Source organism: Trichosurus vulpecula, chromosome 9, assembly GCF_011100635.1.
Source record: "Trichosurus vulpecula isolate mTriVul1 chromosome 9, mTriVul1.pri, whole genome shotgun sequence".
Classification (NCBI taxonomy): Eukaryota; Metazoa; Chordata; class Mammalia; order Diprotodontia; family Phalangeridae; genus Trichosurus; species Trichosurus vulpecula.
Genome location: NC_050581.1, coordinates 152,569,637 through 152,713,815, shown reverse-complemented (window position 1 = coordinate 152,713,815; position 144,179 = coordinate 152,569,637). Strand labels below are relative to the sequence as shown.

Sequence of the window (144,179 nt, the reverse complement as noted above, 5' to 3'; positions counted from 1 at the left end):
GCTCACAAGAACTGATTGTTAATTTTTTCAGTGTAAACATTTATACCTTGGATATCAGCAAACCTACAAATTATAGCTTGATTTGTTGTGTTGTTGATTTCTACATTTAAGAAAGTGATATAGAAACTGTTAATAATGCAAATTAAACTTTAAAATGTGCCCAGCATATATTTCCCTCCAAGAGGATCAGTTGTTAGGAATTTACCAGTACACTCTTGGATGGCCTCCTATCCTCCCACAATCCAAATTGTCCTCTGTTAGATGCATTCCAGCTAGTCTAAGTCTTTCCTAAGGTGTGATGCCCTCAGTAGATGTTACCATCAGAGCAGAGGATAATGGAATGACATTAGCTGCCTCCTTTTGTATGCTATGCCCCTCTTAATGCATTGGCCTTTGGGGGTTAGTATGCTACAAAGTTGACTCACATTGAACTTTTAGTTTATTTGAACCTCCAGATCTTTTTCACAGAAACTGCTGTGGAGCAATATGATTTTATATTCCTCCCAATTAAACTCTGTCTTTATGAATTCAGACATCATTCTAGCATGTCAGTGTTTTTCTGGATCCCAACTCTGTCATCCAACATGTTACCATTGGCTGATGTGGCATCCAGGCCTTTATTCAAGTCATTGACAAGAATGTTAGACAGCACAGGTCCAAGGACAGATACTTCAAACATTCAGACATAGAGACTTATTAATTTGACACTGACTCATCAAGACTCTTTAGGTCCATTCACTTAGCCAGTTCCAAATCCACTTTATCCGGTCTGTGTCTTTGTACTTTGTACAGAAAGATAACATACTTTGTCAAACGCTTAATCAAGGTGAACTGTGTCCTCAGCATTCTCTTCATCTACCATGATAGTTGTCTTGCCAAATAAAGAAATGAACTTGGCCTAGCATGACCTGTTCTTCATGGAGCTATGCTTGCTTTTATTGGTTGATCTTTCCCTTTCTAAGGGCCCACATGTCATCCCTTTAGTCCTAGACATTTACAGGAAAGGAAGTCAATCAAGCTTATCTGAAGCCTCTTCCTTTTTTATTTTTTGAAATGATAGCAACACTTGTCCTCTCCAGTCTCATGATACTTATCCTAGGTAGCTTTCAAAGATCAGCAGCTCGGCGATCATACTCACCAACTGGTTCTTTCAGAAACTGAAGCAGTCATTCTCTTGGGCCTGGTGATTTGTACTCATCAAAGGCCACTAAATACTGCCTGACTCTGAACCAACCCTCATTTATCTAGGGTTTTCACTCCCTGCTAACCAGTTTTTCCTATACTTGAGATCACTTTTGTTGGAAGAGAAAATGGAAGGAAAAAATAAAATTGAATGATTGGCTGTTCTTTCTGTTATCTGTTGGTATGATTCCAGTGACCTCAAGCAGAAGTCCTTTCCCTCACTTGATCTTCTTGTCCCCAACGGGGATTTTTGAAGAATTTTGCTTGCTGTCTTTGGTATTCAATCATTGGCCTCAGATCATTCTGGGTCCTAGTTCTCCTGACACTATTTCTACAGAACCATGTTCATTCTTGTGTTCTCATTTTCCATTACTTGCCCTTGCTTACATATTCTGTACAAATCTTTATATATATATATATATATATATATATATATATATATATATATATATATATATATATATATATATGTATATATATATATATGTATATATATATATATATATTTTGAAAGGGGAAGGCAGGGCAATTGGGGTTAAGTGACTTGCCCAAGGTCATACAGCTAGTAAGTGTGACAAGTGTATGAGGTCAGATTTGAACTCAGGTCCTCCTAACTCCAGGGATGGGGCTCTACTCACTGTGCCACCTAGCTGCCTCAAATCTTTTTAAAATATAAGCTGATTAATGAGTTCACTGTGCATTAATATCACTCTCTTACAGCATCTCCCCTCTCCTTTTCTTCCTCATAAGAAACACTTGTAGTTGCATTTTTGGAATTTCATTCTTGAGAGCTTCCTACCTCGTGTGCGCAGACTTCCCCTATAAAATATTATGTCACCAAATCTTTCCAAACCTTTTTTTGAACCTTTCAAAATCTTCTGTCCTCAAACCTAGGATGAATGTTAAACTATGCCAAGTTTTCTTCTCCTTGTCTATCATTGAGCTCCATGATGGAGTGGTACCTTGCTCCCAAAATTTCCATCCTTTATGCTTCAGCAACCTCTGTATACATTAGAGCCTGGTATAGAATAGTGGCTTTCCTTAATACTTTCTTCATATCTTGAAGGATGAAATTATTATTGAGGCAAGTCGTAATTTAATTGATACACTTCGCTATTGGCAGTAAGAGTTCCAGTCAGTCAACTGGTATTAATTATGCACCTACTATGTGTCTAGTCCAGCACAAAGGAAGGCAGAAACCATCTAAAGGAACTCTCAGTCTAATGGAGGAGACAGTGCAAACAGCTACATGCAGACTAGATATATGTTGGATAACCTGGGGGTAGTCTCAGAGGGAAGGCAAGTAAGATTAAGGAGAACTGGGAAAGGCTTCTTGAGGAAGATTGGATTTTAGCTGACACTTTAAGGAAGCCAGGAGGCAGGGAGAGAAATAAAGAAAGAGAGGGAGAGAGGAAGTGGAAGGAGGGGGGGAAGAGAGAGTTCCAGGCATGAGAGACAAACAGCGCAAATGCTTGGAGTTGGGAGATGACTGTTGTGTGTGAGCAGTGAGGAGCACTGGAATCCCCTGTTTCTCTAACTCTGCCTTCTATCCAGATGGCCTATGATATACTCTCTCAACATTTCCATTACTTTCTCCCTCTATTTGTCCTTGCCCACATATTCCCCCTCCCATTTTCCTGCTAGGTTCCTAAATTTCCTCACATGAACATTGTATATTTTCTTAATAACCAATGCTTCTCTACCCACATCCCTTTATCTATTCTCTTTCATTAGAATAAAGTGTTTCCTTCCCAAGTCATATCCCAAGCATGTGTCCCATTTCAAGCTTCAGTCATATCTTTGAGATCAAATTTACCTCCTTATCTTAGATCTATATTTCACCCTATTTACTACCTATGCTTTGTATGTTTGAATATGAATTTCAGAGGCTATGGGTTTTTTATTGCCAGCTGCCTTCCTGGTTATTGTATCCCATGCCTTATCTCCCTACCCAGCCATCATAAGTCCCTGAGCACATGATGCCTATTTCTTTTGTGTTCATTTTATTACTGATCTTAGATGGATGAGTATCCAGCATTGGAATAAAACAAGCTACAACCCTGTGAGCTCCGAAAGGTCAGAACCAATAGAAGTCCTCAGTACTCTGAGTGGGGAGCAGATATCTGTTAGCAGCAGTAATTGAGTCAAATAACAAATGAGGAGTAATTTGCCTGACCCAGCCCAGCAGGGGATTGACCCATCCTCAGAGACACCAAAGCGAACAAAGAGTTAACCCAGCTGAGCGAGGGAGCTGCTCATCTATCAACAGTGTCACATGCAGAAGCAACCTTGATCGGTACTCCATGGGGAGGAGAAAAGAAGTCTCCAGGCTTGCTCACAGGGTGGTTATGAGAAATGTAATTCATAAAACTTCAGGGTACTGTATAAATGTGAATTATTATTATGAGGTCCCAAGCCCCCTTAAGAGGTGGTTGTATGGTTTCGAGAATTACCTCGAATAGGGTTTCAAGTTTCACCTCCGCTGTTGTAATCTATGTAGTTCTTCCCAGGCATCTCCATCCCCAGAACTGTTCCAGCTTCTGGCTCCCCGGGTTTTAAAACACAAGGACCTTTAAAAGCATATACCCTTAGCCAGTGGGAAGTGGCTGTCACCTGAAGGAAGTTTATGCTTTCTGTCCACCAGAGCAAGGGGCTTATGTGATGATAGATCTGAAAGAGAAAGCAAAAGCCAAACCCTTCATTCTACAGATGAGAAAATGGAGGCCCATACAGCTTTGTAACAACCAAAATTCACAGAGGTAGACATGGAGCCAAGACTCAAACTCAGGTCCCCTGACTCCAGAGTCAGCACACTTTTCTCTATACTACAGCGACAACTACTACTTATCACTTTGCCTATATCCTCGCTACCTTCCCCATCCAGAAGAGGATCCTATCAGAGAATCACAAGATCATAGATTTTGAGCTGGCATGAACCTTTGTCAGTCATTTTTCAACCATGTCCAACTCTCTGTGACCCCATTTGTGGTTTTCTTAGCCAAGATACTGGAGTGGTTTGCCATTTTCTTCCCCAGGTCATTTTACAGATGAGGAAACTGAGGCAAAGAGGGTGAAGTGACTTGCCCAGGGTCACAGAGCTGGTGTCTGAGGTAGGTTTTGAACTCAGGTCTTCCTGACTCCAGGCCCAACACTCTATCCACTGTGCCACCTAGCTGCCCAGCCAAGGATATTAATGTCCATCTTGTCCACTCCTCTCTTTTAGAGATAAAGAAACTAAGGCCCAGAGAAGATAAAAGTGTACCTAAGGTCACACAGAGAATGACAGAGCTCAGATTCAAACCCAGCTCCTCTGAATCCAAAACCAGCTCTATCCGCTGTACCACCCTGCATCTTAACAAGAGTGTGTGTGTATACACAATATATACACACATGTGTACATGCGTGTGTTTACATATGTGTGCATACATATATTGTGGGTATATCCATGTTTTGCATCTGTGTGCATTCATATATGTGTTCATATATATTTCATCAGCACCATCATTGTAGACATTCCTTCTATCAAGGCTGATGCCATCTGATCCAAACTTTCTCATCCCATAATTGTTTGCATATCGTCTCTCCCATTGAACTATGAGTTCCTTGAGGAGCTGTAAGGGCAAGCAAAGGGGGGACTTTTTGCTGTTTTTTTCTTTTGGACTGCTTGCTTCTCAGCACTAAGGCAATCAAGTGCCTTTGATTGAGTCTTGTCTTTGTTTGTAAGAAAACCCACACTCTTTTGCTATGAGAGGTGTGAAGCTCTCAGGCCCAGAAAAAGGGCCTGAAAAGAGTATAAAAAAGGGTATATTTACTCTGAGGGTAGCTGTTAAGTTAGAACTCTCAGAACTGTGGAGGAGAGGTTTTGCTTTGGGGGCTCAATTGATCAGCCGTTGGAGCCCCCCAGCTTTGAAAAACTCAAGTGTTGGTTCTTCTCTCTCTGCTAACTATGTATGTAATATCTTGGACAGATGGCTAGAAGCCTGTCTGCTGATTTGTGTTATTTTGCTCTGTTTATATAATTTCTGCTTGTAATTTCTGTTTGTTTTCTCTGAAATTCAGGGTGCTAACTTCTTCCCCTGAACTAAGTTAATGATATATGTATGTTTAATTGAAGTAAGATTGTTAACCCCTTAAGGTTGCTTTCCTTAGAAAAACAGATCAAATAACTGTGCTAGCAGCCCTCCTATGTGCTGGTGTTATTGGTCTTACACAGACACAGTAGCAACAAGTAGCATTGTTGTTACAGGGGCAGGGACTGACTTTAACCTTTCCTTGTATTTCTACCACTTAGCACCATGCCTAGCACATAGTAGGCACTTAATGGATGCTTGTTAATTGGCTAACTGATTCTTGTCCGTGTCCTATGAATCCTCCCTGGATACACTAGAGACTTTCTGTAGGTTGGTTTTTTTCATATTTCTTGGGTATTAGCATAAAACTTGGGCATCAGTTCTCCTTTGCTCTTCCTAAAAGTATTACCCCACAGGATTTCCCATCACCAAAAAAGCCCCCAAATATGACAGATGCAATTCCTTCACAACAGCCAAAAACATCCATAGGAAGTTCAGAGATTACCTGGTAGAGATCTGCCCCCATTTTATAGATAAGAAAATCCAGGCTCAGACAGATGACCTGCCTGAAGTCATAGAGGTAGTAAGTAGCAGAACTAGCATGCAAACTTGGGCCATCTGATTCCAGATCTAACTATGGAAAGAAGACTTTTCAAATATAATGATAATAATAGCTAGTGTTATATTCAATTTAATTCAATAAACTTTTGTTAAGTACCTACTATGTGCCATAGTACCTACTATGCTAAGCACAAAAAGAGGCAAAAGATAGTCCCTGCCCTCAAGAAGCTTACAATCTAATGGAGAAGACAACATGCAAACAAGCAAGCTATATACAGGATAAAAAGAAAATAGTTGACAGAGGGAGGGCACTGGAATTCAGAGGGTTTGGGGAAGGCTCCTGTAGGAGGTGGGATTTTAGGTCAGTTTGCAAAGTGTTTTATCTATATTACCTCATTTGAGCTTCACAGTATCTCTGTGAGGTAGGTGCTATTATTATCCTCACTGTATGTGAATGTATATAAGTGTATGTATATATGTATTGGTAGGCGTGTGTTGCTGTGTGCATGCCAGCAGGTGTAATCTTGGGACATGACTCAGTGCCAAATTTCAGTTTTCCCTCCACAGCGTTGCAGGTGGCTGAGTCAAACCTTCCCTCCCTCTGGCCCCCCATGTCCTCGGCAAGGCAGGGCTAGGAAGAAAGGGAGGCCTAGAAGATGGTCCAGATGGGCCTTGAGATGCTCAATTTCCTGTCCCATGATTTAGCAGGTTTACTCACCCCTCATTTACTGACCATCTGTCGTCTGCGCCGGGAGCTTCCTAAGAACAGGATCTGTTCCTTTCACACCGGAGAGACCTGCTTCTCTCGGCAAAGGTTGCAGCCTTCAGACTGGACTAAAGGGTGCCCTCTTGCCTATACCCCCAAGAACCTGTGTCCTCTGGACTTTGCTCAGCCCCTGATCCCTGGCTACTTGTCCCCAAGTCAACTGACCCTCCAACCTCTCAGTCTATCCCCCAGACATTAATAAAAAGATGACTGGGTATAAAATGTGCAAACCCGAGAGAAAAGACTTTCAGGGAAACCCCCAGATTATCAAATTTGTAAGAACACTCTCCTTGGCAGCTTAGTAGTGCAGTGAATAGAGTGCCTGGCCTGGAGTCAGAAGACTCATCTTCCTAAGTTCGAATTTGGCCTCAGACACTTACTAGCAGTGTGACCCTAGGCAAGTTGCTTCACCCTCTTTGCCTCAGTTTCCTCATTTGTACAATGAGCCGGAGAAGGAAATGGCAAACCACTCCACTATCTTTGCCAAGAAAACCCTAAATGGGGTCACAAAGAGTTGGACGCAAGTGAACAACAACATCCAAGGATCACTCTCCGAACATTAATCTTTCCCCACTAGCAGACTCTAGAGTCTCAAGGGAGCATCCATAACAAATCAGTCCCTCCCAGAGAAATCTTTCCATGCAGAGAAGACTCACTAGCCCATGGAGCTAGAAGGGACCTTCAAACATAGAATGGGAGAGCTAACAGGGGGACTCAGAGGTCATCTAGTCCAACTCCTTATTTATCCAATGGAGAAACTGAGGCTCAGAAAGGCATGCAGAAACAAGAACACCAGATTTAGGCAGCTAGGTGGCACAATGGTTAGAGCGTTGACCTCGGAGTCAGGAAGACCTGAGTTCAAACACACCTCAGATATTTACTAGCTGTGTAACACTAGGCAAGTTACTTAACCACTCTATGCCTCAATTTTTTCATCTGTACTATGGGGAAAAGTATATCATCTACCTCCCAGGGTTGTAGTGAGGATAAAATGAAATAATGTTTATAATGTGCTTTTCAAAACTTAATTAAGATAATATATATTATTACATATTATATGACATATGACCCTATAAATAGCTATTATTAATATTATTATCATTTCTAGAAATTGGGGCATCTGCTTTCAAATCCCAGCCCTGTCACTTCCAATTACAAGACCTCAGCCAGGGCACTTAGCCTCTCTGGGCCTCAGTTTCCTTGGCTATAAAATGAGAGGATTAACTTTAAAGACCTCCAAGCTCTCTTCTAGCTCTGAAGCCTCTGCCTTTGTGGTCAATGGAGGACTTACCCAAGCTCACAAAACCCAGGGTCCTGACTCCCAGCCTATTGAGCTGAACATTCTGAAAGCCCATTAATTGAAAACCGATCAATAAGTGATTATTAAGCAATTGAACACCAGGAGGTTCAGCATAAAACATGACATAGAACACAAGACTGAAGGAGGAAGCAAAGGTTACACCCTTCTTACTAATCTTCCAACATCTCTGCTCTTCAAGCCCATCAAGACTTAGACCTGGAGGGGACCCAAGAGGCCAACTAGTCCAGCCTCTACTTGACCAAAAACCCCTTTTACCACAACCCTAACAAGTAATCATTCAGCTTCTTCTTAAATACCTCTAGTGGTGGGGAATTCACTACCTAGCTTTCTATTTTCGGACAGCTTTTACACTTAGAAAGGTCTTCCTTATAATGAGCTGAAACACAACTCTCTGTCATTTCTACCCGTCGATCCTAATTCTCTCTTCCAGGCACAGCAGGAAGGAATCTGACCTTAGTAATCACAGATCACAGATGGCTAGTATGGTACGAATAACGTCCACTAAGGCCTCAGCCATGTAGACTAGACTAGGCTTTCCATAAAAAGTTAACGATACTTTCCTCAAGGCTTAATCAGTCCCAAGGACTAAGGCTCAAGCTGTTGAATATCGCTTCGTGATCCCCTAAGTACAAAAGCCCAGCATGCAAAGAGTGAGAGGCTTCTCAGTCTCAACACATGCTCCAGGCAGGCATACCGCCTTTGCAACTGTGGAGACAGACATGACAGCTGTACCCAGCAGAATCAATACCACATCCTTTCCATATTAAGGTGAAGCAAAAGTTAAATGACCTGTAAGTAAGGGCATGTTTGCAAATGTTTAACAACCAGCTCTCTGGGGGAGAAATGTACACGATAGACTTTTACGTTTAATTTTCATCACTAACATCTTCCACCTCATTTTCTTAAGTCTAGACAATCAACAAAATAATAAGTCAAGCCCTGATTTGTTACCAAAGTATAAATATTCACATTGAAGATTTAGCAATCAAATCTCCGGAGCCAGGACAAGCTGTTCTAGCAATCCTCTGGATAAGAATAATAATAATAATTTCGATGATGATAAATAGCTAACTTTTATATAGCACTGACTATGTGCCAGGCACTGTGCTAAGTGCTTTCCAATTATGACCTTATTTGATCCTCACAACCACCCTGGGAGGTAGATACTATTATTATCCCATTTTACAGATGAGGACGCTGAGGCAAAATGCCTCGTCTGAGGTTAAATGGCTAATAAGTGTCTGATGCTGGATTAGAATTCAGGTCTTCCTGACTCCAGGCTTTACCCACTGAACCACCTACCTGTCTTATTTCTTTCCGACCATTAATATGAACCACAAGACCAGCCTGAGTCAGACCTGGTCAAGGGCAGCTAGAAGACAGCTCTTGAGAAAAAAAAAAATGGGGGTTTCGATGAGTGGCAATGGGATTAAGTTCCTGCCCTGTGGGAGCTGATATCTACCGAGGGGAAACAAAATGTACGAATAGACAAATATAAAATAAAAACGACAGAAATGCAAAGTAACAGAGAGAGGAAAGACCAGGTTGGTGAAAGAAATAGGGGACGGATTGAATGACCTGGTCGAAGATGTTTAAATTGCAGAAGAGAAAATATTGGGTGGGGGCAGCTAGGTGGCGCAGTGAATAGAGCACCGAACCTGGAGTCAGGAGGACCTGAATTCAAATTTGACCTCAGACACTTGACATTTACTAGCTGTATGACCTTGGGCAAGTCACTTAACCTCAATTGCTTTGTCTCCTCCCCTCCAAAAACAGAGAGAAAATATTGGGGGCAAAATCCCAATTTGTAGGTATTTGAAGGACTGGCCTGTCAAAGAGGGATTCAGCTTGTTCTGTTTGACTCCTGGGATCAGAAAAAAGGAATGATAAACAGATATTGTAGAAAGGCAAATCATTCATGCTCACATAAAAATTGCCCTAGATCTTGGATTTTTGACTTGACCCCCCCCCAAGGGGTCCATAGATAAGTGTTAAGGGGTCTGTGAATTTGAAAGGGGAAAATAATTATGTTTTTATTTTTGCTAACATATAACTGAAATTCGGCATTTCCTTTTATTATGAAAATTGCCAACACACCGTTATCCTGAGAAGGGGTCCATAGGCTTTACCAGACTGCTAAAAAAGATCTATGATACAAAAAGGGTTAAGAACTCCAGACCTGAATGAATTCCAAGATCTCTTCTATTTCTGTCTCTAATATCTCTCTCTAGTTCTGAAAACTCCTGAGTTTCAATGATTTCTCTCATCCAGGTCTCTTCATTTGAAGAAGCTGAGGCTCAGAGGGTTTAAATAATTTACCAAAGCTCGCCTAGTTAACCAGAACTGGAACTAGAAGCTGGGCTTTTGGACCCCAAGTCTTACGTTCTATTTACAATATTACCTAGTCCAACCCTTTTCCTCCATTTAACAAATGAGGAAACTGGAGCAAAGTGACTTGGACAAAGTCATGCATGGAAAGAAAATGCAGATCTTCTCATTTCTGTGCCCAGTCTCCTCTAACCACTTCTTCCCACGATGTGTATTCGGCCAATATTCCTATGGAAGCCATCAACTCCATTTCCAATACTGGAAACAAGGTTAAGTCCTGGTTGATGCTTTGCTTCCCTTCCTTTGTGGGGACAGCTACAGAAGTTCTTTTTATCAGGAGAGATTTCTACTTCTCTCTTCCCCTTGGGTCCTCCAATGGAGCTGTTTCCTTTATCAGCACTAACCAGAAACTCCTTCCAGATTGGCTCAAGCTTCCCCTGGCCCTTGATTGCCGATTGTTTCTCAAAGCAACATTTCGATATGGGGGTTGTTTCTTTCCCCTCCACCAAGCCTATTCTTGTCAACATCAATAAGTCTTTTTAAAATAAATTGCTGAACCCAAAATTTTTAAAAGACAGTATTGTGATTAGTTGCCATTCTAACAAGAATCAGAGCCAAATGAGCATATTTTGACACTTTCCACTTTTGATTTCCTTCTCTAGGGACATGAAAATAGCCCCTGCCCCTTTAATAACTGGAAAGCAGGCACTGAGGGGAAAGAGAGTAATCCAAAGGAGTCTCAGGTCAGAGCTCTTAGGTTCTACCCCAGCAGTGGTCAGCATCCTCTTCAGAGTGCCAGCCTTCTGACCCATTTCCTTTGGAATCATAGAAAATTAGAGCCAAAAGCGACTTTTAAAATCATCCAGAAGTGGGTAGGACTAGGGCAGGTATAAGAAGCAGCACAGTATGGTGGGAAAGAGCATGGAATTGGGAGCCAAAGAAACTGGATTCAAATCCCAGTCACTTCTGTGACCTTGGACAAGTAATTTGACCCCTCTTGGACACGGTTCCATTGAAGGGGCTTTAGAGATCATCTCATCAAACCTCTTCATTTTACAAATGAGGAAACTGAGGCTCATAGGTGCTATGATTTGCCCACATTCACATAGCTAGTAGAATATTGGAGCCGGGACTCAACCATCTTCCGAACTCCAAATCCGGTGGTCTGGATTTCCAAGACACCAAACTGCCTCTCCTGACATCATCAACTTAGTCATTAAGTTCAAGTCCAAACTTCAATCACTTAATAGCTATGTAGCCTTAAGAAAGCCACTTTCTTTCTTTTAGTTTTAGTCTCCTTATCTAGAAAGAAAGGATAATAACAACAGTATGGCTTAGTAAGCGTCTACTATGTACAAGGTAAGAGATAGTATAGCATAGTGGATAGAGAGCTCTCCTTAGAATGCAAGGCACCCCCAACCTATAACTATTGTTAAGTGTATCAGGGTTTAAGGCCTCTGTCCCTAGACTCACTAGCTGATCCACCGCAGTCTATTAATTATTATTTTAAATAAATTGGAGAAACCTCTTTTGCCAATATCTTTTGCTCATCTCTCTCTATATAAAACCAATCTCCAATCTCCTAGGCTTAAATAATCATCAAAGTTATTGGCTATATAAATTATTAATAGTATAACAAACAGTTTAACAAAAAATGTAAATAATTTTTGTCACTATATTAGCTGTGGAAAAGCTAACAGCCAGAGGTTCCTCTAACCATCACTGTTTCTGCTGATTTCTCTTCAATTCTGGAGGCACAAGTACCACCAGTCATCACTCTTAGGATAGCAGTCACAACTTCTCAGGAATTCTCCTAATAATGTTTCTGCACAAGACAGTAAGTTAAATTCCATCTTTCAGGAAAGAGATTATATTAATCCTTTCTCTGTGTACCCCAATTAGTCTCTTTCAGGCTATCAGAAGTTAACTCTACAGAACAGCTGCCATACTCTCTCTTCTCTCAAGAATGTTGAGGATTTCTTAACAGTATTCATAGAGCTATTAGAATGGGTGTCACAAATATCATATATGTATATCTCATATATTTCTCACAAATACATATATGTGTGTCGTACGTATTCGTGTATATATAATTAAAAGAAACTTCGAGAAGAATCATATCTTATCTAAGACAATTCCAAAAGACCCATGATGGAAAATGCTATCCATATCCAGAGAAAGAACTATGGAGTATGAATACAGATCAGAACATACTATTTTTTTTTCTTTTATTTGTTGTATTTTTGTATTTTCTTTCTCATGGTTTTTCCCTTTGGTTTGATTCTTCTTTACAACATGACTAATGTGGAAATATGTTTAATATGATCATACATGTATACCCTATATCAGATTGCATGCCATCTTGGGGAGGAGGAAGTGGAGAGAAGAGGAAAAATTTAGAACTCAAAATCTTATAAAAATGAATGTTGAAACCTAAAAATAAATTAATAATTTTAAAGAGAAGAAGAAGAGTCATATCTCATTGTGAAAAAAATTCTCAGGGAATGGGGAAGTGAGGGTGGGGCAGGATAGAGGAGACTCAAGATGAAAGAATCAAATTTTACCAGAAATATGGGGGTAGTGAAAAGGGTTGGGATAGATAGCTAATGCATTGGATGATAGTTAAGACTCTACTTGGCAGGCTAGAACATTGAGCTTAAACTAATAATACAGAATTTGATAGAGATAAATATAAATTCTTGCACTTGGGTTCAAAAAATCAATTTCTCAAGTACAAGTAAGGCTTATCCATAAAGCAATTCATCTGAAAAAATATGTAAGGGTTTTATTGGTTTGCAAGCTCAATGTGAATTAGCAGTGTATTACAATAGAGAAGAATGATAATATGATCTTAGTCAATATCGAAAGAACCATAGCATCCAGGACTGGAGAAGTAATAACTCCCTTGTCCTCTGCCCTCAAAGTCTCACCACATATCTTAACAAAGACGTAATTCATTAAGGAGCATTCATTAAGCCCCTACTATGCACCAGCCACAGTGCTAAGTTCTGGGTATATAAAAAAAAAAACAATCTCTTCTCTCAAGAAGATTAAAATCTAATGGGAGAGACAGATGTAAGAAACTATGTACAAACAAGATATAGACAAGATGAATTGAGGGTAGTCTGGGGAAAGCACTTAAGGATTAGGAAAGAATTCTTGTAGAGAGAAGGACTCTTGCTGATACTTGAAAGAAGCTAGGGAAGGCAGGAGGTAGAGATGAGGAGGGAGAGCATTCTAAGCAAGGGGGACATTGAGTGGAAATGACCGGAGTCATCAGATGAAGTGTCTTGTATAAGGAAAAGCATGAAGATCAAGTGTCATTGGCTTGCAAAGTATCATCTAGAGTTTAAAGGAACCTTAGACAAATTCTACTCCAACCCTTAGTTTACTTATGTCAGTATCAGAAGTAAGACTCAAACCCAGGTCCCCCAGACCCAAACGTATCCTTTCTTTATTGTACCACTCTGCATCTGGAGTATCGTGTTTAGTTCCTGGTGCTTCCTTTTAGGAAAGATGTTGAAAAGCTGGAAAGCATCCAGAGGAAGCCAACCATCATAGGGAAGGGCCTTGAGTCCTTTTCATATTAGAATTATTTGAAGGAACATAGGATGTTAAGCCCAGAGAAGAGAAGACTTAGGGTGGGCATAGGTATGGTCTTCAAGTATTTTAAGTGTTGTCCTATAAAAGAGGGATTAGACTTGTTCCATCTGTCCCCCAGAGAGCATTCCTAGGAAGAATGCATAGGAATTTCAAAGTGGCAAATTTAAGCTGACCTTAAGGAAAAACTTTGTAAAAATTGGAGCTGTCCAAAAGTGGAAGGGGAAGCCATGGAAAGTAGTGAGTTCTCCTTCACTTGAAATCTTCCCACAAAAGCTGAAGAGCTTTGGAAATATGTGGCAGCAGCAATGTTTATGTATATATTACATTAGATGGTTCCTGTCAACTCTGAGATTTTGTGAATTACAAAGCTGGGAGTCCTGAGACTTGGGTTTGGATCCTGACTTCAACATTTCCTAGCATGTAACCATAAGCAAATCACTTTCCTTCATCTGCAAAATGGGGTTATAATAGTATTCCCACAGTTTGCCTCTCATGGTTGTCAAGAAAAAAGCATTCTGAAAACCTCTGGCAGTTATTGCCATTATCACCAAGTGGAATCTGAGAAATTGATTGTGGGCCTTACCATCAGGGGCTCTGAGGTGGGAAGCCATTTCCCAGCCCATAATTGAGAGTGTGGCCCAGCAAACCTATGATTTAAAGCAATTTCATGACTTCCTTTTGCGTCTGAGTCTGAAGAAAGAGGTTTGAATCGGGCTGGTTGCCGGCTCAAACAGAGAAAGCAGCCACCTCATATTTAAGGCTCGGCAGGCACAGGACAGCCAAATCATGGGCAGGGAAATCTAGCAGCCAATGCAAAGCCAGGAGAGCTTATTAAGGAAACTGTCGGGTTGCATTCCATGTGGAACTAAATCGCAGGCCTGGTGTGGAGAACAAGCCAGCCATTAGCATCCAGCCCAGCTCCAAGATTGGACAGAGCCAAGCCCATTAGCACCTCACAGTTTTAGTATCACCCAGGGTGGTAACTGGGCCTGTTAGAAGTGCCCTTGCCTAGACAGTCTCCCTAGAATCTAGGTTATGATTTTTCTCCCTAGTACCATCTCCCTTGGAAGGGCAGGTTCCTCAGCTTTTTTTCTCCCAAGTTTGTCACTCATTTCAAGGGCCCCTAGTGAATCTCCTGGGGCCATAGGGTCATAAATCTAGAGCTGAAAGGGGATCTCACCTGCCTAATTTTACAGATTGGAGACAGAGATCTAAAGCATGCAGACAACAAGTCACCAAGCATTTATTTAAGTACCTACTGTGTGCCAGGGGGTAGAATGAAATGGCAAATCACTCCAGTAACCTTGCCAAGAAAACTTCATGATATAGGGTCACAAAGAATCAGTTGTACCCAATTGTGCCAGGGACCATGTGACTCACTGGGCACTGTGCCAAGTGCTGATTTGGAAGTGGAATTTGAACCCAGATCCTAAGGAAATGGGACTGGGTGCCTCAATGTCAGCCCCAACCAGGGCTTCCTTCATTTAACTATTTTGGTGACCTTTGACAAGTCACTTCAACTGTCTAGGTCTCAGTTTCATCAGATTTATAGTTGATGCTATAAAAGAACTTCTAGAACCCATTTTTTATGGTTGATGACAGAAGAGAATGTAGGTATCATCTCATTCAATGTCTTTGTTTATAGATGAGGAAACTGATACACATAGATTAAGAGCCTTGCCCAAGGTCACGAAGCTACTGTGTGGCACAACCAGAATTTGAACAGAGCCCTTCAGAATCCAAGTGCAATGCAGTTTCCACCACAGCATGCTGTCACATATGATTCTGCCCACCTATGATTCCTACCAGTTCCTAAGGGAAGGGCCATTTCTTCACACAGAGCCATATGGACAGATCGCAACTTCAGCAGAGTGGGCTGAAGATCTGCTGGGTGGTTGGTGTGGAAGGCTGGCTGATTGCTCAGCCTTAGCCTTCCATGCTACCTCCAGAGAGAGTGGGATTCTTTCTGGTAGTAACTGCCTTGGGAATGTGGGCTTCCTCCTTTGTATCTTGGTTGCTGCTCCTCATCAGAATTCATCATGACAGCCACCTACTCTGAGGGCAACAAAAACTCTTTGCCTATAGACACGTACCATTTTTGTTGTTCAGTCATGTCCAACTATTCATGACCCTTTTTGGGGTTTTCTTGGCAAAGATAGTGGAGTGGTTTTGCCATTTCCTTCTCCAACTCCTTTCACAGATGAGGAAACTCAGGCAAACAGGGTTTTGACTTGCCCAGGGTCACACAGCTTGTGTTTGAGGCCAGATTTGAATTCAGGTCCTCCTGACTCCAGGCCCAGCACTCTATCCACTATCTATCTAGCTGTCCAGATAGACAACGAAGCATAGGTATTAGCTCTCTCCTTGAAAGCTGAGCACAGGTATCCAGAGTAGATATAGAGACAAGCTTGACCCAGCTAAGGAGATAATTCATAGTGAGTGCCCACCATAGAGGTGCTTCTATCTGATCCCAAAGTATGGTTTGTACTTTGTCTAGAATCTTTTTGTTTGACTCGAGTCTGTTTTTAATTTCTAAGGCTGGCACGCTTTCCTATATACCACAATGCCTCTCATCAGCTCTCTAGTTAGTCTCATTGTGCCACTCCCTCCCCTCCAGCCAAGATCCATTTTTGAAAACTCTTTGAGCCAGGTTCTGAATCTGGGTCTAATTCCCTTTATCCCCATCTGCATACCCTATGGCAACTCACCTTTCCCCTATTTTCCTCAGTTTCTTCCCCTGCAAAATTCCCTTCAGTGAAGCATTTCAGCAACACATTTATAACTTAGTCAAAGGGCCTGAGGCCCTGAAGGGTTAAGTAACTTGTCCAGTGTCCCATATTGTAGCTTATTTGTGTCAGAAGACAGACTTGAATCCCTACACCAAAGCTTGCACTCTCTCTACTGTGCCAGACAATCTTTCTGCAAACCCAGAGGTCTCACGTCTCTGGGGGAGCCAAAGAGGCCTCTCTGGATGACCCACAAACAGTTAACTGCTGGAATCATTAACACTCGTCCACAGAAGATGGCCCAGATTCAAGCACATTCAGTGGGGTGCAATTCACCACAGCAAGACGCCTGTGATCTATGCCAGCAGGTCCCCCAGTGACTGTACAGCCCTTTTCCTGTCTCTGGCAGGACTCGGAATGAGAGAGAAAGGAAGGGTTTCATGAGTCTAGGAACTACTTACTTGTCTAGAATACTGCAGTAGAGGCTCATGATTTAGGTATGACTGCTCAGATTTCTCCACTCTGAGCTCCTGGGATCCTCTTGGGCCACATCTGAAAAATCAAGTGAACTCAGTCACTAACTAAACACTTATTGAACATACAGGCAAGTCAAGCACCAAGCATTTATTGAGCACCTACTATTTGACAAGGGTATATGAGGTTTTCGGGGAAGTACTGCTGCTGAACCCTTTCCAGGGCTGCTCATCCACCTTTGACATTCACCTTCACCTCTCTCCTGTGAAGTGAACTCTCACCTGTGGCTCTAAGAAGCTGTAGCATGCTAAGTGGCCATACCCCGGTGAACTATCTCAGACAGACTAAACCAGGTTGAGGGTAAACAACAGCCTCACGCTTGTTAGTGAGGTGGGGGATGTCTATCCCAAGCATGTGAAGACTTCCCCTGTGGGATAGGTGAATTAGAACAATTTGTTCCAATGGCCATGAAGGTGGCTGAAGCAGGTGCTGGTGGGGCACTTAGAGCTTGGTCAGACATCGAAGATGCCAAGGTCATCTACTGCATCCTGGGCCATCACCAGTCGTACCAACTTTTGTCTTTCCACTTCTATGACTTCTATGAATCAGGAAAAGAGAGTGAGGCTCCTGACTTTGCATAATTCTTCCTCAATTAATTCCAATTCACTGACAAGTCACTACAATACACCATGATGTCATTGGTCTTCTTCAAAAACAAAGGACACACAACAACCACACTATGTGCCAGGCACTGTGCTGAGCTCTAGTGATCCAGAAAAGGTTAAAGGAAAAACCAGTTTCTTCTCTCAAAAAGACCACAGTCTAATGGGACTTGAGAGTTGAGTGTGGTTGGCAGCAAAGGCTAGGAGTCTGGTTATTTCAGGTGAAAAGCCTAACTCCTATATGACCTAAAGCTTTATTTATTTGACACCAATTCAATTCAGTTCTTAAAAAGGCATTAAGTACTAACTATATGCAAGACACTGTGCTAGGTGTTGGGAATTCAAAGACCAAAAATGGCAGCCTCTGCCTTCAAGGACCTTCCATTTCAAGTAGGAGGATACAACATGTGAAAATGTAGGTAAGCCTTTGATTTCATGGGTATAAGGAATTCATCTCCACCAATACAGATCAACTCATCTGCAATTTTTAAGCTTAGAAGGTTGACTTAGGATACTGAGAGGTTAGGGGAACTGGCTGGTCATACCAGCAGTATCAAAGGCAAGATCTGAACCCAGGTCTCCCTGATTCAAAGACTGGACCCTCTAGGCACTAAAATAAGTTTCCTCTGATTGATAAAGAATCGTTGGCTTCATTGATGGTCAGCTCATTTGTTGCCAATGTTAACAAGTTTTTTCTGATCCCCATGCATAGGGAGGCTTTCTATCTTCTCTTCAAATAATCATAAACAGTACATATAACAAATATAATAGCATGTAAACAAAGAATATAGAAATGTATAAAGCATAGACATACATGTATATATATATACATATATGAATTTAAAGAAAATGTAAACAGTATGTGTGCAACATACCTATTATTCCTCATACATGACACTTAGTCCCCAGGTCTTTGCACTAGCTGTCCTTCAAAAAGGTTAAATTGTTTGCAATCCTATATGAAAAGATGATGTCTGTAGCCCATAAGAACTTTAACATCAGGAATTAGAAGGAGTCTGCATAAACAGAGGGCAGGGCTATGAGTCTTACTATGTTGAGATGATCCCAAAAAAATAATAAAGGGGTAGTGCAGGCTTTGTTTGAACCTCACTCTCATTGGAATTGGTTCAAAGAAGGAAGCCTGTACATACACATTCAGTTGGGTATAGAAATCTATTTTATCTAATAGGAAATTAAGAAGGGAAGAGGACAAAGAAAAAGGTGGGGCAGGTGACAAAAGGGAGGGTGGATCAAGGGAGGCAGTGGTCAGAAGCAAAGTAGACTTTTGTGGAGGGACAGGATATAAAGAGAAAGAAGATAAACAAAAGAAAATGAGATAGAGGGAAATACACAGTCAGCAATCATAATTGTGAATGTGAATGGGATGACCTCACCCATGAAATGGAAGTGGACAGCTGAATGGATTCAAAACCAGAATCCAACAATATGTTGTTTACAAGAAACAAGCTTGAAAGAAAGACACACAGAGTTAGAACAAGGGATTACAGCAGACTCTATTATGCTTAGGCTCAAGCTAAAAAAAAAAAAAGGTAAGAGTAATAATCATGACCCAGACAAAGCAAAAGCAAAAATAGACCTAATTAAAAGAAATAATTATAGAAACCACATTTTACTAAAAGGTACATAGAAAATGAAGTAGTATCAAAAAAATTTTACAGGAAGTTTCTCTGATAAAAACTTCATTTCTTAAATATATAGGGAACCAAATCAAATTTATAAAAACAAAAGTCATTCCTCAGTTGATAAATGGTCAAAAGATATGAACAGACAGTTTTCAGAAGAAATCAAAGCTATCTATAGTCATGTGAAAAATGTTCTAAATTGTTATTGATTAGAGAAATGCAAATTAAAACAATTCTGAGGTACCACTTCACATCTATCACATTAGCTAACATGACAGAAAAGAAAAATTACAAATTCTGGAGGGGATGTGGAAAAATAGGTCCATTAATGCGCTCTTGACAGAGTTGTAAAGTAGTCTAACCATTCTGGAGAACAATTCGAAACTATATCCAAAGGGCCATAAAACTATGCATACCCTTTGACCCAGCAATACCTCTACTAACTCTATACCCCAAAGAGATCAAAGAAAAAAGGAAAAGGACCATATGTACAAAAATATTTATAGCAGCTCTCTTTTTGTGGTGGCAAAGAATTGGAAACTGAGGGAATGCCCATCAATCAGAGAATAGCTGGACAAATTGTGGCATATGATTGTGGTAGAACACTACTGTGCTATAAGAAATGACAAACAGGATGGTTTCAGAAAAACCTGGGAAGACTTGCATGAACTGATCAAAGTAAAGTGAGCTGAACCAGATGATTGTACACAGTAACAGCAATATTGTAATAATGATTGACTCTGAAAGATGTAACCACTCTGATCAATCCAATAATTCATGATTATTCCAAAAGATTCATGTTGTAAAATGCAATCCACCTCCAAAGAAAGAACTGAGGAACTCTGAGTGCAAACTGAAATATAACTTTTTCATTTTATTTTTCTTGCTTTTTTGGCAGCATGGTTAATATAGAAATATGTTTTGCATGATTTCTCATGTATAATTGATATCATAGTGCTTGCCTTCTTAAGGTGGGGTAGGGAGGAGGCTAGAAGGATGGAAAGATTTTGGAATTCAATTTTTTAAAAAGGATGTTAAAAATAAATAAATTATGCATTTTTTTAAAAGAAGAGTCAGAGAATCTCAGAGTTGCAAGGGACCTTGGCTATTCCAGACCATATCTAAAGCATGAATTCCCTCTACAATATCCTTCACAAAGAGTCATCTGGCTTCAGAGTTCATGCTCCCATGCCAAGAAGTCTCCTCTAAATGGTGAGTACCTCCAGTTTGTGATAGTAGATTCAGAGGTACAAGAGACCTTAAAAGATAATCTAGTCCAATCCCCTGATTTTACAGATAGGGAAGCCTGAGGTCTAGAGAGATCAAGTTACTTTCCAGGGTGACACAGATAGTCTGTTCCAGAGCTAGGATTTGAACTCAAGCTCTCTGACTTTGAATCCAGTACTCTTTCCACTATACAATGATACTTCCTTCTTCTAGGACATGGCTTCTGGTCCCCTTTACCACCCTAGATGCCTTCTGCTGGACACTTTCCACATTGTCAATGTCTTTTCTAAAAGGAGCTCTTCATTATCATGGAATTATTGCCTGACACAATAATGTGTGGAGCCCAGTAGAGCACCATAGTAATCAATTATTGTCCCCTGAAATATGTGCTACAGATAGTCACCAAAAAGAGAGCTCCATTTGGATGTCCAGTAGGCATCTTGACTTCAACATTACAAGACAGAATTAATTATCTTTCCCTCTAAATCCTCCTCCCTTATGAATCCCAGTTACCATCAAGGGTACCACCATCATCCCAGTCATCCAGTCTCACAACCTCGGTGTCATCCTCGACACCTTACTCACACTCATCCATATCCATTCCACTGCCAAATCTTGTCATTTCTACCTTTGCAAACTACTTCTGGGCATTTTCACCGGCTGCCCATTCCCCCACCCCCATGCCTGGAACTCTCTGCCTCTTCATTTCTACTTCCTGGCTTCCCTGGCTTCCTTCAGATCTCAGCCAAAGTCCCACCTCCTACCAAGAAGTCTTTCCCCAAACTCCTCAAAGCTAGTGCCTTGTCTCTGTTGATTATCTCTTTATCTTGTATGTATCTTATTTGTACATAGTTGTTTACATGTCATCTTCCCCACTGGACTGTGAGCTCCTTCACCACAGGAATTGTCTTTTGCTTTTCTTTGTATCCCCAGTATTTAGCACAGTGCCTGGCACAAAGTAGGTGTCTAATAAATGCTTATTGACTGACTAACTAATATTGCTCATATATAACCATCTCTCTCCATACAACCACAACCATGGTTTAGACTTTCAGCACCCCTCACCCTATTGCAATAGCCTCAGGTGTCTTCCCATTCCAATCCATCTTCCTTTAAGCTGATGGTGATTGTTCTGAAGTATAGCTCAGGCTATCTCACCTCCCTGCTCAGTGTCTCCCTATTGCTCCCAAGATCAGATATAAAGATCTGGCTCATTTATACCTTTCCAGTCTTGATACACCCTACTCCTTCCCCATCCAGGAACTCTGTTATACAACTACACAAGCCTCCTTGCAGTCCCTCTGCCATGACACTCTATAACCTGTTTATAGCCTTTGCAGAGTGCTCTGCTCCACCACCTCCACTTCAGTTTCTTTAGTTTCCTTGAAAACTCAGCTCAAATCCCATCTTCTACTGGAGACTTTCCCCAGTTCCCCAACTGCCTTATGCCTTTGTATTTCAGATTACTTTCATCTACATTTTATATATGTTACATGTTGGCTCCCCCATCGCTTTACATGGCCCTTGCACCTTGAGATCAAGGATTTTTGTATTTGTGTCCCCAGTGCTTAGCACAATGGCTGGCACACAGTAAGCACTTAATAAGTGCTTTTTTTCATTCATTCACTCTTGAATCCCATGGGAAGAGAAAGAAAGAGACAGAGAGTTCATGAAAAGAATTGGACAGACTTGATGATTAATTCAACATGGGAAATGAAAGAGAGAATACTGATTCTGGTGTTTTGAACCTGGGAATCTGAAAGAATATGTGTTCACCATTGGAAAAATAAATGGGAAAACTGGAAAAGGGAACAAGTTTGAAGATTATTTCAACTCTGGTTTTAGATATGAAGCCACTAGTTGGCACAGTGGATGGAGCACTTATCCTAGAATCATGAAGAATTGAGCTCAAATCCAACCTCAGACCAAGCTGTAACTTTGGCTGAGTCACCTAAATTTCTGCCTCAGTTTTACCATCCATAGAATGGAGATAACAATAGCACTGCCCTTCTAGCGTCATTGTGAGGTTCAAATGAGATCATATTTGTAAAGTGTTTAGCACAAAGCCTAGCACATAGTAGGCCTTAAGTAACTGGTAGCTTTGTTTGGACTTGCATTGGGATTGACATCTATTCAGAAAATTTCTGAATTTCTGAAAAGAAGGAACTGGCATTCTTGTGGGAAGTTAGAACTGGAAACATAGACTTGAGAGTTGACGACATTAGGCAGAGATCATAGTAGAATCCCCAGATGCGCAAGCTCTCCATGGGTGTAAATAGAGAGAAGGAAGAGCAGAAGGCTGAGGATTAAGGAACACCCAGTGAGAAGGTAAAGGCAGAAGATAAAAAGAGAGCAAGGAAGAGAACTCAGAAAGGTAGTTATTTTAATTTAATTCAATTCAACAAGCATTTGTGAAATGCTTTCTTATCTTCAGAAGCATACAGTAGGCACTGAGGCTAGAAAAAGAAAAATAACTCAATCTCTATTTTTAAGGAGCTTTGCATCCTCTGGGAGCAGGAGGATCCAGCAGGTACACAGGTAAGTATGAAACAAAGTAGAGGAGGGTGGAAAGGAGGGATTCAGACAAAGTGCTTTAAAGAAATGCATGCAAGGAGATAGCATTGACATCTGGGATCAGGATTGACTTTCCAAAGGAAGGACCATCTAAGCTAAGCTGAACCTTGAAGGTAGATCAAGGATCTGAAAAACCAGATAAAGAGGAAGTGCATCTCAGGCAGCATGAATGGCTTGAATAAATGTACAGAAGTGGGAAATGAGAGGTCAAGTTCAAGGAACAGCTAGTGGTGAAGTCTGTCTAGAACATAGAGGGCATGAAGGAAAGCAATGTGAAAGACTGGAGTCAGATGGTGGAGGACTTTAAATGCCAAGTAGAGGAATTTGAATTTTATCCTAGAGACAAGAGGGAGTCTTTGATTGTTTTTGAGTGAGGAAGTGACATAGTCAAATCTGTACTTGAGGAAGACTATTTGGCAGTTGTAGAGGGAGAGGGAATAGATTGGAGAAGGGAAATACCAGAGTCACGGACTTCAATTAGGATTCTATTGCAATATTCTAGGAAACTTTCAGTGGGAAAAGAGAGGAGATAGATAAACAAGATCTCATGGAGGGAAAAACCAAGAAGACTTGACAACTGAATAGACACCAGAATGATGAAGAGAAGGAAAAGTCACTGACTCCCAAATTTGAACTTGGGTTACTAGGAGGATGGTGGTATGCTCAACAGAGAGAAGTTTGGAGGAGGCTGGGGGAGGGGTGGGGAAGGTTGAAAATGATGAGCTCCATTTTGAAAATATTGAATTTAAGATATGGGTGGAATGTCCAGTAGAAAGTGAGAGATGTCATAAGGGGTGTCATAAGGGTGTCATAAGGCTCAAATGAAATAATGGATGTAAAAGTGCTTCACAAAAACCTAAAGCACTATATAAATGCCATTTATCATCATCATCATCATCATCATCATCATCAGCCTACAGTCTCCAAGCCTCCAATCTGGTGATGATTTCATTTCCTGAGCCTTCTGCTGTACTTCTATGGAGCTTAAGCAATATTTATAGATCAACACAGGTTAATGTTTAACAACCAAGCTCTCCCCCAAAAATGTATACACCCAATTTTGTTTACTAGTACTTTACTAAGTAAATTAAGACCTGAATTGTAGTGATAGCTAATTTCCAAGGTATAAATCCTCGCACTGAAAATTTAACAATTGCTTCTCACAAACCAGTTGGAACTGTCTCCAGCACAGCCCTGGAGATATAGATACTTCAGTTCAGGAGAGAGAGATTATGAGTGAATATCATCATAGGAGTCAACTACAGGTGATAATTGAATCCATGGAAGCTTTGAGACTAACAAGGGAAAGAAGAGAGAGAGAGAAGAGAAGACTCAGGGCAGAGCTTTGGAAGAAAGGCGGGGTGCTAATGAACCAGCAAAGCAGACTGAGAAGAAGCAGTCAGAGACATAGGAAGAGAGCCAGGGAAAAAGTGTCATACAGACCCAGGTAGGAGAGAATATCCAAGAGGAGTTCAGTTGAATAGAAAATATTAAAAGGGGGTGGAATAATATTAAATGATAAGATAAATTCATATGAGGAAATCCAGAAAGTGGGTATGACAGAGAACATTTGGGTAAAGATCTTTCTGGATGAGCCACCATTAACATCTACGGAAATTCCTTTCCATCCTTCCTCCCTAAACAATCATTAAAGCAAATAGCAGATCTGGAGGACAGAAAAGCACTGCTTCCTATCACAATGGATTGAAGGGGTTTTACCACACTGTGAGCCAGCATGAACCAGCATTAACATCTACAAAAACTGTAGCAGCCCTATCCTCCCTTCTTCATGCTGCCAAGAAGGCCCAGAATGACCTGGCCTAGAATGAAGCCATCTAGGTTTGGCCTAGGTCAGGAAGTAAAGGGAGCAGAGAGTATCCAGGAGGTGGAGGAGGGGATTGACAGTGTCAGAAACTGCAGAAAGGTCAAGAGAGAAAGGATTTAGAAAAGGTCACTGGATTTAGCAATTAAGAAATCACTGGTAACCTTTGAGAGAGTGGTATCTGTAGAATGGTGGGGTTGGAAGCATGATTGCAAGAGGCCAGAGAATGAATGAGCTGCTGAGAAAGTGGAGGCAATGATGTGATGAGGGGGGAGACAGAGACAATGAGCAATAATTTGAGGGAATAAATGTGGAGGAGATCTGAGTGTGTTTGTAGGCAGCCAGGAAAGAACCAGAAGACAGGAATCATTTGAAGATGAGGTGGAAAGGGTGATCAATATGGCAATAACCTAGAGGAGACAGAAAAGCATAAAATCCAGGCTACAAGTATAGGGGTTAGTCTTGACAAAGACAGGCAAGCCATAGGGTGGTGAAGATATAGAGACATTATATTGTAGTAACTGATTACAGAAAGTCCTCACTAAATGCTTGGTACCTGACTGACTGAATGGTTAAGGGAGATAGGAGAATGTGCCATGGTTGACCTTGATTTTTTTTCAGTAAAGAAGAAGATTAGGTACTTTACTAAATGACAGGAATGGGACTAGCATTGGGTTTATAAGAAAAAAGATTTGACAGAATCCCTGTGAGGTGTTTGATAAAGAATCGATCAGATTTGGCCAAAGCTTTTGCCACACTGCAGTGAAGGTCTAGTGGTATTTAGTGAACATGGATTTATAACGAACATGGCACAATTAAGTGATTTCCTCCAGCAGTGTTTAGCATCATGGGGGTAGGAGTGGAGAAGGTAGATGGAGCTAAAAGGCCCAACATGACACTGAAAAGTTGCAAGACAGGAATGGCAGGGCAAAAGAGCAAGGTACATGAATGTAAAGTACAGTTGAATTGGTTAATAATGCCATCAAGACTATGAAAGGGAGGGAAATGAGACCAGACCAAGATTGATGGACCAGAACCTCAAGAACTTAAAGTCATAGGAATGATGAAGAACAAGTTCCAGAAGACTGAGACAGAAAGACAGAGAGAGAGAGAGAGAGAGAGAGGAGAGAGAGAGAGAGAGAGAGAGAGAGAGAGAGAAGGAAGTGCTGTAGGTTGGAATTAAAGAAGGGAATTTCAGGGTTCAAGATTACATGACCCCTCCCATGTGTTGCTGAGATAGAGTAGAGGTGCTGGTCACAGAAGAGAAGAACATCAGAGAACTGGGAGGCCAGAATGTTTGAAGGGTCATCAGTGTCAATAACTAACTGGGCAAAGGTGAGGGCTTGTGTTGGGAGGAGAAGACTGTGAGACAGGTACAAAACAAGAAGAGTAAGAGGGAGGTGGAGGCTGGTAGGTGACAGTAACAATAGTCTAAGCAGAATTTCTAGATGGATGGAATGAACCAGAATGAAGGAGAAATTGCTGAGAGATGGCAGCAAAGAGATTCTAGAAGTGGAATAGTCTAGTTGTCCACTAGGCCATGGAAAGCCAGCTTCTCCTACTGGCATGAGAGAAATACCCAAGTGATTGGCAATGGATAAGGTCTTCTGGAGAAAGTCAGATTTTTTGTGAACACTGGATGGAAACAGTGTGAAAGAGATTAAAGATGAAGGAGACTTTCTTCATTATAAAGAAGAAGAACCAGAAGTCATAGTAGAAGGGGAGAGCATAAGAGAATAGGGACTGAGAAGGTAGGGGCTGTTCTAAATAGGAATGAGGGCTTGGGTAGCAGTCACAAGGAGAAAGAGGGTTTTTTTTTTTTGGTTTTTGCTTTGTTTGCCATAAAAGATAGTGAGTCTGAATCATAGCAGTTAGAAGAATAGTACCTAGGAATTTGCTAGGTGAGAGGAAATAATTATCAGAATATTGGAGTTAGGGGTAGGAGGAGGGATCAAGGGAAATGGTGGCTTCTAACACTGTGCAGTGTAGAGGAGAGGCAATTGATAATGCTAATGCAGAAGCCAACATGTCATTCTCCCGCTCTAGAAGCTTCAATGGTTCTCAATTGCCTCTAAGCTAAAATACAAACTCTTCTGCTGAGAATTTAAAGCCTTTCACTGTCTGGCTCTAGCCTTCCTTTCCAAGGTAATAATACATATCACCCGTCACAAGTCAATATAAGTATTTGTTAGAAGAGTTTTGTTTTTCTTTGGGGGGAGGGATGCTTGTTCCCTGAAAAACTGTAATCAATAATAGCTATCATTTATATAGCTCTTATTATGTCCAAGAGCTTGATAAATATCATCTCATTTGATCCTCACAACAACCTTGAAAGGTAGGTGTTATTATCGTCCCTATATTTTGGTTGAGGAAACTGAGACAGATAGCAGTTGACTTGACTTGGCCGAGGTCGTACAGCTGGTAAGTGTCTGAGGATGGATTTAAACTCAGTTCTTCTTGACTCCAGGACCAATGTTATATCCACTGCACCACCTAGCTGCCAATTAAAAAATAAAGTTAAAATGATCTAGATGATGGTACCCTATATATGATGTACTGTCTCCCTCTTCCTCTCCCTTGGCACAGGCTCTCTCCTATACCTGGAATATTCTCTATCCTCACCTCTGCCTCTTGCAAGGCCTAATCCCCATCAAGGTTCAGCTCAAGTGGCACCTTTGAAATGAGTCTTTTCCTGATTGCCCTCCCTAGTTATTTTCTATTCATTTCGTATTGCCTTGTATTTGCTTATCTGTGTACCTACTCTATCTACGAGCCCCTCCCCCCTCCACAGGATGTAAGCTCCTACAAGGTAGGGATTATTCGTATCCCCAGAGCCTAAGATAGTGCCTGGCACACAGTAAGCCCCGAATAAGTGTTTGTTGTTTACTTGTATGGTATTGAGCATGTTTGCTATCTGAAGCTTCATACCTAACTCATGGTAGGAAGTGTTTGGACCAAACGATCTCCAAGATCCCTTTGAGCTCATATGGGAGACTGTTGAATCTGGCGATTAAAAAGTTATTGGGATCCTTTAGTCAAACCCAGGAATAGTCGAGGGAGATGGATGCTTGGGGGGAGGAGGAGAGGGAGTGGAAAGAGACTCAAAATGGGATGCAAAAAAATTAATACTTTTTTATAAATGTGCATATTTTATTGCCAGAAAAAAGCCTGTTTTCCGCAGTTCCTCTGTGTTTATTTTGTGATAAGCCACATGTGTTGTAGCACAAGCTCAAAGCATCTTATGGACAGATACAAACATAGTCAGGAGGCCAAGTTTTCCAACCTTGCTTAATCCTTCAGAAGAACACTTGGAGGGGGAGTGGTGGAATTAGGGCAATAAGGGGTGAGAAGGCGGTCAAAAAATGAGAGAGGTGGGTTATTCTTCCAAGGGTCTAGAGCTACTAAAAAGCTGGTGGAACTGGGCAATAGAATGTGGTGAAGGTGAGATACAAATTCGCCTTGGGTAGATTAAGCACTCAAGGGCTCCGGGGGCGGAAGTCTCACAAAGCATTCCCTTCTGCTGACTCGTCAATATTTACAACGGAATTTGTAATGCAAAATGGCTTTTTGGGGTGTTGGGGAAAGTGTCCAGCTTGCCCATTACATTGACCCTATTCCGTTAAATTACTATCTCTCTGCCTTGGTCCTGTCCATGTTTGGTTCAGGATGATGGGAAGCCTGGGAGAACAATCTTCAGTCCGTACAATTTGCAGGCTAGAAAGGATCAGAGGGTTATTTCGTTCAGCTGTTTGCCTCTAGGCAATGCTGCTTCTAAAACATTCCACAAGAGTACGAATTAACTCTCTGTTTTGCTTTTGTTTTTTGTTTTTAAATAAATAAATCTCTGGCTCGGAGAGTAGTCTTTAGAGGGGATGGGAATCTGAGACCTTGAATGGAACCATTGGGGCTCCTGGAACAAGAGGAGCCCCGCAGCCTGAGACATTTGCCTCACACAAATACATATGCATGCACTACTTCCTCTTAGTCCGGGCACTTTATTATTCCCACCTCTGGAGACAAGACGGAAAGGCTTCCTCTCCGGGTCCCGAACGTCCCCCCTCTCCCAATTCCGATACAAGTTAGTTTATGTCTCCCTTCATTTCCCTCATCACTACTACCTCTCCCTTTCACCCCGAAGGCAATTTTCCTCCAGGTATTTTTTGCTAACCAAATGTAAAGCCCCTGCCACCAGCTTCGAGGAAATAAAGACCTCAGGTATTTGGACAGCTCCAGGCGAGATCCCTGGGCAACGCGAAGATAAGGGAGGTCAAAGATTTGAGTAAGGGGAAGAGGAGAGGGAATAAGGAAGAGAAAAACACAGAAGCGGGAAGGAAGAGGAGGGGAAAAGGAAAGATAGAAGAGATGGCGGGAGGGAAGTGAAAAGGAAGAAGAAGGAGAGCGGTAGAGGAGAGAGGCAAAGAAAAGTGGAAAGGGGAATATCGGATAGAAAATAGAAGGATAGTAGAGACGGAGAAGAGAGAGAAAAAAATGAAGGTGTAAGAGAAAGAGGGAAAGGGAAAGGGAACGGGGGAAACAGGGAAGAAGCGAGAGAGAAAAGGATGGGGAGAAATGAAAAAGGAAGAGAGAAGGAAATGATAGCAGAAGAGAGAAAGGGAGAAAGGAAAAGGGATGAAGAAAGAGAAGTGGGGGCAAAGAAGAAATGGGAAGAGGGGAAGAAGTAGAAAAGCAGCGAAGAAAGAGAAAAGAAAGATGGGAGAAGAATTGAGGGGAGAGCGGTTGGAGAGCGCGAGGAGAGAGAGGGGAGAAGGAAGAGAGAGAGAGAAGCCGAGGGAGAAAAAAGAAAGGAGAGGAGGGAGGAAGAAGAGAGTAGAAAAGGAAGAAAAACGGGAGGAAGGAAAGGAGGGAGGCCGAGAGGGAGAGAGGAAGGGAGCTCTCTGTACTGAGGAACACTGGGCTGGAGGCGAGGGGAGGAGAGAAGGGAGGAAAGGGGCGGGCCGGCTCAAGCCCAGCCCCGCCCCCGGTTGCCCACTCTGGGCCGTGAGCGGCGGCTCCAGCGCCCCTCCTCCTGCGAGCTGTGGGGCTTGGGAGGGAGAGCGAGCAGTGGAGCGAACGAGTAAGGAGCGAGGAGCGGAGCGGGAGCGAATGATCAGAACGGTGTTGCTTGGCTCTGGGCAGCGCGGCGCAGCTTGAGCGGAGCGGACAGAGCGGAGCCTTAACCAGCCCATGCACCTCCTCCAGCCGTCCCAGGAGAGCAGTCCCGGCCCGGCCCGGCCCGGCCAGGCCCCGTCCCGGCCCCGACCCTGGTCCTGGCCGCAGGTAGGGAGGCTGGCTGGTTCGGGGTTCTATGCTCCAGGAGGGGCGCCGGGGAACGAAGGGGTGACTGCCCGGGACCCAGTTCTGTCCCGCGGGGAAAGAGTCTGGGCAGCCTCCCTCTGGAGCTGAACCTTGCGCTTTCTTATCCCAAAGAACTGGGTGGGGGGGGGAAGAGAAAAGGTGGGGGGGTCCCCTCCAAGGTGGGGTGGAGAGAACTGCAAGAATTGGGGGGGTAGGAAAGAGGAGAAAGCACAGCCTCGAGGGGCTTAGGGAGAATGCGCTGGGAGGTTGGACCTGGGAAGGTCTGCCCCGCTGCCCGTTTTCCCCCACCAACCTTCTAAACTGAACAGGGGTCCTCCCTAGAGAATTTGGGAAGAATGTCGCGCAAGCCCCCGAGCAATTGGAAATGAGAGACGGGAGGTCTTCGAGGCTTTTGATTCCATTTCCCACCCTACCGAGGGTTTGGGGACTAACTGCCCCCCTTCCCAACCCAAGTCTCAACTCTATGCTGGAGCTGAGCTCTCTACGACCTCCTCCAATGCCTTCCCTTCGAAGCCTGCCCTACCCCCATCCCCGTGATCTGTCCCTTCCCTTTCAGCGCCCCCCCCCCCCACCTCTTCCCAGTTATTCTTCCAGAGACTAGTAGCCTCGAGGGTGTCTGGAATCTAAGACCCGAGACACCTCTGAACCCCTGATCGGGATGGCTAAGCAAAAGAAACCCAGTTTTCTCTCTGGGCTCCTTGCAAAGGGAGCTTCGAGGATCTTTCCGATGGGTTAGCTTTGTGATATAGATGTTCTGGAGTACAGCTGTTGTATTACCTGTGGGCTGCTGTTGGATTATCTCGGTGTGTGACAGCTGCGTACGACTTGTGTTACAGGAGTAATCCTAAGGTGTTTCAAATGAGTTCTAGGTTTGGGTCAAGAGAGGAGATGTACAAAGTCCAAAAGCATATTTTCTTCTGGAACCTTTTTCTTGTATGACCGCTGCCTCCGCCGCCACCACCTCCCGCTCCCCCACCTCTTGGTTTTTGCACCCCTGTCAAGCCCAAAGGAGAATTCTAAGGACTGAGATTCGGTCTGGCGACATTTTTATTAGAAATGAAAACTGTTTTTTTCCTCCCCTACAAAGTCCTGCCGCACAAGGAGACCAACCTTTTGCCAGTCTTTTCCTCTGGTTAAGCTTCCAAACCAGAAAGCTCCGAGTCTTTTGTCTTGAAGAATTTCAGAGCAGCAAAGCTTCTTAAATGAATGTCTGAACCTCCGGTTCTTGTTCTGAATCTCCCTCTTGGCCTGTCACTGCTTTCACGAAATGAAGGGGGGAAGGGGGAGGGGGGAGAAAGAAGAGGGCCAATGTACATACTAATTATGTATTGAGAATATTTTCTTTTGATGTGAACTTTTTCAAAAATAAATGTTCAAGCAATTTTTGACGGAGAACCCCCACCCCCAAGGCCGCAGAGGGGAAGGGGGGACCTCAGACCCACAAAAGAGATCAGCCATGAATTTTAGGCAAATCATCCCTTGGGGAGTCTACGAAGAACAAAAACAATTTTCTTTATTCTGGGCAATGTAAGGGGAGGTGGGGGTGGGGGGGACCCTCAGGCCATGGGAGCCAAGAAAATGGTCAATAACCATCCCATTTTTGCCTAAGCAGATGTGAATCTGACCATCCTGCATTATCCGGGTTTGGGGCAGTTAGATGACCTTGACCATAGAAGTTGAAGATTGAGACATGTGTATTGACATTTCTAGTATGAAGCAAGCAAAATGGTTGAGGCTACGGTCGTGCAGAAACCCTGAGAGGAAAACAAAGGGAGCTTTTGAGCCAAGAGCTGAATTCATGGTGGGTGCGAGGACAAACAGCAGGTCCAGGAGCAGTGGTGCGGACAAAGAATAGAGAGGAGCTTGTTTCCAAGAGGAACATTAGCTCAGGCTGGGGCTTCGCAGGTGAATTGAAATAAGATCCTCATAAGCGGCCCCAAGGAGTGGGGGAGAGAATAGAACTTCTCCCCACCCCAGAGGAGTAGATACTCCAATTTTGAGAGCTTTGCCTGCTCCCTGCTGGACAGATGGTTAGCAAGAGGCAAGGACTTCCCCAAATCTGGAGAAAATGCTGTTTTCCAAGCACCAGGGAGTGCTTGCTAGCTTCTAATGGTGGAAATGAAAAAAAACTTAGGCTACAAAGGGAAGCAGGATCGAACAATAAATGTATCAAGGTAATGGGCACAGCAATTCCCCTGGGGATCCTCCAACTCTACCTCCGTGAAACATACCAGGCAATGCCAGGCACACAGTGGGTGCTCAGCCAGCGTCTGACGATAAGATTATAAGATTGCAGTTCTCATTGGTATAACAAAACTCAATTCGCCAAACATCTCCTCAAAATGAGTCTAAATTCAGATTGCTATTAACAACTACCTTTGATGGCATCCTATTTCACCAGTTCCACGGTGTAAGACTAAGGGAATGTGCTTTCAGAGGGTTTTGTTTGGAGTAGAAAGAGCACTGGAGCAGGAGCTGGGGACCTGGTCTGCTACTCACTAGCTGTGTGACCTTGAACAAGTCACCATCCATCTCTGAGCCATCCCTATAATAAGGAACTTGAACCAGATGATCTCCAAGGTCCCTTCTAGCCCTGAAATCCTTTCTTGTGCGTAAAAGCAACACTCGTGGTTGCTGTTTATGAAGGTCTCATAAGTGTCTCAAGCTCAACATAAAATCTAGTCTAGAACAAAGGTCAGCCTATTTATTTGGCATTGCATAAAGAAGGATTCTTCTTAGTCCTTTAGCTGCAGGATACACATCCTGAGCCAGTCAGAATTAGGAAGTGTCTTTTTCAGTTTCCTTCTTGCTTGTAAATGGATTATGAGCTGAATGTCGAATCCTTTGGAACTCCAGCTGCCTTTTTGGTTCTATTCAGCACAACCAACAAACCCATATCCATTATTATTTCCATAAGTTAAGATAGCTAAAAATAGCCCAGCCGAAGATAAAATGGGATCACCTTTCAGGAACAGAGAAAAATGAAATCAACAAGTCGATAACCACAAGCATTTACTAAACACCTACCATATGCAAGGAGCTGTGCTAAGCACTGGGGTTACAAAGCAGGGCAAAAAAAAAAAAAAAAACAAACAAAAACCCCAGTCCTTGCACTCAAGGAGCTTGGTCTAATGGGTGGGATTCCTATTCGAGAATAGCCAAAGACAAAGTGGGATCACCTTCCTTTCCATTCATCCTTTAATGATCATATTGCTGACCATATCTGCTGACCCCAGAGAGGACAGGTGGCTGAAATTCAAAACTGGCCTTGACTCAGTGACTGTCCACCTGTTCTGTGGTCCTTCAAGATGGTAAATGAACTCTTATGCCTCAGTGAAGGGGAAGCAGTGACATAACCACTATGGACATCCATTCATCAGATGCAGCCTTGGTGCTGAGTTGAATCAATGCCGCTTTACTCTCCTATACAACCCAAACTAAGAGAGAAATGTTCTATCAACAGACCTCTCTATGTCTGGTTGTATGGTGCCCAAACTTCCCTCCTGGTTCAATCATGTAGGATGTCCCAAACCTTTCTCTGCCCGTAGTACAGTGTAGAGAAACACATTTCCTTTAGTGATGAAAGAGCCCAGCATTGACTCTGAGTGGAATGAACAGCGGTTTCCCTTTTTGCTAGCTTGAATGGCTTGTTAATCACAACCCATGGCAGTGCCTCTTCAACTGCTTCCATGGATTTGGCTCCTACTCCCTAGTCCTTTGCCTGCATTTCCCTTTCTCCAGAGGTGATTGGAATGAATTGGTGCATTATAGGGGGAAAAAGCTGTAAGTGCTAAGTGCCAAAATGGAGCAAAAAAAAAAGAGGGCTTCCTAGAGCCTGTAGCCAAAGTAGCTTTCAGACAGACCCCACACCATTTTCAACCTCTTTCTTACTGCCTCCCTGGGAAACCAATAGAGGCGCAGGGTGGCTATTGGGGTCACTACCATGTGGTCCAGAAGATGGCTGCATTGACATGAGCCAGGGCTATGTGAGAATGGTATGGGGGTGGCAACAGCAGCCGTCCAGCTATCTGGAGGATGAGCCATTTTGTGGATGAATTAATTGAGAGGAGGGAAGTTGAGAATGACAGGTGTGTTTCAAAGGAGAACTATTATGATAAATGGAGTGTAGCTTGGCATTCTATAACTGATTGTCAAGTCACAGGGCAAGTTTGTATATCATAGGACAGCCCCCATTCTCACAATATATGATAAACCCATATAATCAAGAACGGCTACATGGTGTAGTGGGGAAAAACTGGATTTGAAATCAGAAGACCTGGGTTCAAATACCAGCTGTGTAATTTACTACGCTTGAAACCAAAACCAAGTTATTTGACTCTTCTTTGTCTTCAATTTCATCACCTCTCAAAATAGGGGATTAGACTAGATAATCTCTAAATGTCCTTCTAGCTTTAGTTTCTATGATTCTTTGGTCCTCAGTTCTACCATCAGTGTTGATGATGAATGGCACAATATTGTTTAATACTGTATAATTAGTCTCAAAAAAGAACCATACAGTGGCTCCTTCAACTCATAGACTCCCAGAATTTGATGTGGACAGGACCTAAGAGGTCATTTGGTCCCCTTTCCCATATCCCCATCTTCCTGCCTGATGCATAACCCTTTTTATAGGTTCTCAGAGGTCCGTTTCCAAATTTTGTATACAACCTTTCCTCCAGCCACATAATCCAATCCAACCCAATGAGCAGTTATTAAGCACCTACTATATACAAGGCAGTGTGCTGGGCTCCAGGACTACAAAATCAAAAGGAAAAACAATCTCTGCCCTCAAGTAACTTAATCATACCTATCTCATTCTCATGGCTTATCAGGGAAACAGTATAGTATGGTGAAAAGAGTGTCAGGCGATGTAGGTTCAAATTCTGACCTACAATTATCATTTTTGTGGTACCGGAGGAATTCACTTGATTTTTCAGAGTTTCCATTTTCTCATTTGCACAATGTACTTCACAGCGTTATTGCAGCGAAATTGATTTATAAGCTTCAAAACATAAATGTGAGTCCTTGCTGTGTTTATCTATTCCAAAGAAGACGTCATCAGATATTGGAAGGTTGTACCCTTCCGTGATTTTCTAAATAGTATTGCTGTCTTTGAGAACCGATTTCCTATGGAAGCAATAGATGGTAGCAAATGGAGCGGTCAGTTTGGTTTTACTTGATCGGATATGACAACGAAATGGCATCCAATTCGATCTGAGCTGCCCACAGTGAACATTTGTCTATTTTTATATTTCTTGCAAATTGAAAATTACAAGGTGGTCAGAACTTGCCATGTGATTGGCTGTGGCATTCTCAAAGGGGGGTGGAATTGCATCTGAGTGGAACAGGCTGCCTTGGGGTTCCAGAGAGTCATCCATGCCAGGAAGGGACAAACCTATGTTTGCTATTATGACCTTGGGACGGACTATGTGCTTCTGTAGATATAGCTGTTGATGTGTTTTATTAATAATAGTTGGAACTATAGCTCACATAAGATCATGGAGCTAGAAGATACCTCAGAGACCATCTAATGGAACCGCTTTGTCTTGCCTATGAGGAAACAGATGCCTAGTGAGGGTAGATTACTTGCCTCAAGTCACACTCACACAGGTAGCAAGCATCAGGTCCTCTGACTAGAGGGGAGAGAAGGAGGAAATAAGTATGTATACAGTACCCACTGTGCTAAGCAGGTTTTGTTTTGTTTTTGCTGTTTTTAGAAATACTGCATTTGTTCCTTACAACATCCCTGGGAGGCAGGTGCTATTATTGTTATTAATTATTACCATTTTACAATTGAGGAAACTGAGGCAAGCAGTGGTTAAGTGACTTTTCCAGGGTCACACAGCTAGGCTAGTAAGTGTCTGAGGCTGGATTTGAACTCAGGTCTTCCTGACTCTACTCTGTCTACTGCACAACCTAGCTGCCCAACTTTCCACTGTACCACTAAGCTTTTAAGTTTACAAAGAATTCTACATATAACATCATAGATTTGAAGTTAGAGGAGTTTCAAGGACCATTTAATCCAATTCTCTCCTTTTACAGATAAGAAAACTGAATCTCAATAGGGTTAAGTGATTTGCCCAAGTTCATATAGCTAGTCTGAGGAGGGATTTGAATCCAGGCCTCCCCTGACTCCAAGTCCAGTGTTGTATTTACGATACCTCTCTACTTTCATCCTGAAAGAACAGCTCCTCTTGGTGTCAGGAGGAAGGAGGAAGCAGGATAAATTTGCATGGGTTTGGAAGCCAGTACTGGCCAGTACTAGATTTGAAGCCAGTACACCTGTCCCTGAATCCCAGATGTTGTTCATCAGCTTTGTGACCTTGGGAAAATCATACCACCTCTCTCAGCCTCACTTTTCTCATCTGCAAAATAAGGGAGTTGCTCCAAAAGACTCATGATGGAAAATGCTATCCACATCCAGAGAAAGAATTACGGAGTCTGAATGCAGATCGAAGCAAACTATTTGCTCTCTCTCTTTTTTTTGTTTATTTTGTTTCTTCTTTCTCATGGTTCATTCCATTGGTTATAATTATTCTTTGCAATATGACTAATGTGAAAATATGTTTAATGTGAAGGTATATACAGTACTTATATCGGAATGCGTGCCATCTTGGGCGGAGGGGAAGGGGAGAGGAGAGGAAGGGGGAGAAAATTTGGAACTCAAAAGCCTGTGGAACTGAATGTTGTAAACTAAAAATAAATTAATTAATTTAAAAGGAAAAAATAAGGGAGTTGGGAAAAGGTAATTGTTAAGATGCCTTCAGGCTCTAAATACTCTAGTCCTGTTATGATTTCCCAAACAGTGGAGCTCTGTGCATTGACCACAGGACTAGTGATGGAGAAAACAAAATGCTTTTTCATTAATTAGCTATGTGACCCTAGATAAGTCACTTGCTTTCTCTAGGTTTAATTGCTTCATTGATAAAATGAGGGCTATGGACTACTGGGGTTCATAGCATGGGGTCCATGAACTATTTTTTTTGGAAAATATTTTGATAACTATTTCCATAAAATTGGTTTTCTTTGCAATCCTATGTAGCTTATTTTATGCATTTAAAAACATTCTGAGAAGGCCTAGATTGATGTTTAAAAAAGATTGAGAACCCCTGGACTGATTAATCAAGGTGATCCCTTTTAGTTCTAATATTCTGAGAGTAGACGCCATCTCATTCTGCAAGTGCCCAAAGCCTTCACTCTATGTCCAGAAGGAACAGTTAATGAGAATCTCTTTGGGGCTGGAGAGGACTTGACACCTTCACAGACATTCAACTCTTTTGTCTGCAGCCCCACTCACTTATAAAGTCATTTTTAAGTCAAAATAGTGCTAGAATACTGAACAGAGGGAACATTTGGAAACTGGATTTCTTCCCTCAGTTCCTAAGTGTGCTAGCATGGAGACAGCTCCAGGGTCAGCCTCTACATCCACCCAGTAGTTTTACCCTGTTGGCAATCCACGGACCACAGCCTTGACCTTCCCCAGCCATCTCCACTGCTGAGGATCACTAGAAGGGGGAACAGAAGAGAAGGCATGAATGACTCCTCCCCGCCCCCTGGACAAAAGTCAAAGAAAGCATCCTCGGATAGTTGCATTCATTAAGGGCATGTCCTCTCCTGGCAGAAAAGGTGGCATTCAGTTTTGAGCCCTGGCAACCCATTTCTGGGCTTTCACATTCAAATCTGGAGCCAACAAGAAGGGAATTAATTGTCCACCACTTCTGAATAGCCTTCCCACGAAGATGAATCAACAACTCCGTAAGGGTTGAAAAATCAGCCTGATGCTGTAGAAAGAATTTAGAGGCAGTGGCCCTGGGTTCAAATTCTGGATTGGCCCAGACAGCCCATATTGCCTTGGGCAGGACTCTCTGGAGTCCTTTCACTTATAAATTGAGGGAATTGGACTAGATAACCTCTAAGTCTCTTCTAATTTTATATTTGTAGTCCTACCCAATTATTTCATGTGCTGCTGTTGTAATAACATTATAGCTATACTGTGCTTTAAGGATTTCAGAGAGTTTTACACGTTATCTCATTTGATCCTAACAACAATCCTGGGAGATAGGTGCTGTTATGATACCCATTTTATTGTCGAGGAAACTCAGACAGGCATACAGCTAAACCAATAACTGTATGAGGGAGGATGCGAGCTAAGATCTCCTTGGACAGCTAAATGGTGCAGTGGATTCAGTGCCAGGCCTGGAGTCAGAAAGACTTGAGTTCAAATCCAGGCTCAGTAACTAATTTGTAACCCTGGGCAAGTCACTTAATCCTGTTTACCTCAGTTTCCTCATTTGTAAAAATGAGATGGAGAAGGAAATGGCAAACCACTCCAGTATCTTCATCAGGAAAGGCCCAAATGGGGTCACAAAGAGTCAGACACTATTAAAATGACTGAACAACAACTGAAACTTCCTGACTCCAATTCCAACACTGGATGGTCATAAAATTGCAGTTTTTGCTGATCCAGGCCTATTGCCATCCCAATATTCCTTTATGAAATATGCCCTTTGGGGACCTTTGGTTAAACAAAGTTCTGTGACCTCTGCTTGTTGGAAATAACATCCCCAGGTCAAATCAAATCACTGAGTAATTCCTGGGGAGTTCTCCACTCTAGGCCCTTATTCAAGTGGGATCCAATGTTGGTGTTAGAGTTTCTACTTGAACATTGGACAGGTTTTCATGTTTGAGAGATCTGAGACCAGGAATCTCATGCTTTCCTTACCAACACTCCTTCAAGAAGGACCCATCCAGGGACTTCGGATCATAGAAGCAGGTAGGTGGCATAGAGCACTTAGACTTGGAGTCGAGAAGCTCTGACTTCAAATCTGACCTCAGACACTGGGTATGTGACTCTTAGCAGGTCACACCCTTCTTCTAGCCTCAGTTTCCTCATCTGCAAAATGGATATTATAACAATAGCACTCACCCCATAGGATCAAATGAGATGTTATGTAAAATGCTTTGCAAACCTAAAGTGCTATTTAAACGTTGGCTATTGTTACAGGATTATAGATCAATGAGCTAAGAGGGACCTTAGACGTCTCCTAGGCTAACCCCCAACATTTTTCAAATAAAATTTTAAAAAAACAAAATCCTGAAAGCTAGTGCTAAATAGTGACTTACCCAAAGTCATTTGCTTAAGGTCCTCTGACAACAAATATGGTGTCCTCCCCACTATAGAGACTTTTTTACTCAGGTCATTGTCAGGATTGAGTAGGGCAGGGCTGTGTAAGCCAGGGCAAATCCGACTGTGTATGATGCTCTGCCGATCCCAATGTGCTTGTCCAGGTGGAATGCAGTTAGCATGAATACTGAAGGCATTGAAATTGAAAACGAGTCACAACATTTAGCTTGAGGTGGGGTGCAGGTGAAAAGTCTTTGCTTGGGTTACCTAGAGAGATATTACAGACCCGTTGAATGTATCCGAATCTTTGGTTTTGTAGGAACCAGAAGGGAAGGGATTTAGAGTTAATTTACTCCCACCTAATCTTACAGATGAGGCCACTGAAGCCGAGAGAGGTTGAGTGATTTGTCCAAGGTCACACTGGTAGGAAGAGGCAGAATGCGGATCAGAACCCATGGCTTCTGACAACAAACCCAGCTTTCTTGCCACTGCTGCTTCCTATTCCAGGTCCAAGGAGCTTTCCACTTGACCAAATTACTTCCTCTTAGAACCGACAGCTGACACCTGGAAGAGTCTGAAAGAATGTGAATGTCAGCGGCTGTACTCACAGACAGATGCACATGGCCTGGCATTTGCCTGGCCATGTGTCTCCAGGTCAAACCATCACAAGCTAATTTATCCCCTCCCTTAAGGGAGTGGCACTTTCTATTAGGTCACATATAAGAGAGCAATTCCTCCCCCTAAACTGCCCAGACCTGAAGCCCTGAGCCCCCACCTTGGGTCCAGAAACTGGCAACTTCAGGTAATGGGAAAAACCTTACTACTTTTAGCATCTGAGTGCCTGGCTTTAGTTCCCAATGATCCTCCTTACTGCTTGGACTGCCTTGGGCAAGTCACTAAACCTGAGATTCATCTGTAAAATAACGGAGTTGGCCAAGATCTCTAAGGCTCCTGCGATTGTCATTGTCAATCTCACTGTCTATCATTTATTATCCTTTTTAGATCCACTTCATCTTAAACCTGGGGCTTTCTCTCCAAATCTCCCTTGGTGATGTGACTCAGTGGACCCCATGGGGGGGGGAGGATTGGAATTCAAGCCCATTGGTACAAATCACAATAGGTTGAATAAGATGTTCAAATCATAGCAAGAGGGTGCTGTTGGCTTCTGTTATTCTTGCTGAGTTTCTCTTAAAAGGACCAGAATAAAGATTGAACAGAAGCAGCTACCATCAGCCTAGTCAAATTCTTCCAGAAATGGTCAGTATACCCACATCACAGAATCCCACAGGGTTTGGGGCTGAGTGCTAGAGACAACCTTCCTTAACTTGGTATTTCTTTCCAATGATCCACACTAGTAGTTTGCATGAAGAACCTGTGAGTTAAGGGAAGAGAGGAGAGGGGGGTGGGACAGAGGGGGCAAAGTGGGGAAGACTTGGAGGTAGGTTTCTAACTTTATAAAGATCTGTAAAGGTACCATGGAAAGATATATTTAACAAGATACATTTATTATTTGTATTTTAACGTCATGTTTCTTAGGACCTATAGCTGGGATGGGCTCTTAAAAAACATCTAATCCAATCTCAAGTTTACAGAAAAGGAAGCCATAGAGGGTGTGTGACTTGTCCAACACTCCAAGTAAATGTCCACTAAACATATACATGAAATATGTCTAGACAGATATATTTAATTTTCAAGTTGCTTAGTACAGTGAAAAGAATTTTGGGCTAAGAGGGAGTTGGAAAGTCTAGTTTATAGCCCCAACTCAAAATTAACTACATAAATCTGAGTAAAGTGATCTCCCCCTATAGGCCTCAGTTTCCTTATTTGTTAAAAGGACTGACTGCTCCTTCTACAATCCTTTTCAGTCCCCATATTCTGTGATTCTCCAAAAGAGCAGAAGGAAATCAGCATGCATGGCTTCCTCCTCCATTTTCCCCTTTCTAATAGCTTCCCCCAAATTAATGACTTGAGTGGAAGATAATGGCCCTTTCTCTGAATGGCATTGAATGCCATTAATGATATGGTACAGATGTAGCAATGTTAATTATACCATGGATATTAAGTGAAAATCTCAACCCCAGAGGAGTTAAAAGGCACCACTGGAATTGTGAGTGGAGAGCTTAAAAGGCGATGCCATTGTCATAGGCAAATGAAGAATGCTCCGTGCTCAGACAGTGCATCCTTCGTCCAAAAGCACCTGCTGTCATTCAGACCCATTCTCTACTTAGGGAGGTGATATCAGATGGTGATTCCTTTGTGGGGAGAAAAGTACATGCCTCAGAACCACTGGATGAAAGAAGGAGGCTTGATGGGATCCTTCTTAGGAACTGAGCCTGCCTGATGAACTGTGTCTACATGGGCAGATAGGGGAAAGCAAGTCAGGCTGGGCTCCCTGAAAGTTTTTACAGGACAATGATTTGGAACCCAGCTCTTTCTAGGTTGTATGGATATGCTGCCAGATGAACCAATCAATCAGTCAACAAGTGTGCCAGGCACTGAGCATACAAAGACAAAAATCCCTGCTCTCACAGGGATCACATTTTTTCAAGGGACAATATGTATGTGTGTACATATGCCCTCCTTGGTTTCTGGTGGAAAAACAAAATTGAAAGAACATTTGCAACCAGTGAGAGAAGGAGGCTGTCAACATCTACATATGTATGTATGTGTGTATGTATATACACACATACAAACATACACACACACACACACACACACACACACACACACTACTAGCTCTAGTCAGGTCCCTTTTTCTCTCTGGGTCTCAGTATCTTTCTCTGTAAAATGAGGTTATTGAGCCAGATGGAGTGTCTTTAAGTTTCCTTCCAGTTCTAATATTCTTTTATTCTAACTTCCCTAACCCTCTAAATCTGTGTCCTCATCCGTGTAGTGAGAATTATAATAACCTGTGTAGCTGTCATTGAGATCTTAGACTTCTAGATCTGGAGCTGGAAGGGACCTCAGAGCCATCTAGTCTAACTCCTTCATTTTACAGACAAAGTAACTGAGGCTCGAGGGGGCCGAAATGGAAGGTTTGATGCTGGAAGCACCTGGAGGCAATGCAATATCTTTGTTAAATCAAATATCCCAGCTCAAGGAAGACCATTGGTTGGCTAAGATTGTCCATACCTCTCTGTTCATCAGATTACATTTCTCAGTTGTTCTCTCTGTCCCCTCCCATTCACCTCCCCCTGCTTGCTTCCCACTTAGCCCACTCTTAGCAGGTTTCTCTACCCTTGTCCTTCCTCCAGGACCATTAGCACCTGGCAGACTGAAGGGAAGAAGCCCAATGTGCCTGGAATAATAGAACTGGGGGAAGGATTCTGGTTGCCGTGACAACAGAACATGTGCCCTCAGAAGATAATGGGGGAGCCGGAGCCCGGAGCTTGATGCTCTGTGTGTGGAATGTTGATTCAGGCAGCTCTGATGAATTTGTTTGTGGGGGTTCATCCCTTCTCCCCGTGTTCTTCCCTTCTCCATAGGGAATGTGTTCATACTGACAGGAAAATGGCCATGCCTTACTTGGTTTCTGGTGGAAAGACAATATTGAAAGCATTTGCAAACAAGGGGAGAGGGAGGCTGTCAAGCATTCATTTCTCTGACCTACAGGTTGGATATTGGAAACTGTTGTATGTATATGCGCATGGGCATGAGGAAGCGTTGTTTGTTTGTTTTTTTTCAACCAACAAGCATTTATTCTTCCCTTATTCCTCCATCAAAAGAAAAATTCTTAAAGAAAAACAAAACCCTTGTAAAAAAAAATGTGGAGTCAAGCAAAACAAATTTTCTCATTGGCCCTGTCCAAGATGAATGTCTCATTCTGCACCTTGAGTCCATCGCCTCTCTGTCAGGAGGCGAGTAGTATGCCTAATCATAAGCTCCCTGGAATTATGGGCATGTCCATATCAACCCAATCGATCAGATTTCTTAAGTCTTTTACATTCTTTATCTTTACAATGTTGTTGTTATTCTATGAAATATTTTCCTGATTCTGCTTCACTTCACTTAGCATCAATTCATACAAGTCTTCTCAAGTTTGTCTAAAACCATCCTTTCCTCATTTCTTATAGCACAATAGTATTCCATTACATTTGTACACTATAGTTTGTACAGCCTTACCCTAACTTGTGGGCACTCCCTCAGTTTCCAGTTCTTTGCCACCACAAAAAGAGTGAAACAATTCTATTTGCAGCCCTCTGAGGCAGTTGGATGCAGTAGCCTCCAAGGTTCCTTCCAAATCTAAATCTATGATCTATTTCCATACTCAAAGAGCCCACTTAAGACTAGGGTCCCAGATGGCAGCAGGATAGAATCCAGGATGATGTAGAAAGTGGAGTCTGGGAGGAAAACAAGGCCCAAAATTCCTTCCTTACACATGGTAGATAACACAATAAATACCTATTTTCCAAACTACTTTGTATGAAGTACAAAGGTGACCCTGGGTTCCAAAAAGCTACATCAGCAAGGCACCAGACAACTGCTCCTACTAAGTTGGCATGTCTGAGAGTGTGTGGTCCATAGCAGGTGGTGGGTCATCTAGGGACTAGCAGACCAACACTGAAAAAGACAAATCCATCCCAGGAGGGGTGGGCATCAAAAGAGGAGGATTTTGGCCACACAAAGTCTCAAAGCCCACCTCCTAAGATGGCAGCAGATTCTTAACCTGGGGTCCATGGACTTACCTTTAAAATATTTTATAATATTATCTATATCCTATAAATTTTTTCTTATGCATGTAAAAACATTATTCTGAAAATGTTACCTACCATAGGCTTCACCAGTAAAGGTCCATATTTAAGACACAGTTAAGAACCCCTGGCCTAAGGTGTGGAGCATTTGCAATTTATTTCAGTGGCAGAAGTGCCCATATTGGTGAAACCATGGATTTATGGGATTATAAACAGAGCTAGAAAGAACCTCAGAGTGCTCTCTCTCTCTTTCTCTCTCTCTCCCCCTCTCTCTCTCTCTCCTTTCTCCTTCTCTCTTTCTCTCTCCCTTTCTGTCTCTTCTTCTCTCTCTTTTTCTCTCCCTTTTTCTCTCTCTCTCTCTTCTCTCTCTGCTCTTTCTTTCTCCTCTCTTTTTTTCTTTCTCACTCTCCCTTTCTCTCTCTCTCTCTCTGTCTCTCTCCTCCCATTTCTCTTCTGAAGGATCATCATTTCATAAAGTCATACATTGTTAGATCTGGGAGAGATCTTCAAGATAATCCATTCTCACTCCTTCATCTAGTTACAAATAACTAAACTAGACCCAGAGAAAAGAGGTGACTTATCCAAGACCAAAGGAATAAAAAGGAATTAAAAGTTAATAGAAATTGGGGATAGACTCACTGAATGAGAACTGGAAGAAACCTCTGAGATCATCAAGCCCAACCACTACCTAAAAAGAAATCCCCTATACAATGTCCCTAACCAGCAGTCATCAAGACTCCACTCCAAGACCCTGAAGTGATGGAGAATGCATTAATGAAGGGAAATAGCATGGCATATTGGATAGAGCTGTGGACCTGCAGTAAAAAGACTTGACTTCAAATCCCACCTCCATCACCTACTAGCTATGTAAACCAGGGCATGTCATTTAAACTCTCTGTGCTTTAGTTTCCTCACCTGTGGAATCAGAGGCTTGACCTCTAAGGTCCTTTCCAGTAACTCCACAATCTTATGAACTCCCACAGTCACCCAGTCCACTCAAAGATCTCTAGCTAGTCCTCAGCTGTCTGAGCCGAAGTCATACTTCTTTTTCTTTGTTAGCCTAACTCTCCATTCTAGAGGATGGTCCTTATGGGATCACTGCATAGATAGATTCACGAAATCCAATGACTTTGAGGAAGGTGGAAAGGCTGTGATTGAAATCAAGTAGCATGTCAAATTCAAGCAGGAACTTAAAGCCATGTAGTTGGAAACTGAGCCCCAGTTGGGGGAAATAGCTTGTCCAAGTTTGAGGTGAGCTCAAGGCAGAGAAGAGAATAGGTAAATTTCATAACTATGGATAAGGGAAGAATTTTTGACCAGACAAGAGATGGATACATAACAAAGCAGTATGAGGGAATGCCCCTAGCAGGGCACCTAGGTGGCACCATAGTGCACAGACTTGGAGTCAAAGCTTCTCTTCCTAAGTTCAGATCTGACCTCAGACACTTACTGGCTATGTGACCCTGAGCAAGTCACTTAACCCTCTTTGCTTCAGTTTCCTCATCTGTAAAATGAGCTATAGAAGAAAATGGCAAAACCAATCCAATATCTTTGTCAAGAAAACCCCAAATGGGCTCATGAAGAGTCAGACACAACTGAAATTACTGAACAATAATAACAAAATGAAGGAGTTAGACTGAATCAGTCAAACTCACAGAGAAAGAGGCCCACTAAATTATGTAGGAATCCCTCTGAGACACATGTTGACTTAGAAAACTACATGTTAACATTATCTATGTTCTAATGTATTTTTTTAGTTTGTTAATCATTTCCCAATTATATTTTAACCTGGATGGGTCAGTACCCCCCTTTGACACCTCTGCACTAGGTCACCCCTAAGGGTCCTTTCTAATCTATGACCCTATAATTCCATTAGTCATCTCTTACTGTGTGGCTGGCACATCTTTTTTAAAAAATCATTTCCCTGCAGATGTCCTTTACAGCATTTCTCTGCAGAAATCATTAGTTATGACATAGAGAAGCTGGAGCTGTAGAAAATTCAATATATGAAACTCTGAGCTTAAAATGTTATGGGGCCTCTTGTTCATATTAAAGGGGATTCTTGGGGCAGCTAGGTGGTGCAGTGAGTAGAGCACTGGCCCTGAAGTCAGGAGACACCTGAGTTCAAATTTGGCCTCAGACACTTGACACATTCACTAGCTGTGTGACCTTGGGTAAGTCACTTAACCCCAAATGCCCTGCCTTCCCCTGCTCCAAAAAAAAAGAAAAAAGAAAAGAAAAGGGGTTCTTCATGTTAGAAAAATATTTATAAGAGGGCTCTTTTAATAACCAGTGACCATACTGCATTTCAAATACCAATGATTTACAAAAAAAAATTGATTGGCAAAGAGTTTTTCAGGAGGATTTGTTGTCTTGGGAGATACACCTGAGTATCTGAGAGGGCTGCAGTCTGATTCTCCCTTGGCTGTGAAAAAAAGGGAATCTTTTTTTGCTGTTTTTTTTTTGTTTTGTAAAATGCTCTAAGGATCTGACAAAATGGTCTGAAGAAGTCAATTCTAATCTTGGCTCTGTGAGATAAGTCTGAGTTTCTCTGGATCTCTGTATTATCATCTGTAGCATGGGGATAATGCCTCACCTATCTCCCAGGAGATGAGGCTCAAGAGAAAGAATATATACAGGTCAAATTGTGTCTCACCATTTGGATCGGTCATTTTTTCTAATGGTTATTTAGTGGAGCAAATCCCCATGTAGTCTCTCCTCCAACACACACACACACACACACACACACGCATGTACCTGAATTTTTTTAAAAGGATTATGCCTTATTTTCCTCCTTAACCTTTTAAATACATTCTTATCATGATAAAATTCTTGTTGTTTTGATGCAGCTGCACAGCGGTTTCCTCACCTAAGAAAGTGAATTGAAGGGACAGTGGATGGACTCCCAAACCTTGTGTGCCTTGGTCTAATGATGGCTTCCCTTCTGGCTTACTGTGGTGAAAAGCAGGAATAGCTTTTCTGGGTTGCATCTGGAGCCAGGTCCATTTAGTTCTCTAGGCTTCAGTTAAAACTCACCTTTAAAACAAGAAGATTGAAGTAGATGGTCTTTATGGTCCCTTGTCTATCAAACCTACCTACCACACGAGGCTATAATTTGAAGGGACCTCAGAAGCCATGAAGCCCAACCACTCCATTTTACAGATAAAAAAAAACTGGGACCAGGGGGAGAGCAAGGGTTGGGGGGGGGGGTCAATGACTTACCCAGAACCACACAGTTTGTAAACAGTAGGGCTTAGATTTGAAATCGGGTCCTCTGATTCTAAATCTTTCTCCATTCTGAATTCTTTCCACCCTCCTCTCCCATAGGGTGCCTGGCTCCCCGTGTCAGCTCCCCCAGAAGGTGTAGATACCCACGGTGTCCGTGTCTGCATTTCACAGTTATTCTCAGTTGGCACCAGCAGTTGTGGTAACATATGCTCATCTGTAAGCTGAGGGTGGTGTTTTTCAGGAATTTCCTTTCACAAAGCACACCAGAGCCCTCACTGCTACTGAGAAACAAGTCATGTTTACTGTGAACGGGAGCAGAGCGTGGGTGAGAGTCTTCCTACAACTTAGATCCTGTCCAAAAAAGGTGAGATCACAGAGAGAGAAAATGTCAACAGTAGTAGTATGGGGAAGGGGTAAAGAGTGCCAGCCTCACTCAGGGGGCCTGGATTCGAATCCTGCCCTGGATACTTACTAGCTGTGTGATAACAGGCAAGTCACTGGGCCCCCATCCCTTCAGCTGTAAAATGAAGATACTAACATTTAGAATCCCCAAGCTACAAGGTTGCCGTGGGGAGTGGGCGTCAGTGATGCTGCTGTCATAATTCTCAATAATTCAAGGATGTTTTCTCATTCCTTGTACACAGCATTCCATCTCCTGTGTTTTGCACACATATACACAAATATGTAATATACATATGTTCTCCCCTTACAGAATATAAGCCACTTGAGGATAGGGACGGGTTTTTTGTTTTGTCTTTGTATCACCAGCATTTAGCATGGTTCTTGGCACACAGTAGGTGCCTAATAACTGCTTGTTGGTTGGTCTTTAAGTCAACTGGAAAATGACACATTGGACTTGAAAATGAGAAGACCTGGGTTCAAACACCTGTCAGCATGGGCAATTTTGCTTAACCTCTCAAAGCTCCGTTGTCCTCATCTATCACATGCAAAGAGTAGCTAACATAATTCCTTCATGGGGTTATTGTGGTGAGGCCCAAAAGTGACAATGTAGAAAGTCTATCAAAAGTCTGAGTGTAGTTTTAAGCTTTAGTGGTTTAAAATTTAAGATTTGGTTTAAGCTTTATATACAGGCTGTATATAAGGTAACACGCAAAATTTGAAGTGCTATGTAAATATAAGTTGTTATTATAAGACGTTATTGTTTTTATCATCATTCCTATCCACTCAGGACCAAATGACAATATGAGAGATGGAGGCTGGATATCACTTATAAGTCTTGGAGGCCAATAATGTGCCCAGGACTGTGTTGGGTGATCTAGGAGATACATGAGGAAGATTAGACACCATCTGTGCCCTTGGAGACCTTACGAGCTGCTCAGGGGGACCGGTCATACACACAAAACATCTTTGGGTGCTGATAAAATAGAGCAGGCCTTATACCCTACAGACAAGAGTAGGAAAAATAAGCTAGAAGAGGAAGAGAATCAGAATGTCACAGATGGAAAGGAAGCTCAGGACAGGGCCTTAGAAAAGAGAATGTCAGAGCAGAGAGTGGGGCTTAGAACAGGGAATGTCAGAGCTGGAAGGGGCCTTAGAATCTAGAAATCAGAGCTGGAGAGACCTTAGAACACAGAATATCAGAGCTGGAGGGAGCTTAGGACACAAAATGTCAGAAGTTGGAGGAGCCTTAGAACCTAAAAAGTCAGAGCTGGAAGGAGTCTTAGAACCTAGAATGTCAGAGCTGGGAGGGGCCTTAGAACCTTGAATATCTAATCACAGGATCATGGATTTAGAGTTGGAAGGGCCATCAGAGGTTGTCTAGTCCAATCTCCTCATTATGCGCAGTAGTAAATGGATCCATGGAGGGGATGTGACCTGCCCAAGGTCACACGGACAGTTCAGTGGCAGAGTGGGGATCTGAACCCAGGCCTTCTGACTTTGAATCCAAGGAAATAAGCTACGTGGGGTCACACCAACTAGTGAACAGCACAGATAAGATGAGGACCCAGATCTCCCCACCTCTAGACCAGGTTCTCATTGCAGTAGCACGGAGAAATTTATTCACAAGCACTGAGGCCATAGGAGGTCATAGCAGTGTCTGGAACAAGGGGAGGCTGGTTGGGAAAGAGTGGCTTCCTGGAAGGGGCAGCTCAAGATGAATCCTTTAGGAATGAGAGCCGTGTGGCTTGGGGCAGAGGAAACGCAATGCTAAGTATGCTAAAGTGTCATACAGGATTGTGGCCATTAGAACCAAAAGCCACAGAGTCACAGATCTAGAACCAAAAAGGACATTGGAAGCCAACTCTCACATTTTATGGATGAAGAAACTGAGACCTAGAGAAGTAGGGAGGTGAGATTTGAACCTGGGGCCTGTGACTTCAAATTCAGAATTCTTTCCACTATACTGCACTTCCATCCCAGAAGAAATTGAGAGATCATTTAAGCCAATCCCTTCATTTTACAAACTAAAAAAGAAAACCCCAGGGAGAGGAAGGGTTCTAGGATTTAGTCCTCAGATTACAAATCCAGCATCTTCCTCCGTATGCCATCACCTATCAACACATGCTTCATTTCCCATCTTCATTCCTGAGGAATAAAGCCAGTCTCAGTAAACATTAATAATTTTTGAGCTCATGGATGCCTTGTGAATTCTGAGCTTTCCACTTCTGGGAATGAAGGTCTTTCCTGTATTGAGGAGGGCACAGGTGCCAGAGTGGGGTAGGCTTTATCAGGCAGCTTATCCACAAACGCTGCCATGCTGGGTCAGGCAGCCAAGCACCGAGGCCCTGCTGGGGCATACATTATCCTGGGGTAATGGCTCCAATCTAGAGGCCAGCACCTGCTGAGCATGTTCCAATATAGCCTCTCACAGAAATTAGCCATTCTACCCCCCATCACACCTTGGATGGTCTAGTTTCCATCACTTTCCTTTCAGTCTATGGAACAAAGTTTCTTAACCTGGGCTCCATTAACTTGTTCGTTTCTTTTTCTGTTTATTTTTAGTATCTTGATCACTATTGCAATGGAATTATTTTCTTTTATAATCCTATGTATTTTAGGCATTTAAAAACATTCTTCTGAGAAGGGGTCCATAGGTTTTGTCAGACTGTCCATGACCCCCCAAAAATATTAGGAACCTCTGCCTTAGAGACAAGTCTTCCCCAGAGAGAGCAGGGTCTCAAAAATTCAGAAGGGGACTTAGCAATGATCTGATTCAAATCTCTCATTTTGTAGAGAAGGAAATTAAGACCCAGGGAAGGGAAGCAAGTCATCTAGGCCAAGGTCACACAACCAAGACCAATGGCACAATTAGGAATAGGACCCAGACCTCCTGAACTCCTGGTCCAATGATCTTTCCACTGTGACACAGAGAAACATCCATCTTGGAGACCAAGATAGGGGACTATGCAGAGACCCTGGTTTCAGAAGCTAGTTGGTGGAAGTAATAAGGGTAGCCTACCATCAATGCAGCAGACCTCCCTATAAACTCCTTTAATAGGTCTTTCTGCCTCCGGCCAAAACATGTCCTGTCTTCCTGATCAATAATACCATGGCCCCCTGGCAAAGAGCTGGAAACTGAGAGATGATGACCTTGGGGGAGCAGCAGTGATGTGACAGAACAAGCATCTGAATGTAGCAGGAAATGCAGTCAAGGACAAGTCGATGCTTCCTCTGGGAAAAAAACAGGGGCCTTACACTAGAGATGGAGACCAGGCTTCTACTGGGCCTGAAAGTCTCCTTCAAAGACTACTGCTATATGGGGCCTAGAGGGCTGGACCTGGGAGTGGGAAAATTGGATTCAAACCCCACCTCTGACATTTAGTAATTGGATGACTGTGGACCATCAATCAACAAGGATTTATTAAGCACCTACTATTTGCCAGACACTGCCCTAGGCACTAGAGAGATACAAAAGAAAAAAAAAACCCTGCTCCCACAGGTACGTATGTGAATGCGTACAAAATAAAGACAAGGTCATTGGGGGTGGGGAGTGAGACATTGGAAGGTGGGAAGCTCAGGGAAGGCTTCATGTAGAAGATGAGGATCATACAGAGTATTGAAGGAAACTGTGGGTTCTAAGTGATGGACATAAAGAAGTAGTGCCTTCCAGGCAGGGGGACCAACCAACCTTAAAGTCCTATGTTCATATGAGTTCTTCTTCTCCTTCTCCTTCTCTTCCTCTTCCTTCTCTTCCTCTCCCTCTTTCTCTCCTCCTCCTCCTCTTCCTCCTCCTCTTTCTTCTCCTCCTCCCCTTCCTCCTCCTCCTTTCCTTCTTTCTTTCATTTCACTGTTCATTAACTCCAGTAATCAGGGTTGGGGCAAGTAGGATCTGTCCAGTAGCCAGTAGCAAATGATGTGATTCTCATAGTACACACCTAACCTTCTTGGAGACCCAAAAATATGAGAATGGAAGCCAGAAAATACTAGAGAGAAGTCCCCATTTAAAGAGGAAACTGAGGAGTATGTTCTTAGAAACTGAGGTGCAGAGGAGTGAATAACTTTCCCAAGGTCACACAGCAAATTAGCTGCAGGATTCCAAACTAGGACCCAGACCAGTGCATTCTTTCCAGTGTTCCATGATATGTCCCTAATTAAATAATGAAGTGATTAATGAGTAGATTTTCTTGGGGGGAGGGTGTGGAGGGGGAGGATAAAGATGTGTGTATATTTGTTTAGTCATTCAGTCATGTCTAACTCTTTGTGACCCCATGGACCATACTGTCCATGAGGTTTTCTTGGCAAAGATACTGAAGTGGTTTGCCATTTCCTTCTCCAGTGGGTTAAGGTAAACGGAGGTCGCACAACCGGTAAATGTCTGAGGCTGATTTGAACTCAGGTCTTCCTGACTCCAGGTCCAGTGCTCTATCCACTGTACCACCTGGCTGCTTCTTGTTTAATAAAAATATTTTAAATCAAGCATGGACAAGAACCACCCAGGATGAGCAGGCACAGATGGCTTGTGACCTGCTTCCTAAATCAATGAGATCGAACTCCATTTAAGTCTTTGAAGAGGAAAATCAAATGGTATATACTACATGCAACAACATCTTGGGTGTGAGTCCTGGGTGTTGTTATAAACATGTTTCAACATGAGCACCAGGCTGTCCCTCTTTGCTGGTCATTAGTTGAGGCAAAAAAAGCCTGGGTGCCCCTTTGCCACCCCCTCTTGCTTTGCTTTCTGACTTGGGCTGGGTCTGAGCCAGGGTTCCCAGCCCCAGACAAAGGCAGAACTGAGCTGGAGCTTTTCTCCTGAATACGCAGCCCTGGTTGGTCTCCCGCCTCTGTCCGTGCCCACACTCTCTCCTGCCCTCGCTCACATCATTCCTCTGCCACACAGACAATGGGAGATTGTGAGAGGGACTGAGAGAAAATATAGACACACACAAACACGCACACAACTCAGGGCTTCTGTTAGATTGTGGAACACCCAAGAAGTATCCTACAGGGGCCTTTCTCCTCAAAACAACTCTCCCTTCTCCTCCCCTCTCCCTCATCACTGCCAAGGCTTGTAAGAGGTCCAGGCTTGGGAGGCAGGAGACCTGAGTTCCACTCCTGACTCTCTGACCTAATAGCTGCATGTTCTCATTAGCTCCCTCTGGGCTTCAGTTTTCCGTGTTATAAAAATGGAGTTGGACCCAACATTCTCTGTGGTCTTTTCCAGCCTTGTCATTCTATGAGTCTGTAATCTTCAATAGCTCCTATGCTAAAATCCCATACCAGCCTTACAAACGGACTTCAGACATCCTTAATTCCCATCTATCCCTTAAAATAGTTGCTGATCTCAATCCATTCACTTCACGTGTCCCTTCTCCACAAGTGGGCAAATCCTGTGACCTCTCTGGGCTTCAGTTTCTCAGCTTTAAAATGGAGATGAGTGGTAATCGAGCAGACCCAGGTTTGGATACGGGATCTGACTCTTAGCAGTTGTGTAGCCCCAGACCAACCGCTTTGATCCTTCGATCCTCAGTTTTCTCATCAGTAAAATGGGGATGACAAGTTATACAAGGGTCACAGCACTGTCTCTGGAGTCAGGGACCTTGGTTCAAATCTGGTGTCTGATACTTACAACCCCTGTGATTCCAGGCATTTAACCTCCCTAGGTCTTATTTTCCTCAAGGGTGATAAAACCAGGTGAAAACCTGTTTTGTTTGACTATGCATATTCATTACAAGGGTTCTGTTTTTCTTTTTTTATCTTGTGATGGAGTTGGTAATTAAAAAGTAAATGTTTGTTGATTGGGGGAAAAATGATTTGAATAAAATAAGGAGACTGGGCTAGATAATAATGAGCATTTAAAGTTTGCAAAGCACTGTAAACACATCTCTTTAGATCCTCACAACAGCCACGCGCACCCCAAGGTGCTATTATTAAACCCATTTTACTGATGAGGAAATTGAGGCTTAGAACAGGTAAGTACTCTTTGGGTAGGAAATAATGTCCCAAATGCCATGAGCCCCAACACGGTAGTAGTGGCACCATCAGGGAGGTTGCTAGTAAATGTTTAGCAATTGTTTCTCTGGGGGGGGGTGGGGTGAAATGTACCTACTTACACACACACACACACACACACACACTTTTAAGTTTAATCTTCATTATTAACATTTACTCCATCACTTTCTTAAGTCTAGAAAATCAACAAAACCCTCAAGTCCCGATTTGTGGCTTTTACAATTTCTGAGGTGTAAATGCTCACGCTGAAAATTTAACGATTGGCTTGGTTTAGTGAACTGGCTCCATCGTACTGGTTATGAGCATCAGTAGACGGAGAAAATGAATGCACAAAAGCTACTGTGGGTTCCAGTACCTCTTTCAAATGAAATTACACTTTTTTCATCACAACAGGCTCAATAAACACATAGTAGGTCCCTAATAAATGCCAACTGACCCTTGAAAAATATGACATAATAATTATTACATTATACTGTGTCATCTGTTATAAAACATATTGTTACATTAGAAGTTATTAAATGTAATATTCTATATTATTCTATAATATATAAATGGACATTTTAGCATGCAGAAGTGGGAGTTATTTGATGTATAAAAGGCATGGTTTCCTCTTAGTAGATTTACCTGTGGTTTCAAAGACCCCGTTCAAAAATCTTCTGGGCATTATAGATTTCACATCTGAAGAACGCAAGGGCCGTACTGGATTGGTGGCTCCCAACCTTTGGCCCCATTTTTCAAATGAGAAAACTAGAAGGCATAGAGAACTGGTTTGCCAAAGTCACACAGTGCAAAAAGAATAGCCAAGCAGTCCCCCTTCACTAGCAAGTTTCATGATTGGTGAAATTATTGGAGCCTCTAGGGAAAAAACCTATAAAACAAAACAAAAATATTAATGTTAATTCAGTCAATAAAGTAGATAAAGTGGAAGGAACAAACGTTTATTAAGTACCTCCTATGTTCCAGCTGCTGTTAAGCACCTACTACGTACCAGACAGGTATTGAGTACTTTAGAAACCCTTTGATCCTCACAACAACCCCGTGAGGTAGGTACTATTTTGATCTGCATTTTACAATTGAGGACACTGAGAAAGACAGAGGTTGCCCAGGGAAATCATCATCATCCTCCTCAACATTACCATCACCACCACCATCATCACCATCAACGTCATCGTCGTCATCATCATTTATAGAGCTCTTACTCAGGGCCAGGTGCTATGCTAAGCACTTCACAGTTATCATCTCATTTCATCCTTGCAAGAACCCTGGGAGGCAGGTGCTGTTCTTATTATTCCTATTTTACAGACGAGGAAGCTGAGGCAGACAGCATTTGAATGACTTGCCCAGAGTTATAAGCTAATAAATGTCTGAGACTGGATTTAAACCCAGGTCTCCTGCTCCCATGCCCAGTGCTCTATCCACTGTGCCACCTAGCTGCCTCTGTCAATAATAGATCCGTATTAAGTGCCTACTATGTTCAAGGCACTGTGCTAAATGCTGGGGATAGAAAAAGAAGCAAAAGAAAGTCCCTGCTCTCAAGGAGCTCGTGGTTTATCAGCATTTCCATTCTGTGTCCTAATCCCCCTAAGGAGAGCTGATTATGGCTTAAAGCATCATCCTTCCAAAAAAATGATTCTATTTGCATTTTAAAGGAATCTAGAAAACCAAAAATCCATTTTGCCCCCGAAGGAATGAATCTCTAATGTTAGACTTTCAGGCATCAGAACAGGCAGTAGAAGGGGTCCTGAGAAGGACCCCTTAAATCAGACCACTTTAAGTGTTGCCTAGAGTGGTATAGTAAGAAGGAGAATGAGTAGTAAGAACACTGGATCTGGAGTCAAAAGATCCGAGTTTGTCTTGTCTCTGTGTGGCTAAAGACAAGTCACTATTTAAGAACTATATGAAAGGAATATAAAATACACGAGTACTCTATGCCATATGGTACTTTCCAAAGTGCTTTACATGGAACCTTACTTAACCCTCACAACAACCCGGTGAAGAAGTATTGCAGGTATTATTGTCCCGATTTTATAAATAAAGATCACTGAGCCTTCAAGAGGTTAAATTATGTATTGCAAGATCATTACAGCTAAGGAAGTTTCACAGGCAGGATCTCAAGACAGGTCTCTGCTGACTGAAAGTCAGGACCTCCTTCCAATGTGCCACATTTCCTGTCTGTGCCTCTATGTACTCGTCTTCGAAATGGGTCTAATGATATTTGCTCTACCCGTCTGGAAGAAATCACTTCACAAAACTTGAAACACCATAGAAATGTGTTTTATCATTATATACGTATACCTAAAGTCAGCCCTGCCTCGGGCTCCCTCTCAGTCATGGGGGTAAGGGGGAAGACAAAATTAGACAGTTTCTTTCTGGTAGTCTTTGACCCCAACCCCTTCCTGCCAAGACCAGGGCTGGCTCTTTCCTGTCCCTTGCTGTGGCAGGCAAGAACACCTCAACCCAGCAGCGCCTGCCTTCAGGATGGGAAAAGCAGCTTGACTGGAGTTAGTCAGATGATTACGTCTCTAGTCCATGCACACAAACCATTTTCCCACACTTGGAACGCTCTTCTTATCTCAGCCTCTCAAAACTCTGTCTTCAAGGCTCAAAGGAGCATTACCACCTCTACAGAATTTTCACTAATGCCCTCAGGTGAGTGCCTTCTCCCTTTTCAGGTTCCCTTAGGTTGACTGAGGGAGCAGTGGCAACGGAAAGTCCACTGGACCTGGAGTCAGGAAGACCCAAGTTCAAATCCAACTGCAAGCACTTACTAGCTATGTGACCCTGAGCAAGTCACTTAACCTCCGTAGGTCTGTTTCCTTATCTCTAAAATGTGAATAACGGTAGCACCTAATTCCCAGGGTTGTTGTGAGGACCAAATGAGTTATTTGTGAACAGCTTAGTGTGCTGCCTGGCACATAGTAGGCACTTTAATGCTTTTTCCCTTCCCCCTTAGAGAGTTGCCTGGAGAATTGAGATGTCAAATGACTTGCCTAAGGTCACGTAGCCAGCATGTGTCAGAGGCAGGATGTGAATCCAGGTTTTCCTGACTCTGTTACCAGCTCTCTATCCAATAATCACAATAACAACAACGACGACGTTTATATAACACTTACTATGTGCTGGGACCTGTACTAAGTGCTTTACAATTATTATTTCATTAAGTCTTCACAAAAACCCTGAGAGGTAAGTGCTATCATTATCCCCATTTTACATGTGAGAAAACTGAGGCAAATGTGTTAAGTAACTTGCCCCAAGGTTGCACAGCTAGTAAATGTCAGAGACCGGACTCGAATCCAGGTCTTCCTGCCTCTGTTGCCAACTGTCTAGGATGTGTCTTTGGCACATCCCAAAGTGCCTCTTTTGAACATGTTGTCCAGTTGTTTTTTCAGTCGTATCCAATTCTTCATGACCCCAGTTGAAGTTTTCTTGGCAAAGACACTAGAGTGATTTGCCATCTCCTTCTCCAGCTTATTTTACAGATGAGGAAACTGAGGCAAAAGGGGTTAAGTGACTTGTCCAGGGTCACACAGCTAGTAAAATATCTGAGGCCAGATTTGAATAAAAAAAGATGAGTCTTCCCGACTTCAGGCTCAGCTGCACCACCTATTTTTCCACACAGTAGGCACCTAATAAATGTTTTCTGAACTGAGAATGGAGATTTCAAATCTTGAAGGTACTAAGAGGGTGGAAGAAAGGATAGTTCTAAAATGCTTTCACCAATCAAGTGTTTAACCCTTCCTCTGCCAACAGAATGTGGTTATCCATTGACCTTGGTCAAGGTCATTCATTCACCAATTGCTTATTCAACTCAACAAACATTTGTTAAGGGCCTAGTAGGTGTAAGATTCTCTGTTCGATTCTAGTACTACAGAAAGCAGTTGAGCACAGCCCTGACCGCAGGGAGCTTACAGTCTACCATGAGGCTATGGACTGGTACTCTTATGGAATCAGATGTGATCCGGGCAAAGGAAAGAATCCAGACAAACGAAATATAAAGGAAACATTACAAGTGAGAAATAACTTCTACCTGAGGGGATCAGGGAAGGCTGATGCATAGAAGAAGTTATGACCTAACCGGCCCATGTTGGAAGAAGACTTCAGCAGCAGGAAAATAGATTTAGGGCCAAAAGGGACCCGAGAGGTCGTCTGGTCATCCTGATTGGTAACATGGGATACTGTATTATTGCTTACATAGAGTAGAGAGAACTGTAGGTGCTGGAGTCGGGAAAACAGGTGAGGAAATCTTGCCTCAGATACTTATTAGCTGTGTGACCCTGAGCAAATCATTTCACCCCTCTGTGCCTCAGTTTCCTAATCTGTAAAATGAGGAGGTTGGACAAAATGGTCTGGAAAGTCTAGTCCAACTTTTTAAGTCATCATATCCTCCCAAGCTCGAAGCACAGGAAAAAGGGGGTGTTCCAGAGCCCTGCCTCTGAAAAGCAGCCAGCCTTAGAGTAGCAAAAGATTCTGTGAATTTTCATTTGTTTGGAAATGGAATTGCTGAATCCTATCTGTCCTCTGGAAATTTTTACAGTCCTGATGAAACACATTTGTTTTTGCAGTGCTTGTCAATCAGTGTCTCATCGTCATAATCTCCATTCCTTTGACGGAGGCAGGATCTTTAATGGGAGTCCTACCTTCGAGAGTATCACTCACATCCTTTCCACACTTCACCCTGTGTGATGCTTAGCTGTGTCTTTCTGAGTTCTCTGTAAAGGATTTGCCCCCCTCGAATCTTTAAACCCTTGGCAGTACCAGCATCTGAGGCTGGACTGAAGTCGTCCATCCTTCCCTCAAGTTATATTACCATCAACTGTCCAATCCTCTTTTCCAATTATATATCTTATCAATAGCATGGAGGTAGATGAATGGGTCTAGCGCTGGGCCTGGAGTCAGAAAGACCTGAGTTCAAATTTTGCTAACTGTTTGACCCTAAGCAAATCACTTAACTTCTGTTTGCCTTAGTTTCCTCAATGGTAAAATGGGGTAAGTAATAGCCCCTACTTCCCATCGTTGTTGCAAGGACTGAATGAAATGGTATTTATTAAGTGTTTAGCACCATAGTAGGTGCCTTTTAAATGCTTACTCCCCACCCCCATTTATTATATGGAAATCATCGCTGTTGACATACTTCAACCCACAAACCCCACCTTGTGTCTTTCCATTGCCTTATGGCAATTTGGGTTCTTCTGAGATCACAGCATTCCATGTTGCCTCCCCCGTTAGAATGTAAGCCTCTTGAGGGCAAAAACTGTCTTTGTTTTTGTGTTTGTAACTCCCAGAATTTAGTGCACTAAGTTCTAAGCACTTATTAAGTGATTAATAAATGCTTTTAAAATTTTTTTTCATTTATTCCGTATAATAAGAACTACAAAAATATTTAAAGTTTGCAAGACTCTTTATCTCATCTGATCCTTACAACAGCCCTGAGCAGGTGATCAAACTGAGGCAGAGAAGTTAAGTGATGTGCCCAGAGTCACATCATAGCTAGTAAATGTTTGAGGAAGGATTCAAACTCATGCCTTCCTGAGTCTAAACCCAAGCTCAGCACTATCCACTATGCTACCTTACCCCAGTGCCAGGCTCTCTATAAATACTTATTTTATTCCCTTCCCCCAACATTAACCTATTACTTCTAAGTACAAGCCAATGATACCACCCTCCATCTTACAGCAGGCGGTATGAAATGGAAAGAATTACTCTTGAATAGGAGTCACAAGCGCTGGGCTCACAGCCTGTCTCTGCCACTATCTGGCTTCAGTTCCTTATTCTGGACCCAAGTTTATAAAATTGGCTGATTCTGGATTAGTAGATATCTTAAGACCCTTTTAGCTCTGGTAGCCTATGATTCTAGTGCTTAGAAGTTAACATAGTACTTTCGTGATATATTATCTCACCACAACTTAGAGAGGTAGGCAAGACATAGATTATCACCCCCATTGGACAGGTGAGAAAATTGAAGCTTATGTTAAACCTGTGAGCCGAGGACCCCAGTGGCATTTGGATTCAAGAAGACCAGAGTTTGAATCTTGCCTCAAACAACAGATAGGCAAGTCACTTAACAACTCAGCCTCGGCTTCCTCACCTGTAAAATGGGGATAATACCATCATCAAATCCATATCCAGACCAAGCATTGCTATTCTGACCCATAGAGGCACAGGTCTCTGCCTTGAGGGCAGACATTCAACATTGTCTTTGCCTCCCCAACAACCAGCTCAGCTCCTTATACGTGATATGCATTTTATCCATGTTCCTATTGTTTGTTGTATTCAGCTCCAATAAATTATGTACAATCTATAGGATACTTTTATAGACCAAATAAAATACAACTTGATTATATATGTGAAGGATAATAATAATATATGTAGATGCTACTTCATAAGAAACAAATTCATTAAAAGTTTTCCGGAGTGCTCAGTAGTTTTCCACCTTTTCATCATCCTGTATTATCTTAATCAAGAAATTAAATATTGGGGTGGGGGAGGGGTCCTGTAAGTTTCCTCATAAATAAAAAGGCTAAGTGAGAAATCAGTGGTTTAAGGCATAAAAACGTGTGATTAAGATCTGGAAGCAAAAGGGAATAAGCATTTATATAACGCCTATTATTTACCAGACACTGTGGTAAGCACTTTACAAATGTTATTTTATTTGATCCTCACAAGAGCCCCAGATGTAGGTACTAATACTGTCCTAGTTTTATAGATGGGGAAACTGAGGCAGACAGAGATTAAGTGACTTCCACAGAATTACACAGCTAGAGTACATCTAAGGCTGGATTTGAAATCAGGTTCTCTTCTGACTCCAAGCCCAGCATTCTAGCCACTGGATCATCTAGCTGCCTCAGGGAAAGGGACCTTAAAGGTCATCTAGTCCTACCTTCTTATTTTTCAGGTGGAGACACCAAGGTCCTGAGAAGTTATCTTTCTTGTCCAAGGTCACACTGCTAAGATTCAAATCTCCACCTCCAAATACAAGTCTTCTATTCCCACTTCATCATCAGTGAAATAACTTCCTCAGGATCACATAGCTACTCCGTGGCAAAGGCAGGATTCTAAGCCAGGATTGAACTTGAACTCCAAGCCTATTTTTATTTTGCTGCCTCTGAAGAATAGACAAAGACATTTTCCTAATTGGTTTTGTCACCTTTGTACTTGAGGTGAACCACAGACTTACCAGGGGATGGCTTAGCCAGCCTATTATGGAACAATTAAAATGCTTACCCTGAGGAAGCAGAGTCAGAATTGGGTAATTAACAGCTTTCCCATCTTCCCCAGGGCATCATTCAGAATATGAAATGTATTACAAAGAGAAATCATCTCAAAGTTTACCCACTGTGCCAGAAGCCTTCAGGATTCTTGATCTCACTACAATATTTACAGACTCTTAGGTTTTAGTGCTAGAAGAGACCTTAATTGTCATGGAATCCAAATGCTTCTTTTTATACAAATGAGGAAACTAAAGGTCTGGAGAGAAATGATTTGCTCAAAGTCACACAAGTAGTATGTAACAGAACCAGGATTTGAAGCCTAGTGGCTAGGTAGCTCAGTAGGTGGAGCCCTGGGTCTAGAGTCACAAAGACCTGAATTCAAATTCATCCTTAAACTAGTTGTATGACCCTAGGTGAGTTTGCTTCTGTTTCCTTATCTGTAAAATAAAAGGGGTTCAGTCAAATGACCACTGGGGTTTCTGCCAGATCTAATATTTTAAGATTCTACATTTGCAGCTCAATATTAAGCTGTTAGACAGAGACTCTTCCAGTGAAAGAGATTTGAAGACTTTAGAGTCAGAGAATTCTTCAAAATACATCAGCCCCAATGTTCCTTCTTCCCACTAGCAACAAATCGAAGCAAGTGAAATAGAAGAGGCAGTTAAAGTTGTCATGAGGTTTGAAGTGGCCAGTGGTGTTAGTGAAGCAGAAATCAGAAAGAATGCTGAAGAGTGAGCAGATTCAAGGGATCCTAAGAAGGATATTAGAGCAGGTGCTCTTAGTGAAACAACTTGCCACTAGGCTGCTTCTTCCAACTCAGGATCCATTTTCTGGAAAGTCAGACTCATCACTCTCCCCAGAAAGTCCGACATTTGTGCATTCAGTTTCTGTTCATATAAAAAAGGCATCTAAACCAAGACATGAGAATAGTAATTCATGGAGTCTGAGAGTAGAGTTTAGGATGCTCTCCTTTATGTCATAAAGACATGTAGTTACAAAATTGTTTTTACATGTAATTGGGAAAACAATAATTAAAAAAAAAGACTTATATAGTCAGTTTTGGCCAAGTAGGCCTTGAGGAGAATTTAACTTAGAAGGAACAGAAGCTTAAAATTCTATGTAAATGATTTTAAAAAATCACAGAATTTCAGAGCTGATACTTGAACAAGAATTATACTGACAAGCGACTATCCAACCTTTGCTTAAATGAGGAATAGCTTCCTGAGGCAGCCTCTTCAGCTTTTTAACAGTTCTAATTGGTACAGGTTTTTTCTTAAACTGAACCTAAATTTAACTCTTTGAAACTTTCATCCAATTCAGTTCAATAAATATTTATTAAGCACTTATTATGTGCCAGGCACTGTGCCAAGTGCTGGGAATACAAATAAGAAAAAGAAAGACATAGCTTAACACAGTGCGTGGCACATGGTAAGTGCTATATTAATGTTAGCTATTATTATTATTATTATCATCATTATCATCATGATGATTCTGCCTTTTGGAGCTAAGCAAAAAAAGTCTCATTTCTCTTCCAGGGACACCTTCAGATTCCTATAAACAGATATCCCCAAGTCTTCTCTTCTCCAGCCTAAACAATCCCACTTTCTTAATCAAACTAACAAAAAAATCATTCTGTGATGTTTCTTAGAGCACCTCTCTGCAACATGATAGAAAAGGTATTAGAGTTGTAACTAGAAGACCTGAGTTCAGATTCCACCTGTGCCACTTACTACCTACCTAATTTTGACAAGTCACAACCTTTCTAAACCTGAGCTTTTTGTAGGTAAAATGAAGAACTGGTCTAGAGGACTCCAAAGGTCCCTTTCAGCTATAAAGCTGCTATGACCTTATGAAAATTAATAAATTCATAAATAATAAGTAATTCAAACATTCAGCTATGATCCTACAAAATATATTTTATTGTATTTTAATTACTTATGCTAACTGTCAGTTAGCCAAAACACTGCTAACCCTGCCAATCTAGTCTATTCTGTATTAACATTGGGTGTTTTCTTGTATCCCAAGTGTCACCTTTGCAGATACCTCCATTGTTGTTAATTATCAATTGAAGGCTGAGCTACTACAAGGGTGGATGTCCCCTACAAGGGATGTAGTATCATCACTAACCATAAACAATTTGGAAAGGACTCATTGATATGTATGAGTAATGCTTTACTCCTATTTTTAGCATGTTCTCGGGAATAAATGAAACTATTATTTTAGTAACACATACCAGGGGGCAAAATTTCTACCATCGCGTGCCAGGCATTTGTCTGACTGCTTAAAAACTTCAAGGAAATTTCTCCTGGGATGTGATAAAGGTGACCTACTTCCAATCTCATCTGTGCCTATGACCTTATTCTCTCAGATCTTCCATCCTCTGGTGAACTGGTAGTGATAAAGTTGTGTTTGTATCATGAAAAAGCCTTGGCAACCCACTGAAAGCCCAAGGAATTCTTTTACTCTGGAATCCTAGAGGATCCTTATTATCTATGTGACCTTAAACAAGTCATATTCTCACTTTGGGACTCAATTTCCTTATCTGTAAAGTAAGAAGATTGCACTAGACAAATGGTCAAAGGATGTAACCAATTTTCAAAAGAAGAAATTCAAGTAATCAACTGACAAACACAACAAAAGATGGAAGAACTGTAGGAAGACAGACATATTAGTATACTATCAATGGAGTTAATATTTAATCCAGCTATCATGTAAAACAATTTGGGATAATACAAGTAAAGTGACCAAACTGTATACATTCTTTGACCATTTGATTCTAGTGGTTATAAATGACTTAAGGAAGTCAACGGCAGAGGGAAAGGATTGGCTCTACTCAATACCTGCAGATCTGCCTGTTTTTGACTCCAAGGAACAAGATGCTCCCCTCAAGATATAAGCCCATCACTTCTAATCTCATCACCATATTGTTAACTCAAGCCTCGATACTATCCCCCCCCAAGCCTCCTCTCCCTTCTTATTGAAGAGCTGCAGGGTGGAGAACCAAGCCTTCCTATCACCTAACACCAACACCCGTGCAGAACTTGGACTTGCAGCTCACTTCACTTTATATCTGCAGTTCTGCCTGGTTTCATCTCCAAGAAACAAGATGCCTCTGCACAAGCTAACCCTTCACACCCAGCTTCCTTTTGTGTATTTTCTTCCCCTGTTAGATTGTAAGCTTCTTGAGGGCAAAGATTGTCTTTCTTTTATTTTTATCCCCAATGCTTAGCACAACGCTTGGTACATTTTTGTTGCTCTCAATCAATTCAGTCATGTCTGATTCTTCATGGCCTTATTTGGGGTTTTCTTGGCAAAGATAGTGGAGTGGGATGCCACTTCCTTCTCTAGCTCATTTTACAGATGAGGAAACTGAGGCAAACAGGGTTAAATGACTTGTGATCGATGTTTATTGAATATACCAAAATATTTAGAGCAACACTTTTTGTCAGAGGAAAAGAAATGGAAACAAAGTTATTGTCCATCAGTTACAACATGACCAAACAAACTGTAGTATATGAATGCAATGGAATACCATTGCATCATAAGAAATTATTAAAATGAAAGATTAGGAGAAACGAGAAGATTTGCATGAACTGATACAGAGTGAAGTAAGGAGAACCAGGAGAATAGTATACATAGTAACTGCAGTAACACAAGTGAAAACAACATTAAAAAGACAACTGAACTCAGATTAAGAAGAACAGATGATGAAATCTCCTCTGGGTAGAAAAGTATTGGGCTGTAGGAGTGAAATAGCTCATATGCTATCAAACATGATTCTTTTGTTGCCAAGTTTTTGCTTATCGGTTTTTCTGTTACAAAGTAGGTATTTATGTTGGGAAATGATTGTGGTGGAAAAGACAAGAGGCATTGGTAAAGCTTAAAATAAAGTGGTTGGATTAGATATGTGAGGTTTTTTCCAACTCTAAATCTTATGACCCAGATGAAGTCTCTTGGATCCTGTGGTTCTCACCCATCATAGGAATTATCCAAATGGGTTGGGTTGTTGAGGGGGTCTTTCCTTGCCATGACTGAGTCAGACATGTGGATCATCATAGAAGATATCATTCCGGGTCCTGAGACCAGACTAAAATATAGTAAAGGCTGAATATGAACAAGGTCATCTTTGAGGATGAGAACCAAGCAATGTAAAGGTAGTGCTTTCCAAACAGAAGCCCACCATGCCTGTCCAGCTCTCTTCAGCCTCTAGGAAAAGACTATGACATTAGGTAACTGGGGATTGTGGGACTATGTAGTAATGTACGCATGTGGGAGCAGGGAGGGGGCTGTGCACCTTGCAGATAGGGAGGTAAACCTCATGGTCAGTCACAGTGCTCCTGCTCCTGGATGATTTGGCAGTGCTGAGCTGGGGGGGGCGGCATCTTGGGGAGGGAAGCATCAGGCAGAGAGTTCATGGTGCTTTGGCTGGACTGGGCTGGGCCTGGATCCTGGATCTTTTCTGAGATGATTGCTTTGGGGTTCACAATTTGCTGTGAGGGTTCCATAAGTTTAGATGTTGAAAAAAAAATGTTGAGAAAAAAAAATTTGGAAAAAAAAGACATCTGTTGCCATTCAACAGCTCCCTATAAGGTCCTTGAGGAGTTGAAGGCTCCTCAGATAATTTGTCTTTTCTTCTGATAAAATTATGGAACGTCTTTCTCCCATCTCCACCCCTACTGACTTACATGCCCTCTGCCCAAAAGACAGTCAACACTGGCACATTGCATGTCTCCAACTCCCTGCGGGCCCGGCTCCATGCTGCACGGCACCACTGCCCCCTCATTGGGGAGGTCAGCTGGGCACATGTTCATCGCTGGCAAGGGCTGGCAGATCCCCACCCCACCCCGACCCTAGCACTGCTGCAGAGCTCCCCTGTCACTGGCATCCCACCTCTTCTTCTGCTCACAACTTGTCTCTCCTCCCTCTACAGTAATATTGGCAGTACATGTGGATGGAACCTCACCCAGGCCGACTGACAACACAAACATTACAGGTAACTGAAGAGGGGGCTCGATGAGGCAGTACGTGGGAGGCAGCGGGAAGACGATGCAGATTTTGAAGTCAGACAGCCTCGGTTCAAATCCCTGCTCCGCTTCTTGCTACTGCACCATGTTGGGCAGGCCACTTGACCTCTGCTTTCCTCGTCTATAAAACAAAGAACTTGAACGAGGTGATTTCCGAAGTCCCTCCCAGCTCTAAATATGTGCTATTTAGAAGCCATCTTGTCTGTCTTCTGTCTACAGGCAAAAAGATATCCCTATGTAAATAACAGTGGATATTTAGCTAGCATTTTAAGGTTTGCAAAAGGCTTCACAGACATCTTATTTAGAACTCTGGTTAGGTTCATGGGTTGTCTTCCCCAGCCTCCTAGCTGACACAAGCTTAGGATGCAGGGAAAAAGAAATCATAATATGATATAATATATCATAATGTAACATAATACCACATAATGTAACCTAATGTAATGTAATGTAACAATATAATATGATTAATATAAACCTGAGTCAAACACCTAAACAGTTTGTGACTGTTGCCTTAAATATCTATGCAGACACCTAGGTGGGTGGTATAGTGGACAGTGTGCTGGACTTGGACTCAGGAAGACTTGTGTTCAAATCATTCCATACACGTAAGAACTGTGCATCCACAGCAAGTTATGTGACTTCTCTCCGTCTCACTTTCCTCATCTGTAAAATTGGGATGGTAATAGCATCTGCCTCCCAGGGCTGTTGTGAATAGCAAGTGAGGTCAGTCAGGTCAAGAAGTATTTCCTGAGCACCTGCTGTCCAGGCACTAAGCGAAACACGAAGATGATATATGTAAGATAGCTTGCAAACCTTAAAGCGCTAAATAAATGCTAGCTGTTATTATTATGCCACCAGTACCCCTTCTTATGCGTTAAATCACAAAATATATGTATCATTTGGACTTAGAGTTGGGAGGCTTGGGTTCAAATTCTGGCCCATAGACTTCCTAGCTTATGACCATGAGCGAGCTCTTTAATATCTCAGTTTTCTGATCTATAAAATGGGAATAAGAGTCTTAGTATTACCTATCACACAGGGGCATGCTAATGTTTTGTAAAGCTTAGAGTGGTCTACCAGTGGGAGGTATCCTATATAAATAGACATACTGAATATCATAGAAAGAGAAGGAGCCAAATCTTCTTGAGCTAATCCATGGTCAACAAGTTATTTCTGTCTTGGGGCTGAAATCATCTCAAATTCTATACACCCCATGTGAGCTTTGAAGAACAATCATTTTTCTTCCATCCTCCAGTGGGGAAGAATTCAGGAAGGAAGAGATGTATAATGACAACTCCACTAAATCAGAAATTTGCATTTTCTAGGAGCTGAGGCCCATTTCCAGGATCCTTGTGTTCTGACCATTCCCATCATTCCCTCTCCTGCATTGATCCCAGCAAACTTTTGACTCCCTAGTTGGGTGATTGAGGGCTGCAAAGCTGCTGTCCACGTGGACTGGGGCTGATATCTCCCGTCCATCTGCCAGGGCCTCCCCATCCAAACCCAGAGACATGGCGACCAATGGGACCAAGATTGCAGATGGGCAGATTTCCACTGAGGTCAGTGAGGCCTCCATCACCAACGACAAGCCCAAGACGTTGGTGGTGAAAGTGCAGAAGAAGAAATCAACAGACCTTCCTGAACGGGACACCTGGAAAGGCCGATTTGACTTCCTCATGTCCTGTGTGGGCTATGCCATAGGACTGGGGAATGTTTGGCGCTTTCCTTATCTCTGTGGAAAGAATGGTGGTGGTATGTGATCATGATCTGTCTTAAACTCCTAGAGATGGGGGAGAAGAGGACACTAGACAGCTCAGCCATATTCCTCAAAGGTCCTAAAAGAGAAAGAAGGGGCAGTGGGGGAAGGAGGCAAGAAATTGGCAGACCTTTTGGAAGAAAGATCTGAGTTCTTGTCCCAGCTTGTCCACTGTGTGACTTTCAATAGAAATCTGTAAGAAATATCCCATTTCCTGCCTTATTCCTTTCATACCAGATAGATTAATGAAACAGCCGAATGAAATAGTGTAGTGGAAAGAATTCCAGTTTTGAAGGTAGATGATCTCAGTTTAAATCCCAGTTTTTCCACATATGACTTGCACAAGGGACTTTGTTCTCTGGACCTCAGTTCCCTCATCTCTAAAATGAAAAAAAATTAAACTAGAGTGGGGTGGGGGATGTTTTTAACCTGGTGTCTATGAACTTGATTTTTAAACATGTTCGTTTATAATTATACTTCAAAATAATCAATTTTCTTTGTAATCCTCTATATTTTATCTTATGTAAAGATATTATTCTGAAAAAGGGTGTATAGACTTCCTTTTACAGTCAAAGAGGTCTATCACACACACACACACACACACACACACAGAATTATAATGTATATAGAAGGTCATGAAACACCATTGTTTCATTTCTTAAACAGCTTTCACTATTCTTACTAAAATCCTAGTTTGGTTCCTGAGAGAGGATCCTAGCTAGGTTTTCAATGGCCATGTCAATGGGATATAAATTCCATAGATCTTACCAAAATATTAAGGCTTTGTGTGTGGACCCAGTGGTTGTAGTCCAAGAGCCAGCCTGGCCAAGTTCAGAGCAGCTCATGATAAGAAGGCTAGCCACAGAAGGGGGTGGGAGTTAAATTTTTGGCCCCAACAACTCACAAAGACCATCTGTTCAGAGAAGGACACATCCACAGGGAAGAAATCACAAAACCTTGAAAGACTGCAGGAAGTTTTCCCTCCCCACTAGTGTCCTCCTCCTCCCCTGCCCCAGGGTTTCCTTTGATTTTTCCACTTTACTACGAGGTTAATGGCTGTGTTCTGCCCAGTCAGTGGCCTTCCTAGAGCCTTGGTGCCTACTGTCTTTCTTCTCTGTTCCCTGCAGGGGCATTTCTGATCCCTTACTTCCTAACTCTCATCTTTGCTGGAGTGCCTCTCTTCCTTCTGGAGTGTTCCCTGGGCCAGTACACATCGATTGGAGGCCTCGGGGTTTGGAAGCTTGCTCCAATGTTCAAGGGTAAGTTGAGGGAAAGAGAAACTTTGTGATCATTGAAGAGTATGTTTCTTAAACTCCAACCTCAGACCCCTGGAGTGAGCAGGTGGCCTTGTTTAGCAGCCTAGGGCCTGGCTTGGAGAGACAGCGGGGTGGTAAAAAGTGCCCATTGGTCTATGAGTCAGGACACATGGAGTTTAGACCTGTTGGGTGTACGACCTTGGGCAAGGTAACTCTACTTCCATGGACCCAAGTTTCTTCATCTACAAAAGGAGGGGATTCAACTGATCTCTGAGCTTCCTTCCAGAGCTAACATTCTATTGGGATTTATTCATTCAACAACTACTTAGCAAGCATCTACTATCTCTGTATGTTAGTCATTCCACAAACACTTACTAAGCACCTACTGCATGCAGAGCAGTATTCTATGGCTAGAGAACAACATTTGGATAAGAATCAAATTCTGCCTCTCGAAGTGAATTGTAAGCTCTTTAATGGAAGGAGCCCTGTCCTACATGTCTTTGCATCCTCTATGGTGTCCTGCACATAGTGAATACTGGAGAGAAATACTTATGTGACTGCTAATGTTACCCTAGGTGTGGCTATAACCCTCATGCTGGCTCTTCTTCCTTTCCCAGGTGTAGGGCTGGCTGCTGCTGTGTTATCCTTTTGGCTCAATATTTACTACATTGTCATCATCTCTTGGGCCATCTACTACCTGTACAACTCATTCACCACAGTAAGTATCTCTTCTCCCAGTCCTTGTGCTCTGTGCATCAGGAAACAGCTCCCTTCTGGGTAGGGTGGGGCCCTTATGGGTCTCAACAATAAAAAAACTAAGAAGCTGACACAAGTTGTCTTCAGCCTCCTTTCCAACACCTCCCCTACATGCACACACACACATGCATGGTCTCTATTTCTTCAATTTCAGTGTTTTCTCTACATAAGTTTCATACAAATTGCCTTCCTAGTCAGTCAACAAGCATTAATTTTTAAAATATATTTTAATTATTATATTTTGTTTTCACATCACCTAAATTTCCCCCAATCCCTTTCAAAAAACCATCCTGTATAACAAATTTCTTTTAAAAGACGAAGAGGCATAAGAGGGGGAAAATTAGACAAACCAACCAATGAGAATGAGGGAGTCTCAATCCTGCTGCCACCACCATCAGTTAGATTCCATCAGATCCTTCAATTATCAAAACGCTTCTCTCTCTCTCTCTCTCTCTCTGTCTCTCTCTCTCTCTCTCTCCCTCTCTCTCTCTCTCCCTCTGTCTCCTTTTTTCTCTGTGTGCCTCTGTCTGTCTGTTATACACACACACACACCCCTTGATAGCACCACCTTCAGTTCCTCCATTATATACCAGGGTCACTTAAACTCTGAAGGCCTCTAAAGATCAGCCAATCATAACTCTGGGGTTCCCTTCTTAGAAAAGACCTATACCTAAACCCTACTGCCCACAAAAGTTGCTTGCTGCAGACAGTTGAGGCAGAAATCACACAGGTGGTAAAAAAGCTACAATTAGTGACCAGAACGCCTATGACATACTGTCTGGGGCAGGCAGAGAACCTGGTCCAGTCACTCTTGGGGGAGACAATCTGTCCTCCATGCCAGGGCCAAATCATGATGGAACAGTTCGTTCCCCTTGGCTGGATCTCTTTCCCACGGGTACAGCCATTGTCTCCTTAAGCAGTGACCTTGTCAAGGCACTCAGTTGGGGTCCAAGCAAGACTCTGACCAGTAGAAATGCTAATCCTCCCCAAGGCCTCAGCCTTGGCCTCGAGGAGCAGAATGTGAGAGCGGCTGCCCCAGCTTCCCCCCACCTTGCCTGACCCTTGATGCAAGCTCTCTCCATGTGGCTTCTATTGAGTTTCTGGACTGACTGTATCTCCATAGACACTTCCCTGGAGACACTGTGAAAATTCCTGGAACACAGACCGCTGCTTCTCCAACTACAGCATCGTAAACACCACCAACATGACCAGCGCTGTGGTGGAATTCTGGGAGTAAGTCTGGAGCTTCCCTTCTCTCCTCAAATTGGTGGGCTGTATCCCAAGAGTCCAAGTCAGAGAGTTGAAAGAGACTGGAGATCATAGGGTAACAGATTGAAAGCTAGAAGGGATTTTTGAAGCCATTATATTGAACAGGTTCATTTTACAGATGAGAAAAGCAAAGCCCTAGTGACTTGTCCACGGTCACATAGGCAGTTAGTGGCAATGGTGGGCTTTTAATGTGGATCCTCTGACTTTAAATCTAGTGCTCTCCCCAACATGCTAATCTTTCTACACTCAGAAAAAGACTGCCTTCCCCTCCATTCAATAGCATTTATTAAGCACCTACTGTGTGTGTGTGAGGTACTATAATGGGCACCAAAGATAAAAAGACAAAACAAAAAGCTATATCTGCCTTCAAAAACTTTACACTCGACCAGGAGCGGGGCAGAATAAAGCATGCAAACAGATAGGTATTTGAGGAAGGAGAAAAAGTATTGGTGATATACTAGAGATATCAGGAAAGACTTCCAGTAGGATATAGCACATGAAGTGAATCTTGAAGTAAATCAAGGTTTCTGAGAGTCAGAGGTAAGAAAGGAGTATATTCCCTTCTGGGAAGGATCTGTCAGAGCTTGCCCATGACCAACTTGGGGGAAAGCTGTGCAAAGGTGTGAAGGTAGGAAATGGGAATGGCAAATCAGTCTATTGAAATGGAGCACAGATTGGGTAAAGGGATGTAACACAAACTAATTATGAAAGGGCAGGCTGGAGACATATTATGAAGACACTCTATGAAATGCTGATCTGAGGACTTTTTGTTTCAGTGATAACAGGAAACCTGTGAAGGTTATTAGGCAGGGGGCTGATAAGGTCAGACGTGTTTTAGAAAGATTATGTTAGAAACTGGCCTCAGACACTTCTTGGCTGTGTGACCCTGGGCAAGTCACTTAACCTTGTTTACTTCAGTTTCCTCATCTGTAAAATGAGCTATAGAAGAAAATGGCAAAACCACTCCAGTATCTTTGCCAAGAAAGCCCCAAATGGAGTCATGAAGAATCATACACAACTGAAACAACTAAACAACACAACGTGGGGGTGGGACTGGAGACAGTAGAGCTTGGAAGCCAAGAGTCCAATTAGAAAGTTATTTCTGTAGTCTAATTAAGAGGTGATGAGGACCTGCAGCAGGATGGTTGCCAGGGAAATGGATGCAAGATATATTATGAAGGTAGAACTAATATGAATAGACAACTTATTGGACATAGGATGTGAAGGAGATGCAAGAGTCAAGTTTGCAAACCTAATTGACTAGAAGGACAATGGTGCCTTCAGCACAAAATTGCAACATTTGAAGAAGGTGGGTTTAAGATAATGAGCACTGTTTTGGACAAGCTGAGTTTGAGATACCTACAGGAGCCCCATTTAGAGATGTCCCACAGGCAGTTGGTGAGGCAGGATGGGAGTTCAAGAGAAAGAGATTGAGGTCGGAGGCCTAGATCTCAGAGTCATCTGCAAAGAGATGATCATCGAAACCATGGGAGCTGAGGAGACATCCAGTCAGCCAATGAAGCAAACAAATATTTGTGTTCCAGGCACTGTTCTTGACACTAAAGATACAAAGACCAAAAAAATTAAACAGACCTTGCCCTGAAGTAGCTAAAATTATAATAAGAGAGACATCATGTCTGTATAGAAGTATAAACAAAAGAGATGTAAGGTACCAGGGTTGGTGGTGGGGGTGGTGCAGGGCCAGTTAGCAGTCGGGCTTTGTCAGGGAAGGCCTCATGAGGACGTAGAGGGAGAGAAGAAAAGCAGGCCAAGGACAATAAAGGAGAGGAGTTGGATGATGGTCCATCAAAGGAGACTGAGAACAAATAATCAAATAGGAGAATTAAGAGAATAGTGTCTTTCCAATCACCTAATCACCAGTTCCAACCCCCTCCCCCATCCTATTCTTTCCTAATTCTAACCTCCCTTCCTAATTTCCCTCTTCCCCACATCCTTTGTCCTTCTCCTCTCTGTCACAGGGGCTCACAGTTAATCCTGACAGAGATCTTTCTTTCTTGTCCCCCCCACACCCTTCCCCAAGGCGCAACATGCATCAGATGACAGATGGATTAGAGAAGCCAGGACAGATCCGATGGCCACTCGCCATCACCCTGGCCATCGCCTGGATCTTGGTGTATTTTTGTATCTGGAAAGGTGTTGGCTGGACTGGAAAGGTAAGCTGTGTAAGATGGAGGAAAATGTCTCTCATGGGCTTTATAGGTTCCTACATTGGATAGTAAGTTAGACTAGAGGGCCACAGGTCCTTTTCAAGTCTAGGATTCTCAGATGGTGTGTGCCCCCAAAGCCAAAAAACTAACTTTATCAGTAGTTTCTAGGTGTGGTACTCCTCATTTTGCTAAAATATAGAACATTCTTTCATGGACTACCTTTCTTCCCAAACTGGTATATTTCTCTAAGAAATGGGTTGCTTTCTTGAACATACTTCCAAATGGACCCTTCCAGCCTGGGCTAGCCAAGTCCACAGTACAGATAGCAACGAATCTAAGAATTTGTTCAGATTTGAAGCTTTAAAAGAATTACTTTTGAAAAGCAGTGGAGCAGAGAAAGGGGATGGAACTTCCAGTAGAAGAGGACTGGATTTGGGGTCAGAGGATCTGGTTTTATTTTTTCAGTTTTATATTTTTGTGGGGAGACAATCAAGCTTAAGTGACTTGCCCAGGATCACACAGCTAGTAAGAGTCTGAGCCTGAACTCACTCAAGTCCTCTTGACTCCAGGGCCAGTGCTCTATCCACTGTGCCACCTACCTGCCCCTCAGAGGATGTGCTTTTAAATCCAAATTCTGCCAATTGCTACTATGTAATCTTTGGCAAATCACTTAATGTCTCTGGTCTCAGTTTCCTCATCTGCAAAATAAAGGGGGTTGGAATAGATTATAACTGAGGATCCTTCTACCTCTAAATCATTGAAACTATGAAACAATACAGTTTCAAATCCTATCTCAAACACTTGTGACTTGTGGGACCCTAAGTAAATAATTTAACATCTTTGTGCCTCAGTTTCCTAATCCGTAAAGTGGCAATGGTCTCTAAGGTCACTTCCAGTTCTAAATCTAAATCTTAAGACCTGAAAAGGGCCTTAGATATAAGTTAGTCACCCCACCCCCTCCGCCCCCCCCACCCCCCACTCCCGTGCCCCCATGCCCCAGTTCAGTACAATGGAAATGTCACTGGGGCAGGAGTCAGAGAATGTGATTTTAAATACTGCGTCTGATGCTTATTATCTGTATGACTTTGGGCAAAAGCCATTTAACCCTGAAAGGAATTGAATTGGATAACTTCTGAGGGACCTTCCACCTCTCACTATGACTCCGTGATCCCTCAGGTCTCTGCCAGTTCTAAATCTTTAAATCTAGGAAACATCAGTTTCCAGGAAAAGCCTTCAATATAAAAACAGTCCGGGTGTCCCAGAAATATGTGATTCAATTAAACCCTATTTCCTAATCTGTAGATGACTGCCTAGGAGGACTCATAGGACTATGGAATCTCAAAGCTGAAAGAGGTCTTAGATATCATTTGGTCCAACCTGCCACATTTGAGGAAATCGAGACCCCTAAAAGAGGAGGTGACTTGTCTAAAGTCATACAGTGAGTGAGTTAGAGGCAGAGCTGGGTCTAGAACCCAGGTCTTCTGACTCTCAGTCAAGTCTTCCTTACTTCGTCCTTCCTTTAGTTCATTTGTATGTCCTTGATACCCCTCAATACACTTCTTTGAAGAGGCTGACCCTGAGTGGGCTGGATCATTACTAACAACCAGGGAGACAGCTGTAGGTTAGTAAATCCAGAACTGTCAAGCGCCTATCCATTGACATATTCAAGCCAGTCAGGTCTCTTTGTGGACCTTCCCCTTGTCTGTTTCGGAAGTCTCAAACCCAAGAAGGATCTAAGGATAAGCATCACTTCCATAAAGAAAAAATAACCTAAACCTAAATAGATACTTGGTAGATACCAGTGTATGCTGTGCTCACTGAAAATGGTGAGTGTACTATTAATAGGACAAGACTCGCTCCTTTATGGGCATGTTGTAGTTTGTCCTTCGTTCTCGAACAGGACTGTGACATCAGGGAGGTGATGCCATAACATGCAAGTGAATTTGATTTAAGTGATGGAGGGCTGTGTGAAGTCACCAGCCCCATGTAATATAGTAATAGAGGGAAAAGAAGCTGACCTGCTCAACAAATCCTCCCAGGAGTACTCAGATTCCTGGAAAGGGTGGGGTGAGGGATTCAGGTCACTGACATGGACCACTCCTCTCCCTAAACCAGACCCTCCAATTCCATGGCTTCAGCATGCACGTCCATCCTAGTGAAAGGCTATAGATTCTCTCCCCCGAGAGCAAAACCCACAAGAAAGCAGAAATGCTGCCTAAGGAGCTGGTCTGTAGGCGTATCCACTCATAACCTCCCTGCATAGTGAGAAAAGAAGGAAGCTGCTTGATACAGGCAGTGATGGGGTAATGAGTACAGGTCAGCCTTAATGAATTCTGCTTTCAGACCTCACCATAGCTAATAAAAAGCTTCCTTCTCCCAGGATGGTGGGAGCTACAAGTCTAATTAAACTGCTAGATGAGATGGCCTCATTTCATGACGGCTTCTACTATGGAACCAGATTAACTCTGCCAAGGCCAACTTCCCCATTGTGCCTGGTAGTTCTTGCTCTTTTCAGTGATGGCTAAGAGTGAGGGGCCGCCTCTTTGGCTCATCACCAATTTGCCCAAATGGCCAACAGAGAGTAAGAGAGAGATGACCAGCTTCAAGGAGAAAAAGATGTGCTCCCAGCTAGTGTGTCTTTGAGGCTATTTTTGGTCCTGTGACCAAAGAATTATAGCTCTACAGCTAGGAGGGACCTCAGACACCTCAGGAGGCCAACACCTTCATTTTACAGATGTGGAAACTGAGTTCTAACAAGATGAAATGACTGGTCTGAGATCACGCATGTATTAAGCGTCAGAAGCAAAATTTGAACTGAGATCCTCTGCCTCTGAAGTCAATGCTCTTTCAGCTGAACCATGCTGCCTCCCCACAATGGGGGCTGCCCTTCATTTCCTGGAAAAAGAGAGAAGCCTCCATCACATCCAGCCCAAGGCTAATGCTGAGGTCTGGCCTAGCTAGGAAAGGAGCCATTGAGTCAATCAGTTAGTCAGCCAAGTCAAACACTGACTGATGCCTACAATGGTTTGAGAATTAGTAGAATACAGAAAAGTATGAGCCCCTGCCCTCAAGGAGTTTACACTCTAATTCATAACTTGTGAATAATTAATTGCAATAAGATTGTTAGTGCTGCAGTTCATGGGATCATAGAGTTTTAGAGATGGAAAAAACCTAGACATCCTCATTTTATAGACAAAGAAACTGAGGCCCAGAATTATTCATTGACTTATCTCAAAGTCACACATGTAGTAAATAACAGATTTGAGATTCTACTCAAGCCAAATCCACTGACCCAGTTCCAGTGCTCTTTCTACACCCCTCTGCTTCCAGTGTAGACTGGAAGCATAGATTATTAGACTGGTTCTAATGTACTAAATTCTAATGTGCTACTTTGCTTCCTAACCCAGGAAGACTTCCTTAAGGAGGCTTGAGGCAGAGTCTGAAAGACGGATAGGATGTGGGTAGCATTTATCTAGGTCAGGGCTGTCCAACCTTAGGTTTTTATTGAAACAATAGACAATATATTTTGATTTGCCATTTTAGTGAGAGCTCTGCGGTAGCTCGGCTTGGTTTACTAAAGCGTTTATGTAAATTTCTATGCTTGTAGGCTGGCCACAGAAATCACACTGTGGGCCACATGCGGCCAGCGGGCCCTGATCTAGGTGAAGAATAGAGAGAAGGGCTTGCCAAGTCAGAGAATAGCATGGACAGAAGAAGCAAGCTCATGGTATATATCTATTTATGAGAAAGGCAGACAATTGAGGAGACCCACATCGCTGGGAGAGAGGATACACGTTGCAGAGTAGGGTTAAGTGTGCCTTTCCTGACACAGTCTTTCCTCATAATAGGTGGTCTACTTCTCTGCCACGTACCCATACATCATGCTCATCATTCTGTTCTTCCGAGGAGTGACACTGCCTGGAGCCAGAGAGGGCATCCTTTTCTACATCACTCCCAACTTTGGCAAACTGTCTGACTCAGAGGTGAGCCTACTGGTCCCTCATCCCAGGCCAGGTGCCTTCCTATTCTGCATATAGGACTTCTGGGTCCCAGAGTGGCAAGGTCTAGCTGTAAGGTTGGCACTACTGGACAAGTCCATGCCAATACTCATAGGACTTTCATCCGCTCAATAGGTGTGGCTGGATGCAGCAACTCAGATCTTCTTCTCCTATGGTCTGGGTCTTGGATCCCTCATCGCCCTGGGAAGTTACAACCCATTCCACAACAATGTCTACAGGTAGGAAGAGACTTTCCTCTACTCTTTAACTTTTCTCTGTCCTCATTCCCTCACTTTCCCCCCCCCCTCTCTCTCTCTCTCTCTCTCTCTCTCTCTCCCTCTCTCCCCTCCCTCCTTCCTCCTCCTCCTCCTTCTTCTTCACTTTCCCTGTTTCTTGTTCTTCTTCTCTTTCTGTCTCCCTTCTCTCTCTGTCTGTCTCTCCCTCTTATACCCCAGCCTCTCTCTCTGACTTCTCCTTATCTTCATCATCCCTCCCAAATCTCTTTGCCCCTTTGGTTACATTTTCTTTCTGACATTTTCACCTATCTGTAACCATTTCCTCTAACTGTTCCCTTCCTAGCCCTTGCTTTTCTCTCTCCCCTCTCCAATTCCATCCCCTCTCTAGTCCTGTATTCCACTTCTGATCTCTTTGCCCCATCCCCTCAATAATTCCACATACTTTCTATATTCACCCTTTCTTTCACCCCTCCTTGACCCCATCCTTTATCTGTCACCTCCCTCTGTCCCCACCCCTCCTCCATCCTTGTCTTCTTTCTCTGACTCCTTTTTGGTTCCATCCTCTCACTATCTTTATCTCTTTCCAGCAGCTCTTTTATTCCCAAACTCTTCCTTCTACCTGTCTCCAATACCTCTCTGATACCATCCCTTCACTGTCATCATCTCTGATCCTTCTATCTCCTTGTCCTATATGACACTTGTTCCCAGCTCAATTTGCTCCCTCTCTGCCTCTCCCTCATCACCATTATCTTCCTCTGACTCCCTTTGCTCTCTTTCTTTCAGAGACTCCATCATTGTTTGCTGTATCAATTCCTGCACCAGCATGTTTGCTGGCTTCGTCATCTTCTCCATCGTGGGCTTTATGGCAAATGTGACCAAGAGACCAATTGCTGATGTTGCAGCTTCAGGTCAGGTACCATGTCCTAACTCCCATGTTTCCCTGGTGACCCCTGTGATCAGACTTGATCGAAGGAAAACTCACTTGAAAAGGCATTACATAATGATGCTAATCTCTGGCTCTAGTCTGGTCTGGTCCTAGGCACTCTGGAAGGAAGACAACCTAGTCTGTTCCCTCTAGAAAATCAAATTGTCATAGAATGTCATGGTCTCATAGAGATGGAAGGGAACATCGAGATCATCTAGACCACCCTTTCATTCGTAGGTGAGGGATCTGAGATTTTAATAGGTGAAGTGACTTGGTGTCACATTTGTCAAGTGGTAGAGCTGGACTGAAACATGGTCTCCTGACTCTCAGAAATCCAACATCCTTTTCACTTCACAATGTTGCCTCAAACTCAGACACACAGGGATCCAGGACAATAACCATCAGTTACAACTTCACTAGTCAAGTGTTTAAATCTAGTGGGCTGGACTGAGCATCCTTCCCACCCTGTACCAATAAAGAAAAATGACTCAAGGAAAACCAGCTAATTACATGGTAGAATCATAGAATTTAGGAGCTGGAAGGGACTTTAGCTGTCATCTAGTCCAACCCTAACATAAAGCACAAACGGTCTCCACAACATCTTTTTTAATGACATTTTATTTTCCCCTGATTACATGTTAAAATAATTTTTAACTTTTTTAAAGTTTTGAGTTCCAAATTCCCTCCCTCCCCCCCCCCTTCCCTGAGATGGTAAGCAATCTGATATAGATTATACATGTGCAATCATGTACAACATTTCTATATTAGTCATTTGTAAAAGAGAGAGAGAGAGAAAGAAGGAAAGAAAGAAAGAGAAAGGAAGGAAGGAAGGAAGGAAGGAAGGAAGGAAGGAAGGAAGGAAGGAAGGAAGGAAGGAAGGAAGGGGGGAGGGTGGGAAGAAAGGAAAAGGAAAGGAAAGGAAGAAAATGAAAAACAGTATGCTTCAGCCTTATTCAGTAATGTCAGTTCTTTTTCTAGAGATGAATAGCATGTTTCATCATGAGTCCTTTGGTATTGTCTTGGACTATTATATTTCTGAAAATAGTTGTCATTCACAGTTCCTCATCATATAGTATTGCTGTGACTATGTACAACGTTCTCTTAGTTCTACTCACTTCACTTTGCATCAGTTCAGTAAGTCTTTCCAGGTTTTTCTGAAATCATCCTGCTTGTCATTTCTTATAGCACATTAATATCCCATCACAATAATATGCCACAACTTGTTCAGCCATTCCCCAGTTGATGGGCATCCCCTCAATTTCCAATTCTTAGCCACCAAAAAAAGAGCAGCTATAATTATTTTGTTCAAGTAGGTCCATTTCCCTTTTTATCTCTTTGGGATATAGACCCAGCAACCAAAACATTTTGGATGAGGGATTGTCAAACCATCACCTAAATACCTGGAGTGATGGAATATTTACTACCACCATCACTGCCATAAGGCAGCCTATTTCATTTATGGATCATGATGACCATTAAAAAAAGTCTTTTGGGGCAGCTAGGTGGCGCAGTGAGGAGAGCACCAGCCCTGGAGTCAGGAGAACGTGAGTTCAAATCCAATCTCAGACACTTGACATATGTACTAGCTGTGTGACGTTGGGCAAGTCACTTAACCCCAACTGCCCTGCCAAAAAAGCCAAAAAAAAGTCTTTTATATTTACAGGTTTCCCTCCTTGTAACTCTCTCCTTCTCCCAACCCATTTGCACCTAATTCTGGAGATATCTAGACTTAATCCAATGTCTATTTCATTGAACATTGTTTCAAATTGTGGTGCAGAAACAAGAGTGCTTGAATTGGTAGTCACAGGACCTGAGTGCAAATCTTGCTCCTCTCTCTTACTACCTGTGTGGCCCCAGACAAGTCATTTCACTTCAATTTCAACTTTGGGCTTCAGCCCTACCCCCATCTGTAATAATGAGAAGATTAAATCAGAAGACTTCCAAGGTCCCTTCTAGTTCTTTGATCCTATGCATTCTATCAACAAAATGTTTAAGATAGCAATCATAAATCTAACAGGAACAAGACATACATGCAAATAATTATCACACAGTTTTAAATGCATAAAAATAATACAGAATGTTATGAAATCAGAGGGAGAGAACATATCCAGTTGAGGGACTCAAGGAGGGCTCCTCATATCTATCACCCACACTACTCTGTCATTCACTAAACGTTTCTTCCTGTATGTACCTCTAGTTCTTCACATCCTCAACATTCTCTCCTATTCCTAGAAAAAGGCCACAGAGCCCAAGTGAAGGATGAGAGGTCATGGTTTGTTTCACTCCTTTCCAGTCTTTTTCTAATGTTTCCTATTCTATTGCTTTGTAACCTGCTTTGCATTTCTAAGATTTCAAAGCCAACTTGTAGAAAGGTAGTATACAATGCCATAGAACCTAAAAAGTTGAAACTGGAAGAAGCTTTAGCACATCCAATATCAGAACTGGAAAGAACCTTAGAACTCACAATGTTAAAGGTGGGCGGAATCTTGGAACATGGAATGCTAGAATATTGACTATTAGAGCTGAAAATGGTAGACCATAGAATGTTCAAATCTATCATGCAAGAGGTGGGATGAACCTTCGAAATCATCTAATCTCAGAGTTCTTAACCTTGTTAGTGCTATGGACTCTCTTAACTGTCTAATGAATTCAACCAATACACCCTTTCTCAGAAAGCATTTTAATAATGGAAGGAAATATTAAAATTCAGTTAGAGCTTAGTGAAAATCAATATGTAATTCTTTTCCCATCTAAGCTCGTAGATTCTTTGAAGTCCACCTGTGGACCCCAGGTTAAGACACCTTGGTCTAGCCCGACTCCCTCAGTTTATAGTTGAGGGCTGTAAATGTGAAATGACTCAGGCAATATGACACGGAGAGATAGTAGCGGATAGAGAATTCAGGTTGCCATATTCCTAGACTGGCTCTCCTTACCTCCTTCTTTCTCTCTGCTCTCTAGCTCCCCTTTCCCAAGGACTTGGGGCATGAGTGGGTAGAATTCTATCAGCAAATGCTTAATGACCCCTTGGCACATGTGAAGTACTGTTCCAGGTCCTATGGAAGGGAGGATGCCAGGAAAAGTTAGATTGAGTCAGTGGGGTGGAGATGGAAGAATACCAGCGTTGAATTGAGAAGACCAAGGCTTGAGTTCCAACTGTGTCATTTATCATGGATTTTGAAGCTGGAGGGGATCTCAGAGGCCATCTAGTCCAACCCCTTCACTTTCCAAATGAGGCAACTGAGGCCCAGAGGGATTAGGTAACTTTCCCAAGGTCACACAAGGAATAGAATTAGAGATTACACTTAGAGTCATAAATCTAGAGCTGGCAGGGGCCTCAGGGACCATTTAGTCTAATCTCCTTTTTTTTTAGATAAGAAAACTAAAGCTAAGGGAGATTAGGTGATTTGTCCATGTTCACAAAGGTAAGCATCAGGAGCAAGATTTGAACACAGGACCTCTGACTCCAGAGTTAGTGCTTATTCTCATAAATCATTTTGTCATTCTAAATCTCGGTTTGTCCATCTGAAATATACAATTAATGCTATTTGTCCTACTTTCTATGAAGAAAGTACTATAAGTGAATTATAAGAGGACATAGAACCTACCCTCAAAGGGCCAGCAATCTAATTGGGGCAGTAAATGCAAATAACTACTCCACAGGTCAGTATGGGATAAGTGCTACAGATGATAGGTACTGCAGGAGGTCAGAGGAGAGAGAATGAACCAAAGAGAAGATAATTAATTTTCTGCATTTTGAGATTCACAGTTGACAATCTCTTAGTTCTTGGAGGTCTGAGCAGAAATCTATTAGCTATTGTACCCTTAGCTAAGAAGTCTAAAATTAGAAACCTACTTATTAAGAAATCCCTAAGAGGTTATTACTTTGCCTTTGATAGGGTGTACAACCTTGGAGAGGCCATGACCTAGAGCTAATCTGGGATTAGGGCTGGTCCCCCAAAAAATGATGCTCACTGTGCCAGAAGGCTTCCAGAAGCACCTCCAAGCCCTATTCATGCTGTATGCATTTTTGTGTTGGGAGGGAAGTAATATGAGAAGTGTTGTCATAGTCACCATCCAAAAAAAATTATTTAATGAAAGACTATTGTATGTTCGTGAAGTATGAATGTGGGATAAGGAAACCAGGGGAGAAACAAATTACAATAGCTAACACTGATACAGTACTTTAAGGTTTGAAAAGTTCTTTATGGATATAGCTCTTCACAACACCCAGGGAGATAGGTATCATTATCATCCCCATTTACAGGTAAAAAAACTGAGGCAGACAAAGATAAGTGACCTGTCCAGGGTAGCACAGCTAGTGCTGTGCAGTCTGAGCCTCGGCTTGAACTCAAGTCTTCCTGACTCAAGGTCAGCCTTCTATCCACTGCTGCATCTGGGTATCTCAAACCCCAGCCCTCATGAGCCATCTCTTCATTTAGATAGCTGTGTGATTAGATTAATAAGATTTTGTTCAGATAAACGAAGTTTAGACTGTGACACTAGAGATACAGAAGTTCTATACATTTAAAGTACATGAAATTTAAGTTGGAGCCTGGGCTGAGACCTAACCTCTGCCCTCACAAGCTTACATTCCGGTCAGGAAAACTGGACGTGCCCAAACTAAAAATAGCATAGACTTCTCTTTACTGGTGATTCAATGTCCAGTGAGAGGTACAGATAGGAAGGTGCTCTGGGGATTGGCAAGGTGAAGAAGTCAGGGAAGGTTTTATGAAGATCAGGGCCTTGGACAGGCAAAGGGGTATATAGGTGTGGTGGGGGAGGAATATTATAGCCACAAGTCTCTGCCCATGGGACTTTCCCCAGCCTCCAATTCCTCCCACTCCACCCCATCAAAGCTTACCCTCCTGGGTCACATATCTCTCCACTAGCATCTAAATACACCAGGGTCAACTGTAGTGATTTACCTTTCCCAGATAATGTATGTATTTTAACTGAGGCCTTAATTTCTAATTACACAACAGTTATCTATGGAGCAGCTGTCTTCACTAGGCTCTGGGGATACAAAGATAGCCCCTGTCCTCAAGGAGTTTATAGTCTAGTTGGGCGGACAAAACTAACACATGTGAGAAACCAGCCCACATTGCAAAACAACCTACTCAGAGCAAAAGATTGTGGTACAGATACCTAGGGCTCTGGGAGTTCAGAGAAGAGGAACTTGATGTGGGATGGAAAAATCAGGAGCACTGCTGGAAGAGGTGACATTTGGATTGACCCTCAAAGGAGAGGTAAAAGTGAATAAGCCTTGGTTTGTTTACAGCTAGGGTGGAAATTAAGACTAAGGCAATGCGAATGAGAGGGGACCAAAAGTAGTCGGGGTAGTTGGGGTAAAAAACAATAATTGGCATCCTCACACAATATGTGCAGCCCCTGTTCAATGCCATCTCCTCCATGAAGCAATCCGATTTGTTTAGCCTGACCCCTCTGATCTCATAACCTCTTTTGTTCCTTTTATACTATGATTGCATGATAATGATTTTGTGCAACATCTTAGCATCACTATTAGAATGAAGCCTCTTGAGGGCAGAAAACATGCTATTATTGTGTCAAGCACAGAACCTTAAAGGGGGGAGGAGGAAGAGGAAGGAGGAAAAGGAGGAGGAGGAGGAGAGGAGGAGGAGGAGGAGGAGGAAGAGGAAAGAGGGAGGAGGGGAGGAGGAGGAGGAGGAAGGATGGAGGAGGAGAAGGAGGAGGAGGAGGAAGGAGAGGAGGCAGGAGGGAGGAGGAGGAGGAGGAAGGAAGAGGAGGGAGGAGGGAGGAGGGAGGAGGAGGAGGAGGAGGAGGAAGGATGGGGAGGAGGAGGAGAAGAGGAGGGAGGAGAAGCATTATATAGGATTGTAAAATTCCTTCCATATATTATTCGATCCTCACAATAACCCTGAGGTAGTTGCCATTATTATCCCCGTTTTATAATTTTGAGGAAACTGAGGCTGCCTTTGTTTATCCTCACAACATGATGTGAAATTGTGCTGTAATTATCCTTATTTTACAGTTAAGAAAATTGAGGCTGATAGAGGTTAATAGACCCATCTAGGATCACATGGCAAATGGGTGTTGATGAAAGATTTGAACTCAGGTCTTCCTGATGTCAATCCCAGCAGTCCACCCACGATGGCACCTACCTGCAAGTCACTCATTAACAAAAAATGGTGGCCACTTCCGGCCCTGCTGTTGGGCAGGTCAGAAGATGCATGGGAATTAAGTCTGGGAGAGATGTTTAAGGTCCATCAGTCCAAAACCATTCATTTTACAAATGAGGAAAATGAGACCCCCAAAGATGAAGAGTTACTTGTCCAGGATTACACAGTAAATTCCATGGGACCTCTAACTCAAGTCTAATGCGCTGTTGGACACCTCACATCTTCATGGGTCTAGGGAAGGCCTACTTTTCTGCTCTATGGTGCACCATACCAAGAGAAGCCTTCCCAGGGCTATCACAGAAAGAATGAGGGTAATGGCACTCTCTGATTTCCTCATGTTTCCAGTTCATTGACAATTTAAAGTTCAAATAAATTAACAAGCACTTAAGCGTTAACTATGTATCAGGCACTGAAGATACAAAGAAAGACAAAAAAATCCCAGTCCTTTCCTCAAAGAGCTCCAGTCTAATGGGTGAGGTACATGCAAACAGCTATAAAAAACAAGATATCTCCTGGATATACAGGATAAACTGAAGATAATCCAGAGGGAAGAAGGCATGAGCATTAAGAGGGCCTGGGAAAGGCTTCTTGTAGAAGGCAGAATTTTAGCTAGGACTTGAAGGAGTCAGGAGGTAGAGATGAGAGGGAGAGAATTCTAGGCACGGGAGAGACAGCCATTGAAAATGCCCGGAGTTGGGGAAGTAGTGTCTTGTGCTAGAAATGGCCAGGAGACCAGTGCTGTGAGAATTTAGAGTTTATGGGAGGAGTAAGGCATGAGAAGACTGGAAAGGCAGGGGGAGGGGGCATGTTATATAGGCTTTGAACATGAGAGGACTTTCTATTTAATCCTGAAGATGATAGGGAGCCAGTGGAGTTTATTGAATAGGGGGTGATATGGCTTTTGGAAAATCAAGTTGACTGCCTGTATGGATGATGGACTTGAGTGGGAAGAGACTTAGGCAGACAGAGCCAACCAGAAGGCAACTGCCATCGTCCAGGCTTGAGGGGATGAGGGCTTTCTTCACCATGGTGGTGAACATCTCCACAGACGAGAGAAGGGGGTATGTACCAAGGGAAGTTAAGTTAGGAACTTAATAAATGCCAATTGAATTGAATCGACTCTTTTCCAGGTCCGGGGCTGGCATTCTTGGCATACCCAGAAGCAGTAACCCAACTGCCCATCTCCCCACTGTGGGCCATCCTCTTCTTCTCCATGCTGCTCATGCTGGGCATTGACAGTCAGGTGAGGACTCTCTGCCTCGCTTTTCCCTCTTCAGCCTGCTCTCTGGCTTCAAAAGATAAAAGGATTTAGAGTTGGAATGCATATTAGGAATCATCTAATCCAAACCTCTCATTTTACAGATGAGGAAATCAAGGCCTAGAGGTCAATGACTTGACCAAGTCACACAAGTAGTAAGCGATAGGTGGGATTCAGACACCAGTTCTCTCATCCAAGCCTGTTGCATTTGCATCGTATCAGGGATCTGGCTGGATGGCATGATACCATCAGGCTACTTAATAGCCTGGTTGAAAGATCTTCTAGGATTTGGGTATCTAGTGGTTGGGAATTCCTGGCTACAGGCTGTGATGTGCCTAGCATCTGAGTTGGAAAGGGAACCTTCAGAGTCATGTCATCTAGAATCATACCTGATACAGAAATTCTCTCTAAACCACTCCTGACAGATAGACATCCCTACTCTATTAGCCGGTTGACTCCTCAAGGGCAGGGACTGGCTTTTGTCTTTTTTTGTATCCCCAGCACTTAGCACAGTGCCCAGCATAGAGTAGGCACTTAATAAATGTTTATCGACTAACTGACATAGGAGGTGTTTAATAAATGCTTTTAAGTGACTGTATACTTTCTGAGACAAAAGTACTGTCTGAGACAAAAGGCTCCCTACCTCATAAGATAGCTAATTACATTATTAGACAGTTGTAATTTTTTAAAATGTTGGGACCTGCCTGACAGTACCACCCTACTCAGTTTCCTGAGAATTAGAACACAAAGGAAGCTTTAACCAAGGACAAAATCTTATTCCTGGAGACATCTGTAATTCGGTTCGATTTTTGGCATTATTTGTCAAGCCTAACCCAAAAGAATTCTGGGTAGGGCCAAAATGGAAAAATGGATGGATGCTAATTTGGGGGGGGGATGTATGGAGAGGTCAGGTCTTCTCCTAAATCTAGGACCCCACCCCAGGACAGCCAGGACCATTTATTTTCTCATGCCAATTAGTCTGAAAGGGAATAAAGACTTGTTGCAGGGTGAGGTCTCTGAGGGAGGACACTGACCTCCTCTGCTTATCTTCCTGGAAGTTCTGCACTGTGGAAGGGTTCATTACAGCCCTGGTCGATGGCTTTCCCAAAATTGCTCCGAAGCCGAAGGAGCTCTTCATTGCCATGGTGTGTATTGTCTCCTACCTGATTGGTCTTTCCAACATCACTCAGGTGAGTGTTACTTTCTTCTCTTCCTGTCTTCCACTTCCATCTCTGCTTTCCTCCCTCCAAACCCCTCCTTGTCCCCAGGACCTCTCATTAGGGACTTCTGACTTTAATAGTAATAGCTTTCATTTATATAGTGTTTTAAGGTTTGCAAAGCACTTCCTCTATTATCTAATTTGATCCTCACACAACCCTGGCAGGTAGGTGCTATTATTATCAGTGTTATTAGTATCACCATTTTACAGATGAGGAAACTGAGGCAGATAGCAGTTAAGGTGATTTTCCCAAGGTTTGAGTATTTGAGGCTAGAGTCTAACGCAGATCTTCCTGACTCCAGGTTGAGTACTCTATACACTGTGCACCTAACTGCCTAAGAGGGCTTGGGAAAAAGTCCAGAAGAGTATGGCTTCATAGCAGAGGACCAAGGACCGTTGGCATTTATTGAGTATATATGCCTCCCTTTCTCCCTCCCTTCATTCATTCAGAATATTTTTACTGAGTGCCTACTCTGCCTAGCTCAGAGCTAGGTGCTTTGAGAAGACACAGAAGAAGAAGACATAGTCCCTGTCCTCACAGAGCTTATCTTTTGGTCTATTAGAGGAGAGGAACAATAAATTAATAGTAGGGAATTTTACCACCATAGGAATTCCTAGAGGAGGAAAACACCCTTCTACTACAGTGCAGATCAGCACCCCCTCTGCCATTTGTAGTCATAGATCACTGCCTGGAGCAACAAAGTGGAAAGTAAGGAACTAGAAGGAGATGCCCAGGGTCACACAGGCAGTATGATCAGAGGCAAGACTTCAGTACAGGTCTTTCTGGTACCAAGGCCAGCTCTCTCTCCATTATACCAACTGCCCCTCATCAACAAATCATAACAGAGTTCGATTGTAGTCCACACATAGCCAGTCTTTGGCCAAACCCATAGGGGATAGAAAGTGTTGGAATTTGGGTCACCATGGGGAGATGTGAAAAAGGGACTGACCTGCTCAACAGGATGTAAAACAAATCCCCATGTCTCTTCCCCCTGTGAACACAGCAAAAGGTTTTACAAGTAAAATTCAAGAGTACTCCTGGATCATGCCAGAGCGTTAGAAACCCTGAGTGAGTGAAGGTCCATGAGTTCAGAGAAGAGAGTGACCTCTGAGGGCTAGAATTCTCCAAGAAGACTTCACGGAGGAGCAGGGTTTGTTCTATTTCAAATCAACAGTGCTATTGATGCCAGGCAGCTAGGTCTCCTAGAACAAGCATATTCATCATATTAATAAAGTTGGATCTTTTACAATCAAGTGCAAAAAGAAATGGGAGTGGCTAAACTATAAATAAGCGTCCCTGTGGGTCTTATGTTGACTTAGGAAACCATATATCAACATTATCTATGTTCTATTGTATTTTAAGTATTTCCCAAATACATTTTAATCTGGCTTGGTTCCACACTCAAGACTTGTGGGCTGCATGCAACCTACTAACCCTGTTTGAGAGACAGCATGGCATGGTGGATAGAGTCCTGGCTTTGGTGTCAGGAAGACCTAAGTTCAGGTCTCACCTCTGACACATCTCCTCTCTGAGGTCTTGGGAAAGTCACTTCTCAGTGCCCCAGGAAAGTCTCTAAGACTATAAATCACAGAGGAGTTAATGATATGCACCACCAGAGGGAGATTCCATTCTAAGTTACTCCCTACACCAATGAAATCAAAGATCTGGACTCATAAACTAAAATTTTAAAAAAGCCATCCCTAACCACCTCCACAAAAAAAACACCTTGTTCTATTAGTTAAATGGCATTAGGAGATTAAGACCCCAGATAGTCATGGTGCCCTTCTTCCCACCTCTGGCTGGGAGGTGAAAGGGTCTAAACTCCAGCTGGTCTATAGAATCACTTAATCTTTTTTTTTCCAAATTTACATAAACACACACACCACACACACACACACACACACACACACACACGCCCCTTGAGAGAGTGCTTTAAATTTTACAATGCATGTTCCTCACACTAGACCTAGGAAACAGTGAATCAAAGTCCTCAACCTTTCTAGCACATGGTCTTCCCTGATTTCACCTTCTGTTTTGTATTTAACTTTCAATTCTCCTTGCTAGCCTAGTCTTTAGCTAGTGCCGTTAAGTCTTCTGGAGTTCTAAGGGAATCTCTCCTGCTCTTACAGGGTGGGATTTTGTGTTCAAGCTTTTTGATTACTACTCAGCCAGCGGAATGAGCCTCCTCTTCCTGGTGTTCTTTGAATGTGTTTCTATCTCCTGGTGCTATGGTGAGTGTTTTGTTCTTCTCCCCACCTCTTCTCCCCTGCCCCTCTCCTGTTTCCCTCCTCATCCCCTGAAGATAAAAGGCAAAGAAGAGGATACAGCGGTCTGAGCCCAGGGAAGTTCTACCCAATCAGTCCTACCCAGCTTCTGTGGGAACTCAGCTCCCCTCTCACTTCAGTGCACCCACACTTTTAGTTCAGCTTGGGCATGAGAGGCAATACAGTTATAATAAAAGGAACCACTAGGCTAAGTGTCCTGAAGCTTTTATTTCAGCTCTGCCATCAATTAGCTTTGAGAGTTTATCACCTTTGGGTCTCAATTCCCTCTTTTTTTCCAACAAACTTCTTGTGGTAGGGTCCATGGACCCGGTCCCCTTGGCAACGAGGCAGGATCCCTACCTGAATTTCACCCTTGACCCATTATTTTGCTCTTGTCTTAGGTGTCAACCGGTTTTATGACAACATCCAGGAGATGGTTGGCTCCCGGCCCTGCATCTGGTGGAAACTCTGCTGGTCCTTCTTTACTCCAATCATTGTGGCGGTAAGGATGACCCCTGGACCCAGGTGCACTTGGTGCAAGAGAATTTTCTTCTAGTAGCAGAAAGGGATAGGTGTCCAGGCCATCAGGGAGGCTAAGGCTATATCCAAGAATTCCTGGCTTGTTGGTACAAGCTTGTCTTTCCACCCTATTTTTCCTTAGCAAGAAAGGCATTCACTTGGATTTGGATCCTTATGATTCGCAAAGTCCTAGGTTCCCTCCACCCAGAGGGACCTGAGAGCTGCCCAAAATCTCATAATTGGGTGCCCCAGAAAGTGGTCCAAGACCATAGTGGAAAACTGCTCCAGCCCCTGATGATAGGGTCACCTTCCCTGGACCTCCTAGAATAAGTGATCATCATGAGTGGTATCCCCAGTGTCATGTTTGGGGGGACCTGGGCATGAAAAAGATCCCTTTAGGGACTGGCAAGAGGCTGTTTCTGCAAAGGGGTTTAAGGGATGTGTAGTATAAGCCCAAATAGCTGACCATTTGCCTATATATTCTGTCTGCTTGTTTCCCAGGGTGTCTTCATTTTCAGTGCAGTACAGATGACTCCACTCACCATGGGCAATTACGTATTCCCCAAGTGGGGGCAAGGCGTGGGCTGGTTCATGGCCTTGTCTTCCATGGTCCTTATCCCTGGCTATATGGCTTACATGTTCCTGACCTTAAAGGGCTCTTTAAAGCAGGTAAGGACAGAGTCCCTGGGAGCACAAGCAAATGTATCTCTTTAAGGTGCGTTCCTTTGGACCAAAGTTCAGCCAAAAGCTCCTCCCCCACTTCACCCAAGAATCATCAGATATAACTACTAGATGTCATGGGAGTACAAGAGAATTGTGAGACATAGCCATTGCCCCTTAGGAGTTTACTGGCACACGTGAAACAATATGACATAATGTACCTAAAAAATAAATAATTGAGTTATTATAGGACTTTTAAGATTTACAAAGAAGTCCTCACAGCAATCTTGGGAAATAGGGTACTATAATAGGGACAGCTAGCCTTTATATGGCCACGTGGCATCATGTATACAGGGCCAACCTTGGCATTAGCAAGATTTGGATTAAAGTCCTGTCTCTGATATTATTTAGCTATATGACCGCGGGTCTTTTAACCGTATATACCATTCTGAGTGTCTACATAGGTGTGTTAATGAGCGTGTGCATATATTTACACACACATATGCATATGTACATAGAGACATATGTGGGTATGAATGTTTATAGACACGTGTTATATTATGTTTGTATTCACATTCACGTGTACATAGGTGTACATGCTTATGTATATATGTGTGCAGATGCACATGTACGCACCTAGACATAGACATAGGAATGTGTGTATGTATATGTGTATGTATGTATGTATGTATACGTATATAAACCCTAATTAGTGCAGTGAGTAGAGCTCTGGACCTGGAATAAGGAAGAGATGAGTTCCAGTGCAGCCTCAGACTTACTCGTTGTGTGACCCTGGGCAAGTCACTTGACTTGTAGGTCTGCCTCAGTTTCTTCATCTCCAAAGTGCGAATAATAATATTATCTACCTCCCAAGGATATTGTAAAGTTAAAATGAGCTAAAATGGGTAAAGTGTGTTCCAGTCTTAAAGTGCTATATCAACGTTAGCCGTTGTTACTAGTATTGTTTTTATAAATGTAAATACGCAGGTTCCCAAAGAACTTTTAGACACTGTCTCGTTGGAGTCTCGTGAGAACACTGTGAGGGGAGGAACAGCAGGTATTTTTAACCCCATTTGACTGATGATTTGCCAAAAGTCATACAGGATCCAAGCCTCAAAAGTAGAGTCTGAACCCTGCTTGATTCAAGTCCAGAACTCAGGGCACTACTTGTCCAAAATAGTGCCTACATTTTATTCCCATTTCATAGATGAGAAAACTGAGGCATGGAGAGCCTGAACTACTTGCCTAAGACCGCACAACTCCTATGACTCAAACCCAGGTCTTAGGACTGATTCCCAATGCAGTGCTCTTGCCTTTCAGACCATAACTTCTTTAGGATGTCAGATCCTTATGGGACACATATTGACTTAGTTTTTAAAATGTGGCATTATCTAGGTTTGATTTTTTAATTTATTTCTTTTTTATTTATTTTGTTAAATATTTCCCAATGACATTTTAATCTGTTTCTGGCTAAACTCTGGAGTGTCATGACCCAGGGACAGTGTTTTAAACAACTCTAGTATAAAGAATGCTGGCCTTGGAGTATCTCCAGGTCTCCTCAGATATTGTTTACAATGCCTCAGCTCAGTCCTGTGCCCACTCAGTGGCTCTAGAGAACTCCTCCACGTATCTTCATACCCTTCTTTTCCCCTCCCCCCACCCCACAGCGCCTCCAGGTCATGATTCAGCCCAGTGAAGATATAGTTCGTCCAGAAAATGGGCCAGAGCAGCCCCAGTCAAGCAATTCGGCCAAACAAAGAAGCCTACATCTAGCAGGTTGCCCGTGGCACCAAGACCAAGAGGACGCTGGAGAAAACTATCACTCAATCCAACCTGGTTGAACATGACCACAAATTGATGTCTGAAGATACTATCGATCAACCTACCTCTAGTGGCAAAAAGAGACCATCACCACTCAAAGGGAAGTGACGTGGGGACTGTCAGATCATTTGGTGGGCTCCAGTGGGTAGAAACGACTGGCGGCTTTCCAGCAATCCACAGACTGTTAATGTTTTTAATCCTTTCTCAATAAGAATTGAATTATTGTGGAATTTGTAATTAACAAATAGGGCATTTTTATCCCACCTTGTGGCACAACCAATGCTTTGAGGTTCTGTGCTATGGATTTTTTCATCCTTTTCGTGACCTATTTCTTACCCACGACTGTTATCTCTGACTTTGCAGGAGTTCAATTCCATTTGAAAGCTGTTTTGTACGTGTGAATACAGTATTTTGTATGCTGAAGATTTCCAGGGAAAGCTTGCCCTTAAGGTGTCCAACCAGCTCTGTTCTTGGGTTATTTCTTGCATTCTTCTCTCTTTGAGGCAGCTTAAGCAGAGTGACGTTAACCACCCGCCCCAAATCACATCAGGAAGGTCGGTTTCTTAGAGCACAGTCTTAATCCTTCCCTAGAGCTGTTCGAAGCAAAACTTTCCATCCCCAAAAGGAAACTGCCAATCAGGCTTTTCTAATGATCAGCCTGTTTCTCTCTTTCTTGCCCATATGGGTGCAGGAAACACAAAAGGATTTTTTTCCAACCATTCCAGGGACAAAAATGTCCCATTGCTGAAAGTCAGCAGAGGTGGTGCCATCATATGTTGGTCCTAAGATGCCTGACTAAAAGTACAAAACAGCTGCAGATTTAGCCAAATTAAAAGGGCCTGCCCAAGGCTCAGCTCTGACCTGTTTGTTCATTCACTTCTCCCTATCATTCTTGAGTTCTATAAAGGGGTAAAGGGCTTTCCTCCATCCCCTCCCTGCTGATGCCAGTCTGGTCTCCAAGGCCCTAACAAAGTCAAATGTTATGCCAAGGACCCCAGTGGCACTTTGAAGATTTAAAACACACACATGCACACAACCTTTTGGTTTGGGGGACTTGGGTTGTTCTGCCTTTTTGTTTCCTTTTGATGGCATTTGTTGCAGTGACAGTGTCAGTAGCAGTGGCAAGATGATGGTGGCCATGGCGTGAGGACAGTTTCTCAGTAAAATACTAAAATTCCATTCACAGAGCTTTTCTCCTTTGGCAGCTCCAAGTAAGACATCTGAAAATTGAAGGATTCCAGTGTCTGATTGAGAGAGAGAACTGTGTGATGCAGCATGTTTTCGCGACCAACTTTCTGTGCATCATAAATAAGTCCTTAGCGAGCCCACGAACTGCATAGGGCAAACCTGTGACAAATATGGTAACTAACTGTGACTCAGTTTATCTTTTTGTCGTTTTTGTCTGAAGGTGACCAACATATACCCATTCTTGCAATAAAGTATTATTCTCAGAATGTTAAGCACATTATTGTAGAAAACACATATATACATATAAATATATAAATACACACAGTACATACACATCTATTCTGCTTGCATCATACCCAGTCTCACTTTGCAAAACATTGTTCAATAGTTTTGAAACCATTTCCAAGCTGTAATATAGCCTCAACCATAAGGCATTTTAAATGTCGATAGCTGAACTTACTATGAAACAAAGACATCTTATAAATCTTTGGGGTTTAAGATAAAAAAAAAGAAGCCCACCACAGTATAATCTCATGCTATCCGGCCATCATTTCCATGCTGTCTCTGGACTGCCATTAGAAAAAAAATAAAACCTCTTCCACCTTTTCTCTTGTGTTAAATGTTAAGCAGATCCCATGTTGTTCTAAGCTCATTGTCAAGTATTTCATGTGTGACTGTAAACATTTGTAAGAAAGATGTCTAGCAGGAAGTCCCTGAGCTGGATTCTGCCCAGACATCTCATATATAGCACAAAATTAGTGTTGTAGCCCTCCCTGTGTGAACTGTGAATAACTGTAACTTTTTGTAGTATCTGCCCTGAAAGAAAAAAAGATATTGTATTATCATATATGCTTTTTGCAATAAGGAATTTATTCTCAGAAACACCAAGCAAATTTATCTCTATATAAAAATATATATGTAATATATACATAAAAATATATACAGAGCCTGTTAAAAGAGTACAGTATTATTTAGAAGGAAAGAAAAGACCTGTTCTATGGACCAAATGAAAATATTATAAATGAAAATGCATTTTAACTGTCTAAAATGGTGTCATAATTAAAGCACGATTGTTATGTAAGTTTCCAAGAGTCTAGAGAGACAATAAAGGTACATTATATGATACCTTTGTTTCCCTGGAGTCCTGATGTTTTTGCCTTGTTCTTTCTTTCTCATTGAAACAAGACCCTTCTCCCCAGGCACGCACAGCATGATTAGAACTCAAAGGGCAATAGGAATGGAGTTACCCCAAGGTTCGGGAAAAGGGAACTAAGCAGTTGTGAATGACTTTCAGCCTTAAGGTTGACCCTCAACAAAATAATAAAGGAGAAAAGAAGCTGTGTAGATGAGAGAGTGGAGCTATGGCCTTGGAGTCAGGACAACCTGGGTTCAAATCATGCCTTTGACTCTTGCTAGCTGTGTAAGCAGGGGTAAGTCATTTAACTTTTCTGAAGGGTTGGACGCAAATGACCTCAAAGGTCCCTGCCAGCTCTGGATCTATGATCCTGTTTGGTTCCATGCTCCCCCTATATCCTAAGCTTATAGAACCTATGTATTTCAATACCCTGACCCATGTGGGAATATCTTACATAGGATCGCTGACCTGGACTCATCCAGCTTCCACTTGAGCACTTGGGATGATGGGAAACTCATTACCTCATGAGGAAATTCATTCCATTGTTGAAAGGGTATAATTATTAAACAGTCTACTTTATGTTCATTCCACTTCTACAGGTATTTCTTAAGCATGTATTTTGTGCAACACACAGAGGCAGCTTGTGGTAGTGAGTAAAGAACTTTCTTTAAAGACAGGAAGTCCCGAGTTCAAATTCTGTCTTTGACACATACTGGCTATTGGCAAGTCACTTCATCTCTCAGAAAAGCAGGTAATTCTTCAAAGCAAGTGCTGCCCCATGCCATAGAAGAGGGAGTTTTCCCTCATTGGGGATGCTCTGTACCAATGAAATCACAGGTTCAGTCCCATCCCCATAAAAAAGTTTTCTCTTCCATGTGACTGCCATTCGGACATCTGAGAAAAGCTCTCATGTCCCATTCCCATCCCCCAAGGCTTCTCTTCTCCAGGCTAACTATCTCAGTTCCTTCAGTTGATCTGAGCACAATATAGCTTTCAGACCTTTCAGGATCCTGAGCACCCTCTCCAGCTTGTCAGCTCCCACTCCAAGCATGTCCTTTTCTGTCCTCAACTCCCCCTCATGTTTCCTTTAGTGCCCTCCCCCATGAGCATCAAATCCTCAACCTCCTGCCTGGCATCCTGCCCACGAGTGCTCTGGGGCAGTGAGAAGAGAGGGGAGGGAAAGAGGTAGAGAGACAATGGAAGGGAGTAGGAGGGAGAGGAGAAAGGATGTAGAGGAGTGGAATAGGGAATAAGGGGAAGAAGGAAAGAAAGGAGGGAGAGAGAATAAAGGATGTGGGATGGGAAGGATGGAGAATAGGAGAAGGGAGGAAAGAAAAAGGAAAGAGAATAAAGGATGTGGGAGGATGGGAAGAGGAATAAGGGGAGGAGGAGGAAAGAAAGAGGATAAAGGATATGGGAGGAGTAGGATGGGGAAAGGGGGAGGGAGGGGCTAATGCAGCAGTGATGACTTCACTACAAACTGGATTTTTTTTAAAGAGAGAACAGAGAATCTCAGAGTTAGAAAGGACAGCAGATGTTCATTAAAGCTTTCTATAATAAAGTAGAGCAGTGTGTTTGGTGCTGAGAGAGATATGACACAGTTTGGATAAGAGAGAGACCCTGCCCATCAGAGAACATCGGTTCCAGCCCCTGACCAAACACTTTCCCTCACAAGAGGTCATCTAGCTCTTGCTTGATGTTGGGGTCAAGTTCCCGAGGCAGCCCATTTCCCTTTGGGACAGTTCTGGTCATTTGCTGAGGCAATGTGGTACAATGGAAAGCACTGGACTTGGAATCAGAAGAGAACTGGGTTTGGATCTCAGCTCTGATGTGTACTGTTCCTCCAAGGCTCTGTTTCCTCATCTTAGAACAACAGCCTTTTAGAACTAGAAAGGACTTTGGAGGTCATGCCATCTAATTCTCCATTTTACAGATGAGGACACTGAGACCAGGAGAGGTTAAGGGACTTGCACATTGTCAGAGATAGTAACTGGAAAGTACAAGATCTGAACCTAAGTCCTCGGACCTCATCCCCACTCATTTGTAAAATGAGGTTTAAAAAACATTGGGTCTAGCTCCTTTACAAGATTGCTGAAAGGAAATGTTCTACAAACCTTAATCAATCAACAAGTACTTATTAAATATATACCTTATACCAGGCACTATGCTAGGCACTAGAATACAAAGACACAAAGAAAACATCCCCTGGCTTCAAGGAGCTTACATTCTAATGGAGGCAACAATATATATTTAGATATATTTAGAATACATACAAAATCAATGCAAGATAGCTTTCAAAGGGAGGGCAGTAACTACAGTGAGTCAGGAAAGGCTTCATGTAGAAGGTGGAATTTGAACTGAATCTTGAAGGAAGCCAGAGATTCCAAAAGGCAGAGATGAGGAGGGATAGCATTCTAGGCATGAGGAACAGCTACTGCAGAGTTCCAGAAGAACTAACAAGTTGGCCAAGGGTCTAAGAGAAGAGTAATGCATAAGAGCTCAGCTATGTGGCATAGTGGACAGAGAGCTAGACCCGGAGTCAGGAAGATCCTGAGTTCAAATCCAACCTCAGACACTTGCTAGCTATGTGACCCTGGACAAGTCACTTAAACCTGTTTGCCTCATCTGGAAAAGGAAATGGCAAACCACCCCAGTATTTCTGCTGAGAAACAAAAAAAGGGATCATAAAAGTAGGACATGACTGAAGAACAACAATGTATGAGAAACTGGAAAAGGAGGAAGGGCCATGTTATAAAAGAAATGACAAACTGCTCCAGTTTCTTTGCCACGAAAACCAAAAAAAGAGGGGAGAAGGTCACAAAGAATCCTACATGACTGAAATGACTGAACAATAATGATATATGAGATGACTGGGAAGGAAGGAATGGACCATGTTGTGAAGAAGTTTACATGCCAGACCGAAAGGAGTTTCAATTATATCTTAGAAATAATAGACTCTCGGAGTAAACAGATGACATGGCCAGACCTTAGCTTCAAGGAAAATCACTTTGTGGCTGTGTAGAAGATGAATTGGAGCAGGGAGGAAAGCAGATAAGAGGCTATTGCAATCATACAGATGAAAGGCAATGAGGACCTGAATTAGGGGGAGGGGGGGGGATGGTTGTGGGAATAGAAAGAAGAGGCCAAATTCAGATTTGTTACACCAAGATCTGGCAACCGGCTAGATGTGTCCACTGAAGGGGAATGAGAAGTCAAGGAAAATACTACCAAAATTTCAAACCCATGTGACTAGAAGGATGACTCATTTAATAGGATCATGGATCCAGAATTGAGGGAACTTTAGAAGTCACTTGGTCTGACCCTCTCATTTTATGAATATAACACCAGCGTTTCCAACCTGTATGACTGGAAGGATGGTGGTGCCATCGACAGAGATGTGGAGAAGTATGGGAAAAGACAGTTTGGAGGGGACCAAAAATAAAGAGCTTTATTTCTGCCATGCCTACGGGATGGTTAACTGGAGCTGTCCAACAAGCCATTGGAAATACAGGTCTAGTTCAGGAGAAAGTTTAGGACTGGATATCTTCAGAACTTCCTTGCAGTACTCCAGATCAGCAGGCACAGGAGGAAAAACCAGAGTAGAATGGGATGAAGAATGCTGGATTTGGTGTCAGAAAACCTAAGTTCAGATCCCAACTCTGCAACTGTGGGGTCTTGAGTGGCTCATTTTCCCTCTTTCTCTCGCCTTCATTTCCTCAACAATAAAAAGACTCAGAAGACCTGAGATGAAACCCATAGCTACCACTGACGCGCTGTGTGATTTTAAGCAAGTCATTTGCCCTCTCTGAAACTCGATATCTCCCTCTATAAAAAGAGAGAGTTGATGAAATGAACTCTAAAATCCCTGCAGCTCCAACATCCTACTCTCCCTGATCTATGAATTGAATCTCAGCCTCCTCCCACCTCCTGAGGCTGCTATCACTGGAAAAAAACTCCCCTCCTTCTTCTCTAATTGCTCCCCATTCTCTCTGTACCGCCCCCCAGCCTTTGTCCCATCCTCTCAGTATGAGATCTGCCCCTAAATGAGTTTGCCATTTTCCTCCATCCTCCCAAGTCCTTATCAGTCGCATATTTGGAAAGACAATTGCAGCTGGCCCTATCCAATTCTCCCTTCCAAGAGCATTGTGCAGAGAACAAAGAGAAGCAGAACAAGCTTTGAAGAAAGGCAGGAAAGAGAGTGGGGTGCTCACAGCTGGAGGGGGAAAAGAGGAACAAGGAGCTTGGAGATTACTGGCCAGGCAGCTGATTTTTCTGTGTTCTAGGGTGGAGAGAACTATCCCCAGTTGGTGACATGTTCATGCCAAGGAACCAGCAGAATGAGGACATGAAATCCAGGATGGGGGGGGGACAGGACAGGAAATATTGAGAGAAGAGTCACCACCCCTCAGCACCCTGGACGGATCCCTAAAGAATTCCCTACCTTGTGATTTGAGAGAGGCAGTGTGGATAGTGGCTAGAGCATTGGACTGAGAGGAGGAGGGTCCAGGTTCAATATCTCACTTCAGACACTTACTATAATCAGCATGGCTAACATTTACGTAGCACCTACTATGTGCCAGGCTTAGTACTATGCGCTTACAATTATTATCTCATTTGATCCTTAAACAACCCTGGGAGGCACGTGCTATTATCATCCCCATTGACAGATGAGGAAACTGAGGCAAAGAAAAGTTAAGTAACTAGCCCAGGATCGCACAGCAAGTAAGTGTCCAAAGACGATTTGAACTCAGGTCTTCCTGACTCCAGGCCTGGAGCTCTATCTGCTCTATCCACATGACCCTGAATAATATTATCCCCTCTGTACCTTTTTTTTATTTGTAAAATGAAGGAGTTGGACTAACTGGTCCCTGACATCTCTTCCAGCTGTAAATCTATGATCTTATAACCCCTCGGTTGGCTGGCGGGTAAGTTGGCCTTAGCAAAGTTGTGAAAGAGCTTTTTGCGTTAAATCCCTTCCCCTTTTGTGGTCCTTTTCAAACACTCTGCTATCCCTCCTCCACCCTCCAAGTCTGTTGTGCTCATTCTGACTTGGTCTGTCACATAGGCACAATGGAATTATGCTTTAATGGTGGAATTTCAGGCATCAGAAATAAGAAAATGGGGAAGATATTTTGCTTAGGACAGCAACCTTCCTGAAAGGTTGTCCACCCATTTTGAGTCTTTTGGCCCCATCAATAATTCCCCCTCCCCTTTCCCATATCTCTAAACTGCCCCCTCAAAGACTAAGGGATTCTGACTTTCTTTCATCCTTCCCCTTATATAGAATCAAGCTTTTAAACAAATTCTGGTATCAGGATTGCATGTTGGGGGGGGGGGGCGGTGAGGGAGAGTGAAATTTAGGTTCCAAATTTAGCAGCAGTTAGTGAAAAGCTGAGTTCGTAGCACCCAACTAGCAGGAAGAAGGAGAAAAAGCTTTATATTCTGAGGGCCCTTAGAAGGGCCCTTTGGACTAGATCTTATCCCCAATGTAAGGGATAAGGGCATTAAGAAGTGACTGGTTTTTGATGTGTCGATCAATGTTTCTAATTTTTTTCTCTTCTTCCCCCTTTCCTTAAAAAATATTCTTTGTCTTATAGAATATCTATGGCAGAGGAAGGATGATGGATTCTAGGAAAAATTTTTGAGATGTTAAAACCAAAAGGTATCAATAATTTTTTAAATCTAAAAAATACAGCCTTTCTAAAAAAAAAGAAAGAAACCATTTTCATCTTCAAGGAGAGAAGGGTACTATACTTAGGATAGAAGCCACATGGTTCAGTGGAAAGAATTTCGGACCCAGAATTAGAGGACCCAGGATTGTAATTTGAATTCTGCCACTTACCACTTGTGTGGCCTTGGGCAAAGCATTCAATTTCTCTTGGTCTCAGTTTCCTTATTTATAAATGGAGGAGGTTATTCTCGATGGAAGGTTCCTTCCAGCCCTAAAATCTATGGTCTATGATTATAAAGGATGAACAGATGGAGACTCTGGCTGGGCCCAGCATAGCAAGGAACTCCTTGGAGCAGCAATGGCTTATGGGTAACCCTAGGAGTTTGGGGGAATGGGGTGGAGATAAGAGGGCTGGAGTCTGGTGACTGAAATGATGTCTATGGATGGCAGAAGAAGCATTTGCTCTGTTCTGGTTGATAGTGACCATCAGGAAACATGAGATCATAGAACTGGAAGGGTCATCTAATCCGGTCCCAGGGACATGAACTGAATCCCAGGGATGTGGACATGAGAAGCAAGAATAAGGGGTAGGGTTTCAATTACCTAGATCTTCTCATCTGATCCAGGGATGTCTCCCTTCTATTGTATCTGACCTGATAAAGAGCTGGGAAGTGGCATGGCTGCTTGGGGGGAGATAGAGGACATGTTCACAACAGAAGGCATCGAACAAGCCAGTCTACAGATCCCCTCTTTGACAGTGTGCCCTCTGAAACTCATCTGTTAAACGTAGATAACACTCAAACCACCGATGTCAATGGTCATGCTGTTTGTAGACGATAAATGACACACATGCGGGATCTAATCTTCACCCTTGTGATTATTGTGCTGTGGAAAGTCCGCTGGCTTGGAAAAAAGGAGGTGAGCTACGACCTAGACGACCTTGGCCAAGTCATTGCCACCTGTGCCTCATTTTCCTCGGGTGAAAGAGAATGGACAAGGGGGCGGGGTGAACTAAATGACCTCAGGTGCTTTGCATCTCTAAATCTATGATCCTATGAACATCTAGAACTTGGGAGAAAAATAGGATGCCATCAAGCCTAGGGCTCCACCATTATTGTTCAAGTAACTTAAAAGGATAATCTTTCAGTGATCCTAATAGGACTCATTCTGAGTATAGCTAGGAATACAAAAGGGAGGGATGCCATAGGGCAGACTATACAGCTCAGCTTCTCACAGGGATCCAAACTTCAGATATCTAGGCTTGGAAGGAACCAAGAGATTATCTAATCCAACCTTGGCACTTAGCACACTACCTAGAACTTAGTAGGAACCTAATAAATGTTCCTTGACTGGCTTCTCATTTGAAAGAAAAAGAGACTGAGACACAAACAGATTAAATGACTTGCCCGCAGTTATTGACATGATAAACTAAGCTGGGAGCTAGGTGGTACAGTAGATGGAGTCATGAAGACCTGAATTCAAATCTAGTCTCAGAGGCTTAGTAGCTGTGTGACCCTGGGCAAGTCACCTGACTTCTGTTTGCCTCGATTTCCTCATTTGTAAAATGGAGGCAATGATATCGTCTACTGTTGTGATGAAGATCAAATGAGATAATTATGAAATACTTAGCATGATGCCTGGCCTATAGTAAGTACTTTATAAATGTTAATTATTATTTTTATAAATCCATTGTCCTTTATCCCACACTTCCTTGAACCTCAGTCTACTCACCCATAAAATGGAACCAACAACTTTCCCCATTGACTTTTCAAGTGGCGGCATCGTGAACTGTCAGATTTATTTTTAAACCTGTCTGGGGTGTTTGGGCAAGACGGCCGCTGAGATCCCTTCCAGCACTCCCATTCCGCACTTCTCAGCTCAGCCAGGGATTCCACTCTGGGTTTTCTCTAGCTCCAGAAATCACAGAGGAGGACAAACCTGAGAGCATTTACTGAAGCTGTGGCCCATCCTCCACCTGGACGGAGCATCTCTGGGCCCCAGGGATCAGCTAAGGGAAAGTAACGGGCTCAATTCTCACCGTTTTTATTCGATAGGTAGAGATCTCTCCTGGGCCTGGGATGGGGAGCTGAGACTGGTGTACAGAAGAAGCAGAGGAAAGACACCACAAGGTCGTTGAATTGAAAAAACCATGGTTTAGATCTAGGGCCAGAAAAGACCTCAGAGACCATCGTGTAGTCCAGCCCCCTCATTGTCCAGATGAGCGAAGTGGCGCTTGGGGATGTAAAGTGACCTATCCAAGGTCATACAGGTGCGCATCAGAGATAGGATATGAATCCGAGTCTTCTGACTTCAGAGTCGTGTTTTTTTTTCCCACGTACCACCTAGTTTCAAAGCTCAGCTCTGCCACTTACCTGTGGAAATTGAGTGAGTCACTCACCCCTCTGGCCTCAGTTTTCTCACCTGAAGAATGAAGGAGTTGGGCTAGATGACCTCTAAAGCCCCTTGATCCTACTAGTCAGAGCCGTTTATTGGTCTTGCGAGAGCCCTGGGTCTTAAGATATAATGCAGCAATATCTATGATCAGCCATTAGGCCAGGATGCCCAGAGAAGAGACTGAAGAACCCCAACAATGGGTTGGCCAGACTTAGAAGGGGAATGAGCTCTGAGCCCAGGGCTACAGGAGTGTCTAGAGCTGCAGTGACAGCTCTCCTTACCTTAGGGTCCTTCATCCCAACTATATTGGTCATTCAGAAAGGAAGTCATAGTTACATGGCATCATTTAACTAAATCTAGGGTGAGGGGAGAAATTAAATAATAGGTAGAAAGAACAATAATTGCCAACCGGGGAGGAGTGAAAGCCTAGCCCCATGTGAGGGCTCAAATCCAAAAGACAGAAATGCCCAACACCGATCCTTTCATTTCCGAGATAAGGAGGGCCACAGTGATGGACCAATACTCAGAATGAGACATATTTTTGCTCATGGCCAATAAAGGAATTTGTTTTGCTTGACTGTGCATATTTGTTACGAGGGCTCTGTTTTTTCTTTTTTTCCATGGGATGGGGAAGATGGAGGGAGAAAAAAATTAAATGCTGAATAATTGGGGTAGGGAAAAAAAAGCAGAAAAGGAAGAAGTAGGTCCCGAGTGGAAGAATAGATGACGTAGCAACTTTTTCCTAGGCTTGTGAGTGGTAGTTGCTGTAATGGGTCACATTAAAGATGAACAGAGACAAGCAGGTCTCAGGACATAACACTTCCCCACTGTCTCATAGAGTCAAACACACCCAATAGCCAATAAAAAGCTATTATTTCTGTTTGTCTAAATGAATAGATAAATGAATATATGAATAAGGTCATGCCCATGCAAAGCTAAAAAACAGGGACACACACATATGTATGTGTTATATATGGGGGACAAGTGTATGTATACATATAGTATATAAACATAGACATATGCACATATACATTGTTATACACACATACGAGCCCAGAGACCTGGGAGCATCATAAGTCCCTGGTAAGAGCTGGCACAAAGGTTGTCAGTCTGAAGAAAGTCTGCCTTCTTAGGCTTCCTGGTCCCAACCTTGTGGTGTACCACACATCATACCCACACATGCATTGTATTGTAAACATGTGTGTACATGCATGTTTGTGCATGGAATGAATATGTGCACATGCCTGTGCGTGCATGCATGCGTGTGTATTTAAATATATACACGCTCACACACATGACCTTTCAGAAATCCCTGACAATGGCTCATCAGTCATATCCCCTAGCTGGTGGCAGGGGCCGGGGTGGGGGCGGGGTACTTAGGAATGTAGTTCTTCTGAGATCGATGACCTGAATTCATCATCTCCTACTTATCTCTTCCAGTCCAAAGGACATTCTAATTGTCAGAGAATCAGAAGCAAAATCCTCATCAGGCAGTAATTCCCTCTCTTCTCCATCCTCCAGCAGCAGCAGCAGCAGCATCCCATCGGCTCCCAGCTTCTAGCCTATGCCTTCTTGCTCCCCCAGAAAAGCTGTCAAAGCAAAAGCAAACACTACCCAACCCCCCTTGGCCATCCTTCCCTTTCCTCGACAGCCTCAGCTCGTTTGCAGCTTTCACTCCCTGTCCTGCTCTTCCACGGTCACGCCGTGATTTTTTTATTCATCCTCCATTACATGCCTTCACTTCCATCTGCTGGGTTGTTTTCAAATCTAAGTTGCTTGATGAGCTCCCTGTGCATCCACAGCAGCCTCTCTAAACAATTCCCCTTTTCCTCCTCATTAGAATTGTTTTGTTTTTTTGTATGTCTTCAGCATTTCATTCTTGAGAACTTCCCATCCATCTTGGGCTGACTTCCCCTGTAGAATTTCAGAATTCAGTAGAATTGTACTTTTGATTTTTCTATGAAGCCCTTAAAATTTATTCTCTCAAAAATCGAGGTTGGATGTCAGACTACATTTGACTTTCCTCTTGTTCTCTGTCACATATTCTAAGAAGAAGTGGTCATTTTTTTTTGAAGAGGGTGGAAGGCAGGGCAATTGGGGTTAAGTGACTTGCCCAAGGTCACACAGCTAGTAAGTGTGTCAAGTGTCTGAGGCCAGTCCAACTCAGGACTCCTGACTCCAAGGCCGGTGCTCTACTCACTGTGCCACCTACCTGCCCCTGGAGTGGTCACTTTCACCCAAAGTTCCCATCATTTCCATGCCAGCAGCCAATTCGTACTTGTTAGGGAAAAGCAGGTTCAAAACAGGCTTTCTCCAATCTGTTTCTCTATTTTTTGGAGAATAAAATGATCATTGAAGCACGTCAAAATTTTGACTGTGCGAATTGAGTCTCTTCCCAAAGCAGCTCTATTAATGATTTCTTGACTGCTGTGAATATTTTTAGTACATATGAGGGTCTTAAACCCACAGTTTAAGTGCTGAAAGGGTCTCTCGTGCAAAGTTGAAGAAACCCTGGCTAGATCTTTTCATATTTTCCATTACATACGTGCCTATATAGTAGTGGAATCCCTGGGTCAAAGTACATAACTTTTCTTACATAATTTTGAACTTTTCCAAAATGACTGAGTCAATTCAAAGACACATTAACAGTGGACTAGCATGCCTGTCTTCCCACAACTTCTCCAGCAAATGAGTTTCTGCATCTTTGCTAATTTGATATAATAGCTAACATTACATATATGCGTGTTTGTATTGCTTTCAGCTTTACAAAGCTTTCCACATATCATCTCAATGTAATGGTGTGATATAAGCCTCAGAATGTTCTAATTTGTATTTCTCTACTTATTAGCAAGGCAGATATGTCTTGCAGTGGATAGAGCACTGGGCCTGGAGTGAGGAAAACTCATCTTCCTGAGTTCAAATCCGGCCTCAGACACTTACTATCTGAGTAATCTTGGGCAAGTCACTTAACCCTGTTGCCTCAGTCTCCTCGTTTGTAAAATGAGTTGGAGAAGGAAATGGCAAACCAGTCCTATCTTTGCCAAGAAAACCCCAAATGGAGGTCACAGAGTTGGATGTGACTGAACAATACAACTTATTAGTGATTTTGAACTGTTTTCTGAATGAACGTCCCCGTCACCTACCTCGACTACTATCTTTTCTTAGACACAGATGGAGATAGCCCAGGAACCTGGGAAGTAACAGCGTCCTCCAGACCACCAATCCTGCTTCCAGCCCAGGCCCAGCCACCAACATCTTGAGAAGCAACTCATGAATTGTAGTCCTGTAAATGCTGCAAACACAGCTAACGAAGACCAAGAAAAGAAAGTCCTTGTCACCAGAGTCCATGGCACTGTCGTATGGCTCAATATCAGAAAATAATGAGATTTTTAACCATGAAATGACATTAAAGAGGATCTCTTGCCATCTGCTTTGCTGCTACAACCCTCAACGCCGGAACATGGGACTTTTTCATCTGACTTGCAGCTGTACCCTCTATGTGTTATCTCCCCCATTAAAACGTGAGCTCCTTGAGAGCAGTGACTATCTTGCTCTGCTATTTGGATCCTAAGTGCTTTGCACATAGTAAATGTTTAATGAATGCTTCTTTTATTGATTCAAGTATCCAGTAGTCATCTGAACACTGCCCCTTCTGACTACAGGCCCACCACCTCAGATCCTTTTTTCTTCTTTGACTTCACTTCAGGTCCTTCTTTCTTCTGGAGGGTTTGTTTTTTTAAGGAAGGTTTCGTTTTAAGGAAGGGTTTGTTTTAAGGAAGACTTTACTCTGGTAAGTCAAATCAACAAACATTTCATGCCTTCCATGTGCCAATGCTCAACACTGGGCACCTAAAGGAAGACAAGAATACCGTCCCTACTCTCAAGAAGCAGGTCTTCATTCCACTCCAGGTTGCCCTACTGACTCACCTGTGCTGCAACTTCTCTACCATGCCAGAGAATCCCTTCCCTCTGAAAGTTTAGTCCATCCCTGGACCTCTTCTCACGTAGGAAGTCTTCCCCTGTGGCCTCTTCCTCTGATTGACTGGTTCCTCCCAAAATCGCCATTTTAAGGTGGATGCCCAGGTCAACCAGTTTTCATTATTAAGCCTTAATCACTGGTGGCGTTGCCTCAATCTTACTGAATCCAGTTCACCTGCTTGTCTTGGCATCACCTCCCGGGTCATAATCTTCCCTCTTCAAGAATTACGGACAAACATCAATGATGACCACAACAACCTCTCCCAGCGGCATTGCTGATTCATCTCCAAAGAACTTTCTCCACTGTCTCCCTCTTACTTTTCAGCTCCCACCCACACACCCCTCATTAGTATGTAAGCTACTTGAGGGCAAGGACTTTCAGTTTGCATTTATAGCTCCCCTCCCCCCAAAAGCCCAGCATTTAAGTGCTTAACAAAATTTTGACCTGAAGGAGCTCATGATTACCTAGAGCACTGATGTCAGATTCAAATTGATCCCTGCTGAGTCTTAATTTGATTTAGAAAACCACAAATTAATATTATCTGTGTTGTATACATTTTCGTTTATTTTGTTAAACATTTCCCAGTTACATTTTAATTTGGTTTGGTGCCCTGGGGAGGCAAGTTTGACGCATTCAGTTGATACCTCTGACCTTACTCCTCCAGGAGGGAGATCAGCCTACACTTGAGGCATAGATAACCATCATTTAGCTATAATAAATACAAATATCACATGCTCTGTATAGGTCACTGTAAAATTCTCCCTGCTCTCTATACTTATTAGAAATGAGAGGGGTAGCTAGGTGGCAGTGAGTAGTGCACCGCCCTGGAGTCAAGGACCTGAGTTCAGACCAACCTCAGACACTTGGCACACTTACTACTGTGTGACCTTGGGCAAGTCACTTAACCCCAATTGCCCTGCCTTCCCCTCTCAAAAAAAATTAAAAAAAAAAAGAGATCCTCAGTCCTATGTTAGTCTACCCTGGAGAATGTGTTTGTATATATGAACACACACACACTCACACACTCATTTGCTGTGTGTGGTGTGTGTGTGTGTTGTGTGTGAGAATACGTATGCATATGTGGCAGAGAATCATCCATAAACACAGAGACACAAAGAGAGATAGACACAAACATACATACAAAAACACACGGAGAAATAGGCCACATGAAGAGATATAAATACACACATGCAAAGAGAACAAATAATGGAATGGTCCATGATCCCTTTCTGTTTATGCCAGGCTCCTCAGCAAGGGCCCAGTCATAGCAACATTAAGAGAAGGCCCAATAGAACTAAGAATGACACCTAGGAAGACAGGGTATATATAGCTCCTAGAATATAAGTGCTCATACCCCAAGGTGTGAAGATGCCGGCCCCCAGGACAGTGGAAAATGAAAATCCACAGCACAGGGTATATGTCACAGCAAAACCGGAAATGTACCCCCAGGAATGGTGCTCAGATACCAGAAAGAAGCTTGAGAGGCAAAGAATGTGTTGCCAGCAATGACATCTCATTATCATGTACATATATTTAAGGATTGTGCATATTTTGGTTCATAATGAGAGTGTTTTTTTAACTGAACATGCTAATGAGGACGTTGAAAAAAACAGTGATGGAAAACTTTAATAATATCAACAATAACAGCAAGGAGAAACTATTTGTTTCAATGATATACTCATCTTAAGCTTGAGTAACGTTCCTTGAAAATATTATTTGTTAGCCTGCTTTACTGTCTAGCAGATATGTTCATGGCCCAATGGAAAGTTTTGGGGCCCATAAATTATGCATTTAAATTACAGTCAATGCCCTAGTCACATGGACTGAAGATACCTTGATTCACCATACACATTATAAATAGTGTGACCCATGATATTGCGCTCAAGGATACCCTGCATCACTGTGATACACCAGATGGATCCGCTTTTATCTTCCTTCCTTCCTCAACATAAGAATGATAGCGCTCTCCTCGCTCTCTCCCCCCCGCCCATAGTCTCTCCCATCCCTCTCATCTCTGGTCTCTACTCTCTCTGTCCGTCTCTCTCCTCTGTCTCCTCATCTCGCTCTCCTCTCTTCTCTCTCTCTCTCGTCTCTCTCTCTCTCTCCCCTCGTTCCCTCCTCTCATACTCTCTCCCCCTCTCTCCCCCTCATCTCCCCCTTCCTCTCTCTCTCTCCTCCCTCCTCTCTCCTTCCCTTCCTTATTATCCCTTTCTCACACACATACTCTTAGGACTTATAAAGTGCTATCCTCACAACAGTCTTGTGATGGGGGTTGTGTAGATATTCAATCCAATTTTTCAGATGAGAAAACTAAGAATTTGATAGACTTGCCTTAGGTTCCATAACTAGTGAATGATGAAGACAGGACACAAAGCAGATCGTTCTGACTCCTAGTATACTTTCTTTGTAACATAAGATCTCACTGGTATCATCAGAGTGAAGGAAAATCTTAATGATAATCAAGAGAAGAAACAAGAGAACTCTTTCCCCCAAACCTGTGATTTCATCAGGACATACCGGAGTGGAGATCCTTCATGAATGGGTATAGGTGATTAACCTGTAACTCCCCACCTTGGACAATCATAAAGGGCACTGAGAGCTTAGCCAGGTTACAGAGCCAGTATGTTTTGAACCCAAGTCTTCCCGAGTCTAAATGAAACCCTCGATCCCTACACCACACAGCCTCTCACACGAGAGACAGCTCCATAGGTTTCTGTCTATATTCCCTGGTTTCATCCAGCAACTGAGAGAGAGGGAAAAGGGTTCCAGTTGATTACATCAGTACCTCCATCCAAGCCAAGATAGCCAGAGTATTTAAGGAAAGGGAACACAGTGAATGGGGCTGTGTATTTTTAGAATACTGGAAGATATGACACTATAGTTCATAGAGAAATTTTTGTGAGGTAAGAATGCAAACAGAAACCAGGGCAAGGCTTGCCAGGGTGATGAGTTCTGGTCCTTTGGAGCCTGGTAACATGCTGCTTGTTTGCAATGGTGGGCTTTGAGAATATTGGTCAGAAAAGTTGTGGCGGGGCGGGGGGGAGGTGTCAAGAATGTCGTATTTGTCTGGTCTGTGTTGCTCATGGCTCCGGAGTTTAGCATATTTTTACCTCAGGGTTGGACTGTTATGAATAGCATGTCCAGGATCAACAGACACCATGAGCCTGAGAACATAGTCAATAGAGGCTGTGTTTCTGAATCACTTCCCCTCCTTTAAAGGCATGTTTGTGCTAGGGTCATGAGACTGTAGATATCAGAGGTCACGGGACCCCAACAACTGGGTTTTACAAGATTATCCAATTGTAATTCATACCAGGTATAGGTGTCTATTAGGTTTTACTCTCAAATAGGGTTATTGTATTTTACAATAATAGCCAAATGACACAAATGAATCCCTAATTAGTGGATTGTTTCCTTTCTATGGATTCTGTGGGAAAAGAAGGGGGTATTGTTGGGTATGAACAGTCTGAGCATCAGAAGGTCCCTGTAGGCACAAGGGGCTATAGAAAATCATAACTTCAGTGCCACTGTTTCATGACCTCTGACTGTAAGGGTCCCATGACCACCGGGCCCAGACATACCCAAGAGAGTAGGGACGAGCTCAGATATTATCAATGACACAGACATTGCTGACCTTGCAACACAACATGTTGATGTATCCAGTCCTTTGGTCTATGCTGTGCCTTGAGACCACCATCAGCTTACATTATAACCCACTGCATGACACTCTCTCCAAAGATGCACACAAAGCAAAGGAACACAGAAACAGAGAAAGAGACTCAGACAACCATACTCCCTACAGCTGACTACTCCTGACAAACAGAGCTTCACCTGATTGCCAGGCTCACCCTCCTGATGACACAGTAGCTTTGCCGTGCTGGGGCCAGGTTAGAAACCACTTTTATGAGCTGGCTGCCGCCCATTTCAAGCGGGGAAGGAAACTGGTCTCCTCTAGGTACTGGCAATCGCTACTATCCTACTAATTAATCACTTACAATAGAGAGCTATGTGGCTCAGGGGATAATGTGACCATGGCCTGGAGTCAGGGAAACCTGAGTTCAAATCCAGCCTTAGACACTAGATGTGTGACCTGGGCAAGTCATTTAACCCCGTTTCCCTCAGTTTCCTCATCTGTGAAAAGAGCTGGAAAAGGAAATGGCCAAACCACTCCAGTATCTCTGCCAAGAAAATCCCAAATGGGGTCACAAAGAGTCAGACACAACTGAAACAAATGAACAGCAACCAAGGGTGGCAATAGGCAGACATCAAAAGTCAATCGAGGTCACAACAATGCCAGATATTTAGGCAAGGCTAGAAAGGTATAGTTCTAGGTAGTGATCCTAAAACCTAGAGATCAGTCAAACCAGTAACTCAGTCATAAATTCAGCTCAATAACCATTTATTAAGCACCTACTGTATACCAGGCACCATGCTGGACACTGGAAATATAAAAATGAAAATGACAGAAGTCCCTGACTTCAAGGAGTAGGATATTCTACAGAAATAAGCTTTATAGAAACCTACAGCTGTAGTACCCAAGAGGTGTCGGCGGAAGTAGCTGCTTTAACCTTGCTAGGTGGAGCAAGTAAATGTGTGTGTGTTTTGTGAACATTGCTTTCGGTCTAAATGACTTAAGGGCATTTTATCAGCCGATTAGTGGCTACCAGAAGCCGATCAAGTTTGCCGATAAAGGATTACTATTATTTAGAGAAAAATGAAAAACTAGTTGCTGGAGTAAAGAAAACCTGAGTTCATATCTGACCTCAGACACTTAATAGCTGTGACTCCAGGCAAGTTGCTTAATCTCTGTATCTGCCTCATTTTTCCTTGTCTGTAAAATGGGGATAATAATAGCACCTCCCTCCCAGGGTTGTTGTGAGGATCAAAAGAAATAATATTTGTAAAAAGCTCTTGACACAGTGCCTAGCACAGAGCAGGTGCTATGTAAATGTTTATTCTCTTCTACTTCCTCATAATCTGGCATATCTTAAGCTCCCCCATTCAGTCCCCCTTACCTGGCCAGACCCTCTGAACTGGAAGGGTCCTCCCTGGTTTCTGGCCAGACATATTCCAGGACAATGATGACCACCTGGGCTCCATCCTCAGGTCAGACAGGTGAGCTCACAACACAGAAGATACCTCAGGGCTCAAACCCTGGAAGAAGGAGCTGGAGATGGGACCTACCCTGGGTTAGGGCTGAGAGTTCCCCATGGTCTAGGCTTCTCAAGCTAGAAAGCAGACAAGAGCTGCCATCAAAAGGTGCCCACTCAGAGAAGGGCCAAGAAGTAATGGGTTAGTCAAGCAGAGCCAGGGGTCAGTTACCAGACTTCTAAGACACTGGACCAAGGGGGACAGAGATAGGAAATGGGATTCATATCAGAAACATTAGCCACTACCAACATTAACAGAGCTTGAGTTGCAAAAGAAAGTTTACAATCTGAGAGGAAAAAAACATGTATGCATTGAACTCGCAGGGATGTTGCTAGTTCCTAATAGCAGAGTCCCATACACAGCCTAGTGTTTTGCACGTATCTCCCTACCTTGAGTAGACAAAGAAATGTGACATTACAGTTCCCACAGGACACAAGTCTGTGCATCAGGAGTCAATGCAGATATTCTAGAGTCAAGTCTGTCCCTCAGTTTCAACCCAGCACTTAGAACTCTGGTACAAGCCAGAGCCTCTGAGTGGCCTGGCTATCCGATGGTCACTGACGGCACCTTTGACTTTGACTGGCCACAGTTAATTCATGCCAAAATTGAATGAGTGAAATTGGCAGTCAGATTGCATTCCATTCACCCTACCCTTGACCAGCATTCTCTGCTACTACTTTCTCACTCATTTCCCCATGCCAAAACTCCCTCTGTTCCTTGGAGTAGAGAGAAAGGGAACCCTTAGAGCAGAGAGGTGTCATACATCAGCCCTCAAGCAAAACAGGTTCATGCCACCAGTCACCCCTAAGCCTCTGGTCATGCAGAACCAGGGCACTGGACCAAAGGGGACAGAGGCAGGAACTGGGATTCAGATCAAGTAGAGATGCCAACCACTCACTCTTCTTCTCAGGGGTGGGTTTCCTTTCAAACCTTATCTACTCTACCTTCCAGGGGAAGAAGAAAAATGGCTTAATTCACTTGCTCATTTCTGTGGTTTTACTGGCTTGCTTTTTTAGGAGAAATATTTTAGTCTTGGATTCTTCTGCCAGGCTTGTAAAATTCTAGCACAAATCTCCTCATTTCACCTTAACAACTCCAGGTTCCAGGTCCTGCTTCATGTCCAAACCAAATATCTTATCTTTAAAATGGGGAAATTTCATTATCCCAAGAAGTCACTTGGAAGAGAGGATGAGACCATGAAATAGTAAATTGCCCAGTGTGGGGATCCCCCAGTGTTGGGGTGGGGGGAGGCCGAGATGTTTTCAAGGTCCAGTCCCGAAGGGAAAACACAGTCAAAAGTCAGGAAGTAAGTAATAGGGAACTATAAGAATTTTAAAAAAGAATGAAGTTGCCAATGATCTCAGGAGGAAGAAAATTCAATTAAAGGCATTCAATACAAACAGATAAACCAATAGGGAAGATATTAATAACAGAAGGGGAAAAGTCCAGACATCTATGAATAAATATTGCAAGAAGACAGAAAATGAATCAATACCTGATAAGGCAAATGATCCTTTGCATTCCCAAGTGGGCATGGAACCATAGCAGGATGTTTCTAAATGATTTATAAAAGAAGTAAGAATTATAAAAGCAGAATTTGTGGCCTAGAAGGCAGAAATTGGCAGAATAGAAAAGCTTGAATCTACAGTGGCAAGTCTCATCAAAGAAACAAAAGAGAGAGTGACTGATTGGGAATTCAAATACAGAAATGAAGGACAGTCTGAGGAAGAGAAGCAACAGGCAACAACTGAAAATGAAGGTGTCCTCCCTACGAGCACAACATTAGGAACTTCAAAACAAGACGCTGAGAGACAATGTGAGGATGATAGGTCTCCAAGAAGAATGACAAGTCAAACAGCCACAACAAGGCATTGGGAAGCAATCGGGAAAGACTAGCATCACTGGAAGAGGGAAGGAAAAAGCGTGCCACTGTCTCTCTCCCTGGCATGTGCTCAGATTGGTCCACTTTGGGAATGGACCCAACGATACTCACTCCAGCTAATAAGAGCTAGTATCTATACAGTGCTTACTAAGTGCCAGGCACTGTGCTAAATGCTTTACAACTACTATCTTATTTTATCCTAAAAAGAATCCTGGAAGGTATATGCTATTATTATCCCCATTTTACAGGTTAGGAAACTGAGGCAACAGAGGCTAAGTGACTCGTCCAGAGTTACACAGCTAGTAAGAAACTGAGGCCAAAAAAAAATAAAAATTAGATTGAAAAAAGAATCTGAGGTGTCAAATTCAAAACTCAGGTCCTCCTCACTTTGGGCCCAGCTCTCTATCCACTGCACCACTTAGCTTCTCATATCTGCGTGTGGGCCGTCACTTCCTGCTTCTCCATCCCCTTTCCAAGGACAGCATCAGGGGCCTCCAGGTAGACTGCTCCCCTCCAAGACCAAGGCTCCCAGAGCTTAGGGAATAATGAGAAAAAAGCCACAAGAAACTCTGCCACCCCTGCCCCTGCCCCTTTGGTGAGCATGTCTCAGTGGGCGGAGACTGACACATGAGAGAGTGAGGTAAGCACACAGGAGAGGTCCAGGGAAAGGGCCACCTTTTCCTGAGGTGTATCCTCATACAGTATTTGACCAAAGATTCAGAGGCTTGACAAAGACTATGCTGGTTATTACCAGACCACAGGCCCAGAGGGGCCTGGAGGAAACACATCTCAGTCTTAAAAATAAATAAATAACCAGGAAACCAAGGTAGCTAAGCCCCCCAAACTGTGTGACCTTAGACAACACAGTTGTCTATATTGATTTTGTGACTCCTCTAGGCCTCTGTTCCCTCCCCTGTAAATGAAGAGTTGCAGTAGGTAAGCTTTCCAAGGTCATTCCCAGGTTTAAATCCTAAGATGACATGACCCAACGTTCCCAAACCAGGCCCCACCCTTCCTAACATATTGCTTCATCTGGGCGTCAAGGAAGGCATGAAGCAGGTTCATGGACTTCTTGTAAAACCAATGGGACCTCCAGAGGAATGGGACTCCCTGGGCCAATTCTACCAAGGGGAGCAGAGGCTCGCTCTTCATTTCCACTTCATACACCCTGCCCCTGTTCCCTAAGATCCTCACTTCCCAAAGGGCAGGTTGCCAAGTTCTGGCCCATTAAATATTAATTTTAAAGAAATTGCTTCACACATAAAATATTTTTAAACTGGGGCTTCACAACACAACAATTTGTCTCATTAAGCTACATTGAAACATGGAGCTGCGCCGTCCAATCAGGCTAATAGATCTATCACATGAGGCCTGCAGCTGGACCAATTTGAGGACGTGGAAACCAGCTGAGGATCTGAAAGCAAAACAGCCCCCAAACGAGCAGCTGCTCCCCCTCTGAGCCTGCCACTGAGATTATTTCTACAAGCAAAAGGGAAAAAATAAAATAAACCAATTCTCTTTCCAACTAAAGGACTTTCATGGTGAATCACTGTTTCCCAAGAGCTCTTCTTCTCATGTTTTTCCAGGTGCGCACTAAGGGGCAGCCTCCAAGAGTCAGCTGGGCCCTGCTCTAAGGCCACCTCAGAGCTTTCAGCCCTGTGACCTTCAGTCTGAACCAATTCCAGCCCTCTTATCTTCCCCGCCTCCCACCTCCAGCTCAAAGGAGAGGCCGTGGAGGGAGCTGGGAAAAGCCACGGGGAGAGGGGGAAAAATTGCCTAAAAAGTTCAAGATTAGGACCATGAAACTCAGGATTCTATGAGTGGGAACGTGGTGTCCTCTTGCATGTGGCTCTGTAGGAATTCTTTTTTTTCCCCTATTTCTCTAGCAGCTACCATCCCTTGGACTGAGGAAGTCCACCTCTCGGGCATCTGGTTTCTGACCTATACTCAAAAACCTGTAAGCAAAGCCTTCATGTGCTTCTGCCCCAAAGCTAAGTAAGGCTCCACTGATGAGAGTCTGTCATTCTAAGAATCCAAACCAACCATGTACTCTTGGGAGTGCTCCCAAGTCAATAGACCCCTTCTACCTAGAGGTGACAAGGTGTGATTCTGTAACAGCCCATCCTTCTCAGTACAGCCTCAGTCTCTGGGACCTAGCTGGGATTTGTCTTTGTCCTCCTAACAAGGGGTCAGACCACTTTTCTATATTCTATAATAAGGGTTCTTAACTGTTTTTGTGTCATAGACCCCTTTGGCAGTCTTGTGGACTGTGTGAACTCCTCAGAATAATGCTTTCTAAATGCATAAAATAAAGTGTATAGGATACCAAAGGAAACAAATTATATTGAAATAAAGATGTACTTTTCCCCATCCAATTTCTGGGATCCCCTGAAATCTATTCACTGAGTCTAGGTTAAGAACACCAGCTCTGTAGGGAAGATGCTTTCAAAAACCCAAAGGCTTGCTGCCCCTAAGTTCATCAAACTGATGGAAGGAAGTTCCCTAATAAACCTCTTTTACATCATTACTTTGTTGGAGGGTTGGAGGAAGGGTTGTGCATATGCATGTGTTTGCATTTCCCTTAGGTAGCTAGCAAAATTCTTCCCTTTTCCTTTTTAAGCCTTGGGTTTGACTAAATGGTCTCTAAGGTACAAAATCCTGAGTCTGGGATTCTTTTGGAATTTCTCAAAATTCCATGACCTGGCTGAACTGAAGGGAAATTTTTCCTTATACCTTAGTCAGAATAAAAAGGAGCTCAGAGGTCCCCTAGAGGCCAGGTGTGGTAGTGAGGGCAACATTGAGCAGTAGGCTTAGTCCCAACCAGATTAATAATAACAACCATGACTAGTAATTATGTAATGTTTTAAGATTTGCAAAGCACTTAACAAATACTTTATCCTCACAGCAACCTGAGACGTAAATGCCATTAGATATGGGATGGACGAACCCATGAGCCAGACAAATATTGAGTTGATCTGGAGTTCAACTGTGAGTACACATCCCTTCCTACCCAGGGTATTCCTTCAGAAGACCCTAGTACTTGAAACTGTCTTTACAAAAGGAACAAAGAAAACTCGAGTGTATGAGCTAGGACAGGGATCCAGCAAGGACTGCTGGAGAGAGAAATGAGCTCTGTTCAGAAGAATATTGGGATGGATAAGAAGATAGACTTGTTGGGTAGCTAAAAAGTGGGCTGAACTCAGACAGGAAGATGGCAGGAAGATGGAGACTTCACAGTGAACCAGGTAAAAGGGATGTTGGACTCCTAATAAATTGGTTTCTGGGGATGAGACAGTCCTAAGCAGAGGGAATTTATAAAGACTATCTCCAAAGATAGATAGTATGTGTGTATACACACACACACACACACACACACATATACACACATACACATGTGTGTATATATATATACATGTGTGTATGTATCTGTATTTATTGTTAACAGGATTTTTCTGAGCTAGTCTTTAATCTAAGAATAACGAAACAGCAGGCCAGAGACACAGGGCCAGTAATCAGGTAGCCTTCTAATTAATTACTTTCATTATGAGGAACAGATCTGCAAACTGGAAATTCTCCTGATCAGAATTCCACCTTGCTAAAGTGAAGACAGAGATTATATACACAAATCACAATGGGAAGTGGGGGGAAAGGTAGACAGAAACAGATTTGCTTCCTTTCAGGCACACAGGCAGAAGGATATTGTCAAAGAGTGTTGTCAAAGTTTTGATTTATCATTTCAAGATGCATTGTGATTCTGACTCACAAGAGAGGCAATTGGGAAAATTTTAATCTATTAATACATTCAATAGGTTACATTATAGTGTATAAATATAATGTATGTAATAAGGTATATATTACATTAATCTTTTAGTATATTCATTATACAGTATTATAAAAAACGTAATTTCCTTACCATCATGTGTAGTAATATATAACAATACTTTCTTAATTTCATTACAATACAATTGTAATACACACACACATATATAATATACAGCATAGAGTGAAAAAATGAATTTGTATTTGGAGTCAGGAAACATAGGTTAAAATTCTGGCAAGGGCCAAGTCACTTAAAATACATGATCCTCATTTGCTGCATATAAAATGCAGTTGATGGTACTCGCTTTACACATCTGGTGGGATTGCTGTGAAATATTTTGTAAACTTCAAAGTGCCGTAGAAATATGAGCTGTCACCCGTAAACTCGATCTGATTCAATTGACAAGTGCAGCCCCGTGGTGAACCCTTTCACACATCCCCCACCCTGCAAAGTTACCCAAGGTTTTGAAGAGTTCTGTGGGTCTGGGTGCTCTCGAATCCCTGTTTAATGTGTTTACTTTTACTAGAGAGCTAGCTAGAGGATGAAATAGTTTAAAGCATTTCATCAGCTACATAATAAGCACTTTGGCAGTCAAACGTTCCTCTAACAGAACCAGGGAGCGCTCTCCTACGAACACATCTTCTATATGTGGGTGGAGTGACCTCACTGGTGGGTGCGTGTATGTAGGAAATATGGGTGGGTGACCAGCACACACATGTGAAGGAACAATTCAAAACCCCCACATTATAGGGTCCTCAGAATCTTCTGATAGCGACATCATTCTTCTTTTATTAGATACAGATTTTTGCTGAGTATCATATCTCAGTCTCTGCTACCCTTCATCTCTCTTTCTGCTACCAGTCTCTGGGCTTCAGAGCCATTTGCTGCCCATCTTGTCTTCTGTCTGTTGAAGTCTAGGGAGTCTTGGTGGAGGTTGAGGGGAGGACAGGAAAGGGAAGAAATTGAAAACTCAAAATCTTATGGAAGCGAACGTTGAAAACTAAAAATAAATAAATTAATTATTAAAACAAATAGAGTCTAGGGATTAGAATATCCCTAATAAATATGAACTGACATCTTTTTTTACAATTAAGGCAATGATATACCTCATCAATCCAGATTACTCCCTGGCTGAGATTAAAGTTATTATTTTAACTCTTTGTGCCTAGGGCTGAATCAAAGTCCATTATCCCAGACATCTATCTGACTTAATTCTCTATGGGAATACTGTAGGAGAGTCTGTTGAAGAAATTCGCATGAAAGCTATGTGGTATCTAAGATATGAAGTAAACTTCACTACCAAGATCTTCTCTGGATTGACCTACAAAAACTCTGAGCAAACACAAAACTAAGCAAAGTGAACAAAATAACCATACTCCACCATCCCGGCCCACATCCTTGCCTTTATACCCACATCTATCAGTAGAAAAAAAATCTGACTTTTTCTGCAATGGGGGAGCTGGGCTTTATGATTGCACAAGATTTATAAAACCTCTGGCCCTTTCTGTGGCAAATACTAAAGGAAGCAGAGTAGGATGATTGAAAATGAAGGATCCTTGTTCTTCTTAGCCAAAAAAGCAAAAGCCCCCAATACCCTAGTGGTGGCATTGAAGGCAGTGGGAAGTAGCCAAGAATTATATTAGGTGAGAAAGGGGTAAAATATTTGCATTTCAAAAGGAGCCTTCTGGAGACAATGCAAGGTCAGTTCAGGAATTATTTGTCCTTCATCCTCAAAGAGGACCACAACATCAGGAAGATGATGCCATGACTTGCAAATGAGTTGGACTTAAGTGAGGGAGGGCTGTGCAAAGTCACCAACCTCACTTTTTCCTCCAGAGCCATCTGGGTGCAGTGGCAAGATATAGATCAGGACAACTGGTGATGCCCCCCCCCAGTTCAGGAATATTTTGGACCCATTAAGACATGTCAACCTAAACTCAGAACTGACCCCATTCATTCACTCATTTAACAAGAATTTACTGAGCACCTGTTCAGTAAAAAACAAAGTAAAACGAAAACCAAGTAATAACTGAGGTGCTTAATAGATGGCCCTATTGAAGAAGAAAGAAAACATGAAGCAGCAGCTGCTGAGGCCCGGGATAATGATTTGCTGGCATTTGGACACATCTTTTAAAGTGTCTCCCTATGCATGAGTTAGAACAACATCCAGCCCTTTGCTGAAATGCCTCCAGTGAGGGGGAACCAACTACCTCCCTAAGAAGCCTGTTCCACTTGAGGATAAATCTAATTCTTTGAAAATGTGTTCTTACAATCAAGTCTAAATTTGCAATTTCCTCCCATCATTCCTCCTTATTTTGCCCTCCGGGCCGGGCAGAACAAAGCTGATCCCTCCCGCACATGACAACCCTTCATGCTACTTTAAGGCAGCAGCCATGTTTCCTCTAAAGCTCCTCTTCCCCTGGTACCTCATGTTGGGGCAGGGCAGATTTTAGGCCCTTTGCCATCCTCTTTGCCTCCTTCTAGTTCAATGGTTATTAACTTGGGGTTCATAGACTGATGCTTTTTTTAAACATTTTGATCATTGTGTTTCAATATAATTTTTTTTTCCTTTGCAGTCCTATGTATTTTGTCTTATGAATTCACTAACTTTATTCCTCTAGCCATCAGTTTCACAAGATTTGCAAAGGGCTCCATGATCCCCAAAAAGCTCAGTTGCTCCCAAGATAGCATTAGGGGAGTTTTATAATTTCCATATCACACTGTTGAATCCTGTGGAGCATTCCATCCAACTAAACCCCACATCTTTTTGTTAGATGGACTCCCATCTATCCTTGTCTCTCCCATCTTTATAAATTAAGTTGATTTTCTAGACCCAAGGTTGTAACTTTACATTTATTCTTGTAAGGAAGAAGTCCACCACAGTCCCAGAATGTGCTAGGATCAGAGAGCCTCTTTTGGAAGAGGGTAATGAATGCCTTATCCCAAAAGGTTCTATTTAGAGATGCATATAGCATGGGGGTACCTCAAAGAAGCAGGAGTTTTGAAAGAAGGAAATACTAGAGGGGACAAAGTGACTATTGGCCCTCATATCACATCCTGTGAGATCTGAGAGTTTACCCTTTCTGGTGTCAACTTTTTAGACATGAGGTGGTAGCCATGTCCAAATATCAAGTTCTATCCCCATGTCTGGCCAGGAAAAACTTTTGAGCCCAATATAGGGGTGGTCAGCCCACCCTGGGCAGACCTCCCTCTTCTGCAATGAGACCAACCTTGCTGTGATAAACAACAGGGACTTGCAAATTCTGAAAATGCAGCAGTCCCCTAGTGAGTGACAGCGGAGTCCAGGCAAGAAACATCAGGGTTCCTGTGGCCATGCATTGTCATCCCATGTTTCAAACTTCCTTGGTTTTAATGAGAGGCTAATAGCCAGGCTGAGAGGCCAAGGCAGGAATGGATCCCCAATTCTGTCCTCAGAGTTAGAAGGTATTTTGGCTTGGGCCCATGGGTGTAGGGCAGGCATTATTTAAGGTTTGGGGTCATAGACCCTTTGGTAGCCTGGTGAAGCCTATGGGCTCCTTCTCAGAATCATATTTTAAAATGCATAAATAAAATACGTGATATGAAAAGGAAATCAAAGATTAATGGAAATAAAGGTATATTTTTTTCCATCAAGGCAGGTAGAGGGCTCCTGGAGGCAGGAAAACTGAGTTCAAATCTAGCCTCAAATACTTACTAGCTGTGTGACCCTGGGCAGTCACTTAACCTCTATTTGCCTCAGTTTCCTCATCTATAAATTGGCGACAATAATAGTACCTCTCTGCCAGGACTGTTGTGAAGGGTCGAATGAGACATTTGTACAATGCTTAGCATGGTACCTGGCACAGAGTAAGACCATTATTCCTTTTCCCTTCCCCTCCATCCAAGTTCACAGAACCCCCTGAATTTCTCCATCAACCATAATTTGAAGGTCTGCAGATCCCAGGTTAAAAATCCTTGTTAGGGACCCTTCACTATTAATGTGTTTTCCTGATTTTATCCTGCTTTTCTGTCATTCATGATAACCTTAAAGATCATTTGGTCTACATAACCACCCCCCATTTTATAGATGAGGAAACGGAGGCCTCAAAGACTTTCCCACAGTCACAGAGATAGTCAGTGACCAAGCTGGAGTTTGAGCCTGGATCTGACTTCAAGTCTGGTGTTCGTTCCACAGCACCATTTTAAGGAAATCATCCCTTTTTGCCTATGCTATGTGATGACATAGTAAAATGATGAGTAGTAAATAGGAAAATAAAATGACTCGTCTTTTGACGAAGAAATTTGAAGGGCTCAGGACTCCTTAGAATCAGTTTGAGTCTACCGAATCCCAACAAGGCTTTAAGAGTTTGAAAGTAGCTAGAGATGTTAAAACTTTATGAAAGTTCACCTTCAATTTCATTCAATAAGCATTTATTAAGTGCCTGCTATGTTCCAGGTGAGGAAAGTTAGGTGGCACAGGGGATGGAGCACCGGGCCTGGAGCCAGGAAAACTGAGTTCAAATCTGGAGTCAGGACGCTTACTAGCTGTGTGACCCTGGGCAAGTCACTTAACGCTGTTTGCTTCAGTTTCCTCTTCTGTAAAATGAGCTAGAGAAGGAAATGGCAAACCATTCCAACATCTGTCAAGAAAACCCAAATGGGGTCACAGAGAGTCAGACATGACTGAAAATGACATGGCAGCATCATGTTCCAGGCACCATTCAAGATGCCAGGAATGAAAGAAAAAAGAGTCTCTGCCCTCAAGGAGCTTATATTCTACTGACTCGACTCAACCTAATGTTCCAGGCTGTCAGGAAGTCTTTTGATCCTGACTTCATCCTCTAATCATCTCATTTTCTCCCCATAGCATTTCTGTGAGGGGAGTAGAAGGGGAAGGTTTTGTTTGTTTTTTTTTTGTTTCAAATTTTCTCTCTTTATTAAAATCTTCTGTTTTCACATCATCTTCAACTCCAAAAACACCTTCCATCCCCTGCTCAAGGAGCCCCATCCCTTGTAACAAAGAATGCAAAGAGGGAAAAAATGAGGGGAGCTGTTCAGCAAAACTAACCAACACGTTGACCAAATCTGAAAATATGCACTGTTCCATACCCATAGAGCACTCCCCCTGCCCCTACCACATTTCTTTTTAAAAAAGGAGGGAAGTACATTTTCTCATCTCTCCTTCAGGGTTAAGCTTGGCCACTATAATTATACAGCACTCAGTCTCATTTCCAAGGCAGAGAATATTCTTCCAAGTTTACGGTTGTAGAAACTCAAACCCAGAGAAATATAAGGAATTTGCCAAAGTTCACACAGTGAGTAGGTCATAAAACATGGACTCGAACCTAAGGATTCCAATTGCCAGCCTGGTGCTCCCTCTAGGTGATTCCAAAGATGGTACCCAGCAGACACTCTTCAGGAGATCAAATCAGCCCTGGTTGGGTTACTCCTTCTTACCCACCATGGGGCTGCTGCTGCCGCTGCTTCCTATAAATCACAATGGCTTACTATGAAGAGGAATCAGAGCCGGCTGCTGGAGAGTGAGGGGAAATATCTCCCACCTTTCCAGCCTTATTCTGCCAAGGAGGTAGATAGACTAATGGCCTGTGCCAGGATCATATCAATCCACCAAAGAAAAGAAGAGATGGAAGAGTCAGCTCAAGGCAAAGTAGGCTGGGCCTGAAATTCATCTTTCCTGAGCCCTCCAGGGGCCAACCAAGCCCACTGGGTATTTAATGAGGGAACAAATGAAGCTCCAGCAGGTTCTTGGAATACCAGCTGTTGGCTCTCCTAGCCTGGCCTGCTTTATGGGCCATGATACATTGCTATTCTGCTGCAACTCTTCATGGACCACCTGGGAGACAGGCAGGCTCTCCAGCTGCTGGCTATGGCACTGGCAGCAGGAGGGGGGGCCCTGGTTTAGGGGAGCCCTCACCCCTATCACTACCAAGTTTCTGAATGACTCTATACCAGCTGCTCTTAACCAGGGGTTATTGCATGTTTCAAACATGTTTTCATAACTGTATTTCAATATAAATGGTTTCCTTTGTCATCCTCTGTAATTCATTGTTTGAGTTTAAAACATTATTCTGAGAAGGGGTCCATAGGCTTCACCTGCCAAAAGGAACCTTGACAACAAAGTGAAGAACCCCCCACCTAGGCCCTTTTCATAAGTACCTCACCTCTCAGAGCATCCCCCGGATTCTCTCCATTTCTAAAATCTCCCTACATCCAGAGTGCTCTTCCCATTCTCAGAGTGCCCTTCTGACTTCCAAAGTACTCCCACCTCTAATAGGCATTCTATCCAGAACTCTACCCCCATTTTTTCCCCCACCAAAAACCTGTCCCTCTCTCAGATCCACCCACTCTATCTAGTATGGTATAGAGCAGGAGTCACCAAACTTTTTGCATAAAGGCCTGATGTGATAGGCTTTGCAATGAAAAGACAAAATCAAGAATATAATGAAAGTACTTACAAAACAGGAAAGAAAATAAAATTTCACAAAAATCTTTTTAATAAAATTCAAAATATAATAATTCTATGTTTGTGATTATATATAAAATTTGGTAATGAGCACAATTTTTTGTAAAACAGAGCTATTAATGAAAAGGAAATTCTTCTAGAGAATGATATTTCATTTAATTAGGGTCCAAAGTTAGTGTTCCCTACCATCAAAATTGATCTGTTCATCTCTTAATGCCGATCTGTAATGAGATTTCACATATTTCATATTTGTAAATGTTTTTTCTCACAGATAGGTACTGCCAAATATTGATATCAACCCATGAGCATATGATTTTGTTTTACCATATTCATCACTTAGAAGGCATTTATGGAACTCTGTTAGATTCTTCTCTTGATAATTACCTTTGAGCATGTTTTTACATAATCACTTCAAAGGAAGGTTGGGGTGGAGGCTTGTCAACTGCACTGTTCAATAGATTTGAAATATGGAAATTTCTTCCGCACTTGCATTGAAGTCTGAAAATATGCTACTGGAACTGTAGTTTGAACTCAGAAGATGTATCCCCTGAAATTTGTGTGGGAATGGAGCTCTTGCTTCTTGTTTTGACTTTTTGACATCAAAGGAAGTGCATATAAAACAGTAACCCTAATACGTGAAAAAGGTATAAATCACATTACTGCAATTCAAACAACATTAGTTGTCAAATTGACTTTCCACAGTATAAGTTTTGCATATAAGCATTATTGTGGGAATGCAATGAGAAATGCTGAGACAGGTAAGTGGTTTGTCCCATTACTCCTCTGCTAAAAAAAAAATAGACCTTCGTTTTTCTCACCTGCCCTTAGTATCCTCCCCTCTGTGTTCCCTGCCTCCTCAGATTCAATGGCATTTTTTAGTATCAATCCTGCTGAAGTGGAAAAGGTTTGGAGGTTCTCTCTAGATGAAATCTACTCATTTAATTAACAAGAAAACATTTATCTGGGGGTCCTTCTCCCTTCCCATCTAGGAGCCTTCTAATTTAGGTTGAACTCATTAGGAGGCATTATCAGTTTTGCAGCAAAAGCAAATTTCCAAAGCCAGCAATGTTCATAATAGGGCAAAGGACGGTCTTCCTATTCAGAAATTCAATCTCAGGCTTGAGCTCAAAAAATCACAATAAACCTTTTTTTCTCTTATTTCTCATTTTGATAGGATGGGTTTGCACTAGTGACAAAAAAGTAAATAAAATGTGGCATTACATGGGCAAATACTTGGGGGACTCAACACTGTCAAGTTATAACTGCATCACTGTGATTTGTAGGGTACCAAACAGCAGTACAAATGATGAGAGTGCCATGTATGGTCTCCGTTGAAACAACTCAGCTTTGCTATTGCAGCACAAAAGTAGCCAAAGACAATGCATAAACAATTGAACAGGCTGTGTTCCAATAAAACTTTATTCATGGACACTGAAAATGATTTCAATTAACTTTCATGTGTTGTGAAATATTACTCTCACTTTGATTTTTCAACTATTGAAAAACATAAAAACCATTCTTAGCTCACAGGCCATACAAAAATAAACAAATGGAAAGCTTTATTTGCCCCAAGGACTGTGGTGTGCCCACCCCTGGTACAGACAAAAAAGCACTGATTTGAGAATCAAGAATTCTAGTCCTGCGTCAGCCCCTACCTTCACTATGGGACTTTGACTAAACCATTTCACTGCTGTAGAACTCATGTTCCTTATCTATAAAATGGAAATAGTTAAGAACTGACCTGCTTCACTCATGGGTTTACCTTGAGGAATAAATGATAAAAAAAAAGTGATGGAAAAACTTCAAAAAGTTTAACTTCCTATGCAAATGTGATGTTTTTGACCATCATAGAGCTGAGGGTTGGAGGGTGGGCTCAATCCCCAGGAACAGAGACCTTTAGGTGGCAAATCCTGTGGGGCTGAGGAATAGAGAACACAGTCAAAGCTGGAAGAGGCAGTGGGCACATTCTGGCTTTCCTATCCATTGACCCTTGTCACTGAAGGCTATGTAACTAAATTATGTCATCTCCTTCTCTCATCGCCTCTCCGCAGGGTTACTGGAATAGTTCAATTTTCACAATTATAGAACCAGAAGGAACTTAAGAGAACATTTGATCCAATCCCTTCATTCTACAGAAGAGGAGGAGAAGAGAAGGCTCAGAGATGGAGAATGATTCCTCCAAGATCACACAGTTAGGAAGTGGCAGGATCTCTGAATGCAAAGCTTTCTTTTCCACTGCCCCACAGATACTTTCTCATTGCCTTCTCTGAGTCTAGTGTCTCCCCTTCCAAACCGACCTGGCCTGGGATAGAGGTGCCTAAAGTTTCTTAAAGGATGGGCAATAGGCCTGGAGCTAGGGGGCCAGTCCCCAGACACAGAATCTCACTTGACTTTTACTCCCCTCCAAAAGTCAACCAGAGCCAGAAAAAGGCCCTCCTCTCTTGAAAAGAAGCAAAAGAAAAAAGGAAAACACCATATTGTGTCTCTCCTCATTACCTTCAGAAAGGCAAGCAGTGGAGCTCATCTGTAACTTTCAATTAACCAGACCACAGGCTCCCAAGGAGCTATTTATCAAACAAAATGATCCTTCTGAAACAAATGCTCCCAGACTGGGAGGGGGAGGGACCCCAGATGAATGTTTTCTTTTTAATTAAACTGAGAAATAAGTTTCATCTAGAGACAGCTCCAAACTATCTCTATTTCAGCAGGATTGATGCTAAAGGATGCCCTTGAACCTGGGGGGCAGGGAATATGGCCGGAAAGATCTCAAGGGCAGGTGAGAAAACAAAGAATTAAGCAAGTGTAGATTTTTTTTTAAGCAGAGGAGTGATAGGACAAACCACTTACCTGTCACAGCACTTCTAATTACACTCCCACAGCCCTAGTTGTTCCATAATTTCATTAAAGAATGGCTGCTGATTCCCTCAAATGGTGCCCGTTCATTAGCTCTCAGCATCATTGTTAATAACAGCTATTAGCCTAGCTCCTGAAGGCTGGGCACTTAGGGGGCTCACACAGCTAGCCCCCCCCAACCCCCACCCCAAATCCGAATGAACAATGGGTCTGGTATTTCAGGTTCCCTATTCAGGAGGAGAGGTGGGGAAGGAAACTCTGACAGCAAATTCAGCTGTCTTCTGTCCCTTCTCTTTGTAAAGCTTCCTATAACATTAAAGGAAGGACTGCATGAAGGAATGGATTCAGTTCTGCCTCCCATTCCTCTCTCAGAAGAAGCAAAGTCACTGCTGGAAAGGGACCCCATGCTGCTGCTGGGGCCCAAAGGCTGGCTGGCTACTGTCCGTCGGCCCTTGTTGCCATCATGGAGAGGAAGAGAGGGTTTCTAGAGGAGAGCGATCAGAATGATGGAAGGCCTCAAGATCTTACCACACAGGAAGGAGTTGGAGGAAGTGGGAATATTTAGCCCAAAGATGAGGAGGGTTTTTATTAGGAGGGTATTTGAAGGATTTTTATATGGAAGAGGGATTAGGCTTCACCATTATTATCAATATGCATTTATTGAGCACTTACTGCGTGCCGGGAACCGTGCTGAACACACTAGAGAAACAAAGAAAGGCACAAACATAGTCCCTGCCCTCAGAAGCTTACATTCTAATGGGGAGAAAACACATGTTATTTATACATGGGTACATGAGCAGCTAGGTGGTACAGTGGACAGAGCGCCGCACCTAGAGTCGGAGAAGACTTAAGTTCAAATCCAGCCCCAGACATTTACTAGCTGTGTGACCCTAGGCAAGTACTTAACCCTGTTGACCTCAGTTTCCTCATCTGTAAAATGAGATAGAGGAAAAAAACAGCAAACAGCTTCAGTGTCTTCGCCAAGAAAGCTACAAAGGGTCATGATGTTAGCCACAACCAAAACTGCAATAACAACAAAATAGATATATATATGATGTATTGTAAATGGAAAGTAATCCCACAGGCAAGGCACTGACCAGGTAGTAAGGACTGGGAAGATCTTCTCACAGAAGGTGGATTTGAACTGAGTCTTGAAAGAAGGCAGGAGTGCCGAGAGGTGGAAGTAAGGAGGAAGAGCATTCAAGACTTTGCTGCTTGGTCCCAGAAAACAAATGTGGGAGTAATGGTGGGCATTGTAGAGAAGCAGATTTGTCCTCATTATTAAGAAAAATAGAAGGCAAAGTGGTACGGAGGGATAGTACTCTGGCTCGGGATTCAAAGGATCTGGATTCAGATACTGTCTCTGCTGCTCCATGACTACAAGTCTCTTGACCGGGAGTTAGAGTAGATGGCCCTTGAGGTCCCTTCTGGCTTGAGATCAAGGATCAACTTTTCAAAAGGGAAATGGGCTATTTGGGGAGGTGGAGCTCTCTCTCACCAAACATCCTCCAGCAAAGGCTGAATGGTGATTTGTCAGGTATATGGCAGAGGGGATTCTCGTTCTGGAATAGGTTAGATTTAGGGCTACAGAAGTCCTTCCAAACATTGAGAATCCATGATTCCGGGAAATCCATATTGGGGTTTGCAATTGAGCCTTGCAACTGTCTTCATTGGCTACTCTTATGAAGAATAAAAAGAACCTAATTGCCTTCATCCTGACCTCCAATGCCTCTAGTGTCCTTTACCCCATAAATCTTCCATGACATACTCTGAGACCAGCCTTCTGAAACACTGGGACATCAGAATGCCCCTCACCACAGAGTACCACAGCCTCCCTGCCTGAGGACTGCTGGCCAAGGAGACCCTGCCACTGCCCTGCCTGAATGTGAATGATCATAGATTTAGAGCTGGAGGGGACCAGACACTGATATAATCTGACAAGTACCTGAGGTGGGATTTGAAAACAGGTATTCCTAACTCCAAGTCCAGTGTCCTATCCACTATTCTAGGCTGCCTTCCCTGACTCCACTGCTTCTCACCCCAGAGACACCCTTCCTGCCATTGGGTGTCAATAATTTACAGATTATATGATTATGGATACAAACCTCAAGTCTGGCCAGCTCAGGAAACAGTTTTAAGCTTATCTCTTGGGATACTCATGCCTGACTCATTCCCATTTGAAAATATCACCAATTTGGAACATTTCTTCCTGAGTGGACTTATGTTTGGACTCCCCAAGAAGGCTTTTCTTTTCCTTTCTTAGTCTAGACTGAGCTTTCTCACTCTCTAGTTATCAAGAGACATCATCTTGCTTCAATTCCCAACTTCCTACCCATCCATGATCTGGGTTGAACACCCTCCCACCTCCTATTAGAGAAGTCTCTCTTTTTGCCAGATCATTGTCACTCCTCCTCTGCCTCTCTATTCAACTAAAACCTGGTTGAAATGGGTTAGAAAACAGAACTAAGGAGTCAGGGGGTGGAGAAGAAGAATGAGGAGACAGAGAAATGGAAAATTTTGATACAGTAAAATTGAAACTAAATACTTCAATCCCATATTCTCTTTTCTTCCCATGGACCTAGGAAAATTGAGAGGCACAGAATCACAGTAAGGGGAAGGACTTCAGAAGTCAGCTAGTCCACCTACACATGAAAAATAAACCCTTATCAAATCCCTGACAAATAATCACTGTCTCTGCTCAAAAGCCTTGAGTGACAAAGAAGCCAATATCTCCTCAGGGCAGCCTACGTCAGTTAGAGACGTCACATCCAAATTGACTTCCCCCACTCCGTCCATTGCTCCTAGTCTGTCCTCTGAGGTGAAGTGAGTTGAGTTTAATTGCTCTTCCATGTGCTGGCTCTTGAAGACAACTCTTATGTGTCCTTCAGCCCTCCCTGGGCCAAACACCCTCAGTGCCTTCCCCCAATCCTTATGCATCATGGTGTGCAAAATCGTCATTATTCCTACTGCCTTCCTCTGGACACGTTCCAGTTTGTCTGCATCATCATCCATGCTACAGCTTCATTCTACCCCACCCATTCTACGTGAAGGCGTCTCCCCAAAGAATGGGTGGATTCGAACATTTTGTTCCAACGGCCATGAAGGTGGCTAAAGCAGGCCCTGTGGAGTACTTAGAGCTTGGTCAGGCATCAAAGATGCCAAGATCATTCTCTGCATCCTAGGCCATCACCAGTCATCCTGACTTTGGTCCTGCCCCAGGATTTAGATGACTCTGTATGAGAGCATAAGGCTGATGACTTTGCACAACTCTGCCTCACTTTAATCCAATTCATATGAGAGTCAAGACATCATCTGTGATGTCACTGGGACTCTCTGAAAAAAGACAAACAACAATAATAATCATCACCTATGTTGCTACTATGCTGCCCCCCTTTTATCATACTCTAGCCCCGAGCTTTCTCTTGGGAATATTTAGCTGGGGACATGCTTTTCCTTTTTCCCTTTCCCCAGAGTAAGCTGGGCTTTTATTAATGCTCCCTCTTCATTCTTTCTAGAGGTTGAGACTTTCTACCTTACTCTATCCAAGGCTTCTTAAACTTTTTACATTCGAGACTCCTTCAGCACTTCTTAAACTGTGGGTCGAGATCTATATGGGGTGGAGTTTAAGAAGCACTCCATACATTAGGAATTTTAGCAGGGTAACACACCTGCAGGCTCTCAGACGCTCCTGTTTACTCTTTATCATCAAAGCTCATAGAATGCTTGTGTACCTACCACTCTTTAATTTAGTCATTTGTTTCAACCCTTACCCAAATGGGCTTCCCTTCCCCTCCCTCCTCCCTCTCAATGTCATCAAGTAGGGATAGTCTTTCCTGGTCCCTTACTCCCTGCCATGGAGTTTCCATACTCTCCTCCCTTGAAAGGGACAGTGGTATAATGGAAAGAGAAGTGGGCTTTGAGTCAGGAGGCCAGGGATTGAGTACTGAGTCCAATACGTGTATTATATGACCTTGGGCAGGTTGACTTACCTTTCCATTAAAAATGATGATACTAATATTGCCTACCTCATGGTGTTGTAATCAAAGTGTTGTTGTTGTTCAGTCATCTCAGTTGTGTCTGACTCTTTGTGACCCCATTTGGGCTTTTCTTGACAAAGAAACTGGAGTGGTTGGCCATTTCCTTCTCCATCTCATTTGACGGATGAGGAAATTGAGGCAAACAGGGTGAAGTGACTTGCCCAGGGTCACACAGCTAGTAAGTGTCTGAGACAGTATTTTTACTCAGGTCTTCCTGACTCTATGCCTGGCACTCTCTCCACTGAAGCATCTAGCTTCCCCTGTAAGCCTTAGTGTCCTATACAAGCATGAGCTCTTATTAACCTAAGAAGATTAGACCCAAGATTAGCTCCCAAAGAGATCTTGACACTGGGTGATCAAGGTGGCAACACAGAGCAGTGGTGAGAGCACTGGAGGAGATCTGGGTTTGAATCTTGACTTTGCTACATACTAACTGTATGACCTTAGATATGTCACTTTGCCTTGGGGGTCCTCAGTTTCCTCCTCTGTAAAATGAAGGTTGGACTAATGATCCCATGGTCCCTTCCATCCAATGGAGAATCCTCGATTTTTAAACAGCAGTGGCCCTTGAGGAAACAGCTGGGCTCCTAGAAGCCATCTAGCCCAATCTATAACACAGTGCAGAGTGACTTGCCCCAAATTACACACTATCCTTAGCGTGGATACACTTTGTCATTTCAAGAATCTCTTTATTAACTCTCTACTTGTTTTCAAATAACTAATACATAGGGTGTCCTAAAGTCTTGGTGCAATTTTCAGCTACTGAAAGTTACAACTGCACTAAGACTTTTGGGACACCCTGTAATCTAGGTAAGTACTGTCTTCTTCTATGTTGATCATAGAATCATTTGAGTCGGAAGGGAGAAAGCATAGGGATCACCTAATCCAATTGTCTCAGTTTCTTGATGAGAAACAGAGGGTCAGAGTGTCTTTGCCGCAAGTTATCCAGCTAATTAGTGGAAGAGCAAAGACTAGAGGAGCAGGACCTCCAACTTCTTGTCCAGTACCATTTCTGCCATACTGTACTTTTTGTTCAAATTTGTGTATAGGTAGTTAGGTGTTAAGGTGGATAGAACACTGTACCTCAGGTACAGAAGACCTGAATTTGAATCCTACCTCAAACACTTACTAGATGTGCAACCCTGGGCAAGTCACTTAACCTCCCTCTGTCTGTCTCAGTTTCCTTGTCTGTAAAATGTCTATAATAATAGCACCTACCTCACAGCGCTGTTAAAAGGACCAATTTGAGGTGATTATTTGTAAAGCACTTTGCAAACCTGTAAAATGCTGTGTAAATGGTAACAAGCATTACCATTTGTTTTTATATGTGTGTATGTGTGTGTATCCCCCTCCCTCCCTCCTTCCCCCCCTTTCTCTAGCTCTCTCTCAGTCTCTCTCTCTTCTCTCTCTCTCTTCCTCTCTATCTCTCTCTCCTCTCTCACACACACACACACACACACACATATACACACACACACACATACAGAATACCCAATTTCCCCAGACCACTCCCCTAGCAAGGGTTCCCCCTCCTGCCTTTCCTACAAGCATGTCTGTAACCCACTTCCCTGCCTCAGGGATCTGATATGATGTGCACTTCATGCCCCATCAATTTGCATTATGTTGGGCTAGGGACCCTGCCGCCTCCTACAATCACGTGTGGCCCCTGGGCTGTGCCCGTGCATTAGGGGTGAAGTTGGAGGATGCAGACACAAGGGGAGCTAGCCCAGAACCTAGCAACTCAGCCAGAACAACTCAGCCAGAACAGGAGGTGGGGGGAGGTCCAAATGCCATTCCAATAGGTGCCTCCCTTCTTCTTGCCGTCCCCTGCCCCCACCCCTGTTAGAATCTTTTCCTTTTATTCAGTGGGAACACTACACTTATAGTCACTTTGATGCTATATTTGAAAGGGAGCGTGCTGAAGTAGAAACAGTTCTGGACATGCAGTCAGCAAATAACTGAGTTGGAATCCTGCCTCTGAAACTCACCAGCTAAAAGACCATGGACAGGGTCACAACACCTTGGAGGCAGGGCTGGAACGGTTCTTAAGAGTCCAAACCCTTCAGTTTAGGGCTGAGGGACTAAGACCCAGTCACCCCTCATCTGTAAAATGGGGATAAAAAGGCTTATAATATCCGCTTCATGAGGTAGTTGTGAAGATAACTGAGACCATGTGTGTAAAGTGCTCAGCAAATGTGGATGGATCCATGATTTCATCTTGGTCCACACTCCTTCCAATGATTCAGATTACAACCCATTCCTGCCCCTCATTCTTTGTGGCTCTCACCCTTCTAATCTCATAAATCCTCCAATGGGGACCCACCCAATTCACTGGAAGGCTTCTCCTATAAATCTTGGTATTGTCTGTATATCAATGAAATGTGTGGTCTGTGTGTTAGTTATCACTCTCTCTTGCTATGAGATGATATTTGTAAAGCACTTAGCAAAGTGCCTGGTACATCATAGGCACTGTGTTGGTAAGCAAAATGGCCTTTGTTTTCTTTGAGTAACTCAATGTATTTCATTGAGCCTTACTAGGTGCTAAGCCCCAGGCCCAAAGCCCTATTAGGTGTGGAACCTATGTGGGTGTGGATTGGTGACTGAGGTGGGGCCCAAGGTGGGGCTGGCTAAGGGGAGGTGTTAACTCCAGAGCCATGCCCTGTTAGGTGTTAACCTAATCTATGTGGATGTGAACCTCCCAGGGTCCCTAAGGGGAGGGGCCAACTCAAGAACCAATCACCAGAGCCTAAGCTCTGGTCATTCAGATGACGCTGATGATGTCAAAAACTCTTTAAAAGGAGAGAAGACAGCTTGAAGATTGATTTTATTGGAGCCAGAGATAGCTACAGCTGAAGCTGAAGATACAGCCGAAGCTGAAGATAAAGCCGAAGCAGGAGCTGCTGGTAGCAGAGCCCGACCCACGTGCAGACAGAGGAGTGCTGAGCAAGGACTTGAAGCCAGTGGGTAATCTTCTTACTGGAGAGGGGAAGCATGAATATGATTTGATTTAATGCCATCATGTTTTTCTGTGGCCTCCTGGTTACTCTTGTGAGGCAGGACTTATGGGCCTGGAAGCTTTGATCAAAATATCAAAATGGGGATGCTGGTTCATGGGTCTGTTACTTTGGAGCTTGAATAAATGCTTTAATTCTTCTGCCTTCTACTTAGAGAATTCCTTATATCCTGCAGTTCTGAACCATTCAGACATATATATGATTCTCTTTGAAATCATAAATTCTGCCTTCATAATACATTTTTTTCTCCAAAGAAGATTTTATTCCCCACGCCCAAAGTCATGAAAAACAAATTTCAAGAGGCATGGTTTTAGGTCAGTTTTCAGTTGCAAATTTGATTTCTCCCTGCCTCCCTGCCTCCCTCTGCCCCTGCCTCCCCCCATCCCTGTCTCCCCGGAGCCAGGATGACTCAGTCAGTAACTTGATAGAGCTTATACTCTCTTAATTAGGCAAAACTCTCTCTCTTCCCTGCTCTCGCCACCCCCTTGAGGGGACCAAGAACCAGTGGCAGAAGCTCCTGCAACTGCCTGCGGAGACGTCTCGGCTGAGCCTCCAGAGGGGCAAGGCCAGTGTCCTCTATCTTCTGAAGAGTATCTTTCACTGCTCCACGATCTGCTTGGGAGAGGAGCGAGCCGCAGAGGACGAGCCGTGCCCCGGTGGCCCTTGCGCCCCCCTGGAGCAAGTCCCAAGCTTGACGCCCACCGAGATGCAGACCTGTGCAGAGGCACTGCCTGCCCGCGACACTGCGGCACCAGCTGCGTTGCCTGCTAGCCCGAGCGCCGACGCTGAAGAACTACCAAGGGAGATGTGACGCCGTTGGCCCTGCCAAGACCAAGCGGAGGGCATGGGTCCGCTTTCGCCTTACCAACGCCAGCCTTGATGGCCCGTTTCAAGGCCAATAGAAGCCCCGACGCCAAGGACATGGACGCCTTGGCGGCTCAGCTGGACCTCACCACCACCCAGTGCAAAACTGGTTCCGAACGAGAGGAAGAAGTACAACAAGTGGTTTGCTCACTTGACTGGAGGGAGAGCAGGGGGCCGACCCACAGACGTTGCACCACCTGACACAAGGCATGTCTTGGAGAACTGCTGCAGGCTCCATGGCCCAACGACTTCTGAAGGAGTAGCCACAAAGGCATCGGGGCCCAGGAGGCTACAAAGAATGCGGCGCCGGCTCTCGCTGGACCGCCCAATTGCTCCAAACATGCTGAAGAGCAACGTGGAACTCTGCCCAAAGCCCTATCCAACTCTGCATACCCTGGCATCCTGCAACACCACGACTGGCCCTCCCTGACACAGAGATTGCACAAAAGGACCAATTGTGTGACACCCTTCACAGCAGCCATTCTTCTAGGGGTTAAGGTTTGGAAAGCAAGAGCAGGCACAGCCATTGGGGCGCGAGGGTGTAGTTTGGGGGAGGGGATGTCTGAAGGACTTGCGCTGGTGGATTGGAATGGAATACGATGGTGCTCCACGGAAAGGGGAACCATCTAAATGCGGAAGAAACCGGCAAAGACGGCCACGGGCTTCTGCAACCACCATTGTGTGTGACCAGCATCCGTCAACCGCGGAGCTCTTTGCCGCAGCAGTGGTGGCCCCGCGACTCTGGGCCAGCCCTTGTTCCAAGCTCCCAGGCTGAACCTAGATGTTGGTAACTATGAATCTGTATTGGGTCTGTCTGTTGATTTTGTACTTTGTTTGCAATTTGCTCCGATAGTTCAGTTTGTGGGCTTTTTTCCCTGAACTAAGTGAATGATATTTGAGTGCTGAATGAAAGTAGCTTGTCAACCCCTTTAACCTTGCTTTCCTTATTAAGGCAGATCAAAAGAACCTGTGCTGTTGGCAGCTTTCTGGGTGTTGGCTGTGGGTGGATCTTACACCTCCACAGAAGTTGCTAGCTGGATTGTTGAAACAGGCACTTAATAAATGCTTCTTCCCTTCTCCTCTTGCTATGTGACTGGGCCACCTCCTTTAGAATCATACAACCTTCTCCTTACACCACTTCTCCCATGAAAATTTACTATGGCAATATATTGGAGTCTACTGATGCCCACCATGTACCTCTCCATTTCCCAAAACTAAACACTTTTCCCAAAGGCAATCTAATTTGCTCTCTTCCTCTTGTTCAAATATGAGCCCAGTTCATTGTCCTTCTGTAGTCTCTGCACAAAAGGTATTTGCTGATGGACAAGCTTTACAGGATGTCCATATTTCTGTACTCTTTGTCCACTTAATTTTTTTCTGAATGATTATGGATCTTATTTAGGAGGCTCCATAGCATTTCTGGGGTTTGATGCAATCAGTCAACTAAAAACAGGAATTTCTGAAGATTTTACTATCCGTGAGAAATTCCTTGGACTCTGCAGTAGGCATCCTCCATGACAGTGGAAGACATCTCTGGGGATCTTAAACCTCCCAGGTTTATACCTCACTTGTCATCAGCAATCTTCAAGCAAAACAGTCTCTTTTGTGCTATATTTAAAGAAATCTTCCAATCTTTTTATCCACTAGCTCCTTCCATGTTGTCTTCAAATGTGTCCTTAAAAAACCTTCAGTTCACCCTATCATCCCCTCAAGCTATGGTCCTTTATCTCTTCTTCCTCTCAGCCAATTTCTAAGAAAATCTGTCTATACCTATGACCTTCACTTTCACACCTCCCACTCATTTTACTCCCTTATAGTCTGGCTCAAGCCCACCTTGAGACCTAAACTGCCCTCTGTAAGGAAACCTAAGATCTCTTTATTGCTAAATTCAATGGCCTTTAATCAGGCCTCATCCTTCTTGAATCCTCTGAAGCTTTGACCACCCCCTCCTTTTAGATGCTTACTTTTCCTGAGTTTTCATGACCCCACACCATTGTGGCTCTCTTTCTGCCTGTCGGACCAATCCTTCCTGGTTTTTTTTGTAGAATTAGCCTCTGTGTCCCATATGGGTATATAGCACAGGGCTCTGCTCTGGGCCTTCTCTTACTCTCTCTTAACTATATACTCTCTCAAGTGATTTGTCAGCTCCCATGGACAAAACTATGATCTCTATCCAGACAACTCTCAAATCTACACGTCCAGCCTTTACCTTTCTCTTGAGTGCCACTCTAGCATCACCAACTTGCTCAACATCTAAACCTGGGTGTCCTAGAGGCAATTCAAACTCACTAAGTCCAAGATTGGACTCATTATTTCCCCCACTTAACCCACCCTTCTTTCTCACTTCCCGATTTCCATCAAAGTTGATATTGTCTTTCCTTTCATCCAGATGTGCAACACCAGCATCATCTCTGACTTTTCATTCTCACTCACCTTCCCAAGATCCAACCAAGTCAATTTTACTCCACAGCATCTCTCAAATCCATCCCTTCCTGTAGAACATAAGTTCCTTTGAGAACAGAATTCTCCCACTTTCATCTTTGTATCCACACACTAAACATAGAGGCTGGTACATAGTAGATATTTACTAAATGCTTGTTGATATTGATTGGTTAAGCAAGGAAAATTTCCAGAAGGAGATGTTCCTTGGGCTACAATTACTATAGAAAGAAATGCAATCTTGGAAGCTTCCTTCTCTTGAGGACCTACCAGGTACATGCAAATGGAGGCTGGTCATACACCTACCACCTTAGTCATCCAAAAGAAAAGTAAAAACCAGCTGAGGACCTTGGTGGTTTCCCCAAATTTAGGACAAGATGCTCCATCTCCCAACCCTCTAATGCCACAGAGAGTTTCTTAATAGTTGAAGAGCAGCCCCAGTCAAGAGATTTGGAATCCAGAAGTTCTAACAGCTGCCATATAGATGTGGTGCCACTAGTAATCGATGGCTCAATCCAGGTCTGTACCAAGTTTGTCCTCAGCATGACCCCCCCTCCCTGGGCTGCCAGTCTATCAGGGTTGGGTCCAATCTACAGGGTGCCACATCTATATGAGTTCCATGCTCTGCGAGTGCTGAATGAAGTCATAAGGATTGGAATCATAAGAAGCCAACAATCTGGATACTGGCGCATACTTGTAGCAAACATTGACTTTTCCACCTACTCACTAGCAGCCACAGGAGGATGCAGTTTCAAGGCCTATAGATTTTCATTTTCAGTTTTTGGTGATTTGGTCAAGTTGGGTACTCCCTTCACTGATACAGATAGAAACCTATCCCTCTGTGACTTAGTGGCATTTGAGAGTCGCTGGGATGAAAATTCATTCCCATAGGTCCGACCTCAAGATTCTCGCTGCCAAACTCAGCTAAGTCAATCCTAGGTGTGGTCATCATGGAGCCCACAGTGCTGGATATGTACCTAAAGCCTTACTGTTTGGTAGGAACTGTCAGGGCCTGTGCTCAACTGTCATGGGCCAGAGGATCCATGGTCACCTCCCCACCAGGAGAAAGCATTGGAGAAGAAATTTAGTGAAGAGAGGTAAGGGCATAGAACACAAATACCAAAACCTTCTCCTTCATTTCCCCATACATTTCTTTCTCTTCTTCCTTCTCATCCTGCTTCACACACAATCACAAAATGTCAATACTGACTTTCTATCCACTCCTCTTTTTTCTCCTTCTTCCTCTCCTTTCCTTCTTTGTCTTCCATTTCTTTCTATTATTATTCTTCCTTCCTCTACTTTCTTTCTCTCCCTTTTCTTCCTCTTGTTCTTCCTCTTCTCTTTCTTCTTCCTTTTCCATTTCTTCCTATTTTCCCTCTTTCCTCTCCTTTCTTCTTCCCTTTCTTCTTCTTCTTCTTCCTCCTTTCTCTCCTCCTTTCTCTCTCTTCTCCTTCTCTTTTTCTTTTCCTCTTCTTCATCTTTTATCTTCTTCCTTGTCCTCTTCCTATTCTCCTTCCTCTTCCATTTCTTTCTATTCTTTTTCCTACCTCTTCTTTTTTATCTTCCTCTTCTTCCTATTTTCTTTCTTTTTCCTCTTCTTTTTCCTCCTTCTTCTTCCTCCTCTTATTCTTTCACTTCCTCTTCTTTTCCTTCTTCATACTTTTCCTCTAGCACCTCTAAGTGTCTTACTACTATTAATAATAATAGCTAGCATTTATATACTGCTTTATAATTTGCAAAACACCTTACATATATAAATGAGATAATATTTGTAAAGTGCTTTGCAAACCTTAGAGCTCTATATGATAAAAGCTAGCACTTTATAAATATTATCTCATTTGATCCTCACAACAGTCCTAGAAGGTGGGTGCTATTATTATCCCCATTTTACAGGTAAGCAAACTGAGGCTAAAAGAGGTTAAGTGATTTTTCCAAGGTCACAGAGGTAGTAAATGTCAGAAGCTAGATTTGAACTTGGGTCTTCCTGTTTCCAGGCCCAGAGTTCTGTCCCCTATGTCACCTAGCTACTACTTATTTGTTCATTGGCTGATTCAAACCCTTGATACTTTATGCCCCCGGTTTCAAAGTCTTCTTCAACTGACAACTGATGCTCCTTTCTAATCCGCATCTGCCATCTTTCTGTCTGCTTCTTCACATACCCTGCCCACTGTTCACATTTGCCCTTCTTCCACCACACTTGGAAATGCTTTTTTCTTAGACCTTGGCTGCCATCTGGTGACTGCCTCTGTGTCTCTGAGGATTGCACATGGGACCTAATCAAAAAATTACTGATAAACCAAACACACCAGGGACAGGGAGGTGTGTGGGGAGGGGAGGTGTGAGGGAAAGGAGTGGACCAGGGGCATCAACAAATGGCAAAAAAAGAAGGGAAATCTTCAAATGCTGGAGACAAGATGGACCTGAGAGATCATCAAGTCCAATCTATTCATTTTACAGATGAGGAAACTGAAGCTCAGATAGGTTAAGGGACCCCCACAGTGAGGCCTGGGATTAGAGCCTGGATTGGGTGACTCAGTTCATCAAACTGAACAAACCTAATGTAGCCTTTGTCAAAAACTTTCTCTTGACATGAAAGTCTCAAGTTTCCTTTGAGGAGCTTCTTGCCCCCGCCCAGATGATCTGAGAATTTTAGGGTCTGATATGTCCCCTTATATCCACATGGACTCACAAGGCTCCTAAAGACAGATTTATTTGGAGGTGTAGGGAAGCCAGCAGAACTCTTCAGACGTGGAAAATAATGATACCTAACAGAGTCAGCCTCTTTCCATTCCCTTCCCTCCCTCCAATGGACAAACTTCCACTTCTCTCACCCCAAGTAAGCAAACATTAGATCCCTCCCCTACCCTCATCCTGGGACTATTAGCATCTCAAGCACTTACCATATTTCCAGAGCTAGAGCTTCAGCATGGGGTACTCAATATAATTTATCAAACATTTAAGGGGCTACTTTGTGCTAGGTATTGATCTAGGCACTGGAAATTCCAAAACAAAATGGACCTTGTCCTCAGTGAGCTTAGATTCTTTTATAGGGGAGGGGATACACAGAGAAATACAAATACTACCAGGAGAGATACCAGCACCTGGAGGGATCAGGAAAGACCTAAAGCAGGAGGAAGCACTGGGGCTGAGTTTTGAATGGAGCAAGGTGGAAGTGAGCGGGGCAGAGTGTGCCAGGTATGGGGGGGGGGGAGGCAGGGCGGGGAGAGATCAGCCAATGCAATAGGAGGGAGATGGTGTGTCTTGTATAGTAAATAGGTGAGCTTGTTTGGAGAGTAAAGGGAGAGGGAATAGCATGAAATCTGTCTGGAAAGAGAGGTCAGAACCAAGACTTTTCATGCAAAGCAGAGGACCCAGCATATGGGAGATAGAAGTAAGGATGTAGGTGGAGACAGATTGTGTAGAAGGGAAAGTGCTTGTAGGGGTGAAATGCGCAGGAAGCCTGGGGGCAGGTTGGGAGGGGCTTTAAATACCTAACAGAGGAGACTGGATTTTATCCTAGAGGCTAGAGGGAGGCCCTGGAGGGAAACTGGGAGACCTCTGAGACCTACTTAACAGCTGTGTGGAAGTTGATTGGAGAGGCCAATGAGGAGGCTTCCTTTAGCTTGGAACTAGGGAAGAGAATAAGCATTATATAGCACCTACTGTATACCAAACAGTGTGCTAAGTGCTTTTTGCAAATATTATCTGATTTGATCCTCCCCACAACCCACAAAATTGGGGCTGTTATTATCCCCATTTTATCATTGAGGAAACTGAAGTAAACAGAGGTTAAGTGACTTACCCAAGGTCACACAGCTAGTATCTTAGGCCAAATTTGAACTCAGGTCTTCCTGACTCCGGACCCAGCACTTTATCCACTTCTATGTCCTACGTTCTACTTAGATTAGTGATACCTAAAAGAATACACATTCTACAGCCAGCTAGTTCTAGTAAAGGAGAGATCTTTGGAGCCAGATAGATGCCAAGGTATTTGTTTAGGGGGCACATCTCCTAGGCCTATGTATACTTTTGTATGGCACCATGGCCATGGATGGTGTGGCGGCACCAAGACCCGAGGGGGCCTTCCTTTTGTAGTGATCTCTTCATCCCTGCATCAAGATACAAGCTTTGGGATTTGGAGGAATTGTCATTGGTTAAGAGGGTGAAAGTCAGCTGGCCTGAACTGTGGTTTACTTGGCAGGTTACCATAGAGAGTGCACATCCAAAGCCTTTACCTTTACAGTTTTATGTTTACTGCTCACATCAAATGCTACAGGTTGGACCCCTTCACAGTGAGGCCTCTTCTCGAAGAATTTAAGAATATAAGACAAGTGTCATGATGTAAATGACCAACTACAGTTCCAGAACAGCAATGATAAAACGTGCTACCCAACTCCTGACAGGTGATGGACTCAGGACAGAATGAAAAGCTTGTGTCTGTGTGTGTATGTGTACACATACACCTATTTATTGTAGCATGTGTATATGCATGTATACATGTACATATGTATAGAGTGTGAGCATATATATATGTATTTTGGACTTGAACAATACAGGAATTTTTTTTTATTTGACTACATATATTTGTTACAAAGATTTCATTTTGTTTTCCAGGAGGGGTGGGGGTGGAGTGGGGAGGTGAGAAGAGAAAATAGATTTTTGTTACTTGAAAAATACATTAATTTTTTAAGTGTTATAATGTGGTCTGTTTAATAATTAATGAAATATCTATGTTTACTTACAGTCTCCAATACAAAGTTATGCTTCTAGCAATTACATCACATAAACTCACAAGTGAAAATTGACAGTTATTTATCTGAAATATAATTTGTCCCATCCCCCTGGTCATATATTATCTGGTTTTCTACCCACTCACTTTTTAGTGTTTTCAGAGGACATCAATATCTCATAATAGTACTCCATCCCCCCCACTAGAAATCCAGACAGCAGACTTCAGCATAATGCTGTTGTTTCCCAATACTCTCTTGAATTCAGCCCATGGCAAAGACGTATCTCTCAATTGGTCTCTCTGCCAAATGATGTATTACTGATCATTAGTCTCTAGATCTCCCACAATCTCTGATATGTCAAAGCAGAGGTCAATGGGTAGTTGAGATTCCTCCCGTCAAAATTATTAAGGTAAAGTCTCATTCCTGATAGCATTAAAAGTACATGCTATAATTGCTATATGCTGACTCCACTGGGCCTTTGGCTCTGGCCACAATGTTCCTAGTGTATTTCATAGGGGGCCACCATCAGTTTCACCAATATAGTCTATGTGTCCAGACCTCCCAAAACTATAGCTCATGAGCCCCAACTAGTGAGTTTACATTTAATAGTCAGCCAGTAGACAAATTATATTTAAAGTAAAAGCATTGGCATGGCAAAAATAGTAACTACAAAATGCCCCCTACCCTAACCTGGGATACATTCTCAGATACACATAATACCATGGAAAGATTGGGCTGCTTAAGAGTACAATGTTAGTAAGCTTCTCATGTGTGAAACACATATGGCCAAGGAAACCCATGATTCTAGAACTACAGGGTCCTAACATCCTTTTCCTTCTCATGGAGTCTTCCCTGAGTTGCTCTGCCCTGGTCAATGTCTCTTCCGAGTTCCCCGGGTTTGCTCCTCTCCACAGCACAACTCTCAGTTGCCAGGTCTAGTTCTCCCTTGAATTCATAGATGGCTCTCTTCATTGCCAAAAGTCACATTCCTTGAATTCTGTCTATGTCTGTGCCTCCCTATAAAGTATTTGTCTCGTCCCTGCCTTGAGCTATACAGCTCTCTGAACTGGCCCCTCCTGTATGAAAGCCTGTATGCCTTCTATTGAGTAACTCAAATGGAAGATGACATGGCCAATGGGAAGAGAGGGGAAGGGAGTGGGAAAGGGAGAGGAAAAGGGAGAGGGAGAGAGAGAGGGAGAGGGAGGGGGAGAGAAAATTCTCTGCTTTCCTCCATGCTCTCAGGAAGACCAGAGGTCACACTTCACAAAGCTGTTCCAGCCTCAAATGTTGACTTTTGAACGAGACTGACAACCAGAGCTGACAAATTTAGCTTTTAAAGACAATTGTGGCCCTTTCAATTCAAACCAGGAACTTTTTCACACTTTGTGAAGATTTAGAGTGGAGCTACATCTCTACACTTAGTTTAACTCTTGTTATCTGCCTCTTACTTTCTGTGATTACACCCTGGGTTGGGAGTTTGTCAGGGACAAACTCTTTTATCCTTACATATAACCTGAGAAATATTTCTAATACTTTTCCCAACTGGTTGAGTGGGTCTATGCATACAGTGAGTGCTGGTGTAGGTGGGAGAAAGCTGCCTGAGTGCTAGGAGACACAAATGGTGATGTCACCATGAACCAAAATGGAACTAGGCAGAAAGACCTGCTTAAAAGATACAAAATGTCACAGAAATGTGGAAGACAGTGAGAAGGATAGCCTCTCCCCAAAAGCTCCCTCAGCTCTGACCAGACTTAATCCTGAAATATGATTCATTTTTAGCAACAAGTTTCTGCAATATTAATTAAGGTGGGACTTTTTTACTGTTTTCTCGTTTAGCACTTATTTAATCAAGTCCCCTTAATGAGTCCAGCCTTTGTTTCTTTGATTAAATTAGGAGTCTTTGATGACCTCCTTGCGTCAAGGGAAAGCCTGGTTTGCATGTGTTTGAGTGACATGTTTGTGACACCAGAGGCTTTTAGGCCATATGGGTTGGAGTCCCAGGTTTGTGATGCTTTTAGGTCACGTGGGTTTCAGTCGCACATTGTGACACCCTTTGACCCTGAACAAGATATATAAACCCAGAGGCTGGCGTTCTCCCTTGGGGCTCTCAGTCACTGGAAGAGTGGTATGGGACCCTGGGCAGCCGTTTTAAGAGCCCCCGGCTTGTAAACCCAGATGGCGATGTTTTCCTGGTAACTATGAATGGCAATTTGGTCTGTTTACATTGTGTATGTTTGTAATTTGTTTGTATTTGCTCTGAAGTTCAGGTTGCTAGCTTTTCCTCCTGAACTGATTTATATTTGTATGTGTGATTAAAGTGAGATTGTTAACCCC

The 144,179-nt window shown here is 42.9% G+C and overlaps 1 protein-coding gene across 1 annotated transcript; it reads left to right on the top strand.

Moving 5' to 3' along the window:
* Positions 1-30,207: 30,207 nt before the first annotated feature.
* SLC6A1 (solute carrier family 6 member 1) lies at positions 30,208-94,538 on the top strand. The gene is made up of 17 exons (XM_036739083.1): positions 30,208-30,236; positions 65,868-65,930; positions 67,287-67,713; positions 68,845-68,976; positions 69,591-69,691; positions 70,853-70,962; positions 73,040-73,172; positions 77,015-77,149; positions 77,300-77,403; positions 78,184-78,308; positions 85,614-85,726; positions 86,800-86,931; position 87,696; positions 89,091-89,192; positions 89,627-89,727; positions 90,246-90,413; positions 92,072-94,538. The coding sequence occupies exons 3-17, from the start codon at positions 67,473-67,475 to the stop codon at positions 92,243-92,245; spliced, it is 1,872 nt and encodes a 623-aa protein (XP_036594978.1). The 5' UTR covers positions 30,208-30,236; positions 65,868-65,930; positions 67,287-67,472; the 3' UTR covers positions 92,246-94,538.
* The last annotated feature ends 49,641 nt before the right edge of the window (positions 94,539-144,179 follow it).

What these genes read in the sequence shown, in the direction of transcription:
- SLC6A1 (XM_036739083.1), top strand. Translation starts at nt 67,473, where the DNA reads ATGGCGACCAATGGGACCAAGATTGCAGATGGGCAGATTTCCACTGAG. An exon ending in TGCTGATGTTGCAGCTTCAG is followed by an intron (nt 78,309 to 85,613) that starts GTCAGGTACCAT and finishes ACTCTTTTCCAG; the next exon opens with GTCCGGGGCTGGCATTCTTG. An exon ending in TTCTATCTCCTGGTGCTATG is followed by an intron (nt 89,193 to 89,626) that starts GTGAGTGTTTTG and finishes CTCTTGTCTTAG; the next exon opens with GTGTCAACCGGTTTTATGAC.